This window comes from Melospiza georgiana, chromosome Z, assembly GCF_028018845.1.
Source record: "Melospiza georgiana isolate bMelGeo1 chromosome Z, bMelGeo1.pri, whole genome shotgun sequence".
NCBI classification, from domain to species: domain Eukaryota; kingdom Metazoa; phylum Chordata; class Aves; order Passeriformes; family Passerellidae; genus Melospiza; species Melospiza georgiana.
Window position 1 is genome coordinate 49547093 of NC_080465.1, and position 124981 is coordinate 49672073.

Sequence of the window (124981 nt, forward strand, 5' to 3'; positions counted from 1 at the left end):
GTGAAGCAAACACAACCTTCTCTGGAATCTATGTACTCAAGCAGGTGGCAGTAGAATCAAGGCCTGGGCTGCATACTGTCATGGATCCTGAAGCTATTGACAGAAGCAATCCTGCAAGGTAGCATGTATCCTCTTTGGAAGTTTCACAGTTTTTACCCCTCATGTTCCAGAACACTGAACAAATATGCCTTATACACTGCTACCAAGTACTGTGTACTGCAACTTTGCTCTGGTGATAAAATGTGCAATAATTTCTGTGCAAAGGGAATATTTCACTCTTTTTGAAAATCCAAGCTCAGTAGTGATGTGCAGTCTCTAGTTAAGGCCCAATTTTATTTCCACTGAGAAAAAATAGTATAATTTTTGTTGACTACAAAGAATGAACTGACTTCAAGGGAATGGCACTGTGATAATAACCAGTCTCTTATTAACAATCTCTTATGAACTTCTCATCTACTTTTCACCTTTAAATTGCTACAGGTTCCATCCAGCGTCTTTGTAAAAACTCTGTTCTCAGCAGTCTCAGCACTGCACCCAGTCAGTAAACACTGGACTATCATTTTTATTTAGGCCTAATTTTATATACCGTTTTCACTTTTATAGAATGGATTTGTTGACCTCAAGATCCTTGGTGCTGTTCATCTCATACTACTTTGTTTTAGATGCTGTTTAAAATTTTGATGATTAAGTGTTTCTGTCATTTATAGATTCTAGTTATGGGAAATTTCACCCACAAGGTGGGCCAGATGTAAAGTGTGCTTACTGCTGTGTTCTGGGAGCTGAGCACAGGAGCAGTGGGGGTAGTCCTCACCTCTTCCACCTCTGCCATGGGCAGACATGATTGTGGTGCATTTTTAGAGGCTGCTCCAAGAAGAGTAGTCCATGTCAGTGGAAAGTATACAAGCCATGTCTTCCGCTGATCAAGTTATTAGAGTACTTGAGACTAAAGGTATGAACCCTTCATAAGCTGAAACTAAATGTATTAGAACCTTGTTACACAGTTTTTAACATTTGTCATTACTCTGTCTTCCCTGATGCCAGTGTGGAGTTCAAGCCTATGATCAGTGTGAAGGGCTGTGAGTGTTTGGTGTCGCAGCTGGATCTCACTGTAGATCTGTGTGGTGGACCTTTTCTGCTTTCCCAGAGGAGGTCTCTGGGACTGTTCTGAGCAGCTCTCTGCCAGAGGTGGTGTTGCCAACCAGCACAGGGACACCCCTGCACCCTCTGTGGAGGTACAGCTGTATGTGTCTTGCCATTTCCTGGGACCCCTTCTACCAACACTGAGCAGACACCAGCTTCCTCCAGATGCCAGCTGTCAGGTGCAGCCTGCCTCCAATGCCTTCTAGACAGTAGCAGCAACCTGATCCCTTTACACTTTCTCCAGGACACACTCCAAAGAGGACTAAAGAGCTTTAATCTCAGCACTTTTGTAACCCGTGAAGAAGCCTGCTTTGCATTTTTCTAGCTCTGGGACCTTCCTGTCAAGAGCAAAACACACCTCATGCTCCAAATCCTTTCAAGCAGTGCACCTACACTTTGATACCAAAATAGTGCACTGCTGAAAACTCCTGAAGTCTGGTGACAAAATCCACACTGTCAGCTTGTGACAGGGTGAACAAATATACAGAAATTAAATGTGTACTTTATGAGATTTTGATAAGTGTATCAGTGTAAAGACAGCTGTGCCTTAATTTGTGGTGTTTAGTGTGTGGTGGAGATGGAACATAAGGCTGATGTAGTGCTGGTGATGTAAAAAATGAGACTGTGACATAATAATCAAAAAAACTGTCATTCAGTTATAACTCTGCAATTCAATGGGCATTCTTGAGTTCAAGCATTTGCATGGTAGGAGAGAAAAGCACTATATAAGAACATGAAAAAAGGTGGTGGAATTTGTGCTGGCTGTTTTGGCTTTAGCATAAGGGGCTGAAATCTTGCTCTGTTTCCAAAATGGTTTTGGTTGACAAGAAATGTTCATTTCCAGTAGATTAGCCATTATGAGATTATATCTTGTGCATTTTGCTCAATTTTTAAAGCATTGAGGTTTTTTTTTCAGCTTTGCTTTTGTTTTTATAGTTAAAATCAGCCTAAATATCTAATCAGGGAAGTGTGCCAGCATTCAGTTTTCTTCCTCAGTTTTTGCTGCTGTGAGGCAACTGTGCCAAAGTGCCTGCCATAATATGGAATGTTCTGATGAAAACTTTTTATGAATGTAAGTTTATTGTTAATCAGTGATTACTTGGTGTAATGCAAAATGCAGAGACAATATTGTAACTGATAACTGCATAAGAATTTAGCTTTAAAATCCCATCCTGAATCCTAGGTAAAAAAATCCCAAAATTAAGAACTCTGATTATGTTACACTTTCCCTGTGGACAATGCAGAATAGTCTTTGGCAGAGGATGGTTTATCTTGTTCATATATGGATATGTAATGTAGATAAATTTGCTCTGGCTTAGCTAGTCTAGGTTTGAGATGGTAAAAACTAGCTGGGATGAATCCCATACTGGGTTTCCTAAACTACAGTCAATCTAAAAAATACAAAAAAACCCTACCCCATTTTGTGGTTATGGATCCTTTTGAGATTCTAGGAACACACATATTTTCTGGTCAGAATCTGGGTTGAATATTTTGGTTGTTTCCCTTGCCCTTGAAATTGTGTGGGTTTTTTAGTGGAGGTGGGGTTTCTGAAGGATTCCCCTTTTTACCAAATGGAGTTACAAACTGCAACATGAAAGTGCCTTGAAAACATATATTAAATCAATAAACTTTTTGTTTATAATCCATGCTTATAATTGTGCTTTTTATAAAGACCTCTGAAGTGCATAGACAGAAGAGAATCCCATTGCCGTAACAGCGTTCTTCTGAGTTTTCTAGTGTTGTATTTTTTAAATTGCACATATGTGCGTTGTGCTGTGCCCAGTGCCTCTCAGTGTGTGTGGCTGGAAAAGGAGACATTTCTCACTGTGCACCTAACCTGGCCATATCCAGCCCTGGCAGGAATGTAACATCAAAATAAATACACTGATTTGAACTTGTTCTAACAGGACTGCCCTGGGTTTATTTCAGAAAGATTTTCTGTTATTTAACTGCATCTGATTTTAAAATATCAGGTTCTTAAATACATTAATGTTAATACATTAATGCTGTTTCTTCTTTGATTTTCATCTTGATTGAAAGTACCCCCTCACTCTAGCCTCGCTCCAAATGCACTGTTGAACCGCATTCTTTTTCTCAATCAGAACTTAGCTGGTTTGCAGTTGTTCTTGTAAACTGAGGTAAGGAACTTCCTCTTGAGACATCAGAAATGGTGGTGGCTCTGGGGAGCAGCTCTCTGTACACCATGCATTAGTGCCCTGTGCACAGAAATCTGTCCGCAGTAATGACAGATTACTGTGTCCCCCTCCTACACCTCAGAAAATACTGGTTTGGAAAGAAGAGAAAATAGGACAGAAATGGTCATAAACCCTTTACATTCTCCTTTTATTTACATATGGATGAGTGCCAGGTACAACTTCTGCTACAGTAGCCTTTGCTACCTTCTGCAATTCCAGATTCAGCAGAGAGTCTACTTACGTGGCCTCCAATCTGCTTTGCACCACTTTTTTTGAGTCAGTCCTTGTGATGCTATGTTGAAATACATTCTGTGAATATTTTTATACAGGCTGAAAATAATTGTCCTGGCATATTCAATGGAAACTGTATTAATTTATCTTCACTCATTTCAAGCTAAGTAATTCCTGCCAGAGCTTGCATATCCCAAACGCAGTCCCAGAACAAAATGTTCTTTCATTGCAACTGGTGAAATCTATATTTTCACATCTATTTGTAGGGAGATTCTGCATGGTGAAATGCTTGCTGTACATGATCATTTCCTCATTTCCGGTCTTCCTGCTTGGTTGTTTCTGTGGGAATGCTTTGTGCATGCTGGTAGGCACTGCTAGACGTGAAGTTATTTGCAGTTTGAAGTTTTAGCTGTGAAGCATTTGCATGGCTTCACAGTGAGAGGGGCATTACTTCACATAAATTTGTTGGGGAAAAACAAAGGAGGAGCAGATTGAGAATTGGGATGGGAGCGTCAAAACTCCTTGCAAGAGCACAGGCAATAGATCTGAATAAATTTATGCAATGTAAAATGTGTGACTGATCACATGGGGTGGAGTGATTTGCTCCAGCTCATACACTTCATCTTGCATAGGTACAAGATGTGGTGCATGAAAGCACATTGGTGAGAAAATTTTTGAGAGAATAAAAAATAAGTAATCAAAAGCTTGCTTTTCATATACAAGTATAGACATTGAAGTACTTATCAATGAAATTGAATCTCTTAGGGAGAGGCATGTAGGAAGTTGTTTTGAGACATGCAAAGCCCCTGGAAAGCTGCTTTGCTGGCAGTGAGTGCTGAGGAAGGAGCTGGTTAGAGAGGCAGGGAGAGATAGGAGGATTACAGAGGCAAGCTTTCTGGGATTAGATGGAGTTTCTATAAATGGGAAGGTCGTTTGGAAGCAGATCCATGGGTTTGTTTGAAAGGCAGAGGTGATGTGCTGGGCTGTGCCTTAGGCAAGCAGGCTATGATCCACCACACTGCCTGGGAAAGGAAAGTGTCTAGGTGAGTTTTGCTCCTACTAGAAGGGAGAGTCCTGCTTAGGGACGGGTGTCAAGAACTGGAAGCTCAGTTTGCCTTTTCTTTTATTCCTTCTGTAGCTGGAAAGAGCTGTTATTTCTATTAGAAATAAAGAATGTATGACATGAACATTCTGAATTTTGACTTGAGACGGTTTTTTCAAGAAGTCTAGTTGTGGAATTCATCAGATCAGATCACTAAAATCCTTCTTTAAATAACCACCACCCAGACTGGCTGAGTTAAGTTGCCTAGGATGTAATTCAGATGTTAGGTCTGTTGGCATGAATGTTACCTTAAAAATAGAGTTGCAGTGTTCCTAGTGTCTTGGTCAAAGTGCAGAAAGGAACAGGATGGACTTGCTTTGGATTTTGACTGATTATATTAATTGGAAGCAATTAACAATTAATGTTAAATGTAGCAATGTGCAGATACAAGAGGTATTTATAAGTAAGGCAGCAGAGGTCTTGATTTTGAGCACTGAGCTAACAACACAGACAAACATGGACCTGAGTTTAATCCTTGAAGACATGAACGTATCTGGAGAGCTGATCACATTTACACATGGTTGCACAAAATACTGTTGAAAAGCAGCACGGGGATAAGATTAGATCAGGTGTAAAAGTAAGCAGGAGTGGGGTGAATCAACTAGAACAAAGAACTGCCTTCTTCATTAACCATCTGAGCAAGATGTTGACTCAATCTGTATTAGCCATGTAAAGTCCTATACACTTCTAAGAATGCTGCAATATAATCATCAGTGAGTGCCCATTTTCCTTCCTGAAGTCACCTTATTGCTGGTTGCGGCACTTAGGTTCATTTAGTCTTCTCTATGGGCTGATTCTGGGATCCAGAGACATCTCCTTGGTTCTCATCATGGAATATGCCCTCAGAAGACAAGTACTTCTGTGCATGCCATTCAAGAACAAGGAGGGAGGTAATGGTTGTTCACCACTGATCTCTGTAATGGCCTACTCTAATCTGAACCCACAATTTAAACTTAAAGGCACTTTAAATCCATTTCCGTTTTATTGGTTCCCCAGAAAGCCTGAAAGGTTGTAAAATGGTGGGTTCACGATGCTTCTGTGTGACTCCACAGCTCAGGAAGCAACTGCTTGTTCCCTCAACACCAAGCTCAGCTTGTGCTGTGCTTGGCAGACCTTGGACATTTAGCAGCCTATTCATGTCCCACTAGGCTGCTGCACAGACAGAGGGCAAGAGCCTTCACTCATGCAGGTCAGTGCAGCCTCTCTGCACTCCTCCTGCTGTCAGAGAGATGCCCTCTCCTGCATCTTCAGTGCAGCTGCAGAGGAAGAATTTGCTCTCAGGGGCTGTCAGGCAGTGGAACCCTGACCCAGTTTCACAGATGTCCTACTGCCACCCTGCTGGGGAGTTCTCAGGCTGGCAGCTGTAATCAGAGGGCAGTGCTTTGCTAAGAAACACCTCAGTAGTGTTCTGCTTCAGAGTTTAATCTTCCTTAAAAAAACCCCAACAAACCAACCTCTTTTGAGAAACACAAACACAGAAGAAGAATATGTAAACACACACACACACACACACACATATATATATACACATATGAATTTAAAGAAATATATATTATAAATCAGACTCTCTGTCAGATATTAGAATAGTTGTAAACAGTGCATCTCCTTCCAGGCACTTGTGCTACAAGCTGTACAGGATGGATGTACATACTAAATGTTTTGCCCATTACCTCAGTGATAGTTTAAGTCATTCTTCATTTCTTTAACAAGACTGACTGCCTAGGAATTTACATGTCTCTCTTAGATAACTGTTATGTGGTTTAATTGCTCATTGGCTGCAAGTCATCAATACATGTTTATTTTATGGGAAAGTTAAATGAGAAGATGTTCCTGTGCATAGATTTTGGAACAGAAGGTTTCTTGTTCTTCAAATATTTGAAAGTCTTTGTAACTCCAGACGTCTTGGATCTGATATATGCATTTCAAAGGATAGCTTGGCTGCTGCTGACAACTTGTCCAACTTTTACTACTTTGGGAAAAAATACACCAACCCTGTTACATGTGGGTAGCTGTAGAATAACTGGGAATAAATAGGAAAATTTATTTTGTCTAAACACTCTTTTCTGTATGCAAGACATGGATCTGTTTATTTCTTAGCTGTTGATAAAATAAAATAAAGCAAAAATGATGATGCCATTTGTTTGTACAGCCAATGCAGAGTCCACTGAGACTGACTGCTTTTCTTTAGCAAGTGCAGAGCAGCTGTAACTGGAAATGTGTTTGGATGCTGTGTGGGTAAATCATCCAGCTGGTTATACTGACAGCATATGCTTAAGAAATACAAAAGCAAGTATCCAGCAAGTATCTCAAAAAGGTGTTTTATTTTCTTGTTTACAGTTTCCATAGAGGAATGGACATTGTTGTTTTCCTGTTAGGAGATACTTATATTTACAAAGCATTTGACTGAGCTCAGCTTTTTGTCCCATGCTAGAATAGATGACACAAGTGACTAATGGCTTCTACACAAGCATGTGATATGGAAAGGGGGAGATGCCTGACTCAAAGTCTCTGCAAACTGCCTTTGAAGATTCCACAGACACAGGAAATGGCATGGCCTTTCTTGCTTTTAGGGCAAGCAAACAGGACGCCTATATTCTTTGAAAATAAAATGGATGCTGGAAATTTGGATAGTTACACAGCAAATCTGCTAGTAGGCTGTCTGATTGGAAGTGACTCCTCTGTGTCAATTTTCTCCTTCAAACCTGGCTCGGGGATCTCACACAGAGGTTTAATGGGAGCAAGCACTGTTAGCACCAGGGTGTTGCTCAGCCTGTGAAATCTCCTGGGTTGGCCATAGCCACTGATAAAAAGGAAGAATATCAAGTGAGCTCTTTCACTCTGAGGATAAAGAGCAACAAGGACCTGGAATCACCATACCTGCATATTGATGACATACACCAGCATTCACTAAACCTTCAACACCCCAGCTGGAGCCTGACAGTGCCTGGTTTCACTGGAAGGTGCTGAAATCAGAATGGCTTTTCTTTGGGCTTGCCTGGGATTTACACTCTGCTGACTAATGGAGGAGAGAATCTGGCAGTTCAGGGTCTGAAGTGATCCAGCTCTAGCCTACATCTTGCCACTACGTTTGCAAATCCCATATACTCTGGGAAAGTCTTGGTGAGGTTAGATAAGGATCATGATTGGGGCATTCATGTAATAATGGGGAAATCCAGATTTAAACCTTCTGTCTCTGACTGAGAAAATGTCCCCTTCACTCCCAGAAGAGAGTCCAAACCTGTGAGCCATACAGACTCTTTGCAAAAATACTGAAGGAGCAAGAGGACACTGAATCATGCAGGGTGCTCTCCAGACAACCAAGATTTCTCTAAGCCAGGTGAGTGTTCTTTTTCCATTACTATGTGCAAAAAGCAAGGGAAAATATGTTTTCTTGCAGATGATTCTCCAGGGCCTTCTGGGGAGGACGGCTGAGCTGGTTTAGTTGTTACCTGAGTCCCTGACTGGTGAGTGCTGGAGTCCATGGTGAATGGAGACTGGCCCTGTCCTGCAGCCCACAGCTGGAAACCAACTCCTTCATGACACAGGCTTGTTCCTTTGGTTTGACACAGGGAGCTCCAGATCTGTATCAGTAGCTACTATGAAAAGTTTTTTCCGATATCTAATGCTCCATGTCTAACACATTACCTTGATGGTTTTATTCGTAATTTTTTTTTTTTTTTGATGTAAAGCCACTCACTCCCAGCATGTTTTTGTCTAAGTATTCAGGTATTCTGCAAAAACATCATTGCATACATTTTCTTCTACAGACAACCACCTGTAATGATGTTAATACCAAGGATTTTTCTTTTCCAATTGTTTTATGACTTCTTTTGTTATTTTCAGTTCTCACATAAATGGTCCCACAGAAATCATGTCATTGCACTTTCCTGCAGCCCCAGGCAAAGCAAATTTTCAGACATTTTACTGCCACACAGCAGTTACCCAACAGACACATTTTCCCATTGCTTTTGCAACAATGCTTACTTGGTTTTCAAGTTTTGATGAGTTATATTCAATGATGTCTTCTTTGCCTTGACAGATTGTTTTCCAATTGCTGCTCTATCTTCTTCTGTTTTCTCTAACATCCAATAAATGGGCCCAGCTGACAGCAGATGTGATTTCACCATGGTAGAGTCTTTTTCACAGATGAGTACAACACAAAATCATGCTCATGAGTACAACTCAAATCAACTCATGCTGTTTTGGAACCACTTCGCAAGAGGTTATTTTGACTTGCTTTTAAAAATGCAGGAGTCTTCACAGAACACTGCCCAAACTTGCTGCTGAATGAACTTGCATTAAATGCTACTTTTTGAGAGTGGGAATAATATCATAAGGGTGCAGAATCCCTTGTGACATCTTGCCACGTTTCTCAGGTTTCAAAACCTGGTTCTGTACTTATCTGAAAGCAATACAAAGAGCTACATGTGTCTAAGCTACAAATAGGGTAGGGGCAATATTGGCACAAATTAAGGGCCCAATCAAGTGTAAATAAAAATGATTTTTATTGGAAGCTGATATAAAATTTAATCAGCTCAAATATTTCATTTGGCACAGTGATCTTTTGCATATAGGAAGGATGGTGTGAGGTGATGACTACACATTAGGAAAAGCTGGCATAACAGGTGTGTTTGTATAATGCTGTCATCTCTTCATTGAGTTTTCTGGATTTAATGGAATTTCCCAGTATCTTTTCTGTGCTTTCCTTATTATAGTGAAATGGCTAACTGAAGCCAGTGATCATCTGGTACTGAGTCCAGAATTTATCAATGCTTCTCCTTTCCTTGTTCTCATTAACAAGGTGGTAATTTCTTGAATATTAAATGGTGGGAGATGAGGAGCAGCAACAAGAATACCTTCCTGTGGTTGTGTGTTTTATAGGCCCTGGTTCTGCCCTTGCTCAGCTTCACCTTCAGCTCCTTCCCTCCAGTCTTACACAAAAATTCAGTGTTTCCTGTTGCTGATCCAGAGCTACATGTGTAGGCTCTGCAGGGGAATCTGGGCAGGCTGGATCTGGCCTGAGGCCAGTGGTGTGAGGTTCAACAAGGCCCAGTGCCAGGGATTGTCCCCCTGTGCTGGGCCCTGCTGAGGCCACACCTCCAGTGCTGTGTCCAGGGCTGGGCCCTCACTGCAGGAAAGGCCCTGAGGGGCTGGAGAGAGCCCAGAGAAGGGCAATGGAGCTGGGGCAGGCTCTGGGGCACAAGTGCTGTGAGGAGCAGCTGAGGGAGCTGGGGGTGTTTGTCCTGGAGAAAAGGAGGCTCAGGGGGGACCTCATCACTCTACAGCTGCCTGAAAGGAGGCTGTGGCCAGGTGGGAGTTGGCCTCAATCTGCCCAAGTAACAAGTATTAGGATGAGAGGACATGGCCACAGTCTGTGCCAGGGGAGTTTCAGGTTGAACTTCAGGAAAAATTTCATCATGGAAATGTTTGTTAAATGTGTGCTTGGGCTGTCCAGGAACATGGTGGAATCACTGTCCTTGGATGTCTTCAGCAAATGACTGGATGTGGCACTTAGTACCACTGTCTAGTTGCCAAGGTGTGATCAGTCAAAAGTGTGCTTGGAGATTTTTCCAGACTAAATAATTCTGTTATTTTGTGATGCTGTGATTCTGTGTCTTGACAAACCTGCCAAAATGTGCCTACATGCTGGCCAGATGCCTGCTGCCTCTTCAAATAGAGACATTGAGCTGGATCTGACTTTGACTCACCATGAGATACTAAATTTGGCTTCTTTCCACTTTTAGGCTGCTAATTTTCCAATGAATTTGCAATAACTTGTCATCTTTGAGAATGCTGCACCTCTCTCAAACTTGGCTCAAGGTTGATGTTACACTGAATTTGGAGATGGGAGGCAGACAGGCAGATGGCATGGTTGTACAGGGGTGGTTCCTGTGGAAAAACAAACTATAAAGGAAGAAATACAATTCAGATTTCAGTAATTTTATGATGTTTCTTATATTGAAAGACTGAAATGTAAAACAGCTACACTGACAGTACCTAGTAACATGGGTATTTGTTGATAATTGAAGAGCGAGGAATTGTGTTTTAAGACATGTTCTGTGACTGTCAAAGATAGATGTTATTAACACACTGCTAAAATTTTCCCTGCCCTTCTTCTTCCTGTGGTACTCTTAATTATTGGGTTATTTTTTTACTCCACTTCTGACTCCGTTTTTTCTTTTCTGTCCTTCATTTGCAAAAGGAGAGCGGACTTTGGAAAAACCTCCAACTGCATTCACACATAACCATATCTGAGAAAAAAAAAGGCCAAAATGAAGTTTTTTCCTCTTCCTGGAAATCAGTGACACTGAATAGGACCTCCACATAAATGCAGATGACAGTAGAAAACCTGATCAGTGTAACCTGGTCTGCAGCCCAGTTTTATGTCAAAGAGGATGATCTTAGGCTCTAGTAGCTTAAGGAAGAAGTATTATATCCATGCAGCATGATAGGAACAAAATGAAATAGATTTTTTGATGCTGATCTCCATGTTTGTAAAGGTAGGAAACCTAGACCAGTGTTATAGTGAGGAGAGATATTTGAGGAAATCAAATTTCTCCCTCTTGTGAGAATATTAATAAGTCACAAATAGTTTGCTTTATGAGAAAATGAACAAGATCTGTCTTGATGATGGCCTGTAGTAGGTTAACAAGTAACCAAAGTAACAAAAAAAGGCAGAGTGAATAGAAAACATTTCTGGTGCACAGCTTAAGCATTGTAAAAACATACATGGGAACATAATTTTACTGTTTATTTGGAAGTCTTCAAATTGAGCCTTCAAATTAAGCCTTTCTTAAATATGAAGACCCGAAGACATTCACAGGCTTGACCAGACTTAAAGTTTGAGAAATTATGAACTCAAGGACAGAGTAAAGTGTTGTTAAGATGAAGTGCTGTGCTGAAAGAATGAAGTAAAAATGAATGCCAGCAGCCAAGCAGAGATCTACTCACCTCATCTCCTTGAAGAAGGAGGAGATGAATGGCTGGCCTATCCTGATTCCTGAGTACACCCTCATGGGCACAGCACATGAATTCTCCCTTTCCTTGTCTCTACTTTCTCCCATTCCAACAGTCTCCAGTTTCTGGGTCCAGTGAGGGTAGGTACTGACTGCCTGAACACATGGACTTCTGCAGTGGTGGGATGATCATTCGAGTCTTGACTATTACACACTTTGCTCTCACAAACAGGCTGGTAGCAAATGTTCTCCTAAAATAACAGTTCTTTACCTCTTGGTAATGCTCTTTACCTTTTGAAATCAATCTATGGTGTAAGTATTCTGCCAGGCATTTTGGAGTCTAATCAAAGCCACCTTAAATTTTAATGTTGGCCCCAGTGCATTCAGTCTCTGTCCTAGCAGATGTTTTTCTCAAAGACTAGTCAAGTTTTGGTTTGGGAGGGAAGTTCAAGGCTTGGAAGGAAAGAGCAAATCTGGAAGGGTTGCCCTGTACTTCCTTAGGCTTTTGTTAACTGATACTCTTTTTTGGAAGAGTCAAGGAACCATCTGGCTGCAGCTGCGTGCCTGTGCAAAGCCCAGCAAAGACAGTCTTCACCGTGCTGTGCTCCCTGAGCACAACAGCTCTCCTACTGACCAATGCAGAGATGACCTTTGGGTCATTCCCCATGTTTAAACGGAAAAGTCACTATTCCTTTTCAAAAGGAAATGACATTAGCATGAAAATGAACCTATCTACCTCGATGAGCAAGGCAGGAAGTGTCTACGGTACTGAAGAAAAATATTCTACATGTCTTGTCCTGCATTTTCCCACTATGTATACTGCTCATATTGGAAAAATGAAGAAAATGTGGTTTTCACTCTGTTTTTAAATTCCTAAAAGGTATTTTTATTGTATAACACCTAGCTATTGTTTAATGTCCTCAATCAAGTAAGGAAAGTAGTCAGAACACATATTTTTATCAGTGGAAATTACCAAAGTAATTGATAAAGAGGCCAGAATCTCTGGGGGTATAGGAAAGTAACCTTTCCTTAATGAACTTTTGTAGACTGTTAAACTGTGTAAGGTTTTTGGTTGAGCTTGTGGGTTTTTGGCTTTGTTTTTTCTTGGACAAAAATGTTGTGAAACACCCTGATGCCAAGTTTTTGTATTGCTGTATTTCTAATCATAGAATGGCTTAGGCTGGAAGGGGCCTTAAAGTTTCCTAATTCCACTGCCTCTGCCATGGACTGGGACACCTTTCACTGGACCCAGTTGCTCAGAGCCCCACATGGTGGGTACTGTATGCCTGTCCTGATCTTAATCAGGAAATAAATGTTTGTGTTAAATTAAATGATGGAAAATACAAATAAAACCAAGATGATTTATTTTTAGAAAGCTCATTTTCTTGTCTTTTGACACTACTGTTTTGAATTACAGTAGCTAAATTGCTAGGATGAAAACAATGAAAGTTATTACAATACAAAAAAATAACAGGTTTAATACCATTAATTGCAACTCAAGAAGTAAATGACATGAGCCTTTCCCATTATAAAAATATGCAGTACCTTATAAGCATGATATATCAGCAAAATAAATAAGATCAGGTTTCAGAAAATTCATTAAACATTTAAATCTCAACAACAAAAGATTATTTTGAGCAAGAACAGATTTGTTGTGGGCTTTCTGCCTCAGAGCGGAGTTTAAATTAGATTCAATTATTCAGTAGTTTTATGCTTTTTAAGGCCATTAGATGGTAATACCATCCCAAAAGAAACTGTTTGCCAATCAATTAGAAAGACTCCTAATGGGTTGTTTGGGTTACATTAGTAAAGGCAAGAACTATATATTTGAGGTACATATTCAAAACAGGGTATGTATTTAGGGAATTAGACCAGGTGTAAGGACTTTAATTTTACTAATAACTTGAATATATTTTGAGTGTGACTTTTAGCTTTCAAATGTTAAAGGCAGACTAGTGTTCCCCTCTTAACTTCACAATAAATAGAGAATGACACATACTTGTGGTTGGCTTTGCCTGCGATCTCTCTATCATGAAACAAAACCCTTTTATTGCCCAGAATTTACCACTGGTAAATTTTGCTCAATTTTGCAGGAAAATATAAACTTTTATTTCATTTCTGCTTACTTCAGTTGAAGTTGATATACTCATGACTTCCTAAACAAAAGGCATATTTGTATTCCTGTATTGATTAGAAGAGCATTCAAGGATTGAAGAGAATTCAAGATTTCAAGCTTAGCAGCAGGCAGGAACATTAAGACAAGCAATTAAAATTTTATCTATGTGCTCCTCATATTTCAGTTCAATTATTTCCACAATTTTTATGCCATGTACAAAATGTGCAGATCTGTGGTTTATCCATGATCACTTGCTCTGAATAGGAGGAAGCAGATAATAAGAGGTAGCTAAATATGCCTGTCAAGATTTTAGAAATCTGGCTTTGCATTGTAATTCACACTGATTTAGTCAGTGTTTTTAGCTGAAGTTCATTCATATGGAGACCATTTGCATACATCTTCAGTGCCTAAATATTAAGAGCATCAGAAAACAATGGCTAAATAAACACCTACACCTTATCTTTTGTTTGTTCCCAAAAATTTTTATTGACTTTGAATGATGATCAAGTCAATGCTGACTTGACACAAATGTTTACATATTAATGTTTTTAAAACAATTTTTTGATGCTTATTTTGACTAAATATATGCAATTCAGTCATATTACAGTCTCAGAAAAGGAGGAGAGCATGGAAAGTGAATTGCTGCTAATAGGAGAACATAGGAGTGGGAGATCTGAAAGTGGCGTGAAAGGAAAGGTCCCTGCAAGGACTTAGCAGCAGTCTGGGGTGCCAAGGCAGAGGCACAGGCTCTAGTAATGTTTTGCAACTCGTGTTCTCACTTCCCCTCATGCCAATCACCCCAGTGGGCAGCAGGCAGACAGCCAGTGCCTGCTGTGGCATCCACCCCCTCCTTTCCCACTGCAGTGGGAATAACCCACCTGTAACAAGGGCATGAGGTCCCACACCTGCTCATGGCGGTCGATCCCTCTCTGTGCCTTGCTCATCCTGCTCAGATCACACAGCTAACTCTGCCTTTCTCCTGCTTGCTCTATGCCACAGAGCCCTTGCCTACAATTGTTGAATTGGTCCCTTTAGCTGAATTTAACTGTCTTGATCTTCTGTAAATCCAGCTAAGGCTAATTCCACACACATCAATGTGTGATGGGGTAATGCTGTAGTCTGATAGGCTGCTCATTGTCCAGAATTTTCAATACTGAGAGAATTCTTGAATACATGATTAATGTCTCCTCAAGAGCATTAAAAGTGCAATAATTGTAGGAACTGGAGGCAGATACCCACACATCTGAATCTGTCCTAGTGGCAGTTCTTGGCAGTTCCCCTTCCTTGCAGTGAATCTATTCACAGGATACAACCATGCAACAGGCTCGACATTTTCTTTTTCATGTGTTTGTAGAAAGCACTATTTTATTTTGTGTACTGACAACAAAACCATTTTGTTTGACTATCGTAAAGCCTTTCAAGGCAAAACAAAACAAAAAAAAAAAGTGGTGGTACTAATGGGCATAAAACTTGTGTGACCCTGCTTGCAATGTGTCTAAGATGGAGAATTACTAAGATTCAGGTTTTCTTAGTAACTCCATTATGTCAAAATTTCCTGGTTGCAATAGTCATGGGTTTCTCTTTCACTGAAACATGACAAGTTGAGCAATTGGCCTCTTGCTGGGCTGTCTGGAAAGATGACACTACAAACTACACTAAATCCACTATTGCAGATCCCTTCTGTCCTCCACTCCTGCAGTGCTTGGTTTTCCCTTTGTTCCATGGGCACCTATGCTTTCCAATTTTATTTTTCACTGGTCTGATGAAGAAACAAAAAATGAAAGGCAAATACAGGGGGAAAATATAGTGGGAAAAGTAATTGTCCCAGTGCTTAAATAACAAGGCAGCTTCAAACTGCACAAAGAGTAACGTAGTTCTTATCTATTATTATTTTGAAGTTATTTATTTCTATAGGAGTCTTGCTGACTTAGAGGGATGATACACTGATTAAATATAACCATCTGCATGATATTCACTTTTTCTGAAACTTGTGCTCTTTTGCTTTATTCTGACATTACAAGTTGATAACACGACAGTTTGCAGAACTGTAGCTGCAACTGTATCTGAAGACCAAAACTAAGAAAAAAAGCAGCCAGTTTTTATGAGTGGTAATTTCATATGTGGTTTGTTCATAAAAATGCCAACAATAAAACTTCTATTGACTTCTTTGGACTGAGCTCCTATTGCTGGTATTTGTTCTTTTTTCTCATCCAGAAAAAATTACTTTTAAATTTCATTCCAAAAGCACAAGGACTTGTCAGTGCTTTTTTTTTTCCAAAGACAAGTTCCATTTTCCTGTGTTAGCTGTCCAGAAGGATGTGTACTGGGGCTACCCAGTCCTGCTGGTGCAGTTATCACTTCCACTGAAAGGTACTCATGGAACAAGGTCTCATATCATCTGTGTCAGCCTCAGAAAGAAGATGGAAAAGTTTGATTTAACCCAAGGTCAAGTCAAGAGTCTTGCAGACAGCGAGGCACTGCTACTATGGGTTTTACCCTACTGTGCTATGCATGCTCTGGGGCAGATTTAGGGGCCATACCTAAAATCTTGTAGATACCAGCTACTGTAATAATGAAATCCAAAGATCTCAATTAGTGAATCATTGAAATAAGAGTTCCCTTTGTTGATTACATTTATGCTTGTATATCAATGAAAACAGATTTTAAATGGCACAGAGGCCAATCCTCTTAGAATTTTGAGCTCACGGCTTGTTAACCCCACTTACATTTCTAAACATGATGGCCGCAACTGGAAGTTGCCATATCTAGGAGGTTTTGGGAGGCTGCTTGTTTTGTGAGACCTAAACCACGCTGAGGGTGATCCTAGTGATCTAACACCATTGAGTGTCACTGCTTAGGCAAATCCCACAGTACTGTTCAATTCCTTAGCACTGAGCTACTTAACTGTATTCCTGAGCTTCAGTGCAGTGCTAACCCCCCGTACACAGTGGTGCAGCTTGTGGCAGCACCATGTTACATCACTTTTTTGGGCAATGTTTCAGTTCCTGGACCTTATGTTGAAAGAAGTGCATAGTCCCCAGAATATTAAGCCTCTTTCAAAGAGAGACTCTTCCCCTGAGCACTAGAAGGCTCCACTGGAGGAGATGAGAGCACAGGTACAGCAGTCCCCTGTGCCTCGCAGCTGTATATTCCACTGCTCTGGCACTGTCGTGTGGAAAAATAGCCCCACCTTCTGTGGGACTGCAAAGTCCCCAGAAAGATTTCCACATATAAAGTCAATCTGGGGCACAATTCATCATCAAAAAGTGTAAAGACTCTTGAAACCAGCAAAATGCAGTGACAAAATGCTTAAACTGATAGTGGATGGTAAGAGAATATAGACTCCCAGTGACTTCACTGTCATATATAGCTTCCATTAATGAGTTGTGTTAGCCAATCTTTAAAAAGTATATGTGTTCATATGTATGGTTTGGCTTCCTGATTCTCTTGGCACTGAATTATTCTGCAGAACACGAAGGGAATGGCTTTTGTACTGGTTATGTTTATGAAACAAGCTGTTAGTAGGCAGATCTTCTCTACAGGATGTTGCATGTGAGGGGAGTGGGAGAGAAATGAGTGATCAGAGTGATTTTCATGACCTCAGCATTGAGGAAGACAAGAAGTGGCTTACACCCTGTTCTTGAAAAGTATGACATCTGGGGGAAACTGAATCCTGTGAAACGACTTGTTTTTATGGAAAAAAGAAAAAACAGCTGACTGAAAAAAAACAGGAATTTAAGATTATGACCGCAGACATTCAGCATCTGACACAAAGTGCTGAGTAAGTTTGAAAAGATTTCTTCTCCAGCAAACAGGAACTGTTAACTAATCTACTGGCTTAGCTCTGATATATTTTTAAAAGAAATGTCAAAATTCTTGGGGTTTATTTCCTGAAAGAAAGGTCTGATCCTACAATTATCACCCATCCCAACCTGTTGAGGTTGCCTACCCTATATTCAATTTCTCAGCAAGGTGCACTTTAACATGGCAAACCGAGTACTAAAAACTAGGTTCTTTTAGAGTAATTTTGCTCAGCTGGAAGAGAATAGACAGCATGGCTCCAGGAAGAAACAAGGAAAGGTTTATGTTTTAGTTGCACACCACTGAACTGAATGACTGAGTACATCTCTACTATGATCTAAAAGTCCTGCTCAAACAAATGAGAACCCACATTTAAAAGTGAAGAGCTGAAGACAGTCCTTCACTTACTAGGGAATTCAGATTATTTCACCTCAGTGGAAGGAACTTGATTTATACACATTCAGCTTCTGATTTCACACTAGCTACTCTATCCTTAATTGGGATTTAATTTTAAAAGACTTTTAAATATTCTAAAATTTAAATTTTAAATATTCACAACTAGTATTGCAGACGATCACATCATTTTAGTGTGATTGGTGGCCTAGGAGAGGTAGTTGTACAACCTGATTCAATGTTATAAAGTTATTTAATGAAAATGGATGAATTATTAATAATGAGCAGTTAAGTTGATCAACATGGAAATTTCTCTGCATAGAAGTAATAAATTTTTTTAAATTATTGCTATTGTTAGTTATTGTTATTATTCATCCTGCCTTCATGTTTAAAAAGGCTCAGAATTTGGCCCTACATACATTAGACATTTCAAAAAGTGTGAAAGAAAAAATCTTTTAGACTGACTGCCTAAATTGATTTTTCTTCCTTCTTCCTTTTGTTACGATATTTTAAGGTGGTGTGAACAAAAAAACCTCCGTGACTCCCAATGTGAAAGAAAGAAGTGAGAGAACACAGAAGTTCCTCATGCGGACTTTAGGTCATGAGAGTTTGTGCTGGTTTATGCATTAACAGTTAAAACATGAGGAAGGCATCAATTTCCGTGTGCAGTTGCGTATATTGAGCAATGTTTAACAAAAGCACAGTGCACACTTTTCTGCTTCTCTGCAGAGAAGTGTGGTAGTATTGAATTAACTGATAAATCTGTTCCTTGTTGCCTTTTATAAAACTAGGACTGCTTTTGGAAAAAACTAGGTGTTTAAAAGTTCTATCTGAAATGGCACAAGTTGATTTTATTTTATTCTTTCGTCTGCAGATGTTACCAGTCTTTTCCACTGCATGGAAAAATACAGCTCATTTAGAGGAAATTTAAGCCTGCTGACAATTCGCTTGGCTTTCTGTTGCTGCTTGTGAACCTCACAGTAATAGTCTACGGATCATAAATTAAAAATGGTAAACTAGGAGAGAGCATTGTAAAATGCTTTTAAATTACTTCTGTCATTTCATCGGTAGGATATAATGTCTGAGTTACTTAAAATGAGGAAAAGAGTGCTCACTGTGACATACTAATCGCCAGTAAAGCTATGGTGTTAATCCAGGAAGACTGAAATATTCACACTGAATGATACTGAGAGTTATGTATCTGCCTTGACATTTCAGAAAATAACCACCAATGGTGATTATTCCTCCAAGACTCCACTGTAAACCATATGCTGGATCACTACACTTAAAAGTCAGGTCATGATCTGCATGTCTGAAATAAAAGTTATTTCAGCTGTTGCTGGTAGTCCACAATCTTGCTCGTGTTTCATTACATCTGTGCTCTTCTGGGACTATTTTCATTACACCAAATAATCCAATTAGTCCATTACCTGCACTTAACCTTTATCAAGACAAAGTGACATATTGCCTTACGAGCATTACACAAATGGACAAAGCAGAAGGTGCCACTTGAACATTAGTATTCCTCAGAAATTAGGTTAGCTCTAAAATTCACAAGGCCTTTCTTAGTGTTTCCTTCTGAGTAAACAGATTCATTTATAGAAAAATGTGTTGTATGTGACAGAGACATAGTATGTTTTAAAATTTCTCACTTGGATACAAGTTTTAACACATTTGGAGGTGTAGTTCCCACAGACAGTTTAAAAAATAGTGCTGTTTCTTCCATGTTATCACCCATTTTTCAAGATGTCCTGTGCACATTGAATCCATATATGATTTACAAACCCATGAAGACTGGGATAATTCCAGTACCTTTTAGAAGGTAGATGTGTAACAAGTGCCACACTGCACACTGGTTCAAAGGTCCATCTATTCCATTATCCTGTGTCCACCAGTGGCCAATATTGGATACCTACCCAAAATGTAAATCAAGAGATTTACAAGCTTTCTCTAGCTTTCTCTACTGCTATTTTGTTTGATTGTTTCCTAAACATATGTGAATTTTTTTTTGCATAAGTAAGTTTCTGTGGTGCATGACTAAATAACTAGCACTACGTTGGGATATTTAAAAAGAGAAGAGTGTTAGTCTGCATCTCTTCATGATATTCATGAGCTTATCTATGTCTTTAGTATCTCTTCTGATTTGCCACTTTCCAGTCCCAGCCTACATGGTCCTTCTGTATTTTCAGTCATCTGAGTCCAGTCAGGATCTTATTTGTAGGATAGCACTGTTTGTCTAAATGCATATTGAATGCATTTAGAGGGTGTGCCACCCTCAAAGCAGGTAATCCTGGTCATGGCTAGAAAATGAAGACACATCACAAACATCTAAATTCAAGTGCTTTATCCCTTGGGGAATGCCTGTAAAAGAAAATGTGTTTGCTGATAGAGATGCATTACTGGCTAATCCAAATTATCTAACTTGCTCTGCAAAACAATCCCTCTGCTCCCCAAATGAAGTATCTGTAAAGAATGCTTTGCTTAATTGCTGAGCTCATATTAAAATTAGCAGAAAACATGCTTTGCTGTCATTTTTCAGCTGAGCTTGAGTACTAAACTGAGTTCCAGTGACACAACTGTTCAGCACAAGGCCACTGCCAGCAATAACCAGTATTGATAGCTGATAATTATGAATGATACATATGAATGATAGCTGAAATATTTATTCACAATGACCTCGTATTAAGAATGATAGCTGAAATATTTATTCATGAACACAATTGCAGGCTACACATGATTGCTCTCTGCCCATGCATTTCCAGTGGCATGGAAATTACTTGTTTCCTGCTTGGTGTTATTTCTGCTTCAGCTGCTTGGCTCTTGCTGACACTCCTACAGCCAGGCTGCCAGGGGCACAAAGGCCAACTCCAGACCTCGGAGACAGATGTGCTCTGTCAGTCCCATCAATGACCAAGGTGGAAGGCAGAGCCACTCTCTTATGCTGTGGCTCATGGGGCTGTCATTTACTCTGCTCCTTCTAAAAGACAAATAAGCTCTTGAGTGGAAGTGAATTATCTAATTGAATTATCTAGTGTCCCTGACGGAAAAGACCTTAAGAGCCCAGACCATGCAAAGAAGATATAATCTGAAAGCAAATCTGGTTCACATAGCACATCAACCTGTGCATCTTTCTGAATTTTGCCCTATTTATGACCCAATGCATGCAGTATCTGCTGGTTTTGATGTCTAAGATAAAGATTTATCTCTATTTTTGGGATTGAGGGGATAGTACACGAAGCCCTTCTATTGGAATAAGAAAGGGCTGTAGCTGTCACCTAAGTTATTGGCAGCTCTCAAGCATTTCCCTTGGGATTCCCACCCAGAACTCAGTTAACACCTGTTTGTGAGGCTATGCTAATCTCCTTGGCATTGGGAAGAAGCAATCTCAGGGATGCAGTGAGCCTGGGAATGTTGTGAGACTGGAGATGTGGTGAGGCTGGGGATGTGGTGTGTGTCCAGTGCCACATCCTACACAATGCAACAGAGTCTGGCTATGTCCTGGCTGCAATCCAGTCCCCTGAGCAGCCCTAACCCTGCTTTTTGCTTTTGAGATCCCCTCCAGGTTCTCCTCTTCAGTAATGTCTTCAGCGATCACTTTCCATCTTGCGCCTCTGATTCTGTGTCTCTTACTGACATGAGAAATTCTGTAAGGTCAAGGCGGTAGGATGAATCCTTAGCAAAGTTTGTGGCCCTGTCCTACAGAGCAAGGATCAGAGGCTGCCCCTACGGCTGAGGGCTGACTTCAAGGTTGCCTGTGTGCTATCCCACTCAGGAGCTAGGAAGATCTAGCTGGTCCTGTAGGATGTGAAAGTAGACAATGAGTATTCCTGTCTTACTGCAAGGACACTGAGTCAGGGAACTGTCAGGACACATCATTTCATTTGATTGTATCACTGTTCCTGACAATTTCCTCCAGATATTTACCATCCGTAATGCTAAAAAAACCCACCACATTTCCACATTTATCATGCATATTTGTTTGTTCCAGCTTCCTGACACGGGGACTTTTGCTGTCTGAATTTGCTTAGGTAATAAGATTATACACACTTCCCGCATAGCCTTTTTTTGGTTAATATTTTGTTAATATTACTTGTTGTGCATTCATCCTTCATTTCCACCAATAACAAAAATGAATTTAGTAACCCTTATAAAATAATGTAAATAAAATTTCTAATTTTTATGTGTTGTGAAACATTTGAATTACTCAAATTGAAAGAAGAATAGCACAATACAAAAAATGTGTTAGACAACAGCCAAATAGGGGAAGGAGGATTCTCCTGGGTATGTAATTGGACAATGCAAAGTAGGCTAGCAGAAGGTCTCAAGTGAAAAGGAGAAATCTTAACCTAAAAAGTTAAACATTCTTACTAGCTGGTGACTCAAAAGGTCTCTATAATCCGATAGTTAACTTAATTTTTCAATTTTTCTTTATTTTACCTAGAAAGGTAGAAAAAGGGGGAAAAAGCTGTTTTCCCATTTAAAAAAAATTGAAATTGTGTGTTTTGAATGACTTTTGTTTATAAGAAGTTAAATGCTATATATTAGAAAATACTGTTGCATACAGGAACCAGCAAAGAGTGGATGTATTGCAATACTTTACATGGCCTGTTTTCCTTGGGAAAAAATTGGCACTACACTATAGAAAAATTTTTCACACTCTACTTCTGAGGCAAACAGTAAGCCTATATAGAAGCTCTTGTACAATCTGTGGGATATAGTGTCGCTTTCTAATTTTTTGCAGGGCCAGTGAAGTGGGGCAGCAGGAATGGAACATTGAAATTCTGAAATACAGAATCAAATCACAGAAAAGAGAACAATTTATCCTAAATTTAGGTAGACCTTTTTCATGTGGTTGTGATTTAACTTACTGTATAGAGTACAAGACAGCTTGGTAAAATCGTTACTAATGTTGTGATTTGCTTTATGTGCACTCTGCATTCCTTCTTTTATTTCAGTCTGTTCTATCTGAAGTTTTCATATTTATGGTGAGGAAGCAGGTAAATATGGAAAATAAGTGCAAGATTATGTAGAAAGGCAGAGTAAAAATGCATTGATGTGGAGAAAGTAATGCATACACTCTATTTATTGTCTACTTGTAGAAGTCACTGTAAGTTTGACTTTGTCTGACAGCTCCTTTCTCTAACTCCAGGCGGGTACAGCTTTGACTGGGGCAGGGACAAAAGTGGAAACAAAGTATTGACTATTCAAACTTTCAGTTGAGATGTTAGAGTCCTGGCCCGGAGCTCAGTTTTGTCATGTATTTACTGACAATGACAAGGCACAAAAAGGTCACCTTGAGCAGAGCCTTGGTCTAATTATGAGTTTAGGCTCAGGCGTCCCTGCTGGCTTAGACCCGGTCAGAGAGGCACTGCCTCCCCTCCTGGTGACTTTGCTTTCCTCTTGCCCCACTTCTTCCCATGTGCTGCACTGAGTCAGGGAACTGTTTTTCTGGTTTAGATAAAAGATATGGTTGAAGTAGGGGGCAAATGTTGTGGTTGTCATAATCAAATAAGAACACTGTTTACGAGGCTGAAAATTTTCTTGTTTCTAAAGGTTTTCAACGAATCACATTCACATCACAATGTTCAAATACAAGAGGTTTCTGAAGAGGCAAGTCCCTGAAGTGTGGGAAAAAAGCAAGGAATACATAGATGTACATAGGAAGTTGGTAGAAAAAGTAAGAGGAAGGAACAAACAGCTAAAATAAGCATGGAGTGAATAAGGAGGAAATAATATGAAGTCATGTGTAGATAACTTAATGCCTCAAGAGAAAACAGGAAGAATAATACCAGCAGAAAAATGGTAAGCACCAAAAAAGTAATAGAAAAAGGTCACTGTTGAGTGTCTGTAAGCAAAACCACAAAACCATGGTATTTGGAGATAGTGGTAGAAGCATGTAATGAAGTAATGGTTGATATCTGACAAACTGATTTCTTTTGTATCCATATTTTCACAATGGATAAAAATGGACACTGTTCTACCAGCAGCAGCTACATACCATCATTAAAAAAAAAGTCTATTTCCATTTGTGAACTTCAGAGAAGTATAATCAACTTTTGATGGGATCATAATCTCTCAGACCGCAATATAATTTGAGCAACAAAACCACTTCATATTCAGTCATGAAGTCTGTGAGCTTCCGGCCAAGCTGATGAGACCCTGTGACATTCCTGTGAGCGTGAGACCCATTAGAAGGATGTTAGCTGCCTCTTTGGGCCTGGAGGCAGTTGAGGGGTATGATGTGGACTCAGCTCTACAATCTTCATATTCAACACCTAGATACTGAAGAAACCATTTCAAGATAGGAACATGAGAGAAAATGTGCTTCTTTATTGTCAGATCATCTTATTCTGGCTCATCAGAGCCACTTCCAGCTCAGCAAGTGGCTTTGCAGCATCACACACTTACTCATCTCACCTTCAACTGACCTGCCTAACATTGTAATTCCCTTTATTTGCAACTACATACTGTGCCTTTGAGTTTTGGATGCAGCAAGAAAAACCACAATAAAATGTTCTAAAAATCAGTGGAGCAGAAAATTTTGTAGGAGGTGAGCAAGTTATATGAAGGGGTTAATACCTGAGGGGCTAATATGACAGAAAGTTTGATTTGAATTGAAATTGTACTACCACTGCAGGAATAAAACTTTGCAAGTTAGACTATGTGCAATGTGAGTAGTTACTGTCATCCCCAGATACCATGAGCAAGTACTGGAACTGTTCATTTTGGGAGAAGTGGAAATGAAGGAAAAAGATTCCAATTTGTAGAAAACTTTACCTAAAGTAAAGCTAACAGCATGCTGTCTAACTGGAAATTGGACGCAGAAAGAAGAGAAATCTATGATTTCAAAAAGTACTATCAGAATTTAAATTACCATATGTGCCAAGAGACTATTTTTTTCCTATCACAGATACTCTGGATGGAAGTTAGATGGGAACATCAAGATTGGAGGAAGGCTGGGCTGCAGTGATCATGCACTGGTGGAATCTGCAGTCCTGAGGGATATGGGTCAGGTAAGGAGCAAAGTTAGGATCCAGAACTTCACCTAAGAAAATTTAGACCCTGCCCTCAGGTCGAATGGAGTGGAACAACTCTTTAAGAAAATCTTCCACAGAGTGTCAGACCTGACAAACCCCAGGAGCAAGAATATGGACACAGAAGGCAAGAGACCAGGATGGCTGAGCAGGGTCCTGCTGGAAATACTAAAGGGAAAGAAGCAAACAAAGAGATGAAGTTCAGTTGTGTAGGGATGGGGTGAGAAAGGCCAAGATGAAGCTGAAGCTGACAAGGGATGCAAAGAACATCAAAAAGAGCTTCAGTGGGTGTGTTTATCAGAAAAGGAAGGACAAGGAAAATGTATCACCCCTGATAAACAGGGCTGCGAAACTTGCAACAACAGATGAGGAGAAGGCTGAGATACTCAACAACTCTTTTGTCTCACTTTTCAAAGGTTTTATCTCTTCCCACACCTTTTGAGTCAGTGCGAGTTACTGACTTGTCAGCATCACTTCTGTGCCTGGGAAGACCATGGAACAAAGCCTCCCAGAAGCTGTGCTAAGGCACATGGAGGACAAGAATGTGATTTGAGACACCAGCACAGCTTCACCAGGGTTAAGTCCTGTCTGACAAACCCAGTGGCCTTTCATAGTGGACTGACTGCATCACTAGACAAGGGAAGGGCTGTGGATGTCCTGGAGTTCTGTAAATCCTTTGATATGGTCCCTCATAACATCCTGCTCTCTAAATTGGAGAGAGATGAATTCCATGCATGGAACGTCCTTTGGATAAGGAATTGGTTGAGAAGTCACATCCAGAGGGTCATGGTCAAGGACTCAGAGTCTGAGTCAGTGACAAGTGGTGCCCCCAGAGGTCTGTACTGGGACCATTGTTATTTAACATCATCATCAATGACATAGACAAAGGGCATCCTCAAGCAAGTTTGCAGCTGACCCCGAGCTGAGAGATGCTGTTGACACACCTGAAGGATGGGATGCCAGCCAGAGGGACCTGGACAAGCTCAAGTGGTCTTATGGGAATCTCATTAGCTTTAAAAAAACCAAGTTCAAGGTGCTGCACCTGGGTGAGGACAATCTGAGACAAAGTAAAACACAGACTTGCAGCACATGTAGCGCACAGATTTGCTTTTGGAGAAAGAACAAACACTTAGAATTGTATCCTAATGAGGATCTGAAGGAGCTTTCTGCTTTACAAGCAAAACTGAAACGGCTGATGAACATAACTATCTTCTTTTAATTTTTGGTGTGTCTTTTTTTTTGTTGGTTTTTTTTTTTTTTGTATGCTTTCTTTTTTGGTTTTTTTTTTTAGGGGGAGGGGAGAGTTGGTGGGGTGGTTTGTTTTTGGTTTTTTTTGTCTTGTTTGTTTTTTTTCTTTAAATTCAGGCTTTAGCATTCAGCCAGTTTCCTCCCAGTCTGCCGCCAGCAATAAGCATAAATCAGCCGCAGTAGGATGCTTCACAGTCACCCTGCCCGAAGGCACACACTGTTCCATACTGTTGGGCCCATGGCCTTCTCTGAGGAGCTGTCCTGGCAGCCTGGCACTCTCTGGGAAAGAGGTGCACAGACTATAGCTGCATTAGTTGTAGGCAAAGGATTTGTCCCACTTCCTGTGGCAAGGTACAGAACAGATAACTCTCATAAAAAGGAAAATGAGCTGTGGGTAAGAGACAGGCAGAAGTAGACTGGAAGCTTGACATATGGGTGGAAACTGTAATGACATCAGCCTTTTTTCCCAAGAAGTCAATAGGTGACAGATGTTGCATGTAAATGGAGATTTCCCCAGGGAGGAAAAAGAAAGGGTGAAGTAAACTGAGTTCACAGCGAAGAAATTAAAATTATGAGACCATACATCAACACTTCAGATTAAAATACATGTAGAAAGTATCTGTTCCCATAAGGGAGATGTGAGCTGGATGGAGCCTGGCAGTGAAGCAAGAATCTAAGACAATGTCCTTAATATAGAATAGGCTCCAAATAAGCTTGGATGTGGATATCATCCTCATGATTATATGCTCAGTACTCTTTAAAAAGTAAATTTTCAGCACAGACACTAAATGTAATCACTTAGTCATATGTTGTCCTGAAAATACACCCTGTACATGTTAATTTTTGAATGTTGGTTAGAAAAGCCCACATCAGGGCTCAAATATAGTACCTATGCTGGAAAATATGGAGAATAAAAGACTTACTCAAATTAATTTGTATTCTATAAACATGCAGAAGTTGATTCAGCTCTGTCTATTTGCACAGGTCAATGTCTGGTTTGCTCTGCATCTTTGATAACATGTCTATTGCTCAAGAGTAGAGGTGATCGCTGAATGAAGATTTCACAATAGAATATTTCACAATAGGCATTACTGCCCTGTTCCTCCATTCCTAAACACAGGAGTTGGTGTGGACATTGTGGTGCATATTCAAAGAACTATTGCATTTTCCACATTAGAGATATTCTCCAATCTTTCCCATGATTTGTTAATCTTCTGCCATTTCCATTGGCAGGGTGTTACTGCATAGCAGGATACTGACTGGAGTAACAGTGAAACTTTCAGAAAAAGTTTATGTTAAGCAGCTCAAGCTTTTAGGAAAATTCACAAGTCTCCAGACTGTACAAATACTCACAGGTTTTTCATAGCTTATGATATGCTAAAGTTTGGTTTGCAGTGTTTTGTTGGTTTTTTTAGACTTGAGATTAAAATTAAAGCAGCTGGTGATTCCAAGTAACTCTCCAAACTGCCTGCAAGTTTAAAGATAGCCTTACAGGATCTGGAAGTACTCATGTATGAGAGGGGGGGACAAGAGTGAAGGAATGTATAAATAAACTCTGGAGTGCTTTTGACAGCTCAAAAATTTGAAGAATGCTGACTGTCACAGCAGTAGAAATTAAACCTGCAGTTGGGTTCCTACTTGTGTGTTGTATTCATATTGTTGTATAATTATATTTCCAGGGCCTCATACCTTCTGGGTGGTTTTCTCACGGCAGATCTTCACAGCAGTGGTGTTGTTGCTTCTCGGTCAGGGCTCCTCTCCCAGGCTCTCCCTGACCACCCCGCCCCCTTTTATCTCAGCTACCTCCATGGGCTACAGCTGCTGCCCAATCAAGGACATCACAGCTGCAGCCCATTTACAATAACCAGAATCAGGGCAGGGTCACTAATACAATACAAAGATCTTTCACTGCCATACATATATTTACAATACATAAGTTAACTCAGGCCCCTACACTTGTGAGATTTAAAAACCCAAATGGGATTCATAATTTTCCTACCCTATTCTATTCGAATAAATAACAAAAATAAAACAATAACACATCCAACCCCTTCCACTGTGACAGTTGTTGTTCAATGCTCCAACAGTGCATACATGGAGCACTTTGTGATGACTCTGTGCACAGAGCAGCAGCAGCTGGGTTACACTCCTTGGGATGCTTTAATCGTTGGGCAGTGTGATAAGCCAGCACCTGGGAGAGGAGCAGGATGCTACTGAATGCAGCTCTTGCTGGTGCAAAGGCATAAGAACAGACAAACAGACATTGCATCTGCAGCCCTGTCACTATGGGGAGGTGATTAATGCACACTGGTACAGCTGGATGATTTATCACCCCAAAACAACATTAATTTTTGCTTTCCCTATGGCTGGTACCAGGGCTGCAGATATAGATGATGATGTATACATGGTGTCCTTATTTCTGGTCAGTCAAATGGGTGACACATACCCAGCCTGTAGGACAAGCCATTATATCCCCTCTTAGACTCAGCCTTTTGTGCCACCCTTTGCCTCACCAAAGAAATTGGGGCAAATACAAGGGAATAAATAAAATGACTTGGACTTGCTAGTTCCTTACTCTAGTTTTATTGTACTTTGTACTTATAAGATTACAAGTGAATTTGCTTACTATTCAAAATAAAGATTTTTAAAAGGAAAATGCAGCATTGTTAAAGTGACTTCTGAAGTTCATTTGTAAAGAATTCTGGGAAATGTGATTACAAAAGCCTCTAGTCAAAAAGCTTTATAGTCAAGCACTGACCACAAAGTCTGCTGTCCAAAGTCTGCTCTCAAAGTAGCATAAATCTAGTTTAATACCCATGGTTTGGTGGAAGTACTCCAATTTTACACAGCAGTAACTGGGAATTGAACCTAGATCTTTGCCTTTAATTTTTTTTTTTGTCCAAAAATGGGTAAATAGAAAAAGTATGCCTTTGACAGGGAGTCCCACAGGAATTCAGAAGGTCATCACATTGAATAATTTTCCCAATTGCTCCCCATGACTTTCCACAAAATAAACAAATAAACAAATAAACAAACAAAGCCAACAAAAAAACCCCAACCCCAAACAGCAGCAGCTCAGTTGCTCAGTGTTGTGTCAGCTCAGCTGTCAAGAGAAAAATAATGCAGATTTTCCTAATGTACACATGAACATAGGTGTGAAACATCTGTAGTGCGATAATTGGCTGTACAGTTGTACTGTGGACAAGAATTAGTTATTTTCAAAGGCTTTTTAAGTGTGTAGGTGAATTATGACAGCCATCACATTTATAATCATTGTAAAAAGTCTTAATTAAGAAGTGAATAGCAGAACTGCAGTTATGCACTCTCTGATCTTTGCAAAGACTGAAGGCTCAGGTACAGATTGCAGTGCATGGCACAGTGCTGAGGGATTCTGTGATCAACATCTCGTTCCCAGGATGTGGTTAGAAGCCTCAGCATCCTTCAGAGTGGTGTGTTAAGTGTAAGGGCTTGTCCGTACAGGGACTTATCCCTGATTAACTCCATGTGTGGACACTCCCATTCCAGAATAGTGGGTGGACAACAAGTCCTTAAGCCAGAGAAGCATTGTCTCCCTCTCCGTCTCCCTCTCCGTGTTATCCTTGGCCATGACCCCGGTGATAGTTCTGGGGACATCTGCTGAGGAAGCTGAGGACAAACTGGCAAATAAAGCAAGGATTGCCTCCCCAGACAGCAGAGAGGGCCCATAGTCTGGCGTGCTCTCTGAAACAAAGCCCTGGCATGATTGCTTTTACATACAGCACTATGGCAGGCTTCCCCTGGAAGGAAAATTGGAATCAGCTGTGTCAACATATGCCATAAATAGAATACTTTTCTCAGGAAAATAGCCAGCAAAAATAGAGCACAGTAATCTTCAGCCCAATATTTGCATATTGCTAATACCAGAAAAAAGCATTAAAAGGGACAATGGAAGAGGATTATTCTACTTAGAAGAACAAAGCATTAAGAAGGATGTTGACCCTGGTATTAGAGTTCTACAAACCTGTGTGAAGAAAAAACAATTTCATGACAATAGATGAAAATTCAAGAGCAGCATTATGGTTATTTGAAATAGCTTGAATCATTGTAATCCTGAAGAGTCTAGCTGGGAATCCACCCACTGTGGCGTTTTGCCAAGATGAATGTGTATATCTCAAAGTGCTTCAAGGAGGCAGCCTATAAAACGGATTGAGAAAGAGACTAAAGTGTTTTATTAGAATCTCTCTCTTCTCCTAAAACTATGGAATGTAACTGGCAGATTCCCAAAGGAAAGACACAGCTCAGCCCAGTACACTGGCATTGGCAGGACTGTATGGCTGTAACCCTCCTGCGTTTAGTGTTTGCAGCATGCATTACTGGCTGATTTAATCACCATTTCTAGAGCGACACTTGGTCAAGCAGCTGAGCACACCTTAGAGCAGCTGTGCTGTGTTGTTAGGGGAATGCTTGCTGCAGTGGCGGGAAGTGAAGGGCAGGGTCACATCATTTTGAGAGGCTCTTTGTCTGATTGCAATACTGAGGTGTACACATCCATAAATTGTTCCTTTCCTGTGTTGCAGGGTGAGACATACACAAAACAAATAGGCTGTTTTCTTGAAATGTTTCCATAGGGAATAAGATTTCTGTTTCTCCCATGTACTGTAGAGAAACAGGAGCTACTTCAAAAAAATAAGCCAAGCAGATTACTGAGCTTGTTTTACTCTTCTTCCTCAGGTAGTTTTATCACCTCTTTGCATGCATATCTCAAAAGGGGCTGTTACTCTTTGTAAATAGATTGTTTTTATTGTTGTGCTGAGCAGCAGAAGAGGAATGTGGATTTGCAGGGAAGGCAGGGAAAGAGCAGTCAGCCTACCAGTGGTGCTGATGCTGACTGATACCAAGGGCCAGTTTCTTACAGCTCTTGTGACAGGCTTGAAAAGCTTATTCATTTGGTAGAGCAGCCACAGTATTTCCCAGTTGTAAAGATAATAATAGCCTGTGTTGAATTCAGTAGGTTGTGATTAGGTATAGCCAAACAATCATTCATTCTAAGTAACTCACCTTTTTATGCACCTAACACTCCATCTGCTTGGGAATTAAACACATAAAAAAGGCCATTCCTGTTCCTCACTTGTAGTGGTTTACTAATACAGTGCATTTAGATATTTTAGTGTCTAGATTTGAACAGCCCATGCAAAGTTTCGCTATTTGTGAGTGCTTTAGCACCATCAGAGGCACACAGTGCTGTCTCAATTTACCCTGTGTGTGTGTGTGTGTGTGTGTGGACATGGGGGTCTGGGCTGAGCAGCTGGACTCAGAGCCCTGCTCACTGGGCTGGTGAGCGTGGGCAAGTGAGTGTGGGATCACAGCAGGTCCCAGGTTGTGGTAAACAGACAAAAAGAAATTAAAGGAGGCTGATGATTTTGAAAAGAAAAAGTGCCTGTTTATTAAAACCAAGAACAACAGAGGACGAGGCCTCAAGGTAAGCTTAAGGCCTATGCAAAAGCCAGAGGTAACACTAACAGTTTTGTCCAACAAGGTGTTTTTCTGGACACAAAGTACTGTAGAAAGACAAGAGGTGCTTGGATCCATGGGTTTTAAAGTCTCTTAGAGGTGTAGGATTGGTGCGTTTCCAATCCACTTGTTGATCGGTCCCTTTTCTGGCGGCTGGCTGGTCCATAAGATGGGGCATTCCTGGCCAATCATTCTGGAATTCCTTGGCTGGCAAGTCTTCCAATCACAGTCGATATTAATGCCATCAGCTCATGAGGTAACTTTCTAGAAAATTCTCTCACTCAGACTTCACCAACCCCCCCCTTCTAGTGGGCACACACTCAGGTTACAGAACTATTTAAAGTGATATTTAACTCCATAACTTATTACTTCATAACTTTTCACATAAATTAGGTATAACAATCTATTACATTAATTAACAACTCGGAATAAAATTACATTATTAACAATTCATAACTCTGCCTACGAAGGCCAACTTTGTTTATAACAAGGTGGGACCCACTGGTGAGTAGCTTAAGTGGCCTAGGGGCCACCCTGGGGCAAGTTTCTCCTTCTTGTTACTGGAGCAGGTGCTAAGATTTTAATCTGATATTACCAGATATAGTTTATATTGATAATGCTGTACTCATGAAGGTGGCTTGTTTCTAATTTTTGTTTCATGGAGACATTTTTGATATATTGTTAACAGGAAATTTATGGAATGAAGAGCAACAGCTTTAAACTGAAAGAGGAAAGATTCAGATTATTTTCAGGAAGAAATTCTTTACTGTGAGGGTGGTGAGACGCTGGAAGAGGCTGCCCAGGGAAGCTGTGGATGCCTCACCCCTGGAGATGTTCAAGGCCTCATTGGGTGGGGCTTTGAGCAACATGGTTTAGTAGGAAGGAAATGTCCCTGCCCATGGAAGTGGAGTTGGAATGAGAAGATTTTCACAATCCCTTACAACTCAGATCATTCTATCATGCTGTGATCCAGTGGCTGTTATTCCTACATGTCAAAGCTAGCAGAGAAAAAAAGCAACTGCTGAAATCAGGTCAAGAGACATATTGATATTTTCTGGATAATAGGAAGAGAAGGTAAATCTGTGAGTGAATGCATTTTATTTTAAGAGGTGTTTTTTTTAAAAGCTTGATGTAATTCTTTTGAACCTCTGGGGACACAGAATCACAGAACAATCTGACTGGAAGGATCACCAAGTCCAACTCAAAAGTAAAAGAGTTGGGAGTGTGAATACAGGGATCAGACCCACAACTTTGGCACTATTAGCAGCATCCCCTAACCTATTGAGCTAGTCCCAGAGTACTTGACAGAAGTGATCTCATTTTTGCATGGTTTGAGTTGATGACCCTGCATTGACAGCAATAAAGACAGAGTAGAAAGAGAAAATTTTGGATTTATTTTACTTCCTAAGGTGGGCAAGGTGGGTTATGTCTAAAATGTGTTTCTCTTCACTAGTGTGATAAAGGAGCTCAGGATTATTTGTTCATCTGTTCATTCAGACCTACTCATTGTAGGCACTGGATGTTCAACTTGCTTTGGAGGAAGAAGTTTACATCTCATGCCATGTCTTTAGTGAAGCTTAAGAGATAGCACATACAGAATTTGATAACAACCAAGGAAAATATCACAATGGAGATCAGATTTCTTGGTTTTATTAAGATCTGAAAAAAGTACATGAATCCTGAATTATACTAGAATTTCTAAACTGTGCAGCTGTATGAATGCGTTTGACCTCCTTTTTGGTTTTGTTTTTTTTTGTGATTTTCTTGGGGTTTTTTTGTTTGTTTGGTTTTTGTTTGCTTCTTTGTGGGGTTTTTTTGCATACCATACAATTTCTTTATGGTGTCTAAAAAATATCTGTCTATATTAATAGGCTCATTAGGAGTCCCAAATATTTTTATTAAAAAATATTTTAGAACTTGCATTGAAACTGTACTTTAAATTGACATTTACAGATTTTCCTTAGGAAAAAAGCCTTTTCAGCTTAATTTCATTTTCCTTCATTTTGTGGAAAGCATTTTCTGTTGTGACACTAGCTGCGAGAAATTTTTCTGGCTAGATATTGAGTTTGCATAATATTAATTGGTCCATCTGTATTTGATTGATAACACAATGGAGCCCTTTAGAGCAGCTATTATTTCAGCCTGACTGTATTTAATATTTTACTGTGGCAATTCCCAGTGTGAAACAATGAATATGCTTCTGAAACACTTGGCTTATATTCTGTGCTTTAGAGGATGCACAGAGAAACATCTCGCTCATAACAAGAAGCCACGTCAAGAGAGGTTCATGCTAATCTTAGCCAGAATATATTTACAATGTAATAGCAAAGATAATCCCAGGTAAGGAGCAGATATCATCCAGTGCTCCTGGAAAGCTCTCACCTTGTGATGCAGTTGATATTGGAATGTTTCACACAGTCAGTAGCAGTTTATGGCACAGCATGGAAGCCTCACAAAAATGAGGTGTCTCAAAGCTGGCAGTTCTCCAGCTGGCAATAGGCAGCACTCTCTCTTTACAGTTAATTTGCCCCTGCACTTGAATACACTGATTTTGTGTCATCTTCACAAAAGTGTCCCTAAGGTGCTGGGGTAATCTTAGATTTTTTTTTTTCATTGACCACACTGGGGATACATGGCTAAGTGTGTCTGCAAAACTTCCTTGAGAGATCAGAGAATCATAGAATGGTTTCAGCTGGAAGGGATCTTAAATATCACCCATTTCCTGTTTTTCACCACAGGCAGGGATGCCGCACACAACATCAGGTTGCCCAGGGCCCCATCCAGCCTGGCCTTGAACATTTCCAGGGATGGGTCATCCACAATGTCTCTGGAAAATGTGTTCCCTGGCCTCACTATCTTTTGAGTAAAGAATTTCTTCCCAATATCTAATCCAAATCTCTCCTCTTTGGATTTAAAAATAGTTTCCCTTGTTTTATTACTATCTGCCCATGTAAAATGTTCCTCTCTCTTTTTTTCATAAGCCCCCTTTAAGTACTGAAGGATCTCAACAGGGTGCCCCCAGAGCCTTCTCTCCTCCAGGCTGAGCAACCTCAACTCTCTCAGCCTGTCTTCAGAGGAGAAACGTGCCAGCCCTCTGATCAATCTTGGCGGCCTCGTCTTGTATTGGCAGCGCCAGAGGTGGATACAGCACTCTGGGTGGGTCTCACAGGGGCAGAACAGAGGGCAGAATCCCCTCCCTTCACCTGCTGCCCAGGGATGCAGTGCATGGATGCTGGCGCTTTGGAGACAGCCCAGGACACGTGTGGCTCTCTGGGCTGTGAGTGCCCATGGCTGGGTCATGTCCACAGCACCTCCAGGTCCTCCTGAGCAGGGCTGGTCCCAGTGACTTCTCCAGTCTGTGCCCGTGTCTGGGATTGCCCCAAACCAGGTGCAGCACTTTGCACTTGGCCTGGTAAAACTTCATGAGGTTCTTGTTAGCCCATTTCTTAAGCTCGTCCAGATCCTTCTGGATTGTGTCTTGTTCTTCTGTTGTCAGTTTGGTGTCATCTGCAAACTTGAGGAGGGTTCTCTTGATCCCACTCTCTGTGTCATTGATAAAAATATTAAAAGCCACCAGTCCCAAGAGAGAGCCCTGGGGGACAGCACTCATCACAAACCCCCACTGGGATATACAGGCATTGACTGCAACTCTCTGGCTGTGTCCATCCAGCCAGTTCCTTATCCACCAAACAGTCCATCCTTCAAACTCATGTGTCTCAAATTTAGAGATAAGGATACCCCTTGGACCACATCAAAAGCCTTACAGAAGTCCAGGTAGATGGCATTGGCTGGCCAATGGATGTTTGCTTTTTCTACTCACAAAAAGAGGGTGACTATTTTTCATATGTGTGAGGAATTCCCTTCAAAAACTGCAGTTAATTCTGTATTGCCCAAAATATACACAACACTAGAGAACAAGAGAATCTCTCATTGTTTCCTTCTACACTTAAAAGGGCTTGTGACACAAGTTGGTGTTATTTAAGTTGGCCCAAAGATTTGTTCACTAACAGGTTGGTTAATTCCATATTTTGTATTCACAAGAATGCCAGACTACCAGTCTGTGTGACCAAGGAAGGCAGGACTGCAGCTGTCATGCTCCAAGACCTCTTTCATTCAAGCTTTAGTTTTTAACTAAAACATATCACTCTCCTACGTATTTGGTTCCTGGCAAATGTGTATTTCTGGCTGGAGTATTGAAAGCTGCAGAGTTTTCCTTTTAGAAATGTAACTGTAGCAGTTTCCAAGGAAATTGTTTGCTCATAAAACTCATCAGGAAAAAGAAAGTAGTACCTATTGTGTTTACACGTCTTTCAGCTGGTGTCTGTATTAGCAATTCGTTTTGAGGAGATTTTGTTTCTCTCTTTACTATTTGCTGTGTTTTTCCTCCAAGTTATTGATGTGTTTATCAGATTTCCTCCAAAGGGAACTAAGTCAGATGCTCCAGTCCCCTGCCTGCTGGCATCATACCCATACATGAGCCTTTTCCCCAAGAAGGTACACAAAGGAGGTACTTCCATGCCACCATCATAAATAATTTAACTTTTTTTTTCCCCTTGTGTTACATATTTATAATAGTTAAAACACAAGCTCAGGCTTTTCTATTTTGAAGATCAGGTTTAGCCACGCATTTAAAGACTGGTGCTGGATCTGAAATTGTGTACAGCTCAGAACACTCTTGTGGTTCAGAAATAGCTTCAGATAAAGTCAGTTTTTGGAAGCTCAGCTGCTTTACAATGAAGTAGAATTAGTCCTGCTGTTTCTGGCATATAAGAGCCATGTCCTTTCCTTTCTCATTTTGTTCCTTTCCAAAATTACTGCAATACCTGAGTTTCCCAGAAACCTCATGACTGCTTCCAAGCTCTGGCAGTGTGTAGTAGGGAAGTGTGTAAATTTTTGGTTTGTATGTGGAGGATAAGAAAGGCTCCAAGGCTTCATGAAACAGCTAGCATGATGCACAGAAAGTTTGTTAGGGAGTCCTGAAACTAAAACTTTGTCTGCCTGAGTAACTTATGCTGACTTATATATATATATATATATTTTTTTTTTTTTTTCATAGAATCACAGAATCATCAGTGCTGGAAAAGACCCTCAAGATCACCTTTCCCACCATAGTCACCCTAAACCCTTGTGCCACATCCGGGGGCCTCTTGAAACACTTCTAGAAGTGGCGACTCCTCCACTTCTGCAGCCCAGGACAGATTTGTCATCCTTCAGATGGCTTCCTAACTGGTGTCAAAGGTGCAGACCGGCTGTGGACAGCAGTCCGTGTTTGGTGATTAAGCCATGCCACTTCTTGCCTGCTTCAAATATTGGCCCTGTAGAACAGGTCCTGTAAAAAGCCCAAAACATATGAGCCAAGATGACAAAGAAGAAAAAGTTGTCTCCTGCTATCAAAATGAAAAAGCAAGGGTTTTAAAAACTTTAACTGGTGCTGAGCAATCTTCAGTACTACAAGAGCATTTCAGCTCACTCTGTGTGTTTCAGATAAATGTGAGAGGCAGAGGGAAAAACAAGTGAAATAGAATTTTTTTAAAGAAGACTCAAGAAAACTTTATACAAGAAATTTTCAATGAATTAAAAAATTGGGTTATTGATGAAACAGACAAAATTTTATTCTTTGATGTTTGAATAATATTAGTGTATAAAGTGTACCTATTGTAGAAAATTATTTTCAATGCTCATCCTGAAGAAAACAAAGATCTAATATAATACTAAAAAAAGTGAAGTTATAGAAAAAGCAGAGTAGGACCTTCTCAGAAGTGCACAGCCTGAGCACAGTGGGCAAAAAACAAATATCCAAATGGCAGTTGGATTTAAAGGAACAAAACATCCTCATAATGAGAGTGATTGAGCAGTGGAACACATTCCAGAAAAGACATGAAATTTCTCTCTTTGGAGATTGTTAAAAGTCAACTAATAACACCTTATACTTTCAGAGATTTCCTTGCAGGAAAACCTGCAACCTGCATTAGGCTAACTAGCACACTTTTACTTTTTTAGACCTAAATGTGACTTTTTTGGTTACAAAACGTAAGCCAACAGATGGAGGTAAGGATCCAGGCAGAGGCTTGGGTATAACCCTGTGTTTACCAGATCTCTGTCTTTGAAGAGTAGGGTTGCACTCTCATGCAAAGCCTCCTCTTCTGTCAGGAGCTTGTGAGTTACAGTAAACAGCAGAGAGACATATTTTTCTGTGTGAATTTATTATTTCTCATTTTCTTTAAAATTCTGTAAATATTGTAATTCTTCATAAGAAAATTAATTATATTTTAACAGTATCTTATTCTTTTGAGGAGAAAAAGGAGCTTTGATTTGAAATAGTTTGTTTCCTTTGAGGCACAAAAAAGTAAAAAAAGAAGGTAAACTACATGGCAGAACAGTTTTCATTGGTTTCTGTCAGGTTCAATTCAGAGACTGCTTTGTGTGCTTTTTTTACCTTCAGTAATCAGCAGTTAAGATGTTGCATATTTTAAACACATTTTCTAACAGGAATGGGGAGGAAATTGAACGGGAAAGAGAAAAAAAAGATTAAGAAAAATCCCAGATATTAGACTTTTTTCCAAATCCTTAAGAATTTCTTTTTGCTAGGATACTTACACAATATATCCTTTTGAAGAATTGCATTGTTTGTAAATATTTTATGAAAGGAGATCTTAGATTAAACCCTGCTGAAATATTAATTGGAAAGATTTCAACCAGCTCTGACAAATAGCCTTTAGCTTCATAATGTTCATTAGAGTCTGTTTTGTTATCTAATCAGCAAAAGCAGTGAAACAGATTCCCTTTACATGCCAGGAAGGCAAAGGAGGAATAATTCAGTGCTGGGATGCTAAACACAAGTGCTGACTGGAAACACATCTACAAAAGTAATGGGCTAAATTCATGGTAATGGTCTGTATTTTAAAAGAAGGGGGGTTATCTCCTGTTGCAAGCAACATTAATTTTCCCTGTAGAGGTCGCTTATCAAAGTGTTTGGCCGCACTCCCCTGCTGTTCAGCAGCAAATCTCTGGAAGAACGCCTCGGCAGGCCTAGGAATATATGGTGTCTATGTTCCCTGCTTCCTGCTTTTGTTAGCTGAATTGCTGCTGGACTCTTTCCAATCGCAACATTCTGTAGTGTACTGGCAGCACTCTTAAGAATTTGGTTTAAAAGCCAGAAAAACTGGAAAGGGTGACAGGCACCTGTTTAGGGGCAGATCTGACAACCTGAACTCACTGGTACCACAACATTTTCAGAGAAAAAAATTCAGGCCTTAGTCAACCACAGTTAAACACAATTTAACAAAATCTTTTCCCTGCATGCTTACTTGAGTGCCTTGCTGGGTAGCAAACACTTCAATGAGTGCTTGGAATTTGTGATAAAGTACATTTCAGAGACATTCACATTCAGATAAAGATAGGTATATTCAAATACAATATTCTTCCTTATTATCTGTGTGATTAATGATGCAGCGATAGAATATGCTGTGACTTGAATGATCCCTGAAGGAACTGAGAGACTTGCAGGAAACCAGCAAGGGAAATGTGCATCAGCTCTAAGCTATGCATGACGTTTCCCTCTGAATTAAATAGCTGAAAGTGTACTTAAAAGACTTTTCCTTGGGGAATTTCATGAATAAGAATGAAGATCCTAGGCAGCTTATCTTAGAAGCAAAATACTCTGTCCTGGACAGGAAGAAATAATATTTACCTTTACTTCTTTGGATTTGACACTCTGGTGCTTATTGACTTATTTCACTGGGAATTTTAGTCAGCTTTTAACTGCAGGAAAACAATTTCACAGTTAGCACTAAACATACACAGGATTTTAGAAGGGAAGGGTAATGGTTATTTCCTATCTCTGTACGAAATCCTTTTGAAGTCAGTCCTTCTCTCTGTTATAATCTTAAAGCTTTTTCTCTAAGATCATAAGCATTTTCTTGAAGGGACAGGCCTGAAGTTCTTCGGAGGGAATAAGAATATTAATTCTGTAACTGAAGTGCATCCAAATTTGAAGCCATGTACTTGAATGCCATTAAAAGGAAAGCTAGGATGCAAACATCAGCTATGCATTAAGTTAGTAACCCCTATTTCTGCACCATTGATTTCATTCTGATAATAGCTGACACAGTTAAATCACCTCATCACCTCATTCTTATGCTGTCAGTGTGAAAACACAGTTGGTAAAAATAAAAAGTTTCAGCAGAAAAATGGTCAATGTGCCATTATATGAAGTGTGAGGGTAGATCTCTTTTTACTAACAGAAATCTCTTTTTCTACAGGCAAAAGAGATTTAGAGCTAAATACAGTAAGTTAAAATATATATCATCATTCTCTCTTTATAATGTACATTTTAGTAATGCAAAGCAACTGTAAAGTTCATTGAAGAGGAAACTAAACACTCACCACATAACTTTACTGTAGCTCGTTACCCACCTCTCCATCCTTGCAGAACGACTTTTGGAAAGCCCAAGACTTTAGAACAGTGTCCTATATTAATTTCTGCAGTGGTGGAAATTAGATCCCAAAGAAATGTGCTTGAAAACATTCAGTGTTTCTTGCTTCACGCAGAAACATCATCAGGAGGAGAAAAATGTGAGCATCTGCTGTTGAACTGCAGAAAGGAACAATCAGTGCACGAACCTTAATGGAAAAGCAAAAGTCATGGCAATGAAGTAGTGTAAGAGAAAATTAAATCAGGCTCAAATATGTTGGATCTGTTGACAAGATTGTTGAGGTGGTTTTCTGGAGCTGATGTTCCAAATTGATCCCCAAATCACACTGCTATACTGTGACAAATGTTTCCATTGCCAATCTAGAAACAGGCTTATAATTTCCCCATGTAACACGTTATAAATACAGTGTTAATGCACTGTATTTATAGAAATTGTAGAAGTTGTGAAAGGGATGGATTCTAAGTTACTGAACTTTTAATGAGAATTCTAAATGGAGGGAAAAGTAACTGGTCTTTACAAATGATGCAGTTCCTGCTGTTAAAATGAGTCAATAAAGGGCTGCAGGCACAGCAATTGTCATATGTAGTCACTGGTGTTTGCTTCTGAACCTGGTCAGAGGCTATGCAGCAAATTGCACAGTGAGATTTCTGGACACCTGTGGGAGAGATGCAGACACTTCTGCTTATGATGAGCATATTGCCTGAAGACAGAACAAAAGGATGTACGAAGGACTCAGTGATTTCTGGGCTAATTGCTAAACAAATGCTGAAATAAGGGTCAGAATTTTTTATGGACTGTGCTGCTGTGGGTGTTTTACACAGTCGGTCTCTATAAAACTCAGCCTCTGGAAAACACCACCATATTTCTTCTTGTTCTTAAGGGGCATAAATTTAATGTCACAATGGATGTTATATGGTATTTTCTGAAGCTGGCTGGTTTGGTGTTCACAAAAATAACTTTGCAATTTAACAGGCAGGATTTTGTATCACACCAAAGCAAGCATTATTTGACTACTATTTGCCATCAATTCTCAAATAGATATGTATTTCTAGAACTCCAAAACCTCTAGAATCTCCGAAATGTACAAGTAGAGGTACTCAATACCTAAATGGAAAAGTACGTACATTCCTAAGATTTCTATTATTCCTCTTATTATTTTATACCTCCAGAAGTTTCCTGCTGACAATGGCAGAAATTCCCTTCCCCCAGAATCGAGCCAGGCTGCAGTTTTCCATAGTACTTAACATGCTGCTACATATTCTCATTTTCCTACAAGTACATGCTCTGGGTTTCAAGTGCTTGTTAAACACAGCCACAGTAACTTTGTGGGGAATCATCCCAGGAGAACCTCTGGAAGCTTGAAACAAAGAATTCAGTGTACAATAGGCATCTCAGAGTTTCCCAGAATAATGAGCAGTACACATGACACAAAGGATTTCTCTGGTTTGAATGCTGCCTTTTTACGAGGAAGTGAGTTGGAAAAGGCTTAGCTTATTTATAAATAAAACATAAATGTTTGGATGCTTATGTGATCAACAGCATGACTTGCTCAAAGTACAAGTGTGTAAATGTCAGTTCTAATTCTCTGTTCCCTCACACCATAGAACAACACTGATAATATCAGCATTTATAGCATTTTTAAAGTTTTGAAAGAAAGCCAGAATCAATATCATGACTGCCTTCTTATGCAGTGTCTTTCAAGATAGGATATTGCTTAATGATGATCTCCTGTCCTGGCTTCTGCTATCCCTAAAATAATGTTGACAATAGTGGCTTTGTTTTTTTGAAGTACCCCAAATTTTGCTGGCATTAACAGATTCAGCCAAAAAGAAAAGATCCATAAAAAGTGTGGGCCTGGTTCTTCTCTTCCTTCTCACTTTTTTACTGACCCTGGAAGAACTGATCTCACTGACTTACTTTGGAGCTAGCCCTGACTCAGCCAAGCCCTACAACACTTAACTTCCATTACACAGGAGATCCTTTTCCTGTTCACAAATCAAACTATAAGCACTTAATCCAGTCCCACTAGAGGCCCAGGCAGGTAGAAGCAAGAAGTTACTAGGGTGCCAGAAATTAAGACCAATCCAGGGAAGGCTGAGCAGAGCACCTACACACTAACACATCATTGGGAGTCATAAATCCTCTTGCTTCATCTGCAAACAATCACAGGGGTGCTTTTTGCCATGAAACAGATGGTACAGGGGAAAAAATGTGTTCCCTTCTCCTCCTATTAGCATCCTTGATTTTCAGGAAAACTGAGGAGTCCAAAGCCCTGATGCCTGCTCCTGAAGGCTTAAAGGCCCATGCTTGAGGCAGTGAGGTAGTTCACTGAGAGGGGAGCTCCTCACATGCTTGGCCACAGGACAGCAATGCAGGGAGGCAGACGTTTCAGCTCACCAGACCCACAGCACTGTGCGCTTGCTGTGCTCTGTAATCCTGACAGAACTCCAGGCACTGTTTCCTCTCTCCACCTCGAGCCTCTGCCCAGGTTTTAGCCAGTTGCCAGCCACTGTCTGCCTCCAATGGAGAAAGCTACCTATGGATTAACATCTCTTGCTTCTCCAAAGCCCTTTACCTTGCTGTAGCCCTGCCCTTCACTGAAAGCTAACCTCTATGCCATGGTTTACAATGCAATTGTTTACAATGCATGGTTTACAGTGCAATTGCCTAAAAACCTTTCTGGGTTTCAGCCAAGTACATTGCAGACTGAACTGGTTTTACTCCAGCCAGCATGGGAAACACTCATCCTGATTGTGAGACAGATTGAACGTTTTGTAGTTAGATCAGTGTGAAACACCAGGTAAAGTAAAGTTGGGAGAGACCTTTGGCAGAATTTTAGCTGTGGTGTGTCAGGTACTTTAATTGTACGTGGGCAAGCACTGATGTAATCCAGAACAAGAAGATTATGTACAAACCAAACAGTTATTATTTTACCAGGGTATGCTTGACTGACCTCTATAAATACAGTAACAAACTGTAAGGCACTGTTTCTCAACCTTGTTTACAGCGGATTCTTTTTTTAGTTATATCCAATTCATTAAACAAAAAATCTAACACTTAACTCCAGCTGAACTACCAACCACTGCCTCTATGGGAAAATATTTCAGAACAGACACAGTGACACATATAGAAGCCACTTCCTTCTATAATCAGAAAACATTTTGGCCAGCGAGGTTTTAGGTCCACACAGCAGTCCTTATCCTTGCTGGAGTCCCCATGGGTTCACCTGAGAGGCCACAGCACAAATTCTTTATGGGATAAGAGGGAGGACACACCTTCATCTTGCCCAGGTGCAGGCTTGGGATGCAGCTGAGTCACATCTCCAGGAACACAGGCACTGTCCTTGCCCCAGCATAGGCTTAAAAGGAAACAGGGGATGGAGGAAAAGGAAAGATCCAGAAAAAGGATAGGAGAACATATAGCCTGGGAGAGAGAGAAACAGCAAATAAACATGCAGCATGCAGACACAGACTCCAAACTGAACCAGATCTGTTCACATGTCTTTTTCAGGTTGAAACCACAGCTGGCCTCAGGGAAGAGCCAGTCTTGAGAGAAACAAACTATTTTAAACTGGCCTCGTGCTCCTGCCCTTTCACAGTGAGTCACACTGTTCTGCCTGCTGCCAGCTTCAAAGCTCAATTCCCTGCTAGGACTTTGGTTGAAAATGTCTGGAGGCCCATATGTACCTACTGACAGTGTGCTCACCTTGGCTCCTAGAGAAATTGGGGGCTGGGAGGGATTGGAGTACCCCAAACTATTGAAAAAAAAATTCCTGAAAAAGGAAAAAATAAAACTGAAATCACAAGGCTGCTGGGAAGTGCAAAGTGCAATGTCAGCACTGTGCTTGCCTGTTGGGCCAGCAGAGGTAGGGGATGCAAATGACTCTGAGCCACAGTGGGTTTTTACTGAAACTGTGAATGGTATAGCTTGAGCTGGATGCTAAAAAGTAGCCAAAGCAGAACCACCCAGAGAAAAATAAAGACAAGACTTAAACTGTAGAATTCTTTTCATGGTGTGTATCTGGGTAGAGGACAATTTGAAGTCAGATTTCGCATCACCCTTACAGTAGAAAGTACTTTTCAGTTAAGTCCTGAATGGGGCAGCATCACTCACGTGGTTAGTTCCAGTCAGAGCATTTGCTCTGAAATAATCTCCTGTAGAAATGGTGGTACATAAAGAGCTAAAGCATGGGTATGCCAAAAAGCAAGAAAATGAATGTCCTGACTCTTATGGTACAGCTGCCTTTGCATGCAGTCAGTCTCCATCAGTGGTTATACGGTTGCCACTGTTAAATCATCTCCTAAATTCTGTCAGTTTTTGTTACTGTACAAATCTGACCTCATCCTGGTCCCCTGCCACTGCCAAAGAGCTGCTCTATTTACCCACTGCTGATGCAATATCTAAACTCAAAAGGTTTACAGTAAGATATTTAAGATGAAGGGAGAATAAAAACCAGTGCTAATAAAGCAACTTATGCCTGAAACATAGTTTAAGGTCATTTGCCAGTTTAAGAAAAAAAAAAAAATAAACCCCTTTGGAAGGGTTAATCAGCTTGTGGAAAGTTTCAAGGAGTGCCAGAGCCCTGGGTTAGGATCAGGGAGGTTGCAACAAGCCCTTCCCTAACCCTCAACCTGCAACATCAGTCCTGCTGCCCATAGCCTCAAACAGCCAGGAAGCACAAGGAAAGGTTTGTGAGCTGTGTGTAAATACAGACTAAATGCAGGCTCTGCAACACTGCTTTTACATGTGTTTAATTAGATTGAGTAGATAAATGTGCAGTTGCATCCTGGGGAGTACAGGGAGGGACCCTGTACACCAGGGACTGACATCAGAGAGGTCACAACGGGTCTAATGTCTTTAAAATAAATTTATGGACTCTATGAAGTCCTTAATTTTTCCATAATGATTTAGTTCTCAGGATGGCTGTGTAAGTATCCTTCTTCGAATATTATGACCAAGAACTCAGTATGATGTGACCATTACTTTCAAAAATATTCTCAGAGTAGTAAGTGCATGGCTTTTTTTGTTTTGTTTGTTTTGGTTTTGCTGTTGTTGTTACTTTTATTTTTTCTTGGTTTGAGTTTGCTGTCAGGGTTGCTTGGTTCTATCCATGTAATATTTTTTGGGACTTGGCATACTGGAAATACACCACACTTTAGGATAAACAGAAAAAAACGAAATATCATAACTGGTTTTATGTGTGTGCAATATGTGGTAGCTTTCATTAAGAGGGTGTGGCTGAGCAGCAGGGCATCTGGCTGCTCTCTTTGCCCAGTTTTAGCAAACTTCATAGGTTCAGATAAAACCATGAAGAGAAAGCAAAGCGTGCTTTGAGACCTGGGCATGCTCAGCTGGGGTAGCCCAGGATCCACTGCAGCCGTGGTAAAGGCCTTTTTGGGTCACAGCAAGGCAGTGCCACGCCTGAGGGATATCCACGGAACAAGCAGGCCTCCTTAAGACCCAGGATTGGCTCCGTGCAGTTTATTAGAAAGCCAGCAAACTGCTGGAGGTCATTAGAGCAAGAGCAGGAAGAAAAAAAGGATGGGCATTGCACTGTGACCGTGTGTGGGAAGAGGGGGAGTAGCGGTGGGGATACTTGTTTTCAACTCTCATGCTGGATTTAAAAGCCTCTTGTTTTAATATACAATTGTTAGTGCTTTTGGAGACAAGATGTCTCTATATTGGTGGTGTTACTGTGATTATATTTGCACATTGGGATTGCAATAACAATGTAGCATTCTGAATATTCTAATGCTTTTAAATTAACTGTTAATAATTGGAAGTATGACAGAATCTCTTTTTGAGGTTGCTGTGCTTCCAAGAGCTAGAAAGAAGATTGTGATAAGAGATGAACAATGCTCCAATGTGCCTATCCCTGCCCCAAACTTGGTCCAGTGTGCATTTTTCACACAATTTGTTTAACTCTCACTTAACCCAAACCCGTAGTTCCTGGATCGCACAGACTGTCATTCTGCAGCCCCTCCCGAGCAAGGCTGCGCCACTCAGCTCTCTTTTCCTCCAAGCCTTCTTTCAAACTCAGTTCCAGATTAGTCTGTCCCAAGTCCTAGCCTGGCTGCAGCTTTAGGGTTCCCCCAGTGCTGCCTACCAAAACACCTCTGGGTGGGCTCCTCTGACAAAGTCTGCACAGAGGAGGCTCCAAGAACAAAAGGTAGAGTACAGGCAGAAAAGGGAAAATGCTATTTTTAGTCCTGTCAGATGTCAAAAGGTTTATAGCAGGTTCTTTATAAAGTTCTGAGATTTCCTGAAACTCTTAAAATTCTTTGAGCTGCGCCTTTCACAGAAGGAACAATCTTTCTACATCAATTTATGTATAGATCATATGCCAGCCACCTATCTTAGCTTGGAAAACTTTTCCTTCAGTGCAACTTCCAGTAAAACTTTATGTTAAACAGAAGGGAAAATGTTTTATAGATGTCATAAACCCCCCACTTTTTTACTTAAAGCAAAACCACATTAACTTCATAAAATGAAAAAAAATTTCCAAAATGCATCAGAGATACTGTGATCAATAGAGTACAAAAGAATCTGTTGTAAAATTGTGACATGAGAATTACAAAAAGAATTAGAGTACATGTAATCTGTCTGATAAGTAGCACAAGATTTGTTTTGTGTCACAAAATGTTTGAAGTAAAAAATTATATCACAAACAGTATGTGAATCTAACAAAAGCCATAATGTGTATGGCTGGTAAATAATTTGTTTTATTATAGAGAAGTTTTTCTGTTGTTGCTGTAATTTTAATTATTATCTTCTTATTATATCAATGTAATAATTTGAACTAATTTCTTTTCTGGTCAAATCTTCCTATTGCTCAAACATGTTTCTCACTGGCATCTTCTTGTAAGTCACTGACCTTTTTACATGTTTTGTCTCTTTTTAGGATTGTAGGAATATGATGAATGATTATCTTCCTTCTGATGTTATCTTACTCCACACAATTCAGGTAGATTATTAGATTTTTCTTTTCTCCTTGCTAACAAAGAAGAAAAAGGAAAGGAAAGGAAAGGAAAGGAAAGGAAAGGAAAGGAAAGGAAAGGAAAGGAAAGGAAAGGAAAGGAAAGGAAAGGAAAGGAAAGGAAAGGAAAGGAAAGGAAAGGAAAGGAAAGGAAAGGAAAGGAAAGGAAAGGAAAGGAAAGGAAAGGAAAGGAAAGGAAAGGAAAGGAAAGGAAAGGAAAGGAAAGGAAAGGAAAGGAAAGGAAAGGAAAGGAAAGGAAAGGAAAAATACTTTCAAAATGTTTTAAAAATCCTTGTTGGCTGATTTGCAAAATAGTGAAAAAACCTCATCTTTTTCTGAGAAATAGCAAAATAGAGGTCAAAGTTTCAGCAGAAATTGTTACACTGAAAGAAATATATAAAATGCTCACATGAGAAACTTTTCAAGTTTGCCATGTTACCCAGGCTTTCCAGTGATTTTATTTGATTTTTGTTGTTGCTCATAAATCTGTTAAAGACATTTATTACTCGGCATAAAATCCTTCTGAAATTTCTCTCCTTCCTCTGCAGATTGGTGGCTGCACAAAAATGTGCCAGTGCTCTCCATCATCCATAAATCAAGAGCATTGGCCACAGCTGTTGACGACACTCCAGCCCTTCCCCAGGGCCAGTGGTGTTACTCACAGGAGCACACTTCAGTTTTACCCTTGGTCTAATCCCCCAGTGCACCCCTTTGTAACCACCAGCCTGCTCTTCAGAAATTCACAAGTCACAGCCTTCCCCAACTCTTCATTCCAGGTTAGCACACAATGGCTGGGTGTTGTTCCCAGGAAAACAAAAGGCTCCAGGGATCTTCTTTCTCAGCTCCCTCTGGTGTGTCCGCAGATTATAGAGATGAAGTCAGTAATAGTTTTTTATATTCTTAGTCCTAAAAACCTCAGCACAGCTGAACTTTGCTCTGTCTTAAAATACTTTTTCTCTCCTTGGGGCTTTTAACACACTAAGTCTTTCAGTTTTACATCAAACCTTTCCTGGACTCCTAACAGTGCTCCTTCAATAAACTCCTTGGCTCAGCTGGAGTCAATGACCTAAGTCCTCTGGCCTGCAGGCAAGGCAGGATTTCAGCTCTCATTCTTGCAAACTCTCTTCATTTTCACTGTACCTCTTCATCTTTATTTTTCATTTCCTATTGCTATTTCCTAAATCTCCTTCATTACTGGTTCATAGAAATTTGTCTCAAATTCTCTATTTCCTTGGCATTTGTTGCTCTTCAGATTTTCTGGTTATAAAATTTGTGTATGTGCTTGTTGTGGGTGTCTGTGTCCTGTTGCAAATGAAATCATCAGAGGTTTTTTACTGCCTGGGTACATCTAATGCAAAGTTTCATTGCAAATGTATGTGTTTGCTCAGATCCCTGAGCCAGCGGACTGTTCTTTTTTAACACCATGTGGTGATTATTGCCTTGGGATTTAGGTCATTTGAGGATAGAACATGGAGAAATGGACACAAACTGAAAGTGGGGAAATTTAAGCTAAATACAGGAATAAATTCTTTACTGTGAGGGTAGTGAGTCACTCGAATGGGTTACCCAGAGAAGTTGTGGATGCCTCATCCCTTGCAGAGACAAGGCCAGCCTGGAGGAGGAGTTGAGCAATGTGGTCTGATGGGAAGGGTCCCCTGTGACAGGGGAAGTTGGAGCTAGTTGATAATTTGAGGTCCCTTCCAACTCCTAATATCCCATGATTCTATGTTTTCTAAAATAATGTTGCTTGTGAATGCAAACAATTCAGAGAACTTTCCTTCTGAATGAAAACTGAACCTCTGATAGCTGGACCCACTCACATTCCTGGTCCTTGCTGGCCAAGTGATGCTGCAGTCACAGACTCACAGAGTGACCTTTCTCTTTGTTGGAAGGACGCCCATGCCTCCTCCTCTTCATGGCCCTTTGATTGGAGATGATTAAGATGCCATGGTTTTGAGAGGACTGTTTGATGTGTGAATTGTTTTGGCTGGCTATCCACAGGATGATATCAATGTGTCCTCAGTGATTGCTCCTTGGATGGGATGTATTTAAAGCAGGAACTTTAAATACATCAGGTATTAAAGCAGGTGTACTGCTGTCTCCTCTGAAAGGGTAGAGGTACAATACAGAGAGAAAGATTGATTCAATCTATCTACTGGCTGCTGGACCAGGCTGGGCTGTAAGCAGTTGCTTCTCTAGATGTAGGAAAGATGTTTATTCATGGCAATCTCCACTTAGAATGTACTTGTTATCTTGAAAACTGCCAAGTTGGGAAGCACTGCCCTTCCTGTTTTTTCTACATGCATTTACAACATAGTGAGGTCTTAAACTTTCTTTGAAATGCCACAAAAAGTTTCTCTGTGTTGAATCTCTGTTCTGAGTCTTTGAAGATTCAAAATCACTGCCCCTTTGGATAAGGAACTTGCTAACAGTGGTAGTCTTTGAAACTTGAGCCTTCAAATTGTTGACTCATACAGCACTTGGCTTAAAAGAAATGACAGTTCTGTAAACCGGTGGTTTTAGTTACAAAAATATCCCCTCCCTCCCTGCAGGGATCAGGAAGAAGGTTTCTCACTTCCCTTCCTCACCAACATTCATGTTCACCAGAATGTTCCCTGTTTAATTCACTTCATACCTGCTGTTTTTTCAGAGTCCTGATGCTATTAACATTTCTTTCAGTCTTTCTAAATGCAATGGTAGAAAACAATTGTTTTCTACAGGGCATGGGGTGTGAAGGACCAAAACTTAGCTACTGTCTGAAAGCATAATCAGAAAACGGATTTTGCAAATATTATGTCTTGTGGAAGGAGTTACAACAGCATTATTTTGAGTACAGCCTTTCAGTATCAAAAACCATCTTGAAAAACCAGGACCTGGCTGAAGTGTCTTTTAGAAGCTATATGCCATACCTGTCATACATTCTTAAGACACATTGCTCCAAAAATATCTCAGGTCTAGATGATTTTATCCTAAACATGTGGGTAAATGCATACATAAAGGCATAATGATAAATCTAATTTTAATTTTCCTTTGAGAATAAATATTATCAGTTATAAACCAGTCACTAGCAATTAGCAATTAATTAAAATTTAATCTCCTTGAGTAGATGGTAAGATACTAGATGTGAGTTATGACAACCATGTCTAGACTAAGAAGCATAATCTTCTTTACTCTTTTTTGTCAGGTGTGTTGGATAGCTCATATCAGATTTTGTAACATCACTTTGGCTGTTTTTAAGCTTCCCCTCTGCTTCCAAACTGAAACTGGCAAAGACTGGATGTGAACAAATATTCCAGCAGTGGTCTGAAATGCAATGCCAGCGGTTCTTGAACAATAGAGTTCCCTGCTGAAGAGCTAACAAAGTTGCTTGGTGTCTCTTGAGCCCCATTTCACTTGTCCTTTGGGAGTGGACCTTGTGGTCAGCCACCTCCCTGGTCCTGTGCAAGCCCTGCTGTGGAGGGAGCCGGCAGGAGGAGCCTGTGCAGAGCTGCGAGCCAGCGGCTGATCAGCAGAGTCAGCCCCGCCAGCAGCCTCAGACTGACGCCTGGCCCTCCTGCATCTGGCTGAGAGGCACAGCCTTTGACTCATCTTGTAACAACGTCCAAGGGCTTATGTGGTTTGTTTTTGCAGCTCTGATACTTAAAATCAGTTTAATAACACAAAATCCTTCCATTCAGACTGACCTCTTCATGAGAACTGGGGCTGGATTTGAAGAATACAGTTCTTGCTGTAGCCCAGAGTTGGGTAGGAGGTCACATCTGGATTGCTGTGTGCACCCTAGGGCTCCTGAGCTTGGGAGAGGCAGGAGGGAGTCCAGCAAAGGGCCTTGAAGGTGATTAAAGAACTAGAACTTGTGATGAACTAGGCAAGGTTGACAGAGCTAAGCCTGTTGAGCTTGGAGAAGAGAATACTCAAGAGGGATTTTATGAATGTGGATAAAAAACTGATGGGGGAATCAAGGAGCTGGATTCCTGGCTCTTCTCAGTGAAGCTCAGTGAAAGACAAGAGGTAACAGGCAGGAATTAAACTGCGTGAATTTGCATCTAAATACAGGAAACAGGACTCTTTTAACCTGAAGGTGATTAAACACTATAACAAGTTACTGAGATGTTGTGGAGTCTCCACCTTTGGAGGTACTCAAAGCCTGTTGGAACAGGGCCCTGGACAGCCTGTGACCTTGTCTAGAGCAAGGGGCTGGACAGGACAATTGCCAGAGGTGCCTTCTAGTCTCAGGTGTTGCTCACAGGACATAATGTCAACAAAGTCAATCTGCAGTATTTTTAACCTATTGCAGAGATTTGCAAGGATTTTTGTGTCTTATATATAAACCTGGTAGAGGCCTAAGTGGAAAAACACCCAATTTAGTTGTGCTTATGAAAATTGCATATATAAAATACACAAACACTGCATCGGTGTTAGCCATAAATTCTCATGGGCATTCTCTCTCTCACCCTCTGTCCTTGTGACAGAATTGCTGACTGTGACTTCCATTTTCAACCTCAGTGTAGAAGAAGCCACATCTTCCCTCCTGTGACAGGTGGTGCCAACCACCCTGTGGGGCTTCCTTGCCCCAGCTCGAGCTCTGCTTCCATGGCCAGCAGCAAAAACTCCTGTCCAAAAGTGAAAGGGGCAACTTGTGAAAGTTTCAAGGTAAAAGGGCAGCCCTTGTATCTCAAAACAGCAGCTAGTTTTACCGCTACTACTCTTAGCCAAATTTTCTCCAGTAAAATATCCAGAAGATTTTGAAGGCTTTAACATGTGAGCACATGTTTTAATGAATTATAGCTGGGGGACTGAAGCCGACTTGAGGCTGCCCCTCACGTCATAAGTGAAGGTCATAAACTGAAGAACTGCAGTGGTTATAATGTTTGACATTGGAATGATTGACACAAAAGAACAGGAGCTGCCAGGTCCAGAGAGATGGTCACAAGGGAAATCAGAAATTATATTCAGGAAAAAATACAAGCTATAGGAACTAGGAAGACTTGTCCTGATGGCAAAAACATTGTAGTCCTGTGTAGGAAAAAGGCAGGGATAGAAAGTATTTTAAATAAAAATCATGTGCTTTTTCTGTGTTTTCCCTAGGGGTGGTGGAGTATTTTCATAAATCTATGACTAACTTTTTAGTTCGGGACCTCAAGCTAACTCTGCAATTACCTAAACCTTTCAGTATTTTTAGTGAGATTACTATATGGGTGTTTTCAGCCAAGTTAGTCACACGCATGAACTCTTATTTTTTTGCTTAACATCTATTATTCATGAAGGTTTAGTAAATAGGACTGAGGAGAAAAACAAGGGGTTAACAGTTCCTTCAGTAATGGAAAGGCCATATAATTGACGTGATAGGTCAAACCTTACCCAGAACTAGAACAGAAAATAAAAACTGCTTTTACAAAAAAAAATGCCTATCTTTAGATGTCTAAAGATAGCCAAGTCTATCTTTAAACTTGGCTTCTTATGTAAAAACATTATGAAAGATGGGAGGGTTTTAATGTAATTAACCGGTGAAGAGAGTAATGAGGCTGTTACTAAAGGGAAGTAACATAGCATCCTGCTATTGCCTGGCTGAATGTGAACTTACTGAGTATGCCAGTATTCTTTCCTTAATTATGAACTAGTAATATGACTTTGATATTAACTATGTTGCATTTTAGATTGATCTTTTAATTTTTTTGCAAGGTTGTTTTTCTGAATGATAGAATTCCTATACTTAATCATATACTCAAATTTTCATCTTTTTGCTCTACTTTCTTACTTCTTGAACTCCAGATATTCTTTTGAAGTCTTTTAAATCTTTGAAGCTCTATAAATAACTTTTTCTCATATTCACATTGAAGTAACTCAGCTATGTTGAATCTTAAAGTTTTACCAAGTATTGTAATAAATTAAAATCTTGTCAGATGCAATCAAATATTTTCCATAATCATAAGAATTGTTATGGTGTATAGTAAACAACTTTGTGAGTAAATAGCACAATTCTCACTCTGCAGGCATTAGAACATATTACTAGAAAAGCAAAAATATCTTACAGTAGGCTACATCTTAGCAATGCTACCGTATGGATTTAGTTGCTATTTAGCAGAGATTTATTAATTTCAGACTTCTTGGGTCCCTGCTTTTCATTCTTTTTGACATTTAATATTATTTCTAGCAAACCTATTTCCAATTAAAAGGAATAGTTACAAGGGAGGTTTCCAGTTCAGAGTCTTTATAGGTACCTATTTCATTGCTTCTTATGTTAAAAACTATGCTTGAGGGCTGCAAAATTTGAGCATCAAACTTATTTTATATGTATTGTAGTAAAATATGACTTTTATTTTTTTTTTGTTGCATTCACAGCTTATATATTTACCATTAGGACGTCCTGTATTCCCTTGCTAAAATTCTTAGTGGGGAGCTTATTGAACAACATGTGAATTCAGAAAACGGAAAAAATGTGGTAGATGTAAAGTCTTATGATGCTGGCTGTGCTGTTTCAGTTTTTCTCAACTAGCCTCTGGAGACTATAGATCTTGGAACAATCCTCTCAGCTCTATTTGGCTCTCTCTCCATCTCTCCTTAAAACACAAACCATGGAGGAGAGTGATGGGACCACTGAAGACCTCTGTCTCTCTCACTCCCACATGGTTAAGCTGAAAGGACAGCCTTCTCAGCTTGGCTGTCAAGGGCAAAGCATTTTGTATTATGGATTCAAAACCCTGACATTTTTGAGATGTGAATAAATGCCTTGCAGCAGGAAAATGTTAAGCTTGATTATTTGTGGTTTTTCCTTGTTGACAGTGTTTCCAAAATCACACTGCTGTTTTGTTCATGGCCATGTTCTGAGCCTATTAGTTAGTAATAGGCTAATAGTAATTAGTTAGCACTGCTCATAGTGCAGCAGTGCTGAGATGCTCCAACCTTGTACATGGCTCTATAGAAGCCTGTAAGAAAGAGCTGAAGGTCTTTTTTTCTCCTCTGAAGTTATTTGACAGAATAGGCCCAGAAGTTGGAAGGGCACAAGGCAGAGTAGGCGATATGATTATGGCCTGTTCAAATCTGAGCCCATTTTTGTGGGTAACCAAGGCAGTGGAGGTGTGGTGACATGCTCTGACACATGTCCAAAGGAAAGCCACCCCTTCAGCCCCAGGTGCCCATGCTGCTGACAGGAGCCAAGGCACACGTCACTGTGGTTAGGTGGGGACAGCGTGGGTTTAACATACATCATGGTTCTATCTTCATTTTGGTCCTGGAGAAATGCAGAATCAGACTGCAAAATAAATTGGATGGGTTATGCATGCCAGCTGTCTAATACTTGCCAATATTTTGTCATCTTTGGTGCAGAGACAATTTAAGGGGGAAAGCGAGGCAGGATGAGGAGAGTGATGGCATGAATTTAATCACAGCTGTTTTCTCTCCACTGCCAGGTATGTTTGGCAGGTTAAATCTAGAGTGTTGAGCTGGCAGTGGTGCTGCAGTTGTGTAATTTGCTCTGCACAGAGCAGTAGGGCTGTGCCAGGAGCTGTGATAGAGGGAAGGCGGATTCAGAGGGGCTGGGGTAGGAAGTTTAAACAGCAGGATGCAGTAATCTTAATCCGCAGTGAATCTAGGCTCCAGAAAACAGAACACCTTTATTAACACTTGAAAAATAAATTATTAGGTATATTAGAGGTATTAATTGGATCAGACCTTGTGTTGCTAGGCCCTGGCAACAAGTCCCTTCTTTGCAGGCAAAGGATGAGTACCTGAACTCACATTTTTGCAATTACTTGACTTAGAGTGAGTTTTACTTATTCATTGCTTTGGTGTTAAAAGGCGTTTCTAGCATTTAAAGGAAACTGAAAATTTATTGCAAATTACAAAATGCTTAAAAAATCCTTCTTTTTTCTTTTGGTTTTGCACAGATTAATAGAAAGGCAATGGTCAGTGATTCTTCCTTAACGAAAATGATCAGACTACAGAAGCCTTCTTTTTTTCCTAACTTGATAAACTTAATGTTTTCTTGAATATATTTTTGAATAAGGACTTTAATAAATTTGAGAAGATTAGGGGTTGTTTGGGTGCAAAAGGTGCTTTGCAAGGCATAATGTGGGACTAGCTCTTCTGATTTCAGGTCAAACATTAGCATAAAATACGGTTTTGTTTGTTTGCCCATTTTTGTGGAAATGGCAATGAATGTGGAGTCTACAGGAGAAAAATTATGTGGCTTGTGTTACTGTCCCTCCAGCAAATGCTTTCTTAGTATCTATTACCCTTAAAAGTATGTTTCGGATTCAGGCTTATCAAATCATGTTAACCCCTCATCACGTAGCTCTGCTGCATCATTTTGTGATCCATACTGTAACTGGCATAATAAAGATTGAGATTTTTGAAGTACACCTCTCAAAAACAATTACTAGTAGACTATACCCTCTCTCACTTGTATATTGACCAGTTCTTATAACTCCTACTTGATGATAAAGCTCATTTTTCCGGGAGCCTCAAAGTTCCTGTGGATCACACAAGCTGCACGTAAGGATGTACTAGTCCCAGGTGGCCATCTGTCTCTTCTTTCCCCCAGCCCATTCTGCCAGGTTTCCTGATCAAGGGTGCAGGAAGTGTCAGCAGGTCCAGCTGGAGACCTGCATAACAGGATCAGGCTCATGTGCTTATATTTTGCTTCTGATGACAATATCAGCAGGATATTGCAGGATTCTGGTTTTGGAAGTCAGTAGGAGAAGTGACTGAGTAGGGACTGTGGCTGCTTTGTTGAAGACATGCATCAGTTCTCAACTAAGTGCAGAAGCAGACTATGCTGTCCTTATTTCTCATTAACTAAAATGTCCTAAAATTGCAGAGTGTGCTGAGTTGGAAGGAACCCTCAAGGATCATTGAGTCCGGGCCCTACACAGAGCATCCCAAGAGTCACACCTGTGCCTGAGAGCATTGTCCAAATGTTTCTTGAGCTCTGTCTGGCTTGGTGCTGTGACCATTTCCCTGGGGAACCTGTTCCAGTACCCAAACACCCTCTGGGTGAAGAACCTTTTCCTGATACCCAGCCTAAACCTCCCAACACAACTTCAGGCCATTCCTTTGGCTTCTGTCACCAGGCACACAGATAAGAGATCAGGGCCTGGCCCTCCTTTTCCCCTCCTTTCCCCCTTTTCCCCAGGAACCTGTAATTGCAGTGAGGTCTCCTCCAGGCTGAGCAGACCAAGTGACCTCACCTGCTCCTCCTGCGGTTTCCCCTCAAGGCCCTTCTCCATCTTTGTTGCCCTCCTTTGGGCTCTTTCTAATAGTTAAAATATCTTTTTTACATTGTGGCACCCAGCAGTGCCCCCAGCCCTGGAGGTGAGGCTGCCCCAGGGCAGAGCAGAGCAGGACAATCCCCTCCCTTGCCTGGCTGCTGATGCTGTCCCTGATGCCCCCAGGACACGCTTGGCCCTCCTGGCTGCCAGGGCACTGCTGGCTCATGTTCAGCTTGCCGTGGACCAGAGCCCCAGAGCCCTTTCCATGGCACTGCTGCCCAGCCTCTCGTTCCCCAGCCTGTCTGTACATCCAGGGCTGCCCCATCACAGGTGCAGAATCTGGCACTTTTCCCTATTGAACTTCATATGGTTGGTAATGGCTAATTCCTCTAATTGTTGAGATCTCTCTGCAGGGCTTCTTTGCCCTCCATTTATGTGTCATTGTCAAACTTAGAATTCCTTTGGGTCCTGTGTCCAATGTATAACATATTGGTATATATTTAATTTGATTTTTTAAATAGCTTATTTTCAAATGGAAAAAATTGAATAAGCTCAAGAATGAGAATGCCAGAACAATTTCTTTTATCTCCTACTGAATTCATTGTTGGAGGGGCAAACCTTTCTAAGTCAAGGTCTGGTTTTCAACCCATATGCTGCCTAGGAGCAAACTCTCTCCACATAAAAAATGAATTCTGCCTTAACTGCTTTACCTCTGAAGAGTTCTTGTTCTTTAGCAGCTGCAGCATTACAAATGAATCTTGGAGCAAACACCTAAGCCCTGGGGAGTGATGGAATTTCAGGTACATTTTATTCTCAGTGATTTCAGTGCAGTAATTTCAGGCAGCTTCCAGCTCAGCATGACATGTTGTGGAATTGTTTGTCTGAGGTAGTGAGCCTAGATTTGAAAAGGGGTGGGCTTCCAAAGCAAAGGTTGATACTATGTTTTTGAAAATTTTCTTCTTCTCAGCATGGGTCTTTCTTTAGGACAAATAACGATGTGAAATGATTCTTACCTTTGATTTGGAGCCCAATGGGGGAAACAAGAAGTCATTCAGGGTCAAGCAGCAGCATGATGGTATGGGCCACAGTGCAACACTCCTATGTGCCCTGCTAGGGGTGGGCAAGCCCGGCTGCACAGAGTGAAAATGGGACTGGCTCCTGGGCTTCCTGCCAGCCAGTGCAGCCTGGCTGCTCTCTGGGAGCAAACAATAAAAACTGACTAATTTCGTTCCATTTACAAGATGGTGCCCTTTCCTGCCAAAGTCCAAGTTCTCAGAAAAAACATTTATTTATTGCTTAGGCAATTTTGTAAAAGCAAGTGAGTTCTACAAACAGAATAAAACCTGTCAGTGAGTGAGTGTTATTTATCTAGTTCTGTTTTCACTGGTGTTGGACCCCATTTTTCCTGTTTGGTTTTTTTTTCCTAGCACTACTCCATCTCACCTTGCCCGTTTTACATATTAACTGAATTAATTAGTAGGGAAAGATTTGAGCCAGCTGGATTGTACTCTAACTGGATTACCTCACAGGAACATGCAATCCATCAAACAGGCTAAAGTAAACACTTAGCTGGGTCACAGTCTTCCTACAGCCCAGCCCATCTAAAATCCTGTATGAGATCACTGAACTCTCTAAGCAGATTACACAGTTATCGTGGTACTGCAGGAGATGTTCTGTAACAAAGCATTTGCACCCAGCAATCAGCCAGCTGTGCTGCTGGGAACAGGAGGTGGTAAGGCACTTGTGCTCTTTAGTCATTTACAGCATTCCCTATCTAAAGGCAAGGCACATCTTGATTAGAAATGGGATGCTCCTACTCTGGCTTTATGGGCAGCTGTTTTATTTGTTTGAAATACTTTCAGGGATGAAGTTATTTTCTATTCTTCCACCAATGCAAGACAAACGTCGAAGGTGTGAATGGCGAAACACCCACAGATCTAACCACACTGGCAAGTGGAAATCTGCCAGCATTGTCCTAGCAACAGGTATTATCATCATGGGTGCCAGTCCTGTCAAACCTGCCTGTTCAAGCCTCTCTGCTTGCCCCTGTGAGCCCTCTGACAGGAACCCTCCGTAAAGCACCGTCCCATTTTAGCTGGTTGCTGGCCTGGGATTCCCACTCCAGTGGAGAAAATCTTGTTCTGGCCCTCCAGCTACACCAACCACTGTGAGTGAATTCATCTGAATCATTAGTCTAACTTACTAAAGGGCCCTTAAATAATTCCTACCAGCTGCACACTGCTCAGCATCACCCCTCAGTGCCTATGCAACTGCTGTCTGCTGTGGCATGGAGAGGGTCTGAAAACCCCGGCACCCTGTGGGGATTTGCTCCTTTATTTCTGGTTGGAGACTGGATGTGCTGAGCCAAACTGGGAGCATTCAATAGCAGTTCTCATCTTCCTGCCTCCAGGGCTGTCAAGGCAGCAGCTTCTTTGTAGAAATACAAATGTTTCTATTTCAGCCATCCAGAATACTAAAATTATTCCATTAATTAATACTTTCTCCCCCACCTTCCCTCCCTTCCACCCCCCCCCCCCCCATCTCAAATGCAGAGAACTACATTTTGGGGTAATCTGGAGCCATGAGAAGAGAGGTAGAAGATCTGCTTATAGCTTGCTGGAGAGACTTAATGGAATAACATCACTCTGAAATGTACAATTGCAACAAAATGATTTATAAAGAGAACATAGGAAACAGGAACTGTTTAAAAATGGAAAAAATGTAACTTTTTTGTGTTTTGGAACAGCTTTCAATAAAGTATATTATATTGAAACCAAACAGCCTGGAAAATGCTTTGGAATTTTATTCAGAAGAAAACAGAATTTTTTGGCTGTTATCCAGCTTAAAATAAAGTCATACTACAAAATATGAAAAGCTTTTCTGAACTAGAATTTCATACTTTGTATGGCTGTTGTTGTACTATCCATGCCTTACTTAAGCTGCAGAAATGGGATCTGAAGACTGGTGCAAGGTCAGTTTTTGTAAACAGGTACAAGGAGATTTTATTCTTCCATACATTCAAATTTTCTAGTCCTCTTATTTTGTTATTTTTTCCAGCTGCTGAGAGGTTTTCTGCTGATTTCCTGTTGGAAGGGAAATTCCACTTACAGGTGAAAAGAAGGGAAATCAGAATGGGAAACCAATGCCAGATGAAAGCATAGGTATCTTGTCATTATTACACATGTGGCAGGGAGCAGTAAAATTCTTCATAAGCAGCTGCTCAATTGGAGACACGGTGTAAAGCTCTATTCATCCAAAATAATGAGGGTTTCCATGTGGGGCTTCACCAGAGTGTGACTTATCTTTCTTCGGTGTGAAATCCTTTGGATTCATCCACTGTAGAATCTCGGCCTTGTGATTCAATCTCAGTAACATTTTGACAGGCAAAGAAGTGTCATAAAGCCTTACCCTATTGTCTCCCCTTCAGAAATAGTCCTTGTGAAGGGTGCCACGTGTGACCCCCAGCTGGTAACTCAGCCCCACCCAGCCCTTCACTCACTCTCCTCACAAGTAGGATGGGTGGGAGGACAGGAAGAGTAAAACTGAATTAACTCATGGGTTAAGATACAGACAGTTTAACAGGGAAAGCAAAAGCTGCACAATTAATTCACTGCTTCCCATGGGCAGGAATGTGTCCATTCACCCCCAGGACAGCAAGGCTCCAACATACACGGTGGTGACTTGGGAAACAAACACCACCACTCTGAACTTCTCACTCCTTTCCTCCTTCTTCCTCCAGCTTTATATGCTGAGCATGCCACCATACGGAATGGGACATCCCTGTAGTAATTTGTGGACATCTGCCCTGGCTGTGTCCCTCTCAACTTCTTATGCCCCTCCCTCCCCGAGCATCCTCACTGGTGGGACACAGAAAAGGCCTCAATACTATGTAAGCACTGCTCAGCAATAACTACAACATCTCTGTGTTACCATCACTCTTTTCAGCACAAATCCGAAGTACAGCCCCATACAAGCTACTGTGAAGAGAACAAACTCCATCCTGGTAACCAAAAGTAATCTGAAATTAGGATTTCACTGACTCTGTTATCAGATTGTACTTGTGAGGAGTGATTCAAAGCACACTCATTCTTGCATCTGTGTTATCTCACCTGGCAGCCTATTGTTATGGACACTGGTTATTGCAATTAACACATAATTCTAAGTGAAGATATGCAATATCCTAATTCCTTACATTAATTGAGACAAACTCCTTGGAGATGCCCCAGTTCCTTCTGTTTTTCATTTAGTGCTCAAGCATTGTCTCACTCTTTTCTGCCCAGGTTTCCAACTTTGGTTTCAGGCAGCTGTGCACCGCCCCACTGCTGCTATGGAGATGCTGCAGTGGCAGTGGTGTAGCACACACAAGAACTCTCCCCTGCCTTGCCGCCCCTCCTCACACAGCATCCCTCTCCACAGTGGAGGATGCCTGAGTGTGTGGATTCTACGGGGGCCTCTGCTATAGCAGCCTTCCTATGTGCTTTTGGCAGCTGCTGTACCTTGGAGTAGCCACAAATAGCAATCAAATCTCCAGAGATATTCAGATATGTAGCAGTGGATTATCCAAGATGAACAGTGCTGCCTTGGAAAAGGTACCACTGCACTGCACATCTGGGTTTATGTAATGGGGTATTGTTTCTGGAGTTACACACCAAATGTGCTTGCAGACCTTTTGTATGATAAGGGTGGCTCCAGGGAAACAAATCTGTGTTCCACATCTTTTAAAATCTTCCTCTGTAGACTCTCAATTGATAGAGCACAAATACTTTTAATCTGCTCTGAAATGGAAAGCCCAGATTCCTCATCAGGGTGATTTTCTGTTTGTGCTCTTTGCTGGTCCTGTTTCTCTTAGATATTTTCTCCAATACAAATTCAATACATATTTAAATTACATGGAAACTCTTCCCTCCCTGGACACCTCAAACATTCAACAAATAGTACACATAATCAACAACATTTCATCCAATTGCCAAAAGCTGACTATTATTCTGCATGATCAAATCACTAAATCCCCTGTGTCTGTCTCCTATCTGGGGCATGGATTTAAAAGGCAGCTGTATTCTGACTTCTATTCATTTGTTTGGAGCATTGCACAAGCCATGCTAACAATTACATAAATCTGCCTTTTTTTAATGTTAACTGATAGTCTTTTTTGATTCCTGGCCAAACTTCTTTTTGAATAATCTCTATTTAGTTCTGTATTAATTACTCTTCTGGGTGCTATTATAAAAACCTGACCAATAAAGTCCTTTAAAAGAGTCATTTTAGAATGTTCTTCCTCAAAATTCAGCTCATTGCCTTAGTTTCCAAAACCACACAGAAACATCCTTTAAATGAGTATGAATTAGAGGGAACATCAGGGCTTTGTTTGATCTTTGACTAATTTGGTGTACTGTGGGAGCAGTGTCATTACCCAGTGACCCCTCCCCACCACTGGGATAGCCTCAGTGCACACTGGTGCCCTTGCCAAGCCAATTCCATGTCTGTGATCACGCCCTCACACCAGGCTCTTTCTCCTGTTCCACCTTGTGGAACATGGGAACAGGATGGATTGATGGCTCATCATTTTTACTATGGTTATTTATTGCTGCCTTGCTGTGTGGGCAAAACAGATGCAAAACAGAGAGATTTAGAATACAAACACCAGCTAAGCCATGCAAAGCTGCTTGTGGATCCCTGAGTCAGCAGCATCCTGCTCTGTGTCTGGATGGAGGGGGAGAGAGCAGCCCTGCAGCCTACTGACACATTGCTCCACAGCTCTGCAAGCTGGATGCATGTGCCCACACCTGCCCTTCCTCCTTAGAGTGGTCCTGCTGCATCTTCACCTGCTGAGCTGGCAGCAGGGATGGAGTGGCAGACTGGGGCTAGGTCGCCATTTATCCTGTCTGATGCACTGCCAGTTAAGTGATCTCAATCAAATGCTGTTGAAAAAGAGCTTTCACAGTCTGTGGGGAAATGGATCCCATCTGTCTCTGAGCAGTGACATGCCTCATCTTTGCTTATGTGATGGATTCTTTCTCATACCAGATGTTATGCTAGCTAGGCTTGCCAGCCACAAACACTTCAGCAGTTTCACAGGGACTGTGATAGCTCTTTGCTCAGCTGAGCTGGTTTGTCTACCACAGGCAGGATTTCATTAGTGCTGAAGACATTAAAGAAGAGCCAAGGAATTACTGCCTTTATTCTTGCCCTGTAGGAACAATCTGACACACATTGGGTCTGCTGAGCTGTTTTAATGAGATTGCACTTGCATGTGAGATCTGATCCTGGGGCACTCTTGACCCATCAGCTTTAAACCTGTTGCCAACAACCAGTTACTCATAAAGATTAAAAGCTCCAGTTTATTCCAAACTGGAAATATATGAACTCCCTCCAATTTACTGGGCTTCCTCACTTCTTCCATCACTCATCTCTGGCAGAAGTGTTAGTGTCAAGACTCTATTGACTTCTCCATGTCTCTGGCTGCAGATGTTCTCAGCACATTAGAGCTGTTTTGAGACAGTTGTGGTGAAAATAATTAGAACAGCATAGAATAATTTACTTTGGGAATCATCTTTAAGATCACTGGGTCCAATCATTAATGTAGAACTGCCAAGTACATCAGTAAACCATGTCCCTGGACTTACAGCTCTGTTCTTCCAATATACATTTGTGAGGGTATTGATTTCCAGTACGTTCTCTGTTCTACATCAACATTTTCAAGGAATTTAATGTTTCTGAATCACTGGAGTATTCTATTATTTTAAAGGAATTCTGCATATGCCCCATTTATGCAAGGGTATGTTGTTCTTGGCATTCAGGTAGGATAGACTTAGTTAAGTCCTATCTGTACCTCATTTATGTTGATGTCACTTGGACTAAGCTTATTGATTGACCAAGTTTGGCATTTAGCATTTCATAGTTTTCTATTGTGCAAGGCATTGGGGATAACATAGAGATGTAGAAAAAATTGTATTTTGCTTTTAATTCTTTGGGACATAATCGGGGATCCAAATCCATTCCTTTGTATCAGGCTTTTATGGCTTGTTGGAGTGTGTTTCGGAGATAGAAAACTGTGGCTTGTCTTATATGTCAGGTCTATTTCCCTTATTGATTGCTAAAACAAAGTAAATGGGGAAAGAAATTATTTTTTCTTCCTATTTAAACTTTTATGCTAAAGAGACAAGAATCTGTGGTAGCACTGTTTGTTCAGGCCATGCAGTCTCATCCTGCTTCTCTTTAAAGAGCTCAGACCAACTCTGTGAATGATTTGGAGGCACTCCTGGCAGCTGGGCTGCGTGAGCAGATGTGTGAAAGGCACCCCCCAGCCACTTCTCCAGGAGCTGTGCTGCCCCCAAACCTGGCTGTCCCATCCTGTGTCCCATTCCAGCTGCTGCTCCGCATGGGGAAAAGAATGCTGGTGCCATCAGAGAAAGTTGCCTGTCTGGCACCGTTTTGACAGCAGTTCCTGTAAACTGGGCAGACTCCACTCTGACCTGCAGATTTGCCTGACTCCAGCCAGCCTGCTTTGGAACCAGATTGTCACTGATCTACTTCTTCCCTGTCCGTGGCCCATCTTGGCCGCTTTCTTCACTGCTGCACGCCCTGGCACCCCACAGCTCCCTTTCCATCTGCATGGTAACACACCTTACCCCACAACAACGCATTCCTAACACTTACCAGCTCGTTCCCTTTGTGGAAAGATCACTGCAACCCGATGTGCTCCCTCTGATATTTGGCAGCTTTGCCTGGGGAGAGGAGCAGAGAGAGAAGAGTTGAGACAGCATCTCTGACTGCAAGGGCAGAAATTTTTGCTTTTTGCATACAGTTTTCATTTCCCCCAGCTAATGCTGGAACCAGCCAAAATAATTCCTTCTTATGCCAACTTGAGTACATCAAGAAGTCATTTAATGCAGTGTCCAAGTTTGGCCAGAGCTGTTTTGATTTAGTAATGTCTCTTACAAATACATGCCAAAGTATCTAGTTTTCTAGTAATGACTTTAGCCCTGGCAGTATGACTTTCAGAACAAACACCAGCTTTTAAAATCTATCATGGATGTGTTTGCAATTAGTTCACTTTTTATCTCTCAGATTTAAGAGGAGGATTTACTTAAAGGTGGACAGGCAATAATTTGATCTATATATCAAAATAGGGCTTTGCTAATGAGGGAGAAAACAAGCAATTGTCTAATGTAAGATATACAGAAATTTATCTGTCTTTATAGAAAATTATTCCCTCTAGCACTTTTTAAAACTCACAATACAACTGAGCACTATTATCTTTCATCTAATTTGAAGTGATTCTTTAACACGTTATTAGGGGTTTAAAGTGTGAAAAATACAAGAACCATTGAGATTGGGGTTTTGGCTAGGGGACTTTATTCTGAAAAATTCAGGTTCCTGAGAATTTAACTTTTTGGTTTTGGAGATATTGCCAGCTACCTCAACAAGAGAAGGTTCCTGCTTCTTTATTTTCATTTCTTCTTATTTCAGTGATTATAAAGTAAGGAAAAAGTTTCAGGAAAACATTCTTTGTGGGAAGTAACTTCTGGCAAGAATAATATGTGATTTCTTAACCGGCATTTTGAAGCAATGAAGTTATCCAGCAGCCTATTAATATCTAACCTACTATTGCTGTGTCCTTGACTGTGGTTTTGAATAATGTCTGCCTCTGAATCTCTTTTTGTCCTTTTTCTTTCCTTGCTTTCCTCCTCCACCTCTGTGCAGTCCCTTTCCAAATAATGCAATAAATTTTCAGTCTAGGAGACAAAGTCAAATCTATGTTTCATAAACAACACAACTCTTCCAGATTTTCCCTTTATTAGGGGAAAAGTTGGAGCTCTCTTAGTAGCCAACACACAAAATATAAATTCCTGCTGAAAAAACTGTATATTAAGGAACCCGGTTTAGTTATTGCTGGTGTCTGTGAATGTAATTTTTCCTCATACATTCTTGTCTGCTATTGTTGCATGAACATTGCAAAGATTTGGGAGGGTGTCTCTTGACTACACTGTTTATTTCATTATTAGAATTTAATTATTAAAAATTAAGAATTTGCTGAGTAATCTCCTTAAAACAGTGTCTATTTTAACAGAAGAGCCTCAGTTTGGACAGCAGCCAGTCTATTAATGCAGGAAACTTGTATAGAATATTTGCTAATCCCTGCCAGATTCGAGTACCACTAAAATGTTTCCAGTACTTTGATTGCAATACTAGTGAAGATCTCACATTTTTCTTTTTTATTTAGTCACAAAAAAGTACACATTTTAGTTTTCAGCAAAGTTTACAGCAAAAGCATCACATACTTAGACTCTGCCTTAGTCTGCTATATCTGGTGTATTCGTTCTATTTACAGCAACCACAGATGTTTCCAAGAAACATTTATATTGATAGGAAAAATATTGCAAGTATGCATTGGTAGAAGTATCAAATATAATACATTTCACTTAGTAAAACATCAATTAAATGTATCTGGCAGTTTTCATGCATTGGCAAGGAGGTAGAGAGCACTGGGGTTCAGCCTGCACTGTGACCTCCCACTCTTGCTCCAGACACCAACCTCCACTTTATATATAAAGGAGCCTATTACAGTTTTAACAATTATGTGAGTAACAGGGTCTGGGCAGTACAAGGCACATGGGATCATCCATTACAGCTGCAAACTGTCATTCAGTTATAATGCTCACTCACAGCTACTCTGCAGCTACTCTGACTGGAGTCAGCTCATATAAATCTCAAGGTTTCCCTTTCCAGGGACAGATTTGCCCTCTTCTCATAGTGATTCACATGACAGCAAAATCAGGTTCCTTGAGCAGAGCCTGAGATTTCTGCATGGTTGAAGAAGCATCCCAATATTTGGGACTGCCTTCAGACCAAGAAGGCATACACCATACTTGTATTTGGCCCTGGAAAGCCACCATGTTTAAGGAGACCCTGCTTGTGCATATGTGTAACAGGTCACTGTTGAACCCTCATCTCCTTGACACCCACTGAGACACCCAGCTAGTACAAACCTTTATGAATTTAAAGACAGGCTAGCTCAGCAATGGAATGGAATGGAATAGTAAGGCATAATCTGTTTTCAACATAACACTCTTCATACTCCCATACATCTCAGCTGTACCTTTATGGAATGGCATATCAACATTTCAATCCAGCACTCTATCCCATATAAGACTTGGATAATACTATCAGGTACATGGTGTGATTCTTGGAGTTACCCTGTGCAGGGCCAGGTGTTTGACTTCAATGATCAGTATGGGGACCTTCCAGCTCAGGCTATTCTTTGATTCTGTGATTTACTTTGTATTATCATGTGGGGGCAGCTCCCTGTCTTTTGCTTCAGAACAGATTCTGGCAGATTCTGTTCTGTTCTAGCTGAGATTCAAATACTTTCACACCTAATAGAAACAAAAAAAATTCTTACTGATTGATACCTTTTGGATAATAATCTTTAAAAAAATAAACCAGGTGTAAAACCACCTTGGAAGGAAGGAAGAGGTAAAAACTTCTATCAAAGTAATGCTACTTTGGAGACAAATGTGTGCTTTTGGGCATGCAACTGTCCTCATTATGTCCTGAAGAAGCAGTTGAGAAAGATTTTTCATGTCCCAAAAATTATAAGTTGATGTTAAGTTTCCTTTCTTCTAAATCTTAGTTGCTACATTTATGAACGCTGACTCTCTTATCATTTTAGACCACCATGACAATAACAGCACTGGGGGCTCAAAATTTAGGGTATGTGATGAGTCTTTCAAATCTAGTGGAAATACATGGAAGCCATTTATCTCAGTTGCCTGGAATTAGATTTGCAAAAAGGACAGAAGACATTTTTATCACATTTTTGGGTCTCTTGGTTAAAATACAAATTTAAATTCAGTGATTGCTTACCTGTCCAGATAGACAAATTTTCACCATTGAGCAAGAAATGACACAAATTCACCAGAAGGCTGGTTTGCACAACAGCAGCTTCAATATGAAAATTCTCTTCTTTTATAGATAGGTTTGACACATTCTACTTGATTGGCTAATTAACAAAAACGTCTTTCTCACAAGCAGTCCTTGAGAAGAACAGAAAAACAGAGCAGGAAAACACCACCTGCAGGTTGTTTATACTAACAAGCTATCATTGTTTCTCTACAACCCCCTAAAAAGTCTCTCAAGTCCACTGTGAGAAAATTAATCCCATTTTCTGGCTCTCTGACCAGGCTGTCACATCCACAGAGAAATCACTAATAGGCCCTAAATAAAGGTAAATTTGAAGGGTTGTTATTTCAGTAAGGAATAAAAAATACACTCACATCGGCCTTAGCAGAAAAGATTTTATGGTGGTCAATAGAAATAAATCCAGTTGGAAGCCAGGCACTGGAGGTGCTCCCCAGGGGTTCAGTGCTGTGATCAGTCATGTTTATTACTGCTATTGATCATCTGGACAAGGGGATGGAGTGTACCCTCAATCAATTTCCAGATGACACCCAATTGGGTCAGATTGTTGATCTGCTGCAGATCCTCTGCAGAGGGATCTGGGCAGGCTGGATCATGGCTGAGGCCAATGGTGTGAGGTTCCACAAGGCCCAGTGCCAGGCCCTGCCCTTGGGTCACAACAGCCCCAGGCAGCTCCACAGGCTGGGGCAGAGTGGCTGGAAAGGAGCTGGGGGTGCTGGTGACAGCAGCTGGACATGAGCCAGGCTGTGCCCAGGGGGCCAAGAAGGCCAATGGCATCCTGGCCTGGATCAGCAATGCTGTGGCCAGCAGGGCCAGGGCAGGGATTGTCCCCCTGTGCTGGGCCCTGCTGAGGCCACAGCTCCAGTGCTGTGTCTAGTTTGGAGCCCCTCAGTTTAGGAAGGCTATTGAGGTGCTGGAGTGAGGGAAGGAGACCAGAGAAGGGCAACAGAGCTGGGGAAGGGTCTAGAAAGTATGTCTTATAAGGAGGTGCAGAGGCAGTTTGGGTTCTTTTGTGTGGAGAAAAAGAAGGCTCAGGGGAGATCTTATCACTCTCTACAACTCCCTGAAAGGAGGTTATAGCCAGGTAGGTTCAGTCTCCTCTGCCATGTCTCAAGTGAAAGGATGGAGTAAATGTCTTTATATTGCATCAGGGGAGGTGTAGGAAAATGACTGGGGCTAAAATCAGAGAAAACATGGAAGTCGTATTCACATTCTAGCAGAAGTAATAACAGTAGAGAAATTATAGGGTGAAATGCAGATGATACTCCCTGAATGGGATTACCCACTTCCCAAGTGCAACCACATCCCAGTGAACATGATGCATGATGAGTCACTCAAGCTCTCCTTAAAGGCAAAACTGGTATAAAAGTAAGTTAAAATGGGGAGAAATAAAAGAAAACTCCATCATAATTTCTGGGATCAGTCAACAGGGTGAACATGTCTTCTTTCCCATGGGAATGCCCACTGGGTAAGAAATGCACTTCATGCATGCTGATTTATTATCTGGACCTAACTTTTACTGGTGATTAGATCTGGTCTGCTTATTGCTTTGAATATATTTTTGCAGCCAAATACTATCACCATCAATGTTTGAACTTTAACATGCCACAATTTTCTATTATATTAATAAAGAATGTATTCTGTAAACTGTGATCAGGAGTCCTTCACAGGCTCCAGCAGGTGCTGGCAGCAGGTAACACTGTGGAGACCTGGGAGATCTGGGAAGGGGTCTGTCGTTGTGTGTCCCTGAACAAGTTGAACTGCCCTCCAATCCAGATGGGGTCACTATCTCTGCAAGTGTTCAAGAGGTGCCTGGATGTGGCACCTCAAATTCAGAGACAAAACCTTTCTAAAGTCAATATAGATGCAGATTACATGCTTCAGGCTAGATGGTGTGTCTTCTAACCCTTTGCATCAAATGCCAAGCAAGTGGATTTTTTTTTGAGAAATACATCCAAACCTATTACACTCAGAGCAGCCTCTGAAGATACTGCTGTTAATTCTGGTACTTTCTCAAAGCACTGTGCATACAAGATATGGCAACATATAGGTTGGTGTAATTAACTTCTGAATCTAGGAAACTGCAAATCAGTATAAGATTTAATCAGTGTATACTTGAAGGGAAATAAATAGAAAATTTGTGCAGTGAATATGCTGGAGGACATTTCATTGTAAGCAGTCAGGAATCAGAATAGTTCACATCCTCTGGTGATAATTATTATGCACAAGAGTTTATTTTGCATGAGTATCTATTTTCAAAGTACAGAGAATGAATGTGAATGTATGCATGCACGTGTAACTACATAGGCATTCATAACTTGAAATTATGGTCCTGAGATTTCAGACAACAGAAAAAGCAATATAAAATAAAGGCTTATTCCACTGCCTTGTTCTGTGCCTACTAACATCTGTGCATGCTTGTTTCCATGGACCTACAGCAACCCGAGCTCACCTGTTTGAGTGAAGCCCTCACTTCTGCACAGCAGCACAGTTCCTGCTTTATGGCAATTTGCTCAGTGTATGGGACTTCACAGGCACAGCAACTCTCAGCAGACAGCAATAGTAGTATTATTAGGCTGGAGACTTGCCTCTAAAAATATAAATATACAGTTATTTCCTGGTAAAACTACCATCAGATGGTATCTGTAATAAAAACCTCTCTTCCCACTTCCATCTCCTTTTGCCAAAACTGTAAAGATCTTTCTACTGCTCCCTGCCTGACATTTCAAGCTGTTCCTTGGTCCTCTGATGCTTATGGCTGCACAGTACTGCTTTTCACGGTTAACCTCAGTTCAATATATAAACACATCATTTCCAGAAATGGAGGTCCAAGTCTTTCAGACATGGTCAAAATTTCCTTTTGGAGACCCTAACATGACTTCAGCATGGTGCCTTTAATGGTAAGAGAGTAGTATCTTTACCTTGAGATACTTTGTGGGTAATAACAGCTCTTGAGACAGAGCCAGGGAAGAGACAAAACACTCTGCCCTCTGAGATCAAGGCCAGGGGTCTCCCATGGCTGCTAAATCTCTGCCCTCCCATTCCCACAGGCAGGCACTGGCATGGTTGTTATCAAGCCTGCTTTCCTCCCAGAATGATTGAGGTTAAATTTGTCCTTTTCTCCTGTGCCTTTTACTCTGCTATGGGCAAGGGTTGATGGTCAGCATTAGGGATGACCCAGACAGACCAGAGACAGAGACCTGGGCCAGAAAGGGACAGGCAGGACTCAGCAAGAGGGAGGGGCTCACCCAAACTGAGCAACAGGCATGTTGCTTTCCTCTGCTTTCCACAGAGGCCCTTGACTGGAAACACTGTGTTTCTTCAGGAAACAGTGTCTGCAAAAGAATTTTCAAATTGAAAATATGACCGGGTAAATCAACTTTTAAAGGGTGCTAGCTCCAGTGTAGCCATGCAGTCAGTGTCAGTACTGGGCAACGAGCTCAGAGTGCTGGCCTACCTTGTCTTAGGCACCCCCCAGTTGACAATAAACATTTCTTTGCCTTCTGTGCGGGAAATAATACACCGTGATGTTCAAAATCTTCTTTGTGAACTAAGAGAAAGCATGACACATACATAAAAAAGCCAAGAATTTATTGTTACTGCAACAAAAATCTTAATGGTCTACTTCAAGAATTATTAATTAATCTACAATTCAAGACTGTAGATATTATTATTGCAGGAGAAAGGAGACCAGGAATGCAGTTAGAGCACTTCTGTACAGGAAAAGACTCAATCATAGCAATAATAAAATTGTCATGCCCATATTTAATATTTTCTACCCCTTTCTTTGGACATATGCTCACCCTTCCACTTTCCTCTGGACCTTCAGGAACTCTGGACCAACTGGAGAGAATAACAGCATCAACCATAGCCCTTGGAGTCACTCACCATGAGGAATGTGATGGTCATGACATTGGATTCTTCCTCCTTCCTGATATGCACTTGGGATAAGAGGGGTTTTTTTTTTTAATGCTTTCCAAAGCAATTTTTTACCTTTCTTTTGCTTTCCTGGTTTATGGCTTCATTTTACAAATGCATTTATTACATATAATACTATTTATGTATGTTAGATATTATTTCCATGTTCCCTTTGTTAGCTGTCAAATTAGATTAATCCAGATCAGGATCCACATTTCTAAAATGGACAACTGGTGAGTCTCAAGTGCCAGACCTGTGGCCCATCTCTTACTGCTCCACCCCCCTAAGTCTGTGATGAATTCTGTATCTCCACTTCTCACATCCTCTGCTGTCATACCGCACCTCTATTGTGTGCCCCATATTGTGTGGCAGAGCCTTAAACATCTCATTTAACACAGTGCCACTGCTTGCTACTGCCAGCTGTGTAAAAGCACGATTGTACCACACAAGTACAGGATAAACACAAGCAGAGGGAATTAGCCACAGGCACCTGGTTAACTGGAGGTTAAACAAAGCAAAACAGAGCTGCAGGCAAGTCAAGAGATATTCAGACAGAGCGAACCTGAGGAGTCTCAGTCACGAGGCCTTGGAAAGCTCCTGCAGAGCTCATGGGTTCTTGCTGGAAGGCAGTACTGCACTGCAGGGCTACAGGTTTACACAGCAGAGAGGTCTTGTCTCTGGAGATATTTAGGTTTCCATAACAATTCTCTAATAGGAACACATTCACAAAGAACTCAAAACATTTCACAGTCATCTTCCAACCACGATGTATGTGAAGGGACTGAGAAAGCTTGGGTTTTCTTTTAAAGCTGCTGGGTTGTAGGAGCAGCTGAGGTCACTTGGTCTGCTCAGCCTGGAGGAGAGGAGACTGAGGGGGGACCTCACTGCAGCTACACCTTCCCTGGGAGGGGAAGAGGAGGGGCAGGCACTGATCTCATCTCTGAGTGAGCAGTGACAGAACCTGAGGCAATGGCCCGGAGTCGTGTCAGGGGAGGTTTAGGATAGATATTAGGAAAAGGTTCTACCCCCAGATTGTGTTTGGGCACTGAAACAGCTCCTCAGGGAAGTGGTCACATCACAGCCTGACAGAGCTCACTTGGACAATGCTCTCAGGCACAGAGTGTGATTCTTGGGGATGGTGCTGTGCAGGGTTAGGAGCTGGACTTGATGATCCTTGTGGGTTCCTCCCACAAGGGAGGAAGATATTCTGTGATTCTGTGAAAACTCACATGGTGAATTTCAGTGCTATCTATGAGAGGTTAAGCACAGCTCCAGAAATTACTGTGGGTTAAGATAATTCCTGCCACTGTGGTTCTCTCATGGTCTGTGATGTTTGTGTGACTGAAATACCTGGTGTCCTAAGTTTACTTCTTTAGATGTTTTTCCTATTTCTCAGTCACACTTCCTGCACATATTTTTGGCCATTGTTTTTTGATAAGTATTTTATTGTGGCTAAATAGAAATATTTTCAAAAGTTCTTTCATGTTGTTTCATCCTTAGCAAGGACAAATTCAAAAGTTTCTATTTCCAGTAGTTTAGCATATGAAAGAAAATTCTATGACTTATTCAGAAATTATTGAGACTCTGTTTTTTCCCAGATTGACTGATCCAGCACATTTAGGACACTACATGTGAACAGGGTTTAAGAACTAGAGCTGGTCTTCCCATGAGACAGCAGTTCTGCACCTCAGGGTGACATGCTGTCCTGTACCTGAGGTCAGCCCAGCTCCCAGTGAGTAGCCAGCTGTGGGTATGGTTCATTTGCAGACTCCTGCAGGACTTCCCCCAAGCTGGACTCTGCCTCCCAGCCCAGCCTGTGGCACTGCCTGGCTCTGGGAACTGCTGGGACCAGCAGCCAGGCAAGGGGAGAGCAGCTCTGTGCCCTGGGACACCCACCAGGGACAGCCAAAATACCCACTCTGTGTGTCTGGCTGATTCTCTTCACCCCTTCTGTTCCTGTTTTAGTTTGAGGGATAGGGCATGAAAAAGCATGTTGGAAGGGCATTGGCACGACTTGTCCTGGCAATACAAAAACACTAAATAAAGAGGAACAGCAGAGATTTCCAAAATGCTATTCCTCTGCATCTTTGTGAAATGCAGAACCCAAGTTTTCAGACAGTCTTTTAAGTATCTTAGTAATCTTTCAAAAATGTTTAAACAATTCCAACTCCAGCTGTACTTACAGTTGGCTTAAATTTTTCTTTCATACCAAACATATTTAACAGAGGCTGCATTATTTTACAGCACATTGGAATTTCAAATTAGCTTGATTTGCTCTCATATTATTTAATTGCTTTTGATATATCTTATACATAAGTAATTCAGATATACCGACCATTGCACAGTGTTGTTGAAAAGTAACATAAAGAAAAGAAAAAAAGCCTTATAAAGTATTCCAAGGCTGCAGTTTTTAAATTGCAACACAATATATGAAAAGTTCTCTAAAAAACTCATATTGTAACAGATTTCTATGTATTTAAATATCAGATCATTAAAAAAAATCTATTATAGTCTCTTTATTCTGCCTCAGGAGACTTTAAAAGGTTTCTCACATGCTACTGTTGCCCTATAATCACATTTCCAAAAAAGAAATTCAAAACTGAAAATATAATTTATTACCCTAGAGTAAAATACAATGTAGTGATTCATCTCATCTAAAAGCAGCTGCTTTCTTTGTCACCTTTGTAAGTAGCATTCATTTCCCTGCCATGAGCACAATTTACAAATTCATCCTAAGGCTCAGATAGCATCATTAGCATATATTTAGCAGTAGCAGACAGTGAGCAGCAGGTAGAAATGGTTAGCTGTTGAGCTAATATGCTTTGGGCACTCTTCCAGCTTGTATGATAAGAGAGAAAATACACTACTTCAAAGTCTGCGAGCCACAAAACAATTAGCAGAAGAGAATGACAAAATTACCTAAATACTCAGCACTGAACAGGGGGTATAGATATACTGACATTATGTTTATTATTCTAGTTAACACATGAAATTATAACCTGAGTGAAGAGTTGTATCAGTGTGTTATAGAGTCATTTAAACATCTACTTGTTTCTTTGTGTGTTTTGTGGTTTTTGTCTGTTTAGCTTCTTATTTTTCTTTTTTAAGGGAGGTGCCAGTAACGAAAAAGCAGGCATCTGCTGCCAACCATCAGTGTGGGCAATAAATATCCAACAAATCATAGCTGGGAGATACTGCTGTCAACAGGATTTTAATATTTTCAATTTATTGAAGGATACCAATTTCCTTATATGTTGATAAATAAATGTGCAAGAACTAGGGAGTGTGTTTTTTATCATTTGTTTTCTTTCAACCTGAAAGTAGATACCTGCTACTGCTACTCAGTGACGCCTGCATCAGCAAGCCCTGACACAGGCATAGAGTCCACTTCAAAATACCCTGATAATTAAACTTCTATTATGTTAAAAAGACATATCTTGAAGAAGGTGAGAAAGAATATGTTGCAGTTTGTGGTTTACTGTAACTCAGCCTCGTTTCCTAGTAGTTGCGACACTCGAAACCTTGTCACTGGTTTCAGAAGAGCTTACTGCCTGAGCTAGCACCATGCAGGATCACCACAATTCACACATGAAATATTGGCTATTTTATCAGACAGGGCCATTCAGTGGGACCTGGATAGGCTGGAGAGCTGGGTGGGGAGAACCCTAGTGAAGTTCAACAAGGGCAAGTGCAGGGTCCTGCACCTGGGAAGGAATAACCCCAAATATCAGCTCAGGCTGGGGCTGCCCTACTGAAGAGCAGCTCTGCTGAGGAGGACCTGGGAATCCTGGTGGGTAACAAGTTGACAATGATCCAGCTGTGTGTCCTGCTGGCCAGAAGGCCCAGCGGGATCCTGGGTGGTTCAAGATGTGTGTGGCCAGCAGGTCAAGGGAGGTGTTCCTGCCCCTCTACTTGGCCCTGTAAGGCCACATCTGGAGTGCCCAGTTCTGGGTTTCTCAGCACCAGACAGCCAAGGAGCAAAGGGTCACAAAGATGATCAGGGGTCTGGAGCATCTTCTTATGAGACTGAGGGAGCTGGGACTACTTGGAAAAGAGATGCACATAAATCCATCTAAGACTACAAATGCACATAAACATCTCAAAGGCAAGTGCCAAAAGGATAGTGCAGGACTTTTTTTTGTGGCGCCCAGTGAGAGGACAAGGAGGCCATGAACTAAAACACAAGAAGTTCCACCTCAACATGAAGAAAGCTTCTTCACACTGAGGGTGACACTGGATCAGGCTGCCCTGAGAAGTCATGGAGTCTCCTTCACTGGAGATGTTCAAAACCCACCTGGACATGTTCTTGTGTCACCTGTCTTGGTGACACTGCCTTGCAGGGGATTGGAGTGGATGATCTCCTGGAGTCCCTTCCAGCCCTAATAGATCTGTGATTCTGTGAAAGACAGTTTAAGGCAAAAAAAATAGCCAGCATTTCCACATGAGTGTTCAAATGCACCTGGCACTCTGAATTCCTAAAGAGAGGCTCTCAGCTTAGCTGGGAAGTGTTGGGACTCAACCCTCTGGAACCATGAACTCTCCTACCAGAGAAAAGCCTGCATAATCAACCAGAAGAAACTGAACACAGTTTAAGGTTTCAGTTTCTGGACACTGCACTTAGCGGGCAGATGCATAATCTAGATCTTGCTCTCCTTCAGGTAACCTCTAGCAATATCATCACAACTCTAAGAAACTCAGCTAGAGCAAGGTCCAGTACATCTGTGCTGATGAATTTTACGTGCACCTTAAGCAATGAGGTATTTGACCGTGGGAAGACCTGAGCAACCTTGAGGGAGGTGCAAAGTGTGATGGATGCACCTCCATCGCATCACTTTCAAAAACATAAACATGAAAATGCAAATAGTTATGGAATTAGGCACTTTCAAGATTGAGTGGTGGCCAATGAAGGTATTTTAAATATATAATTTGAGAACTGGATGCCTCTTTGAATGTATCCCCAAACATTCTTGTTTTGCAGCTCATGGCAGCAGCTTATATGGCTTCACTACACTCTGAGACACATCTCTGCTTTGGGCTCCTTAGTATTGTTCATCAGTATTGTTCATCATCAGAAAAAGCCCACTTACATTATCTCCCCACTGATAGAGATTAGGTTCTGCTCACTGTCAGACTATGAAATTACAAACATTTGAGCAGGAATTAAAAAAGAGTCAGAAAGAGTTCAAATTAACCACTGAAACAGTATTTCAGTGACAGCTATTCACAAGAGAAAAGAAGTATCTGACAGGTAAAATCTTGACAAAAGTTTTAATGAATTTTTAATACAAATTCTAAGAATGCAGCCAGCCCAACTGGAGTAATGTAATCAATGTAGAAAGGATACATGTAAAGAAAATTTATATAAAAACAGAGTTGTTTCAGACAGAACATGTCTGATGCACCAATAATAGGAAAAAAGTTGAGTCACCCCTACGCATAAACATGTAGACAATACTGCCAATTGCTACAGATCACAATTCAATTTTATCAACCTGTTTTTGCCAGTTTTCCTTTGTTATGCTTGTTCCTCCCTCGGGCAGCGGGGACAGTGACTGGTCCGTGGGAATACAGCTCAGCAGAGGGCTGTGAGCAGAAGGATGGCAACGTGTGCTGTGAAGGGCAGAAGGCACATCGTGCCTCACACACATGGTGATGTACTGCAGCAACCCTGAGAACCATGTAGGCTTGAAAAGCCTTTTCTCGCCCTGCCTTTTCTGGCTTTGGGATTCCTGTAGATAGGCAGCTATAGCTCCTAATGGGAATCTGACCTGTACTAGAGCAGTCTTAGCCTCTAAACCCAGTTTAGAAAATATGCTGGAAGTGAGAAAAGTTACTCAGATTTTACATAAATTCTAGAATATACAGGAAATTATTTGGCATCTTTTCTGTGCAAAAATTTTCAGACTAGTTTGCATGTGTCAGCTACATATGGGAATTTAGGTATTAGAGCTGCATAACTCCCAATGCAAACACTGGGCACTCTTATTCAGTATTAAGCTTAATTTGATTTACTTTAGTTCAGTATGTGAGCAAATAAGGCTAAATGGGGATAGCATGAATCCTGAATGAGCATATGGACATAAGGCTTTGACATGGTTTAGCTAATGTACTTTAGATCTATTTTGAATGAAATTTCCTGACTATCCAAGCAGATAACTGCTCAAGGCCCATAAGGAATGCAAACCCTGTAAACCTAGTTTAAGGTGTCTGGCTTATGGAGAGGATCTCTGCATCAGGTGACTTGACTCCTTGAACAATTTGCGTACACATTTCCCAGGGGGAGAAGAAAAAGATCATACAGAAGTAGTCAGTGGATGGAATGAGCACTGGGGTAATGAGCACACAGCCCCTTGAGAGCTTATGTCCTTCCTGTACAGCTTCAGGTGAAAGCTTTTATAGCCTGGTGACTCACATCCCAGACTACACTTTGGAAGGTGGGCACCTACAGCGTGTCCTGCTAAAGAGCAAGGTCATGCTGAGCCCTGACTGATGCCAGTGTGAGTGTCACTAATTCCTGCACAATGTCCTGGATAGCACTGAAATAGTTTCACCCATGCATAAGGGAATCCCAACTCCTTTGGCCTCAGAGATCCAGGAACATATGTCTCAGGAACAAGCATCTGTGATAAGTGTGAGCTAAGGCTTGTCCTTTCCTTGCTGTCTCCAAGTGCAGAAGAATGCAAGGGAGGTTTTGAGATGACCTTGACGCCATTTGAACATTTACTGCCAGAGGTTCCTCCTGGAGTGGCTGCTCCTGTATTTTAGACCAAGCAATAATGATTCTAAAGAGAAAATAGTCACAACTGCCTTCTGCAGGATACTTCACCCATCGGGCATTCACGATTCAGAATGATCCAAAGGGAAACCTGCAGCATCCTTAAGCTTCTCTCTTTGGTTGTCAACAAACAGCTCCACAGTCTGCACTTGGGCTATGAGGAAAGAGACAATTATTTCCCCCTTCTTTCTCATCTTCCTGCCCTAACAAGTTCCAGACAGGCTTTCCTTACCACACTGATACACTGAACAATGTTGCAAGGTGTAGAGTCTGCCCTTTATCTGGTTACTACTGTGAACAGTTAAAACTCCTTCCTCCCCACTCCCAGGCACTGGGAGATTCATATTGCTCAACTTCTTCAACCAAATACGCTCCTGAACTGTGGCCCAAAGTGTGAGCAACCAGTTCTTGAAATGAGACACATTTCCTTGTCACTGCATGTGCTGTGGGGGTATGGACAGCAGAGCCCAGAAACTTACCTATTTGAGACACTGCGAGAATGAAGTGTGGTTGCTGACAACCACCTGGGTGTAAAGACCAGCAGAACAGGACAAGCTCACCACTGAGCTGCTCACCACTGCAGCATGATGGATTGGCCACATCCTTATGCAGGGTTTAACACGTATCATCATAACTTCATTTTTCCATCTGACTTTCATGTCACTCAAAACAGAGCTTAAAGGCACCTTGCCACACCATTTACCCTAAAGCAGAGATACAGCTGCCTTTCAACTACAGCTTCTGAATGGATGTTGCTTATGGAACAGTCCGGGCTGTCTGAGAGCAGCTGTCCATGCTTATTCACAAGTGACTCCCACAGAGAAAGTGGCAAGGAAAAGAAAAGAAACTAAATACTACCGCATGTTTGAAATTAAAGACTCTCCCAGAGAAGGTAATTGAGCTTGAGAAGGTATGCTTTTCTTACCAACTAGCAATTCTTCATTAGCACACTGAGTCAGGTTTGCATTAATCTATTGGACAGACTGTTTCTACATAGCAACTACCCATGGGCACAAAGCAAACCTGGTACCACACTCTGACAGCAGGGACCTTACCTCTGATAAGCTTGCTTCACAGATCCTGAACAATGATGCAAGCAAACAAGGTTTTCCCACTGCTTACTAAAGCTCTGGAAAACTCTTTCTGTATTTCTTACAATTATATGAAATTAAATCTACCCTTGATAGATAAGCACTGGCACAGATTTGACACAGCAATTGTCACAGCACGCAGCATGGTCCTAAATTCCTTTGATTTAAAAATTGGGGTAGTCATCTTGCCTGCAATTTCTCTAAACAAAGCAAAAAGAAAAATACTGAACGTGGCAGCACCCTGCCAGGATGGCACTGGGGGACTCTGACAATTATCATTTTGCAAGTGCGGTTTGCAACATCGTTCACGTGTTTGGAACCAGAAATTGTCTGTGAAACTGAACTGCTGTTCGCAGCTCTTTCCCCAGTCACATTAGGAAGCACTGGGGTGGCGGCAGCCTCCTGCAGGACAGGGAGCCAGCCGAGTGCCCCTCAAGGACAGCGGGGGAACTAAATGTCTCCTGCAACTCTTACCTGAGGGCTAGTGACTCGAAATTGAAGGGAGGATACTCTTTCAACACTATTTCACCATCTTCACTTTTAATTAAAGAACTGACTCTAGGTTTTTTTCCAAAGAAAAGATCTTTAAAAATAGCATGGGGTGTACCAACAGAAATACAGTCACCTTAACTCACTGCAAGTAAAACTTTGTACTGTCTCACTGAGCTCTAAAATTTTTAATGTATTTATGTGATGTTCTTCCCCTGCATTATTTTATCCATAAAAAATAGTTGTTAATGCCAGCTAAAACACTCAAGAGAGAAAAGATGAAATTCAAAATTCCTGATTTTATCTTCTTGCAGAAGGTTTTCATGCTCCTTGGAAAAGTCTTTTAAAACCAAAAGCAGTATCATTCTTCATTTCAAATGATAATGTTATATTCCCCAAAATAGGGGATGGTTTTGATTAAAATTGCAGGATAGAGCTTTTTGACAGGCAACTTCAAAATTCTGTATGTTAAATTCAATTGTAAATGAGCAGAGGAGGGGAATAGTCTGGGCTGAACACTTCTGGGTTGATGGAGGGTTGTAATTTCAACTCACTGAGCCTGATATTCTTCCCAGTGGAGTCAAGCAAAAAAAATCCCATTGATTTCAAAGTGGGACCAAATTAAGTGGCAAGTCTATCAGCCAGTACAGGAGATGCCTTTTAACTTTAGAAAATTAACTTTTACTGTATCTATTACTAATTTGTATTTAAATTAACTCAGGGCATGTCTGAGCTTTGCTGTCAACCGCATGAGTCCGAGGTATATAGAAATTACATTACTTACATATATTACACAATTTACTTTTCTATGTGCAACAGATTCTATACTGCACTGTGTTACATTGAGAAATTATGGAATTACAAGGCAGCATCTCAAGCCTTAGGAAATGACAGAAGTAAGTTAGTCCATGTGGCTAATTCTGCTTTCCTGTGAATATACATCCAAAATATACATCCAAATGATCACTCTATGATTCATCTCAGAAGGCCTTTATCATTCTATTAATGGAATGAACAGTACCTGACTGAGAATCCTTGCTACTCAACATGTGGCCCCATCTCTTATTTCCTAAATAATACTCACACATCATACTGAAGGCAAAATATTAATTTTCTCAGGAGGGATTTTTTTAAAATAAATCAATATCTGAACACTAATTTCAAGGAGATTATACTTACATTTGCAACATTCCAACAATATGATCTGGGTTTACTATTCCTCTTTTGCTGCTAATGGATTACAAATGTTCTCCAACTTGGGCAAGTCTACCCAAAGAAATGAATACCTGATTATTTTTTTCCAGACAACTCTGCATTTGAAGTATTTCCTTTATCCAAAGCACAATGTGTATAACCTTCAGTGAAAATTGTGAATTCCCAGCACCTTGTTTGGTGTAACTCCTGGGTTTAAACTCAAGCCTACACGAAATGGAGAGCATATAAATGATTTATCTCACATGGCTTATATTGCATAGAGCCTGGGTGGAGACAGGAACGGAGTCAAGTTCTCTGAACACCACTCTGCAGGCTGACAGCCACCCGTACCTGATCTTCACTCCCCTGGACTTTCTCACAGTGCAGAGTACAACTGATGCTGAAAAAGAAGTAAGAATTAGCCAGACAACAACCTCTCTGAAAGACCTTAAGCTGATTAGCACAATGCTTTATATCATGTGGACTTAATCAGGCAGGGAAACAGTGCAAATGTCCCATGAGGTGTCTTGATATACTAGTTACCACAGGCAATTTTAATGCTGAAATATTTTTAATTTTTCTTTTTTTTTTTTTCCCTGAATGATTAATCTTAGTATTCCTTAATACAGAAGTTCTTATGTGCACAATTTCCTAAACTGATCTCCTCTTCCCAAGAAAAAAGGTGTGTGATGAAACGCATGAGGCCACACCGACATCTACCGTGCTGCCTGACTGGGCCTGAATTATGGCATCTCCTTCAGCCTCAAAACCTCCAGCTCTTCAACAGTTTTCAGCTGCCCACGAGACCATTGAGCAAAGAATGTAACTTCTAATGATGGAAGCAAAACATTGCTGTCCTCACCATGAGCAGAACTAAAGCTGCCCATTTTCTGCCTGCTCATGATGGCTATTTAGAAACAGCAAAAGTCTTGGATACTTTGGAAGCTCAAGGCATTCATCAGGCACTGGAGGAAAAAGCCTTTGTAGTCACAAGGCCTTCTCTCCTCACCATTTTCTTATCTTCGTGTTCTTCTTCAGCTATCTCTGACATCCACCTTCTTGTAGCTGCCAGGCACAACATCAAGCTTGTGTTCCAGGCTGCTGCTCCTCTTCTCCCGTGGCCAGGCCCAAAAAACCACCAGCACCTATCGACAGCTTCTTTGCTCAGCTTGCGGCCTGAGAGGTGCAGCTCCTCTGAATGAAGGGGAAAAGAACTACAGTCAAAGCCTCACTTGCTGCTGACTAAGGTTAGAATCAACATTGCCTGGAGGAAAAGGGAGTTACAGAAAATTCATCTGTCAAAACTGCACGTCCCAGAAAAACTTTGGTAAAACTTGGAAATAGATGGACAAATTTTCACAGGCTGTGCAGAAAGCACATCTAAGGTTGTAAAAGATAACGAGTCTGCCAAATATCAACTCCTTCCTCCAAAGTATCAAAGAACTAAAGATTTCCAGCCAAATTGTTTACAGAATTTAAAAAGAAAACACCCTTTTGAAAATTTTTTATGAACTCCTTTTGAGAAATAGCTGAGCAATTCTCACTTAAGCTTCCCAGAAGAATTCAGGTTGCAGCAGACAACCAGCAAGGAAGATGCTAGCTGGAATGGTGAAGGTCTGGCAAAATAATCAGGTACTGCCAACCAGATGTTGTAATTCACCAAAAAGATACCTGTGCCTCACCAAGTAATGTCGGCATTTTCAGTGCAGGCAGCTGATTAAAGTTTTCTAAAATCAAACCAATTTTATTTGCAACAAGAGTGTAGAGAATATGCACAAATCATTGGGGTAACTCTCTTCTGCAAATATCACAAAAAAAAAAAAATAAAGGGATAGGAATCAAACATCTAATAATTTTAGTATGTTGCTAATTTCTAACTGTAAACACTACAATTTGAACAGAAATATTATTCACTCTCCACTTGTTGGTGATTTTAAGTACATAATTATGCTGAAGGGTTCATTCCAGGGTTCACAGGATTCAGCACTTTAACACAAACGAATACCTCAGTGGATCTTCTTGCAGATATCAAACCCCAACAAGCACACTAGATTCTTACTACTTACCAACACAATAACTGCAATGCATTGAAAACAAATTACATGAATCATATGAAACAAAAGGGTTTGTGATACAGAGCAAATTTGCTTTCTTTCACATTTATTTATTCAAATTGTTAGATTTCCTTTGGTGCTTCCATAGTCCCACACAATATACATTGACATTACTGTAGAGTACACTTGGATCCCAGACCACGCCACTCAGTAGTCAGTCAGTCATAAGTGGTCAGTGTCATAATTGGTCCAAATTCAATTAATACTATAGTTCTTATACAGTGCAGCAAGCATTAATAGAATGCAGGCACCCTGCATCATAAACTCATGCTGAGCTAGAAGACACTTGTCAGGATCATTAAGTCCAACTCCTGACTCCAAATAGGAATCCCCAAGACACACCATATGCCAGAGCATTGTCTAAACACTTCTGGAACTGTCAGTCTTGGTGCTTGGACCACTTCCCTGGGAAGCCTGTTCCAGTGCCCAAACACCCTCTGGGAGAAGAACCCTTTCCTGGTATCCAACCTAAACCTCACCTGACACAACTTCAGGCCATTTCCTTAAGACCCATCACTGGTCACCACAGAGATGAGATCAGTGCCTGCCCCTCCTCCTCATGAGGATGTTAAAGAGCACAGCAAAGTCTCCCCTCAGTCTCCTCCAGGCTGAACAGACCAAGTGACCTCAGCTGTTCCTCATCAGGCTTCCCCTCTAGAACCTTCAACATCCTCATGGCCCTCCTCTGGATGTTCTCCAGTAGTTTAATGTCTGAAGTGCCCCCAGCACTGGAGGTGAGGCTGCCCCAGGGCAGAGCAGAGCAGGACAATCCCCTCCCTTGCCTGGCTGCTGATGCTGTCCCTGATGCCCCCAGGACACGCTTGGCCCTCCTGGCTGCCAGGGCACTGCTGGCTCATGTTCAGCTTGCCCTGGACCAGAGCCCCAGGGCCCTTTCCATGGCACTGCTGCCCAGCCTCTCATTCCCCAGCCTGTCTGTACATCCAGGGCTGCCCCATCACAGGTGCAGAATCTGGCACCAGCCCTTGTTGAACTTCAGATGGTTGGTGATTGCCTGGCCCTCTGAATTGTCCATCTCTCTGTTGGTCTTCTCTGCCTTTAAAGGGCATGCACAGTCACTTCCATCTTAGCCTCATCATCAAACTTAGTACCCCTTTGAGTTCTGTGTCCAAGTGATTTATGAAGACAGTGAAGAGCAAGGGGCCTGAGATGGAGCTCTGTGGAACCCCACTGGTGACCAGTCACCAGCCTTATGCAACACCCTTTACTGCAACTCCTTGTGCTCCACCCGTCAGCCAGTTCAACTCTACAATGACTGAGGAAAAGAAGAAAATGCTAATATAGATGTAGACCAGAACCCTTCTGTACTCTGCAATAATTTAAACCAGGATTCCAACCAAAATTTTCTGGTACATCAAATTTAACCAATTACTACACTCACTTTTCCTGTACTCAAATAAATTCACAAATGAGATAGTAAGGTGAAGGCCATGACAGTTTATTAGGGAAAACTGTACCTGTTTGATAACGCTGTATGAATACATATCACAGCTTAATTTCCTCCTGGACATGAACATGTCATTAATACCAGCCTCCTAAAATACTTCTACTGAACCAAGATCAATTTCTGAACAGGTCTTAATACCTCCACATAGAATCAGCTTGATTATAGTCTGATCTAATTACTGTAAAGACATTTAGTAAAACAGTATGTGGCTTAAGCAAACATTAGCCATGGAACTCAGCTTAAACCTAGCTCATGACTCTGTCACATAAATAAATGATGTATGGGAAAGTAGGAGTACTGCTGGGAAGAGCTGTTAGGGGAAGTGGTGAGTTTTGAATGTAGAATGAGACACCATGAGGAAGGTAAAGAGCAAGTCAGCTCTATGACTGTGGTCCTTATTTTATGGTCAATCTTTTTTGCAGAACTGTTTCAACAGACTGGAAATGGAGTCTTTCCTCGCTGATTGTCCTTTCTTTTACAAATACTTGCTTTCCCCTCTTCATTATTCTATATTTTACTGCTTTATGCGTGTACTAGAAGCACCACCAAACACAGCTTGTGCAAAACAGCCATCTCCAAAAATTTGGAGCTGAATCTTAGAGCCAAAACTACATTCTTCAGTTATTCCTCTGAAAGAGAGGTGTGGGGTTAAACTACAAAACCTCACATGATCATTTGAAAGAATTGCACATTTCTGCTGCATAGGTGAGGAATGATTTGTACTTAACTGTAACTGTTGCTCAACTTCCTTTTCCAGGCTTTCATTTGTTTAAGCTATTTTTGATTAATGCAATTAAACAAAAAATAAACATTTTGCCTCCTTGCAAAGTTTTCTTATTTTTGTTCAGGAGAGAAAAGATAGGATAAACAAAACCCCTCTTTCATACTGACTTATAAGAAGGAAATCAATAGGCAAGAAATACAGACTTAATTCAAGGGAAATAAGCCATAAACCTCTTTAAAAGATAGTGTTTACATATCTATAAATGCACCCTGCTTGTCAAAAATATTTATACAAAAATTAAGACAATTGTTAATTCTTGAGTGTTACAAACATAAAAATGCCACCTGTTTTCCAAGTCAGTTCAGCCAAGTCTTCAGATAATTTATTTATTGATAATCCCCAAAAACTTTTTCCTTAGTAAACTAATGAATCACAGTGGAGTTTAAACTCAGACAACCGGCAGTGCAGATGCAAGTCTGAAGTTAAACTGAATCAGCAACTGAACAAAGCGCAAATAATTTGAAACTTAAAAAAAATGTTGCAGCCACATAGCTTGCATTAATATCCCCTTGATATATGTAATTTTTATTAGGCTAGTTCTTCAACTTTCTACTTACAGTAATGCTGTATACCAAAAAAAACAACAAAAAGCCAAAAAAACCAAACAAAAAACACCAAAAAACCTCACCCCTTACTATTATTTCTTTCAGAAAGGGAATTAAGTGGTGTATTTTTGTACATGTGCTTAACATCCTAGTACATTTAACAAGTAGTCTCGATTTCCAGGGAAAGTGTGAATAAATTTAACTTTTCCCTTTTGAGCCAACATTCGTCGTAAGAAAGTACTTGCTATGCAAACTGGATGGCAGCTGAATTTTTTTCCAGTCAATGTGAGGTTTCATCATAAGTTCCTGTCACAGGCGCCAACCCTTCATTCATTTAATCACAAAAAATGTGACTTACTAGAAAAGGAAAAATAGAGTCTAAAGGCACGGAATCACATAGCTGCTCTAGTAGGAGTCTGTAAACAGAGAATTGCTTGAATTTAGGAAATCCAGATCTAGGAAAGTAAAAAGGCATCTGAAGCAGGCATTTATCTAGCCAACTTCCTTAAATACCCAAAGGGCTTTGAGGTCTATGAAGTATGCACTAAGATACCGTATTTCAAAAAGCAATAAGGCAAATAGTATACTCATTATTTCAAAAAAGTTACAATGGTGTAGGCATACACAGTATAACTTAGTTACAATGCGTGGTACTGTTTCTACTACATAGCCCTATAACTGTTTCCTTTCTACATAATCAGAGATTATACCCGGGTTCCAGGTGAACACAAACCCATCCTTGTACCGCCATCTACCACTGGCAGCAGCTCTTCAGCAGCATTTGCTCTGCTGCCTGGGTCACGTTCATGCTGCGCAAAGTCCACAAATCAGGGACTAAACACTGTCATACTTGTGAAGAGCTTCTTCTAGCTTTTGTGTCACTTTTTGAAAAAAGAGTATTTGCTGTTGCAAGAAATGCTGCATCTGTGATTTAAAGTCCCTCACACGAATTTTGTGGAAATGATTAATTTCTGCGAGGGTTGCAAAGGAAATAATGTTACAACGTTCTTGAATGCCCTCAGCTTTTTGGAGCTCCATCTTCCCCTCTTCCACGTGCCGCTTACTCTCCTTTACTTTGGTAAGGGCTCCTGTGTAAAGAACAAAATGAAACAGTTGAACTGTGAGGACCATGTAGACTTGACTACTGAACTTTAACAAGTGATTTAATAACAACAAGGATTTGTATAAGACTTATTCTCAGTGTATTTACAGGTGTGCACAGACATATGTGTAAATGAAAGACAATAAAACAAATGCTTTTTAATGTAAGAAAAATCACAGACCAGTGGATCCTGTGTAAAAAATAAAACTCAATACTTTTTTAAGGCTCAAGCATACTAAAGTTACTAGAAATCCTATTTTACAACCTTAAAAATCAGGTGGTGTCTTCTGAGAATATATTATCATTATACCAGTAGAAGAGTAGTGAAAGCCCAAGAAAACTAGTCAGATCAAAATTTAACCCTACATAAATACCAGAAAAATAACCTTGTTAAGAACTGTACTATGTGAAATATCCCTTTCCCAATCCTTGTGAAATGTCAAAAGCAAATCTTAATACACAAAATCTTGTCAAAACATGTTTTTGCTTTTACACCAGAGATACTCCAAAACTAATTATTGATTACCAGAGAATCTAAAAGCTTATCTCAAAATCATAGATGCCCAAGCAGACTTTACATTTACACAGTGTTATAAAACGTAGTAGAAAAGCAGAGTTACAGAATTGACAATCCTCCCTCTCCAAATAGCTAATGAAGGCACACACATCCAACAAAAGCAAAGTATCATCCAAAACAGACCCTACCCAAAGCAGAGCCATCTTAAGACATTCATATTGGACTCCATTTCCCACAGATCAACTTCTTCGCCTTACTTATTTTATTCATATAACTAAACCAAATCAGACTAGTACAGCTTTTATCATCTCACTACATTCTTGTTCCTGTAAATATTTGTAATGTCGTAACTCTCCTATCAGATTACACTTCTTACATGTGACTACAGCACGCTGCCTGAAGGCCAAGGGCAGTCTCTGTCTCTGGGGGCTGCGAGGCACAAGCAGTGTTCCACACCTTCCTGGCTCCCATGGCACAACAGTGGGATGGCTAAGAGCTTGGCACTGGCTGCTTCTGCTGATTAACCTCACCATCTCCAGCCTGGCTCCAAAAACATCACTGAAAAACCTTTTCCACATGCAGTGGTGCTGGCAGTGACACTGTGCCAGAAGATCTGTATGTTGTCCTCTAAGGAATAAGAAATCTGTGAGGTAGGGTATGATTTGAAAAACACTTAGTCCCTTCTCCTACAAGAGGAACACTTCTTTCAACAAATTTAGGCTTAGCAAAATTTTTTCTGTGCTCTGTGGGCATGACAGGAATCTATGCACAGCTGTGAAAAACTGAAATTTGGGACTTACTGGAAGCCAGATGTAGCTGGTTAAATAAACATGACAATTCTTCAGTTGTGATGTGGGAAACAGCTTTAGATGTTATTTCTAAAATGACCAAACTGAAAAAGAAATACTGAAATTCACAGCATCAGCAGCTGAAAGCGTAAGCATGCTATGAAGCATGTATAATCTTCAGATTATTTTACATCAATAAAAAACATACCCTACCAAACACAACTGCTCTCCAGACAAGATATATTATGTATTTTTTGCTATCAAAAATAAAAGAGAAAGATTTATAATTAGTGAAGCAATCCAGTGGGGAAAGTACGGTGCAATCACTAACACTGCTCTATTAATGCACGTGGATCATACAGGCCCTGTAGTGGAATTACTTTTAAAACCTGGACAGACTTTAACCAGATGTCAGCAATATATGACAAAGCTCATACATATGCTTTAGTATAAAGCTGTACTTTATTGCTTGTTTTTTTTTTAACGCCTTTAAATTAAACTTTTAGTTATACCTGAGAATTAGTAATATAATTAATCTTAAAATAACTCTATAGAGGGATAATATTATCTTATTTGAGGACAGTCAAAGAATTCTCCCTAAACACAGAGAAAACCACCTAAAACCACGTCCTTTTCTCTAAGAAGAAATTATTTGTTTTAAAATGTCATTTTTAAGCTGTTCAGCATCTACTGACATTTGCAAGACTTAGCTTAGCAAATCCAAAGTAACAAAACTCATTAGTTTTCATGGCTTTGAAAGCAGTTTAAGTAACAAAAAATTGCCCATTTTTCTCCAAACACCTTTCCATAATCTACACTTCTTGTACTTTGATCTATGTGAGCAAGACCCTGAGAGGGAATAGAGATTTCTCCATGTGGAAGGTTCAGTGATTCATCCTACAGTGAACAGAAGACAGGGAATTGGGGAGTGGAGAGCAGCCCCTTGTGTATATCCCTCGTGAAGAGAAGGGTTCTTGTGCAGAAATGCCTCAGTAGGTGATGGTAACCTTTACGGACTCCCAGCTCACAACTCTGGACCTGCTGCAGCCAGGCTGCAGACCATCAGCTCCCCCAGCTCCACCCTCACCAACTGATCCACCCCACTCAGCGCCCACTCTGGCACCTCACAGCTCCTGCTGCCACCTGGGGTGCGACACTGCTGGGAGCAAGGCCCACTGGCCTACAAGTACACCTGCAGAGATTGATCCTGGCTTCTGATTTTAATTATGTGAATACCTAGTATTGGTTTGGACAACAAAAAAAAGGAAGACGTATTTAAAAGAAAAGAGGGCTGAATCACAGCAGTCAGAGAAAAGACTAAAACTTATTTAAGGAAGAAGAAACAGAAGGAGTCACCTCCCAATGCATATTACCTCAAGGAAGCCTCCTGCAGAGTACATGCCTGGGATAAATATATACCACTGCACTGTTCCCAGAGGGATGGAATACATAAAAATAAATTCTTGGGCTTTTTTCCAGATCCATATGTACAGATTCTGTTCAATCTTGCTCATGCATTTGAAGACCTTCTGTCAGGAGTCACTTCCCAGTGAAAGGGACTAGCTTTCAATAAGTGAAGAGGGCCTGGAGTAAAAATGATGCAAAAAAACTGTGCCACATCTATTTCTGTTCTTAAAGGGGGGGAAAAGCTTATATGAATGCTGTTTGTCACTGCCCAAATCCTTACAGTAAACAGACTCCTATACTCACTGCAGCTAGGGGTTTAAAAGAGATTCAGATTTCAGTTCTTGTTTTGAAATATGAAAGTAGACAGCACAAGATGATACAAACACATTCAACAAGGAACACTCATGCTAGCAAAATTAGTGCTAGTGTATTGTGCTAGAAGCCAAGAAAACAGGAACAATGCAGAGTTCTCAATAGAAATAAGTAATTTCAAGCCATAAAACAGTGTACTAGCAGCAACTTAAATGGGTGCTAAGGAGTTATGAGGAAAAAATAAGTGTATTGAGACAGTAAGCTACTCATGCAAATATGAGATTGCTATGAGGTAGAAGGAGTTGAACACATTCAGGAAAAGAAAATATCCCGAACCCAAAAGCACTTCGGTTTGGGTCAAGCAATCTATTTTCACATCATCTGCAGTTTTATTCCAGTAACAAATATTTTGAGATTGTGTGATGTGTCAGATAAGGATGGGTTTGGATACATATACTCAATTTCCCTCCATACAGTTAGTACACGCGTACTCCTGTGAACCCACGCTGATGTAAATGCATCTCCAAGTCCAAGCTGCAGCCTCAGCGTGGCCAGAAGGCAGAAGTTTTGGGGTTCCTTTCTTGCAGATTGCAATCCAGACTGCTTTTCACTCAATTCCTTAGGCTCCTTAGGAAGGCAGGCTTGTCCTGTGCCTACAAGCCCATGCAATCAGAACCCAAAGAGCAGTGATACCTGCAAAGGATGTATCATCTTTCCCTTTCCACCTCTTCTCAAAACACCCAAACATCAGCTCTCAAGTGCTGCATGCAACAGATAGGAGTGAAACATCAGCTGTGTCCAAAGCTACTAATCCACACAAAGAATTCTTCAGGGCAGGACCCCTTTTTTTGCTCTCTGTTTGCACAGTGTTTACCACAATGACATCTGTTTCATGGCAGGGCTTGCTCCATTCTTAAAAAACACAAACAGTACATTGCTGTAGCAGCAGCAATTTAACTGCATACAGTAATGCTGCACATGGATGAAACACAAAGAAGCATCAGTTCAACACTGTTAAATACAGCATCTGAAGCAGTGTTAAGCACCAGCTGAATTTACTGGGGTCTGAAATCCACTGTCAATCTCAAGAATGCATTAAGTCAGCAATATATCAAAGCCTTCAGTATCTCACTTCAAAATATTCAACTTGAAAACTCACCCACTTGTAAGAGCCAGCAGGTTATGTTTTTATACCCCATGATTGTAATGCCTTTATCATTGCAGCTATTAAAGTATCTCTTTCACAGTGATAAATTACACTAAAACAGAGCAAACACATTTTTAAATGATCTCTCAGCAGCTGTATCTCAGAAATCTTGTGCCAATAAACTTATCTATGCAATTAATATTTCATCTTTCCATTACCAGCACGCTATAAAATAACATTTAGTGCAGTACTTACTAGAAGGTAAAACAACATAGTTTCCACACCATTCATATGTCCAGCATATTAAATACTCTAATAGGATGCATAATGTGTCCTTCAAAGCACTTTAATGAAGAGAGAGCTTTGAACTTGTCAAACAACTCCCTTAGCTTTACTTTTCTTACAAGAAATCTAAGAAACCGTCTCTAATGGAAAAGGAAATAAACATATTAATGATGCTACTTTCATAAAAAGATGTAGAAGCAGATAATGTGACTAGAAACATTTTCTTTTTCCTTACTTAATGATGAAATCATTTAACTAGAGATCTTTGCTTAAAGATGTGAAAAAGCAAACCCTAGGTAGCTCACGTGGAAACAATATTATTTATAATCCAGCAGAGTGCTGCCAGAGCAAGTTGGTCTACGTTGTTGTCCCTCTTACTCCAGATCTAGCAAAGATGTTGTTACAAGATGTCTCAAATGACTAATCCAATAAAAGAATGCAAGTGGCCTGGGGAGAGAGATGATGCCTTAGCTCTATCATTGGCTTAGCTATGTGATCCGGGTCAGCTCTAGGTTACACAATCATTAGCTCCAACACAAGGGGAATTGCAGAAGCATTTTAGGAGTGTCCTGTTTTCAGCTAGGGTAGAGTTAGTGTCTTCTCACTACTGTTACAGTGCTGTGTCTTAGATTCCGAGTGAGAATGGTGTTGATAACACACTGATGTTTGGGTTTTTGCTATGGCATGTTTCCGAGTCAAGGATTTCCTTTTCTGCCTCCTAGTCCATGTTCTGCCAGTGAAGAGGTGCACAAAAGAAAACTGGACATTAGTTGGGCAAGTGATTGGAACTGACCAAAGGAACATTCCATTCCACAGAAGCCATGCCCAGGATATAAACTGGGGGGGTTACCCAGAAGCACAGCAGATCTGGGTTTGAGAGGGGGTCTGGCAGTCAGTGAGCGCTGAGCAACTGCATTGTACATCACCTGTTTGTTTCCTTTTTATTGTCATTATTATTAATTACCATTATTATTGCATTTTACTTTAGTATCAATTACTAAACTGTTCTTATCTCAACATACAAATTTTACTTCGAGTCTCCTCCCCATTCCACTGGGGTTAAGGTGGGGGGAGAGAGAGGAAAGGGTTGAGTGAGCAATTGCTCAGTGCCTAGCTTCCAGCTATGCTCAAACCACAACAATGAGATAACACATAGTGTGAAATCCAACTCTGAAAAAATCCCCAAACTTCTTCTCAATCGAAAGTGAAATAGTAACAGAACAGATTTTGCCTCACTGACAGATTATTTTCTTAAGAATGCTCTGAACACTGATTAACAAAAGAAGCCTACACTGAGATTCTGCAAATTCTTTACATTTTCTGGCCAAGATTTATAATGGAAAGGAGCATAATAGGAATTTGCCTGAAATTAAAACCAGAAGACAGGGGAAAAGTACCATTACAGTTATTAATATTGGAATGAGTTGCTTTTAAAAAAGTCTAGTATTACAGTTTTACACCAAAAGAAGCAAGTGATTTTCAATACCAAAGGCAAAATTCTGCCACTTTCTTTTGCTAAGTGCCAAGACAATAGTTTTCAAACCCAGTCTTTGCATTTAAAAGATGACATTCTCCTTTAGGGCACAAAAACACTTTAACAACATTCTCTTTTGCATAGTGAAATGTCAAAAATATAAAACTCAAATGCATCAAACTGCAATTACTTTAGTATTATAGAGGGTTTTGTAGATACATGAAAATGGCTATAATGCTTTTAGAACCTGCAGCCTACCAATAGTTGAAGAAGTGATCTTTGTTTTCCCTTTGCTTTTATTGTTGCCCATTGCTCAAAAAAAGCCCAGAACAGCATAGTACTATCCTGTAAATTTAGGTTTATAAATTACAGCACTCTGCTGACATCTAGATCAACACTGACTACAGAATTATTAAAATCAGACATAATTATTTGCTCTTTCAGTTACCCTGCTGCAAAGCTTATTGAAAGCTGGCACTAAAAAACACATTCTTCAGTTAAAAATCAAGTTGCTTCCTAATTTACACAACTCAACAGCTCACACAGTCTTTGCTAGATATTTCAGGACATTAATTAGCTGTAACCTCATCTGATGGTCTTAACTTGTAAATTCATCTAATTAACATAAACCAAATTAACAATGATGCTAGAATACACAGTGTAAAATGTCATTTCTTCAAAACTACCAGTGTGACTGGTAGTCTAACTAATATCTTTTTTAATTTTAAATAGTATGATTATTAAGATCTGATTAGACTCATTAAGCATGCATTTGTCAGTTCGTGTACACAGAGGAAAAGGTGATTTATTTACCCAAATCTACAGGGACTGTAATCATACCTGTGCATGTTCAGAGAGTGTAAAATGATCACACTACTAAAAAAATATTTAAATCTCTAACTGTCAATGTGCTTTTCAGTCCAGAGTACCCCAGAGGAATCTATGAGCCTTGGTGTGTAGCACCTAAAGTACCAATGTTTTGCTGGGCCATGGTACACCACACTGCTATGTGAGCAGATGCCATAGCTTGCTTTTGGAGGAGTTGATAACAGAAAATGAGAGCAACATGGTCTAATAAATGAAAGAAACACCACAGAATTATCATTTTAATGCATCTACTGCCCCACATAATGCCATTAATAACATTTTTTAAAACCCAACAAAACATAATGCTAGGTAGCCACATAGAAAAAGTGTGTAAAATGTGATTAATATTTTCCATTCAAATGTTGAATGCAGAGATGTTAAAACTGTTATCTTCTGATGCATTGTACACTAGCAGTCTTCTAAGCAAACAAATGACCGCATTTTAGACACTAAAGCATGTTTAAACTGACTGTAAAATCCAGTTAAACTATGTGTACAGCTGTCTGTTATCACAAACATAACATTTTGCACCACAGCCTGAGAGGCAAATGCCAACTAATGCTGGGTTTGCCCAGTTCTAAGGCATTCTGTACTTTTTGGCATTCACACGTACCATTCAAAAGACTTTTTCTTTGGTGTGGTTTCAGCTGGCAGTGCAGACTAGGGGGACCAAAAAGAGTGAAACATAAACTAGACTGGTCACCAGAAACACAATACATTTGCCCATTAGAAAGGCAGTCATGTTTTTTAGGACCACACTTGAAAACCTAGGCAATTGGAATTTGCAGAAGTACCAAGATGAAACCTTTCAGTCATTTTTAGTACTTCTCATTAGTTTACATCTAACTAGGGCATCAACAAGCTTTCTAATACAGAACTACTCTGCTTTTCCAGAATTGGAGTTGGTCTATTACAATTCAGTTGTCACAGGTTTTGTGAATTTTTCCTAATTAGGATGCTAGGAACAAGCACTTTATGTTAGAAAGGTGCTCCAGAGTTTTAACAGCTTTTGTAAAAGCTCTGTTCATACTGCAGACTTCAAGACAACAACCATCAGAAATTATGCTGTCCATGGATAAAATAAATTAATTTTCAGTAGAAATAGTTAACAACGAATGAGCAGAAATGTCTCCTCCTTCTCCTCCTCTCCAAAATGGATGTGAGCACTATTACATTAAATGCTGACTTCTTTCCTTGTTACAAAAAAAATTTGTGTAAGATTCATGGGAAGTGGATGGACAGGGGAACCAGGTAACACTGTGTATCAACATCCAACTATTACTGAGACAAGTAAGTATAAATTCAAGTTCCATTGACTCTTACATCACTGCTTTATTGGGGCACAATGAAACACCTACTTTTGGATGTTGTTTTCTGTTAAGACTAAAAGGGAAGCAAAGAAAAACTACAACTTACAGTGTTTGCTTGTCCACTATCATCTGTTTAACTCCATTACTGTCATAAGATGAGCAAATAAAACATGTATAGGCAGTTTAACATAAATTCATATAAAAGAGTCAAGATATAAATGAAATGCAGATACTGGTTTTTGATATCCTAGTACCCTTTAACTGCCCTCTCTTAGATTTCTGAATGTTTCTCGGCAAGAACAAAAAGAAGTTTTATTGTTTGAAAAACTGCATTTTCTGCAGTTTCTCTGTATAAACAAAAATAAGTAGAATTTCTGTAGCAGAAAAAAACATACAAGGTAAGCCATCATTAATGTAACCCATTAAAATATGTTAAATAATACAAAAGCAGAACATGTGAAAATTTTAATATAATGCTATACTTACATTATTTAAAAGAAAAGTTTCTTTAGTATACTGCTAGTTATAGGCAGCATAGCTATTCATGCATATAAAGATTCAAAATCACAAACACTCTAAAAAATCAGAATAGTACAGAATAGTAAGTAGCTTTTACTAGGGGAAAACAAAGAAATGTAAACTCCGAATCACAGGATGAACCTGCTTTTCACATTGTTAATGAACTGCATGCAGGCATAAAAGCACAGCTCAGTTCACCATGATTACAGAAGCTGTCCACCCATTATGTGTACCTACTTAAAACAAAGGCTGAAAACATCACACTTCCTCCTGTTCTGCTACAATAACAACCCAAAGCCACTGGCAAGAACTGAACAGATTGTTTAAATGTTGGTGGGTTGTTTGGGGTTTTTTTCCATTTTATTTAAGTCCTCATGGCTTTTATGAAAGATACAAACAAGACCGCATAAGAAAGCATGTGCCATTTGTTTGCTCTAGTCTGCTGATAAGGCTCGTGTTTGGGAACTCAGCCAAATGTAATTTCACATTTTTTTCAATTAAAATTTTTAAATTCTGTGTTATTTGAACCAGGAAATTTAAAATACATAAGATGCCAACTGGCTAAGTTTACACAGTCAGCGCTTACTGACTTGGCATTTTAACTGCTCAAACAAAGTCTAACAATGAAGTCATGGAAAGATGCTGGAAAGGCTGAAACATGTCCTTGTTCTAAAGGTTCTAAAGGTGACTTACAAACTAAAAAAGTTAGGCAACTTGTTTGGTTTTGATAATGTGCTAACAAAAAACTGGAAGAGCTCTGGGAGCTTCTTTCCATTTTCAGTCTGCCAATTCTTGTCTCCCATATTTGGATAGAAGCCCTATCAGCCAAACCAGGAGCACCCAGGGCTTCAGAAGAACCAGCCCTCTCTAGAGATTCTCCATATGTCTTTTAAAAGGCATTACTTTGGTTTTGAAGTAGAATTCCTCTTTCTACAGTATAATTTTTAATTCTTCAATGTCTACACTGTTGTACTACTCGCTCGTTGCTCACTGAGTCTTCCCAGTGAATAAAGCCTTACTACTTGTGGTGAGCACATAGTATTGGGACATTTTCTATGATCTGTGATGAAGATTTGTATTTAAATAAATATACACTGCCTGTAGTAAAACCTACAAGTGTGAGTTCCAATCAAAACTTCTCCAGTTAGGACTAGCAGGGTAGACTGGACAGACCTTCTGGTGTGCAGTAATGCATGTAGTCTCTCCCATAGAAGAAACAGCTATAGTCTTCCTCTGATACCAGCAGGTTTTGAAAAAAACAACCCACTTGTGTGTTATTAGCCATGAATTGTCTCTGTTACTGAAAGCGTATGATACCAGACCAGTTTCAGAAGGTAACAGGAAAATAACCCATCACAACAGCATGAATCTTGCTCCCTTAAAAAGCAACAGAGATTGTAAGGGAGTGGAAAAGGAAAATTAATCATACATTAAAAAGACCAATTTATCTTTCATATAGACAGGGCATAGCAGTCCTTTTTTTCCCCCCTCTTACTGTTTTAATTTTCTTCAAGCAAAGGCATTGCTCAATATTACTCCTGTCCTCTGACTCTGACTACACACAAACTAAGGCAGCTGTAATTTTATACAGTTTCTAAATGTGACGATTCTTTCACATTTTAGCTCCATTTCCTTAAGGTTACATTCAAATATTGTGAGACAATATTGGGTAATGCGGCAGCAAGCAGACAGTGTTACATCATCATGTGACAGCTATGAGGAGGCTGACATGGCAAAAAAAAGAAGTTATCCAGGAGCATCCTTTCTCACCAAAGCTCTTACACAGATGAAACACCCATCTCCTTTTACTGCTGCAAGGGTCATCTGGCTAGGATTGCATGCCTAGCTCTTACCCAGCAGCTACCTGAGTTGAAGCCCATGCAAAGTGTATTCATCTGAGGGACAGAGGAGGAAAAAACCCTACAAGGTGGATAATAGGAAAAACAGTGATGAGAAAAACCCTGTCTGCACAACAAATTTAAGAGCTTAGGAAGCAAGCATAAGAGAAAAGCACTGCTTTTATACTGTGATATAAAGTTTTAGGTGCCAATATTAACCAGTCTGATTTATTCATTAATTCCAATACCAGTTCTCCATGGCGGGAGGAGGGAGAGGGGGGAAGCTGAAAATGTTAGAGAGTTCCAGGTTTCAGTGCTGTTTGGATTTTCTAGTGCTTTAAATTTTGATGCAATTCCATCTAGATAGATTTTTTTACCTACAGTCTTGTAAATAATATAAAAACATATATGTAATATTTGTAAATATTCTAAAAACACAGCAAGTGCATTCTTTAAAGCCTATGTCTAGAATTAAGTTTGCTTCAGGTAAATAAGACTATTTGCTTTATTTTACTTTTCACAAACAGTGATCAGAAAACAGTAAGTCATTCAAGTATTTTTTAAAAATAATTCTCTTAAATCCTGGCATGCAAAGGAAATGGAATTGCCTGTATCTCAGGAAACATTTAGACCACTTTTTCAGGTCTCTTTAGTAAAAACCATAGCCAGAAATTTCTCAAACAAGAACATCATAATGTTAAGAGAGAAGAAATCTGGAAAGCACAGATGAAACAGCATGTTAGTCAGTACTTCCTCCATGTTCATGAATTGCAAGAGGCCAATTATAGTAATTCCTAAAACAAAACTTGAAAGAAAGATATCCAAAACTCTGCCAACTTCTCAACCCTCACAAAGCAAATATGAAGACAAGAGAGCCAGACAAGAATGAGCTAGGACACTAGCATACACTGTCTCCAATTCCCACAAGTGCACAAATTTTCTGAACTTGCATGGGCCTGCAGCGAGCATTTCTGTTGTACAGAAGTAGGAAGATTGCATCAAGTTGAGCAAAGCTTTAGCAATTAATACGTAGAAATTATTTCACCAAGAATGCCTAGGGAATTTCCCCAAGTAGACCTTAAATGCATAAAAGAGAGGGTATTATCCATTACAAATGGGAAGCTGCTTTGCTTCTCAAAATTAAAAAAACGGAACCAGTATTTCTTGAACCATACACCAGTTCTGCAATAGAAAATGATAAATGCAGCTTAGTGTTTTGCACCTCTGGAACTTTATATCCCTCTTCTGCAAATGTTTCGGCAGAGGCTAAAGAAAACTGTGTACAAGTGTTTCTGTCTAATAGGTACCTTCCATTCCAAAAACCCCACATACATGCCCAAGTATCTTTTCATGCATGCACATCAGAAGTATTTACCTACAAGGAGCTCAGGGCTAGATGCACGAAAGTATTGGGATATTTAGAAGCTTGAGACACCACTCTCCCATTGTCTACCCTATCCAGGCACTGGTTCTCCCTAATCACTTAATTTTCCAAATAAGACCTATAGAACAGAAGTCATTGTAAGGGATGTATGCCTTGATACTGATATGTTCTATACCAGCCTCAGTGGGACTCTCAAACCAAGTATTTCCAGATGGAAATGTGGGGTTTCCAACTTGGCACATTCTTTGCTGTAAGACTCATTCGAATGAATCCGAGACCCAGACTAGGGTGCACAAGACACCACGAAAGGTCTCAAAGCATTGACCTGTTGATCCTCGACTGGCATGTGGTACAGAAATGTTCAAATACTTTGTCTGTCTCTTCTGTAGCCGGAACATTAACTCTTCCTGCAGAAAATTACTTAAACTCTAGGAACTCAAGATGAAAGAAAAGGAATCCTGTAAAATCTCCTATTGAAGCTATTGCCATTTCATAAAATATCAATTAACAATATTAGTAAGATAGCTAACAGGTTGAAAATATTTCCACAGTCCGTTGGTACATGTGTTTTACACAAATTACACAAATCAGATGACATATGATGTCCTCAGCATAGAAGACAGAAAGACCTGAATCCCAAAACAATTAAAAGCACAACAGTTAACACATTTTCTTGGTTAGATGCAGACAAAGCAATGGCAAGGCTTACATGGCTTTGGTTCATAATTCTAGAGAAAAAGAAAAAGCCCACATATAGGGGAACTTTTATCTCTGTGGCTCTTTTTGCATAAGTTGCAGAAAGTTTTTAAACAAAACCTCAGACATGCAGAGTTCTCAGTCCATAGCACAAATTGCACTCAGAAATCATATTCAGCAGCTCTTCAGCTAACTGCAGTACAGCAAAGGCATAACAGGGCAAGACAGTTAAAATTACAGAATCACAGATTATGCCAAGTAGGAAGAGACCCAGGGTATCACTGGGTTCAACTCAGCCCTACAAAGGACATGCCAAGAGTCACACCAGGTGCCTGAGGGAATTGTCCAAATGGAAATCTCCAAAACAGGAGCCTGTTCTAGTGCCCAAAAACCATCCGGGTGAACAACCTTTTCCTAATATTCAGCCTCGACCTCAACTGACACAACTTCAGGCCATTCCCTTGGGTCATGTCATCAACCACACAGAGATCAGTGCCTGCCCCTCCTCTTCATCTCACAAGGAAGTTGCAAGCTACAATGAGTTCCCTCAGTCTCCTCCAGGCTGAACAGACCAAGTGATCTCAGTTATTCCTCATCAGGCTTGCCCTCCAGAACCTTCAACATCCTCATGGCCCTCCTCTGGATGTTCTCCAGTAGTTTAATGTCTGATACTGTGGCACCCAGGAGTGTCCCCAGCACTGGAGGTGAGGCTGCCCCAGGGCAGAGCAGAGCAGGACAATCCCCTCCCTTGCCTGGCTGCTGATGCTGTCCCTGATGCCCCCAGGACACGCTTGGCCCTCCTGGCTGCCAGGGCACTGCTGGCTCATGTTCAGCTTGCCGTGGACCAGAGCCCCAGGGCCCTTTCCATGGCACTGCTGCCCAGCCTCTCGTTCCCCAGCCCGTCTGTACATCCAGGGCTGCCCCATGCCAGGTGCAGAACTTGGCACTTCCCTTTGTTAAACTTCATATGGTTTGTGATTGCCCATCTAATTTTTTATGGTCTCTCTGCCCTCAAGGGAGTCAGCAGCTCCTCTACGTTTAGGATAATCAGCAAACTTACTATTCCTCTTCATCCTTAGTCCAGGTCATGTATGAAGACGTCAAAGAGCACAGGCCTGATGATAGAGCCCTGTGGAACCCCCCAGTGACAGGTCCCCAGTCTGATACCACCCCATGCACTGGAACCCTTTGTGCCCAGCCCATGAGCCAGCTCTCATCCATCCCATGGTGTGTTTGTCCAGCTGTGAGCTGGACATTTTGTCCAGGATACAGTGAGAGAGAGCAACGGAAGCTTTAGTGAAATCCAAAAAGATCACACCAGTTGGTTTCCCTTGATCAACTTAGTGGATTACCTTGTTATAAAAACAGGAAGACTCAATAAGCAGGATTTTACTCTCATGAAGCTGTGCTGGATGTGACCAAGGACTGCATTGTCTTTCAGGTGTTTTTCAACACCTCTCAGAATAAGGTTCTTCAGAACTTCACCAGGCACTGACATCAGACTGACAGGCCTGTGGAAGGGGTCCTCCTTCTTGCTCTTCTTTAGAACTGGGACAACGTTTGCCAGCTTCCAGTCAGCTGGGACCTCTTAGGATTTCCAAGACTGCTCAAAAATCAATGAGAGGAGCTTCATAATGATATCACCCCACCCTCTGAGCATTCTTGGATGAATCCTATCAGGCCTCATAGATTTGCAGGGATCCAGCTTGAGCTGGGAGGGTTGGGAGTTGATCATTCTCACACTCATAGTCCTCCAGCTCTATGCACAGACACAGGCAAGCTTTGGTACACCTGCCTTTGCTGTAGATCCAAGGGAATATCATCTTAGGTTTTATCAGAAGTAAGTAATATATTTGCATTATGTAGCAAAAAAAGAGCACTGCTTCTAATTTCAGGCTTCATAGTTTTAAAGGCATGGCCATTTATACAATGTATCAGTCAGGCTGCTGCTTCTGCAACTTTTAAGGCCACTTTGGTGCAATTTTACTGCTTAATGAGCTTGTTCACTAGAAAATAAAACCCTTGAAGAAAGACATATCAACCCTATTTTTCATATGACTCCTTATCACAAACACAGTTTCATAGCTATTGACTATACAAACAGATATTTGTGTAGTCTATAGGGACAATATTATTTCTCAAAATTGGCAACTATCCCAGACAGTAAATTTAAAACAAAGCCTTTATGTTGCAAGAACACCAAACAGTTCATATTTTCATCTGAAGTTTACAAATTGGCATTGAAAAGCTGTACCTTCTTAATAGTACCCTTTAACAGTAATAAACCAGCAATATGGAGCACAAAACATTACTCTCGGTTTTTGTCTAGTTTGCTGTCTGGTAACAGAAACAACAAAAACCACACAACTCATACAACTCTGTTCCTGTCATGGCCACGTACACTCAAGAGACCGCCCTCTGAAGCCCCTGCCATATTCCTATGACTACTGTGTGCCATGGATGATACTGCGAACACAGTGCTAGCTCAGAGGTGCCGGAGCATTAACAGCTGCATGCAGGGGAGCTGGACATTTCTCCAATCCGCTCCAGGACAGTGCCTAGCCCAAAATCAACTCTACATACTTCATGCTCATGCACTGCTCTAGTTATTTACATGAACCTTCAGCAGTTCAGCAAAGTACAATTTACCGGTAAGCGTAAATTCAAATAGAACTACAAAAGAAATAAGGATGGTTTCAGCACATATCTTATAATTCCCAGTCCTCTCTTCAAAGGCTTGTTTCCAAAAATACTTCAGTGAAGACCTCCATATAACCTTAAAGCCTGAGGATATTTTATTTAAATAGTATATACAGTATGCTGGATTTTCACATCTAATACAAGTATCTGTCCCTTTATTTTTTCCAGAAGCTTACAGATAATCCTTTTAGATAACAACTCACTTTAACATGCTCTGCTCCCAAACAGGAGGCATTGCCAAGGCCACTCATCTCTCCAAATCTAAAATATTTGAAAGCTGTTATCAAAACACAATACCACAGCAGCTAGCAAAGAAAATCCTCAAATGCTAACCTTCACACCTCTCTTTCCTCTTCAAAATAAAATTAAGATTGTTCAAGTTTACACTCACAATTTTTGATATTTGACAGCATAATGGAAATCAGACTTTGATGCATACAATTTTTATGAAAAGCTTATTTTCTTAAATAACAACAAATTGTGCACTTTGTAGCAAATCTCTTTCCTCAGATGTTCCCAGCTATGCACACCTCTAGACAGCTCTCTTTCTGCTCTGTTGAAAAAACTTTTCCAACTCTTTTTACCAAACTTAGTGTACTGTTTTAGATGCAAAACTCCTGGAAATTTCATGTAAGGACAAAAAGACTGATTTGCTCTGGGTGACAATTCACTTGGGATTTAATCTCCAAAATAATTTTCTACAAAACTCATGCATTTTCTTGGGTAACTTATGGATAACCATTTCTGCAGAGCATATGTGATGTTTTATTGGCCTTGATGTTATAACTGAAAGGCCTACACCCTCCTGAACTTTGAGTTGAAAACTACAGGTAAGGAAGATAACAAAAAAAAAGAATTAATGATGGACTTACCTACTTGCAATGGTAAAGAATGTATGACTATCAATAACTTAACAGCAGCATCTCCTCATATACAGTACTTCAAACTTCTGTTTCTCTGGACATGTGTCATTAGTTATACAGCAGATTTTTTTTCATTTTTGAATTTCTTTCTTTCTGACAGGTCACAAAGCACCTTACAATTAGCAATCCGAACCTGGGCAGCGTGTTTCAGCTAGAAAGATGCTGAAAGGATAACAGGTGACCAGCATCTGCTCATGATAATAAGGGTGAAGGTTGAACAACTAAGAACACTGTAGCTGACCATTACTATTTCACAAACACCACAGGACACTTGGCTGAACAAAGATGCCCCAGCAGCCTTACACATCTCATCAGACTGATGCTGCAAAACACACACTTCCGTGTGCACCTTGAACAGAGTGGCCAATCAGAGGAGTACCTGCATCATCATGTTACTTCATATTCAGTACCTAATAGAAAAAGATTCAAGATACCTCACATACCTCAGAGTAATAGATGTTGGCACACCACTTGATTTCCAGCTTGTAAACAAGCCCAATAATTTTTAATATATAGGCAGTTTAGTTCAACGTGGTTACTCTGAGAGATATGCAGCCGAACACAGCAACTTCTGATCAACAAAACTCCCAACTATGTTTAGGCCTTTGGTACATAATAAAAATTCTCATTGATGTGTTTTTTGTATTTCTAGAGAGAGTTTACCTAAGCAAACACAGGAAGATTGAACACAAAGCCAGCAAGCCAGACACAAGGCAAATTTAGGCACTGGTTCCTATATCGGTTGCATGTCACTGGTACATAAAAGTTAAATTATAAAAAAAAAAAAAAAGGTTAAATTGTTTTAAAAACACAAAAGGGTCTTACCTTTCTGCACATGGATGATGTCTGGAAAGTTGGCCAAATGCCCCTGATACAACGCTAACAAATCCATCACAGGATCTAGGTCCTGCCGGGGCTGATCTGCAAAGAGGTCCCCGATGGCATCATAGGCTTCTGCAGTGAAGGCTATGGCTTGGTTGAGGCCAGCTGAAAAGGCTTGCTGGTCCAGCTCAAATGCCTGACTGAGGCACTTGAAGGAGTGCCCCACCTTCTGGTATTCCTTCTTGAAACCAGTGACTTGTTTGCGGGCAAACTCGTTGGCCGTGTGATTAAGTTGCAGGGCACTCTCATCCATCTTCTTGGTGAAGGCTTTAAAGCCATCCACCTGGCTTTCTACCTCCTGCAAGTCCAGGCTGGCCCCAGGGCCTGTGGGGACACTGATGGTCAGAAAAAAGTTGGCACCCACCATCTCATCCTTTTCAGCCTTGCGCTTGCCTTGTTTCCAGGCCTTCTCATCCGTGCTGGGACAGGTAAGGAAGTGCTGGAAGGCATCACACTGAGCGAGCACAGGGTGGCTGCACATGTGGTCCATCCACCAGGCCAGGCCTTTGCGACGTTTGGAGATGAAGTCCTCCTCAAAGCGGCCAGTGGCCTGCTTCTCTGGCAAGTGTGGCACGGAGATGACAGGGAACTTCTCAGCCAGGCGCCCATAGAGCCAGTCAAAGTGCTTGTAGCGGCGGTGCACCTGCTGCCCGGTATGGCTGGGCACCAGCTTGTAGGCAATGTAGCTCTTCATGCCCTTGAATTTGGTCTGTTTGGTGGGGTCCTCGATGGAGCACTGGAAGGGGTACGGGTTCTCTTGCCACTCGGGGCCCCTGGGGCCCAGCACTACGCACAGCTTGTCCCCGTCCTTCACGAAGCCCGACGCCTCGCCCAGCACGAAGGCCTCTCCGCCGGACTTGACGAAGGTGGAGAAGCGATTGAGATTGCGGCTCACCGTGGCCGAGCTCTTGGCGGCGCCGCCGCCGCCGGGGGGGTGCGGGTGTCCCGGTGGGTGCCCCGCGCCGCGGGGGCCCAGGGATGGCTCGGAGCGGGTAGACAGGCGGTACCGGCCCGGGGCGCCGCCACCCGCCGCCTCGTAGTCGGGGTAGGAGCTGCCCAGGGCGCCCGGCTCGTCGGCCACCGTGGAGCTGTCGTCCCAGTCGTCGTCCCAGTCGTCATCGCTGCCCTGGCTGGGCTGGTAGGAGCCGCCGTAGGGCGGAAAGGGATACCCGGCGGGGGGCGGCGGGAAGGGCTCGGGCGGGGGCTGCTGCGCCGCCGGCTTGAAGGCGGCGGGGGGCGGCAGCGGCTCGAATCCGCCGACGGGGACGTTTGCGTAGCGGGCGGGCGGCGGCGGCTCGGCGGCGGGGGCGCGGATCACCTGTACATAAGAAGCGGGGAAGAGCCCGCGGTCCCCGCGGCTGTTGACGCCCTCCAGCCACCCCTCGATGTCCTGCTCGCTGCACAGGCTCAGCACCTCGTGCTCCCGCAGCGAGATCTCACCCGGGTTCTCCGATCTGAAGTCGTACAGCGCCCGCGCCCTCAGCGCCATCGCCGCCCACCGGGGCGCTCCCTACGCAGCCGCCCCTCACCGCGTCGCGCTGGTGGGGCTGTCGCAAAGAGTGCCGCCGCTCTCGGGCTCCTCGTCCCGTCGGCGGCCTGCCCGGTGCAGCTCCCGGTGCGGGTCGGGTGCCGCTCCCGGAGCCGGCGGCGGGCGCGGGGCCGGGCCGGGCCGTCCCACGTCGCCAGTTGCGCTAATCCAGAGCCGAGCGGCAGGGCGGAGCAGCCGAGCGCAGAGCGGCCGCCCCCATCGATGGCCTCCCCCCACCCTCCCCCCCCCCTCTCCCCTCCGTACGCCCCCTGCCGGCCGCGGGCCCAGGGGGGGCCGCGCCCAGCGCCCCCGGGCCCGGAGTGTCCCAGCCCCGCCGGGCCTGCGCCGCTCGGCCGCCGCCAGCGCCTCCCGGTCCCTCCAAGGCGCGTCAGCGCTTCCCCGCGTCCGGCCGGGAAGCCTCCCGAGCCCCCGCGTCTTGTCCCCGCGCTCCGGTGCGGCCGCCGCGGGAGCCGCGCCAGGCGGTGCTGAGGAGCCGCGCCGGTGCTGCTGGCGCTCCTCCGGCTGCCTGCTGCGGCCTGAGAAAAAGAATGTCAGCGTGCGTTTTGCTGGTGGATAACGCGTATTTTAGCCTTCGCAGAAAATGTAGTCATGCCACTGATGTTGGTTTTCTGCGGAACAGCCTCAGTCCGGTCGAGGTGCTTTTTTCCCTGCGTGATTATTTCCCCACCTGTTGCTCCTGTGTTGTCTAGTCATATGGATCCCGTCCCGTTAATCATCTCTTACCTCTCTTTGGATCCCTAGGTAGAAGTTTATCTCAAAATTTCTACCTGTTCACAAGCAATTAGAAGAAAGTGTTTCAGAGGAGATGTGACAAGTTTCTGGTCCCCAGTTCTTCATGTTTTCCCAGTAGCATCCAGGTATCCTGCTTATTTCTCTGCCATAGTTTAGGGAGTATGTTACTTCATAGATTTGTGTGGAATAATTTGTCTTCACCTGGAAGCAATTCACTGGAATGCTACAAGACCCACGGTTTCCTTTCACTGCTGGTTTTAGTGTTTGGTACCTGGGGTTTACTTTTTACACTTTTTCAGACCTTCATTTTCTCCACAATTAGTTCACATATCATCACAGTACTTTCCTGTTACTGTTGCTCAGTTTGTCTACTCTATTTTTTTTTTTAATATGTCAGCTCACCCCAGTCTATGCATGTTAGCCCCAAACTCCTTTAATGCTTAAATCTGGAGGTCTGTTTTAATTACGGAGTACAATGACCAAAGAAACATGTAATTCACCAGACAACCAGCTCCTCAGTAGCCAGCCCTGTGGAACACGTTTGTGTTGCAGCAAGTTTACAGAGAGCAATTCTGAGTATCTGCAGCAGTGCTAAGGTGGCCTGGTCATCATCACTCACCGCTGACCAGCAGGCCCTGAGGGGATCCTCAAACCCTGCATGAGGACCTGTTAGTGCTCCTAGAACCACCACAGCTCTCTATCCATCGGTCAGTATCTGCCCCTGCAGCCGATGCACCGTCAGTGTCTGCCGGTCACACAGGTCTGGTTCTCTTCTGCTAGACACAGAGATAGCCATGGCAGCTGGCCCACAGCCACCATGCTGCTGTCCGCCCGCTGGCCAACTTACAGCAAGGACTAAAACCCCGACAGGAGATACATGAGGATCAGTTTGACCTTGGCTTTAGATTTCATCCCAAATTCTGACTGCTGCAGATCAAGGTAAGGGATTGGGATTTTGTATTCCTTCCAAAGTTACTGCTAACATTGATCTGGGAAATCTTGTGCATTCATGTGAATCCTCACAGGTTAAACTACAGAAGAATAGTCCTTGATCTGCCTTCTCTATACTACTTATTGCATCATATATATATTTGACTGCACCTGATCCTACTGCTTTCCTAAACTTTTCACTCCAATTCATCTAAATTTCAATGTTCTTAATGATTAATGTTGTTTTCTCTGAATAGATAAAAAAATATTTTTTGTCACGTGAACAGTACTAGACAGATGCTGACCAGCTTGATTTGTTTTAAACAGATATTTAAGATTTACTCTCATTGGAGAATGTGGAGTGACAAACAGATGCCTTGCACAAGTGCAAAGCTGGTTCAGGAATGGGATTTTCCTGCTCCAAGCGGTCATGCTGACTGTGCCTGTCAGGCTGTGGCTGTCACAGCCAGGGCAGGACAAAGGGACAACTTTGAGCTGGGCATCTCTCTTACTTCCTGGGGTCTGGTGGAGGTGGCAGCTGTCCTGCTTCCTCGTGCTCCCCTCAGTGCTTTTGGCCTGATTTATCTCTAGTAAGTATTGGCTTGATGTTTGCATCTCAAAGGAACAGAAGCAAAGGTGTTAAGTCCAACAGGGACAAAAACTGCTACCAGGAGAATTTGAAGGTGTAAGATCTATAAAGCTAATGAAAGTAGTATTTCTTAGTTACTCAGGTGAAATTTTTAAAGTAGTTATTCTTTAAGATCTTTCAGTTTTATCTGAAGACTTTAATAAAAAATTATGTGACATTGAGTCATGGTTTTTCCAGCACTAATGTTTTCAATAAAGCAAAAATACGAAAGGAAAATGTGTGCTATGTTATTTTCCTAGTGATCAAAACTGCAAAAATAATTTGGAACAATAAAAAGGTTACAAATGACGTTTTCCATAATTTCCCACCTGTGAGCCAATTCTGATTACCACAGTGCTGAGGCACTCTGTTGTGCATATTATAAACAACATCTTAAAACCATCAATTATTATTTTCAAGAAAACTGACCTGCAAAATTAGAAGCCATTCTAACAAACATTTAAAAAATGTTTAAAAAACCCAAAACAACAGCTTTCAAAGTCCTCAATAACCATCTGCAGTGCCAAGTAGAAGAGCTGGATTTACTGAGCTTTTCTCTTGATGTTTGGGCTAGGAGAGACAACGGTTTCAAAGTAAGAATGGTACATAGTGACTTAGAGCATTTTAGCTGCACAAAGCAAGTGTCTCAGTGTTTTGCTTGGTCAGGCATTTCTACCATCTTCATTGGGAATTGAATTTTCAGAGGCGAAGTGAATGTTATTATAAAGACTAATAACCTGTAATTCAGTGAAAATGTCTATTATTTACTGTGTTTCAAGGGACCTGTAATTTGAGGGAGTAAAGCTAAAAGCCAGACTAAAACCAAATGGCTAGCATGTATATGGGGTATCTCATTGTATGTGAGTTAGTTGTCTCAAGACACCTTTAATATGTGCTAAAAGAGATATTTGAAAGCACCATGATTTTTTTGCTGATCAAGTACAGAAAATTAGTGTATAAAATTTGGAAACATTTAAACATTTTTGAAAAAAGTATGGTTTTAATCTATCTTTAATTAAGAAAAAATGAATGAACTCAAATGTAATGGAACCTTATATTGCCCTGTGTAACTTCTCATTGAAGGTGTCAAAATCTTTCCATCTTTATTTTGTTACTATTCCTTTATGCTATTACTTTGCTGCTTTAGTAAGAAAAGCAAAATGAATTTTCATGAGAGAAGATGAAACTTTGGTGGCACTAAGCCTTTTCTTTATGATGGTACTCCTCTGTGGACCCTGGAAAAATGTTTGTGTGGACATTGAGCAATGCTATAATGGGAAATACACTGAATAGTGCTTCGTGCAAGGAAATGGCTACAAATAGGTTGGCTTTCATCCATATAATTTCTAGGAGCAAGTTTGATTAAATGCTTACACAGTATATGTGATTTTTTGGGGGGGTTTTGCTATTTGTGGTAAATCTGTAGCTGGTGTTACTACCTCATCATAACTAGAGCTGAGTTTAATTTTTGGAAACCATACAAATTGATAATAAATTTCACTTAGTAGGGGAATAAACTGTTTTGCTTCCATTTTTATGTAATCTCTGATAGGGATGTCACAGTTTAGGTGCCTGGCAGGGCTGCCACTAGAGGGCACAAAATGATTTTAAACACAAAATTGTTTCAACATTTCACTTGCTAAATGTAAAAAGCTAAAGGCAAGTAAAGACTTTGAACTATCAAATCAGTAAAGAAAGGGCTATAAATTTGAAAAAACATGTTATTCTAGTGGTATTTTTTTCAGTTTCTGAAAGATGGAATATGATTTTATTTTAATTGTTTTAAAAAATCTAACTTGAAAACATAAAACTGAGAGAAATGAAAACACTTCATAGTGTTCTATAAACTGAAATTTAGGAGAAGATGCAGTGAGATATAGAAGGAAACAAGATATTTTTCAATCACAAGCATGAATTAAACAAAAGTTACATTGCTTTTTTTTCAAACTATATTGTGTAACTTTAGAGATAATTGATCAGGAACACTGAGGCTTTTGCTTGGCCTTTGCAATATGTATCAGCTATCTCAGCCCCAGTCTGTGTAATAGGTGGCTGCTACTCTGTCATTCTCCACTCTCCATTTAATATTCCTTGGAATGTGTGTCTGTCTCCATTTCCTGTCTGAAGGGATAATGCTTCAAACCATCTAAGGATGCTGTCAGGATAAATCCTTTATTTATGCAGTTCTTCCATGCTGTGGCAGGGGTGGTATGTGCTAGGTTGACATTCTGAGGGCGCTGAGTCTCTCGTGGTTATGGACAAATGGGTCCGTGCCAACTGCCAGTCCCTGGGCCTGCACACGGGCAGAATTAGCTGCTGAGTAAAGACTGAGACGGCAAAAGAGGATGAATGAGCCTGTTGTACTTTGTCCTGAGCTACCTAAGTCCTTGAAGGATTATCTCAATCTTACATTTATCAATCTAATACCTTTAGTAATAACAAATACTTGATAAAAAGCAAAACTGAGAGCTAAGTGGGTAGCTGATGTTGAGGCCAGCCTTATATCCATGGACTATATAAATGTGGCATGAAAGTAAAGTTATCCCAACAACAAACCCATTGTATAGGATGAATGTCACAGTATAGTAAGAATAAAGAATTGAGCACTCATTAATTTCCTGCATGCATATTTCCCTGTCTTCACCCAGAACAGAGAAATTGCAGAGAAGACCTCCTTAGCAGGGTCTGTGGTTATGTTAATGCTGAGGTTTACTATGGGAAAATAAATACTAATGGGCTCTAAAAATCCACAGGACTTGAGCTGAAGTTGCTCTGGTCAGTGCAGAAAGGTGCCTGGCAGAGGCTTGTTGCCCAGTGAGGGACTAGTCACTGGCAGCTCCTCAGTTATATATGTCAATGGGTCAGGATGGATGAGGCTTGAGACTACTTTATGAATTTTTACTGTCTGTCATTGAATTTTATGAGTGACTTCTCGATCTCAGCCTGGAAACCAGGACAAGTGCTCACTAGCTTAGGCAACAAACCAGTTTTGGTGGCATTTTGACCATCAAAGTATCTTATATTTTCTCAGAGCTTGTGTTTAAGCTGATACAGTGCATTTTGTATCAGGAGATAGTGGCATTTCCATTAAGGCTAATTAATATTTGGGTATTTATGGGATATTTTTTCTCTTCAAGGAGAAAAATTTTGTTCATGTTGTTGCTTGAGGACATGGACTACTTGAAGGATGGCCAAGGAGTTACTCATTTGTCTGTGTCAGCTCAAGACATGGAGAGTTCTGAGAAGCTGAGTGACTCAAAATGACACTACATACAGTTTTAGCTTCCGTGTTTTGCTGGTCTTTTGGAGAACATAGAGGCCTGCAAATATTGAAGTGGTGAAGAAGGTTCTTGCTGTGCTTGCTTAGGGCCATGTATTTGTGAGAGTGAATGACATTAATTCCCTATCACAGGTGGTGCAGCCTGGTGCTTCCTTGTTTTGAACATTTGTTTTAGGATGGAGTTCAATGCAGAGATGTATAGGGGATCCCATACCATTAGTAAAATCCTAAAAGATTAAAATTTCCTAAGAGAAACAGTATCAGAACCTGTCTCTGGTTGTTCTGTATGCATTTAGAGTGTTTATTGCTACCCATAAATACAAACTCATGTAAGCATGTGCTCATGTAAGCAGAATTATCCAAATCTAAAATACATTTTTATAAAAGGGCAAGTGAAAGTAGAAATGGAAAACATAAGGAGTTGGTAACAATATCAATTGATACAAGAGAAGGCTCAAAATATATTAAAAATTATATGGTCAGTGGGAGGTCAGAACATATTCAATTAACAACAGAATCCTGGCAATTGTTTAAAGAGTAGGACATGAAGATGGCAAAATTACCAATGATGATACAGGTATCCATAAGGTACAAAGGTATTAAATATATGCAAAGTTATTAGATATGTACTTCTGCTCTATGTGGAAAGATTATGCTTACAGTTTTTCATGTTGATAAATTAATTTGTGTTCTATTAGTAGCTAATAAGACTATTTAGTAGAAGGCTCTATGCTTTTATATCTTTGTAACTCATAAAAACAGGGTAATAGAAAGACTGTCCCAAAAGCTGTCCGGAGTATTACTTTTCATTTTAAGATAAAATTACCACTGAACAAATCTCAGGGGACTAGGGAAAACCTGCTCTTTGTAGACCATGATGATTATTAACACTTTAATAACTGATGGAGGTGTGTGATGAGTTTTCCATCAACTGAAGTCTTGAAATAAAGATTTGATCTCTTAATTAAATACGTGTTCTTTTTCAAACATATTATGGGCTGGCTTAGTGAGGAAGTTATCAAATGAGATAATGCGCATTCTGTTCAGGGTGTCACACTAGAGATCATCACTGATCCTTCTGCCCTTTAAATCTGGAATAAAATAAATCTGGAAACCTTATCTGTCTCGACACTAGTCATTTCAGACTGAGGTTTCTAGCAGGTTTAAGTTAAATATTGCTATGGTTATTATGATAAGGTCTAGAGTTCATATTTCTTCACTTACTTGTCTCATAGTCTCCTAATCTGTATTGAGTCTCTCAGTTTCATTCCGGGATCAAGTCCTGAGGCTCCATATATACATTAAGGCAGAGGCTGTTATTTATGGAGTGTCTTGTACAGTACATACTAATCATGCCACCAGTGCTTGGGTAATTGTGGTAAAGTTGCAAAATATAATTGAACTGCTATTAAAATGCATACAGCTGTCACCAGAGCAGGTAGCTTATGAGCTTCTGTCTGCCTTGTAAGACAGAGTACAAGAATTACATTTTTATTAGTCACACTCTACTCTGAAAATCATTCCCCTTCATTAATTTTTCATGATAGCTATATCAATGGATCATTTTTAGTTAAGAGTTGGACTTATTTAAACCCAACATCCAAATTCCAGATCAGCTTATTCACAGACAGAAGCCATGCCTGCTCTTTTTGCTTACTCCAGTGTGCTGCTGTGATGTCTGTGGGACAGATAACTTCTATGCCCAGGCTGAGAAGGGAAGGGTATATCCTGGAAAGTGAGGAGTGGAACTAAAAATAAAGGAGTTAGTGGCACTAGAACCCAAAACATTCTCAGATCTCATCTTGCTTCTTGTTGGAAATCTGACACATACAGAGAACTACTCATGGGGTCCCTCTGGGTGTCTGAATCATCTGCAGGAGCAGTCAGCTTCTACTCCTGGTACTGTGGTGGAAAAGAGGAATGTTACAGCCAGCCCTGGAGGCTGCACATTAGCACCTGAGTGAGGAAGTCAACCAGCTCCATGCAGAGCCAGTGAGAAGGATAACTGCACAGATTAGCTACTTTCTACTGATTCAGTAAACCAGTTTGAGCTGATGAAGACTTGACTAGGAATTTTGAGGTGGCTAGTTCAGGTAGGGCACTTCCACTTTTATTCCCATGTCGTCCGACTCTGCTAAAAACAAATGAAACTTTTAGAGATTCTGACATGGATATATCTGCTTACATGATGAAATATACAATTAGTAGATAAGGTAATTGAAGAGATGTGCAATTGAAAAGAAAGGTAGTTGAAAATAGTAGCTGAGGTAGCTTCATCTCTTTCAGCCTAGCATACCAAGAGTTCAGTCCATGTATATGTTCCTTTTCTATTAACAACCAAAAAAATTTGAAGTAATTTTAAAACGTATTTCTCAGCCCCTAAAAATGCTTATTTTACAAAAAAGTCAAATATTTCTTGCAGAAGGTTTAAATATTATGTCTTCAAGTACTTTTTTATATATCTACTGGTTTTGACTTGGGATTGAGTGTATTTTCTTGACAGTAGCTGCTGTGGTGTGGATTCGCTGGAAACAGTGTTGGTAACAGGGATATTTTGGCTCTCCCCGAGAGCTGTGTGCCAAGGCCTGCCTGCCCTGGTTCAACAGTTTTCTGTCTCCTCTTCATGCACAGACCTTCCTGCTGCCGCTTCTGTGCCATGTAGCAGAGCTCAGAGTCGCATGCTTCATCCATTGCCAGTGCTCACTGGGGTCAGGGGCAACCCAAAGCACAGTAAACACACCAAGGAGCATGAGAGGAACTGTAAATTATTCTCTGTTTGCACCAGTTCCATTTGTGCAAGCTGCTGCTAGACCTACTTCCCCTTGAAAAGGCTGTCATCAGCAGTATTACCATGTGGCTAAAGAGGGTTACTTTTAAAGCAGAAAAGCAGCACAAATTTCATTTGTGGTGAAAATGCAGCCCACCATGGCACAGACAGCAGAAATCTCCACTCTAGCTTTAACCTGAATGGGGAGCCCTGAGCTGGAGTGCCATGTTTCTCAAGTGGTTTTGTTTTTTTTTTTAATAAGGGATGACTTTTCAGCCTGAGCACAGAAGCAGAGAGTCTGAGTTTTCTGGACCTGAGCACACAGGGACAGTACTTCTGGCTCCAGAGTTAGCACAAGTGGGGCCACCTCAGTACCCAGTGTACAGTAAAGGTGTAACTGTTTAGACTTAACTTCTGTGTTCACAGTGTGGGGCTATTGAGCTGCTGTCCTCTGGGTGAGAGGGGACAGCAACTGTCTCTGGTAATTGGCAAAGACAGAGGTCTGCATCTCTTTCAAACAGAAGGTGTACCTAATGTTGTCAGAAATATTTCTACTCACTTTAAAAACCAGTCTTGTATGGTTACTCAGATTAAAAACTAACATTTTGATTCCTGGATATGCAGTAAGTAAGGATTGTGAGACCTTTCTGTCTGAGCAGGAGTGTTGCCACCATGATACACCAGAGATTTCCTTTTCTCTTTTCCAGTGCTGCATCTAAGTTGTTATTGAGTGACTGGTAGGTATCATATCAGCCTTGGCTCACTGTATTACCAATATTGGACCCTATAGAGAGATTTCAAATGCCCTGGGTGCAGCAGAAACCATAAAAAGGCAGCAAGGCAACGAAAGGCATTTTTGGGCTTTCTGCCCACAAGAATCTTATGGAAATTTATTTTTTTTTACCTTCTTTTTGGAGACGAGTGCCATATTGATACATTTTCTTCTGTTTGAAGGTATTTTTCACAGTGCTTATATTCATGCATTAAATAATCTTTAGCCATTTGGAGGAGCAGTTTGATCAATTACAAAGGTAAATCCTCACTGTTGGGAGCTGAGAAGGCTCAGTAACACTTGGTCTGCAGGGCTTGCACAGGCTTATCACTTATTCTGGGCTAGAATTTTATAGACAGCCAATTTCACAGTTCCTAATTTAACCACATCAGCATGTCTTAAACCTGTCTTAATCTGTAGTTGTTCTGAAATCCTTTGCTGTTGATTAATATCTCAGTCTGCTGCCCATGGGCAATATTAGCACCTTTCTATGTGACATTCACATTCAGTTCTAATCAGATTATAAAAGTAAAATATCATATAAGATATGTGAGAACAGATCTTTCCAGATTATTCAGAAACTGTCTGCCAAGTACTTTGAGGTTGTTCTGGTAAACACATAAAAATCATGCATCCAAAATCTTTTGATAAATCACCACTTAAAAAAAGGGAGGGAAACATTTCCTATGCTCTTCTTGATGCTGAAATGCAGGAATTCAGTGGCAGGTCCATACTCCAGTGTGGTCCCTGTTACATGAAGTCTCAGGTACTAGGTCAGGTGAAGTTCCCATTTACCAAGGAGCATGGATATAGGCTTTTGTAAAGATCTGTCTACAAGAGAAGGTAAAGTTTGGCTGGATAAATCTGTGCAATGTCTGGGTCAAGGTGTTCCAGTGTTTTCTGACTGAGTGACACTGTGAGCAAGTACAGACTTGGGCACAGAGTGATGCAGAGAGACTTACAATACAGAACAATCAGATGTCACATTCTCCACCCAGTTTTGTGAGGCAAGCCTGTGTACATAAGCAGGCCTGTGTGTAACCATGGCATTAACATATATAGAACAGATGATATGATTTTGGCTGTATGAGATCATACACTCCTTGCCAAGTTTCCAGTAGCTTAACCATGATCTAATTTGAAATAATTAAATCAGTTATGTTTTTTTTAGATCATCATTCTCATCTATAGGGCTATGAATATCATCACTACAATAATAGCTAGAATAGTTTTTATAATAACTTGTAATTTTAAGTGATGAAATTTACAAAACTCTCTGTTTTTAGAAAATTTACAAAACAAACATCACCAAAACAGATTGCTAACTTGTGATCCTGAACACTATCCCAATAGTTGTGCCATGAGGTGGTGTAGAAACCATGGGTTTAAGCTTGTACAGTTTTTGTAAATCTGGTCTGTAAAGTTTAAATTCTACACTAGACCTGCATCTAGAATTCAGTTTCTTAAGTCCATGTTACATCTTCTACCAGATTGCTGTCTGATGAAGCTCCTAGATGTAGAAAGCTAGATCTGATTTGCTATTTGATCTTAAACTAATATGCAAATTGAACACAAGCAATATGAGGGAAAAGCGTGGGGTTGAATAGAAGTGCAGGGACATATGTTTTATATGTTTTATATTTGGTTTCGTTTGTTAGAAAACATTACAGTCTTGACTTCCTGGTGTATTAAAAATATAATTGCATGTGATGGAAATTTACAATTCAGAGTTTATTTTGCCTTTCTTGCACAAATTTTTCTGACTTTTTAGCACAATTAATGAGTAAAATACAAGAATTGTACCACCCACTTTTCTAAAACCAATTGCTTCAAATATCTTTAAGTCTAAACAGCAAAAACGTAAATCTTTCTCATAAAGGGACGTGTGCTGACATACAAGCTTGGGATTTTAATTTGAAACTAAAGGAACTCTCTAGCTTCAGCCAGTGAGAGCCCAGGTTTTGTTCATCATAGTTTTCTTGTATTCCTAAAATTGTATTTGTATTCAGTTTCATTTGAATATGGTTTTGATTTGTCCAAACAGCAGATGGCTGTGATAAAGCGTCTGTTTTTAACTTGGCACTTTCCATTCCACATTCCTTTACTATTCATAGCACACCAGTCATAGTAGTCTCCAGTACACATAAAAGGAGGCAGTTCGACTTGCAGATGCAGTTACCCTCAAATATGTGAGTATTTACAAACCTATAGCATTATTTCTTTTTAATATTGAGAAGACCACATAGATAGAGAAGGTGGGTATTTTTTCACCTCCGCCACTCTCATGAAATGTGAGACACTGGAACAGAAACTAAAGCTGAGTCTGCAGCAAGGAACCCCTATATTTAAAATTAGATTCATGTAGGGCCTGTGTTCCTATGGGGAGAGGGGGATTATCATTGGCAGAAAAATTTGCTCTTGAAGACAGAGTTGTGGGATTGCCTTAATTGTAAAGCAACATGGACAATTAAATACCCATCAGATTAAATTACAAGATTACCTAAAATGTGCAGGAAAAAAGGCATTTGTGCGAGAGCAATGTCTTTTTATTACTGAGGTTTCACAAAGAACTTGGTACTTTTGTAAACAAAAATCTTTTCTTCTTCTTGGTTTTGTTATGTTAAACAAAACCAATTTTCAGAAATGTCTTTAAAAGTTTTCTTTCAAAGTAATTTGACAGAAAGTATAATTTCTATTTATTGTGTTTTCAAGCAAATAAAGTCAAGTAAATACATTTTTTTTGTTATAGTTTGAAACATGCAATACACTTCTAAAAAGTAATCTCTTGAGAGTTTTTTGGTACAGAAGCTTGAACTGTGGAAATAGGGATTTTCTCTTGATGGTATCTTTCAATTCATGTGCTTTTCCAGAGAGAAGAAATTAATCTCAAAAATTAGAAAACAGATTTTTAAAATTTCTGTAAGATTCACAACTTGTCCATTCCTTCTTTAATTTTTATGACTATGTATAACAAATGCTTACTGCTTAGAAATACAATTCCCGCTACTTAACTCAAAACTGTGCTCCATTTTCAATATGTTATCAAATATATTTTTTCTTTTCTTCTGCTGAGACTAGCCTGAGTTTGCTACTGTTTGAACAGCCTGTGTTTTCAACCTATGTGTAGGCAAGCAGTACAACAGTTTACATCAAACAGTAAACTCAGCATACAAAAAATATATACAAATAATTTCCTTTGATAAATACTGCTACTTGCTTACTACACCCTACAGCATCGCATGACTGACATAATTTTGTTACATTAAGAATGATTTTATCTCACCGATAACTACAGACATGGTTCTAATTCTTTTCCACTGAGTTCTTCATTTCAACAACCAAAATGCCATCATGGCAGAAAAGTGCAGACAAGTCTTTGTTCTCCACTCCGTCGGGTAGTTTGTATTGTCTGGTGAAGCTTCTGGATATGAAACCATGCTCGTCCATCCTGGGTCCGTGCTGAGCTTTAATCAGGAGCCAGCCTTCAAAAGTTTGGATAATGATATCTTCGGGGCGGAACTGCACAACATCCAGCAAGACCCGGAATTGTGTGTTTTCCTCCTCCTGGCCGCTCTTCCCACCCCCAGCCATGCTTTCTGGGGCGCACCTTTGGTCGCTCGGCGCAGCGGTGGCAGGGCCCGGCAAAGCATATAAAAGGTGGTTCAGTCTGTGTGCCTCCAGCTCCTGGCCAACAAACTGCTCCTGGTAGCGTACTGGGGTTTCCACCCAATGCCTTATGACAGCTTCTGCCATTGCTGAGGCAGAAGGATCAGCTGCTGCTCCTGCTGTGCTGGGAAACTGCAGAGTCACAGTGAGCTTTTCCCAGCCTTGTGTCTTACCCACAGACCAGTCTATCAGTTGATGTCGCCTTTCACTTTTAGAACAGGCAGAGCTTAACGTTTAATACAGTGTCCTGTGCTGCAGTGCTGTGAGACTTGTTTCGTCTTTTATCCACTAACAATAGAGCACTATTTATAGCACTGCAGTCTTGAGTGGCTCCAACACATGCATGGCTTTCATGCAGGAATAGTAAAAGAAACATTTTAATGCACGTCTTATTGCAATAATGTGCTGTATATAATTATGAATAATGATTACACAAATAATGTGGTTTTTTTTAATTTAAATGGAAATTCAGTACTTTGGTTTTTCCAAGGGATATGTGGTAATATGTACAAAATCTGTGTTTCTAATTGAATTGTATGTTCTAATTGAAATGTGTAGCTAGTGAGGGAAGAGGTTTAATTACCTTGGCAGCAGGAACGGAGCAGATCTCAGGTTAGCTAAACTGTGAAGTTAGCAAGGGCATTGGACATTTTTGCAGAAGCTGTGCATAGGTGAAATTTGGGCATGGTCACCCCAGGACACCATGTTTTTGGTGGGGGGAGGGAACCATCTCTGCCCAAAAAAGGGGAGTCTGTAGGGCTGAATCTGCAATCTTAATGATCTACAAACACAGCAGAGACATCTCCAACATGTCAGGGAGTCAGCCACAAGAGTGCAGACAGAACTACAATGAAAGCTCATGTTTCAGAGCTTCCAGAAGAGCCTAGAGTTATTTTCCCCCAGGGGCATAATTCTAAATCCTTAATGCTACCACATTGTCCCAGTAACTCCCATCTTCTGTTGCTTAACAGCTTGAACCTGTGATCTCATCTACTGCATGTGTCTGCAAAGCAGGACTGACGACTTCCAAGGCTCTCTGAGGTGTAATTGTGGAAGCACAAAATGTTTGGGAATGGAAGTGACCTCTGGACATCATCTATACCAACCCCCGTGCTAAATCAGCTTCACCTAGAACAGGTTGCACAGGATCACATCCAGGTGGGTTTGAAGTGTCTCCAGAGAAGGAGCTTCTGCAGCCTCTGCCTTGTAATCTTCTTGCCGGTCTATGATTGCAGGGCAGATAATGCCTACAAAGGTCAATAGTTTGTTTCACAAGAGCTAAGAGAAAAGTGCAATAAAGAAGGAAAGTAATTTCTAAATTTTAGTATGTTTGCTAGAATATCACTCTAGCTGAGCTTGGTAATGTGAAGCAGAATGTGTTACAGCAATTGATGGGGAAGATTTTTTTGTTTGATTTGTTAGTGCCGTAAAAGTTGCCCTATAGTTAGAAATAATCAAATAAAACACTTTTATTCCTTCTTGTTTGGCTATTGTTATTCAGAGTTCTCTCTCTCCCTTGTCCTTACATGCTCCATTACCATAGTTATTATGGGATCTTTGGTTGCTAAAGGAGTAATGAAGAAAGAGGCATCTAAACTTCAATATTTATCACATATTGACTTCTTTATTGCATTAATAGCAGGGCAGAATTACCAGATGTATGTGTAATTAAAGCTTTAAGGCTGCCATTTTATTTTAAACTTATAAAGGTTGTATTGGAATGTAAGGAAATTTTCAAAAGTTCAATATAACTTACATTAAAGACCAACTGTTTAATTGAGTGTTGTGAAAAGAAGTATTGTGAGTAAGGAGAGTGAGGCTACTTTATTTAACTGTTGGCTCTTCTCCTGTTAAAGTGTCCTCCAGAAATAATTTTAAAATGCAATTCTGTATGTATGATTGACTAAAATAGTGATAAACCCAACCTAGATCATTGCTTGTTATCTGCTCAGGTGTTTTCTCTTTTGCTAGCAAATGATTCACTTGATGAAGAAACTTTAACCCTGACGTGAAGCAGTATGCCTGGCTGGTTGTGATATTATGCTTATACAGATTCCTGAAAGCTATTGCTGTCCCTAATTAATTCTGTGATAGTAGCCTGACTTATTTTACTTAAGTTTTGCACTTCATTAATAAATGTACTGTACAGGAATATCACTTTTAAATTTTGTTTTATTTATTCCCATTATCTCTGGAAAAAGATACACTTGCCCATAGTTACACTTCAAATGGAAACCGAAGTCACCGTCTCACTGCAAGTCGCTGTGGGACAGCTGTATCTATTCCCAGAAACAGTTGTGTTAGTCTTTCAAATGTCTGTGCTAAGCATACTTGAAGCTGTCTGGTCTAATTAGCACGAAATATTCTTTGAATACCCTTTGAATTCATGTTGCATGCAAAATGCTGCAGAAGGTTATAGGATCCCTTTCTACTCTGTAGGACAAGAAATCTGAAAGATTTTGATAATGAAGCTGTAGAGCCAGCCTGTTTCTGCTTTCGTATCCTGCCCTCTCCTCTGTTCAGTCCCTTCTCTCAGTTTGTCACCTGTGGTCTCATGAATTAGCACAATGCTTCTTATCTCTTTATTAGTGACGTGGGGAACATGCCAAGTGGAACACACAAGCACCCTTGATTTTCGGCTTTCAAATCTGAACATGGGCGCAGTGCTGCAACACTCAGGCACTTCTGACGCTTATGGTGCCGTGTTCTTCAAATACCTAGAGCAGGATTCGATCCAGCAATACATTTTAATAACAGTTGATTACCGTGGTGTTTTTAAGCCTTCAGAGCAGATCTGACAGGAGCAGAATCGATGTCCTAAATCACCAACTCGGTGCCTCAGGTTTTGTTTCCCGATTTTACCGTGCCTCGAAGGCCTCTTTCGGTGCTGCCCAGCGGGGAGGCTGCCCAGGGAAAGCAGTGCAGAGATGCTCTTCCGAAGCAGCAGCCGGGCAGCTTGGCTTCCCACGCCGATGTCCCCGGTGTCCGCCTCCCCCGCCATTTTTCCAGCACGGCGCCGGGATGCGCGGGCACGGCCGGCCGGGAGCGCGCGGTGCCGGCTCCGCGGGGCACAGCGGCATCTCCTGGCGAGGCGGGGAACTGCTCCCGGCCGTGCGTAGGGCTCTGCTCTCCTTCGCACCGGTATAAGCTACTCTCTCTCTATTTTGGAAGGCGGTGGCGGAAAAAAATATTTCATTCACGTCCTAGGCTGCATCCAAAGCAGCATGGCCTGCAGGTCGAGGGAGGGGATTCTGCCCTTCTGCCTGCAGTGCTGCATCCAGCTCTGAGGTCCTCGGTGTGAGCACGGCATAGAGCTGATGGAGTGGGTCCAGACGAGCATCAGCAGGATGATCACAGCGCTGGAGAACCTCTCCTGCAGAGAGAGGGTGGGGAGTTGGGGTTTTTCATCCTGGAGAAGAGAAGCCTCCAGGGACACCTTATTGTGGCCTTCTAGTATGCAAAGAGGGCTTACAAGAGAGCTGGTGAAGGATTTTTGACAAGGACATGTAGTGGTAGAACAAGAGGGGATGGCTTTAAACTGAGAGTAGGTTTAGATTAGATATTCAAAAGGAATTCATTACCGTGTAGGTTGTGAAATACTGGAACAGGTTGTCTGCAGAAGTTGTGGATGCCTCATTGCTGGAAGTGTTCAAGGCAGATTGAATGGGGCTTTGAGCCATCTGATCTAGTGGATGGCATCCCTGGCCATGGCAGGAAGCTTAGAACACAATGATTTTTTATGTTTCTTTCAACCCAAACCTTTCTATGATTGTGTGATGCTATTAAATGTATGAAGTAGGCATCCTGGTAAAGCTATATTTTAGACTGCAAAAATCTAAGGTGCAAAAAATCATGAAAGGAACATATTTTTGATGCATTTCTTAAATAAATACAGCTCCATCTTGCTTGACACAACTTTGAAATAGTAGCTTACCCTGTCACAATCCTCTGTGTGCTTGATTCCCCAAAGATAAATTTGTATTTCAACTACCATTGAAATTCAGTAACTGCTGAAAGGGGAAAATGTGAAAAGGCTGGCAGGCTGAATTGAACAAGAACTCTTGTAGAAGAAGCTAACAGGCTAAATTCAAATCAGGGCCATGTAATTATCCAAATGAATCTAGATGAAGCACTGAAGTTACTTTTACAAAAGCACACAGGGATGCCACTCATTATCTACTTCACATGTCATTCAAAAGAGATATTGTCACTTAAGACTTTGCAGTACGTATTAAATGAAAGAAAAAGTAGTTCCTTTCATTTTAGCAATGTTCTGTTATGCCCAATCAGGAAATACAGGCTTTGTGGCTGGTACCAAAGAGCTAGATAGTAAAATAAGATATATGTGACAATGTAAATGGGGTGATACACATGAAAACTCCATGGTAAAGAGATTTTTCCACATGACATTTAATATATTTGTTTAGAGTGAGAAAATTACCATATCACTTCCATCACTGTGAATCCATTGCTCCTATAAGCTGTCTTTTTAGCTGGATTGTTAGATCTGGATCTGTGTAAGTGCTGAAGAAATAAGCAATGTAACCACGAGTCCTGCAAGTGCCTAATCAGCAAATACTAAGTGTTCTGTTTTCAATAAATATTGAGGGATTTTTTTTTAAAGCAATGTCTCATTCCAATCACATGGTGTTTATATTGGTCAGTGAATCACAACATAGCTCTTTCTCCAGCAAGGCTTCACGCTGTGTTATAAAAAATTCTTGCAAGTAGTAAAGACTGTGTTGTTACATAGCCAGCTTTACTGAAGGGAGACTTCGGTTTGTGGGTCATGTCCTTCAGAACCTGGAAAGGGCTGGATCTGATCAACCTCTTGGAAAATCTCTCCAGGGCACTGATGCTCTCTTGTAACTTATGGGTCTCTTAAGAAGTGGAAAATCCCAGCTTTTGCATTAAGAATCAAGTGTTTGCTCATTTGTTAGGAAGTATGGTAAGAAATATAAGTAATCATGGAATGAACTATCATTTTGACACATTACAACCACTATTACAAGACTTTTTTCTTGACATGTTGAGATGATAGAAGAGCAAATGAAGGACGAAGCTGAAGCAGATGAAGGTTGGCAGGACCACAGCAGCTGCTGTTGGAACAATAGCTCTACAGAACAGTTAAGGTATGAAATACAACATGTAGAACAATTATTTTAAATTTCACATTACTGTAAAAGTTACAGTGAGGTCATGCAACTCTTTACACAAATCTGCTTTGTTTTTCACATGGCTTGTTTCTCAATATTTATATGTATGCTAGAGGCAAATGCATCTGTGCCTCACAAATTCTTGAGGAATTCCTATAGAAAGCAAACTCTTTAGAGTGATAATAATCTGTTCAATTTTTGCTGACAAAACAGTGGAGAGGAAATGAACAATTAAAAGAGAATAATGTGCCTTAGGGGGTCAAAAAGTTCTGTTTTACTATTGAAAGTCAGGATCCAAAGCACTCTTGCTATAGAAACAGTCTTAGTTTTCACCAGTTAAAAATCAACTAGTGTTCCAAGAAGAATGCCAATTTTCAGGTTTCCTACTCCTCTGCCTCACTGAAGGTTTTACTTGAGACTTGGTAGGAATATCTCAAGGCAATGAAGTACAATAAGACTCATGTATTTTGGGCCTGTTAACATTTCATAGCTAATGCTGGCATGTACATTTAAGATGTGAAACCCCTATCCATGGGGACACCTTCAGCTGTGCATGTTTTCATGTGGACTACTTTAGTAAAAATAATACAAGTACTGAAAATCTTACCTATGAAGTTCTGGAAGTAGCAAAATTTATGCTTTTTAAAATTATGTACTGTGTAGGTCCTACATTACACATAAATATGCTAGTATGTTAGCACAAAACACCGAATATCTCCTTTTGGTTTTTGATGTTTGTTTCTTTCTTTTTCCTAAGAAGAAAGTGAAGATATGTGGTGTATTGATCCTCTAGATATATTTGTCAAAGTAAGTCCTTACCAGAAAATAATTGAACTCACTAAATGAATTTAGAGATTTAAGAAGATCTGTGTTCAAAGAATCCCTGAAAACTCAGCCAAGAACTCGTTGGGCTGAGTGTCAACGTGTTGGTCTGGTTGGTTGGTGACCGGCTGCTGATCCTGGGGTAGAAGTACTTCATCCAGAAAGTCTTTAAAAAGTAACTGCTAGGATTTGTGAAGGATTTACAGGAAGAGTTTGCTGTGGTTAGTGAACAATTCCTCTCTGGAATGACATAAACATGCTGTTTGATTTCCATATACTAGGAATTAACTACTGTGTCAAGCATCTTTAGCTGACAAGGAGCAGCTGGAGACTGACTGGGTAAGTAGTGAGAGTGGAAGGCTTACTCCAAAATCTCAAATTTAGAGTGACTGATGGGATATTGATGGTGTCTCAATGCCATTGTTTTCATATGGTAACTTAGTGGATAATATGAAATTCTTAGAAGGAAAGCAAATAATTCATTGGCAAAAATACTGTCTCACCTTGCCCCTCCACGTGGTGAAAGCCAATCAAAATCTGGCTCCTATGTCAGAACTGTTATTTCCTTTAGTGTTGGAATTAAAACAATAGTCTCATATTGTCCTAATTTCCTGACTTTGGCAATGCCAGAAAGGCTGCAGAGGTGGTAAAATCTGCTGCTAGAAATCCTTTTCTGTTGATAGTTTTCAGTTAAGTATGAGGAACAAATTCTGATCAATAAACTACATAATCCTTTATCTTTACTGGACTTGCCCTTAAGTGTGTATCAGTGCAGAATTTATGTTCTTAATATTAACACTATCATCTATACTACTTCTGAAATTATATTTTCTTTCCTAGTATGCGTTCACCTCAGAAAACAGAACTTGACTAGATTCTTTTTTTAAGATTGCCAATTAATTTACTGTGA

General features: G+C 40.8%; 2 protein-coding genes across 4 annotated transcripts; both read right to left on the reverse strand.

The window, feature by feature from the left end:
* Window positions 1-6997: 6997 nt before the first annotated feature.
* Window positions 6998-105283, reverse strand: SNX18 (sorting nexin 18). Of its 3 annotated transcripts, none has more exons than XM_058043442.1 (3): window positions 103713-105283; window positions 63980-64047; window positions 6998-10572 (listed from the first exon to the last, which is right to left on the reverse strand). In XM_058043442.1, exons 1-2 carry the CDS (start codon window positions 105256-105258, stop codon window positions 64004-64006), a joined length of 1590 nt encoding a protein of 529 aa, XP_057899425.1. In that variant the 5' UTR covers window positions 105259-105283; the 3' UTR covers window positions 6998-10572; window positions 63980-64003. The 3 variants fall into 3 exon arrangements, with proteins under 3 accessions (XP_057899425.1, XP_057899426.1, XP_057899424.1); XM_058043443.1 differs by lacking the exon at window positions 6998-10572 and adding an exon at window positions 43846-43913; XM_058043441.1 differs by lacking the exons at window positions 6998-10572; window positions 63980-64047 and adding an exon at window positions 84260-86706.
* Window positions 105284-117730: 12447 nt separating this feature from the next.
* On the reverse strand, window positions 117731-121094 carry HSPB3 (heat shock protein family B (small) member 3). The gene is made up of 2 exons (XM_058044559.1): window positions 120859-121094; window positions 117731-118319 (listed from the first exon to the last, which is right to left on the reverse strand). The coding sequence occupies exons 1-2, from the start codon at window positions 121092-121094 to the stop codon at window positions 117731-117733; spliced, it is 825 nt and encodes a 274-aa protein (XP_057900542.1).
* Between the last annotated feature and the right edge of the window lie 3887 nt (window positions 121095-124981).

Coding starts and splice junctions, on each gene's coding strand:
- SNX18 (XM_058043441.1), bottom strand. CDS start 105,258: ATGGCGCTGAGGGCGCGGGCGCTGTACGACTTCAGATCGGAGAACCCG. Junction 86,707..103,712: donor CATCATCCATGTGCAGAAAG/GTAAGACCCTTT, acceptor TTCTTTACACAG/GAGCCCTTACCAAAGTAAAG.
- HSPB3 (XM_058044559.1), bottom strand. CDS start 121,094: ATGGCGGGGGAGGCGGACACCGGGGACATCGGCGTGGGAAGCCAAGCT. Junction 118,320..120,858: donor GAAGGCTTAAAAACACCACG/GTAATCAACTGT, acceptor TTAAACGTTAAG/CTCTGCCTGTTCTAAAAGTG.